The sequence below is a fragment of the Maniola jurtina genome, chromosome 18 (genome assembly GCF_905333055.1).
Source record: "Maniola jurtina chromosome 18, ilManJurt1.1, whole genome shotgun sequence".
Classification (NCBI taxonomy): Eukaryota; Metazoa; Arthropoda; class Insecta; order Lepidoptera; family Nymphalidae; genus Maniola; species Maniola jurtina.
The window spans coordinates 8,062,656-8,179,601 of NC_060046.1; the positions used below are offsets into that span (position 1 = coordinate 8,062,656).

The 116,946-nt window shown below is 36.4% G+C and overlaps 2 protein-coding genes across 4 annotated transcripts; both read left to right on the top strand.

The window, feature by feature from the left end:
• Positions 1-9,420: 9,420 nt before the first annotated feature.
• Positions 9,421-65,144, top strand: LOC123874563 (lachesin-like). 3 transcript variants are annotated; one of them, XM_045919999.1, is made up of 7 exons: positions 9,421-9,706; positions 20,216-20,402; positions 35,059-35,195; positions 43,546-43,756; positions 46,527-46,626; positions 54,056-54,213; positions 63,318-65,144. In XM_045919999.1, the coding sequence occupies exons 2-7, from the start codon at positions 20,363-20,365 to the stop codon at positions 63,590-63,592; spliced, it is 921 nt and encodes a 306-aa protein (XP_045775955.1). In that variant the 5' UTR covers positions 9,421-9,706; positions 20,216-20,362; the 3' UTR covers positions 63,593-65,144. The 3 variants fall into 3 exon arrangements, with proteins under 3 accessions (XP_045775955.1, XP_045775957.1, XP_045775954.1); XM_045920001.1 differs by having other exon boundaries at positions 9,421-9,691; positions 20,192-20,402; XM_045919998.1 differs by having other exon boundaries at positions 9,421-9,691.
• A 34,281-nt stretch (positions 65,145-99,425) lies between these two features.
• Positions 99,426-102,146, top strand: LOC123874629. The gene has a single exon (XM_045920118.1). It carries the CDS (start codon positions 99,426-99,428, stop codon positions 102,144-102,146), a length of 2,721 nt encoding a protein of 906 aa, XP_045776074.1.
• Positions 102,147-116,946: the final 14,800 nt, after the last annotated feature.

Genomic DNA, 116,946 nt, shown 5'->3' on the forward strand with positions numbered 1-116,946 from the left:
TAGTTTTATAATATTTTAAGTCACACTTTGTTTTAACTACAAAAACTTGTTATACCTAATCTGGACGCACTTTTATATCCCAAGCCGAAACTCCACCACCCTTAAAGCGACCCGAACCGTAAAATTAAAAACAATTTTCCCCAGTGTCACTCGAAAGATCAACAGCAATACTCAGTCAAACAAACAACAGGATTTAACTTACAAAAAACACTAAGCGCTCCAGCTACGTCAGTTAAATACGGAACAACGTATAACGAAAGCTTTTCACGAGGTGCCGGTACAAGTGCGCTAACAAGCTGCTGCATCATTAACCAGGTCTTAATGAGCCCTGGCGATGACAATGATACTACAAGGCTATCTCTTTTGAAGGTTTTTTAGGTAACCCAATTTATATTGTGTTCATTTTTCCGGTTTTAAATATTTCAAAAAGGCAATTTAGAGTACAAAATCCAAGTTAAATTATAAACTAGGTCATTTCCTGTTTTTTGTAGTTACTTTTTTAGTTTCAGAAGCAGTTCTTCGAAATATATTCTAAAATAGTACCTACTTACTATTTTTTGTCTGCTGTAAACAAAACCTTGTAAGTGAGACTGTTATAGGTAGGAATAGTTCATGGGATAAGGAATTAGCTTGTCACACTTCACAGTAATATTATAAAGGGGAAAGTTTGTGTGTATGTGTGTGTGTGTGTGTGTATGTTTGTTACTCCTTCAAAAATCAAAGAGTTCCCACGGGATTTCGAAAAACCTAAATCCACGCGGACGAAGTCGCGGGCATCATCTAGTATATTATAATTGATTGGCAGATTAGAAAACGCGTGACATCCAAGTAAGCTTTTTTCATGAAAAAATGTTATAGTAAATATATTGTCACGAAGTTTCACAAGTTTTGTTACGGCGGTTTAAAAGAAATTACTCTATGGAATTTGAAAAAACCCGCAGCTAAAGGCTTTGAGTATGGAATCAATAATAGGATTTTCAGTTTGAGGCAGCATTGCTTCAAATAAGGTGGATGCGGCTAAAACTTCCCCGACTGTAAGCCAGACTTTGTACATATTTCACAGCTACGTCAAAATCCACTTAAAACCGAAGCGAAGTCTGGTCATCCTTTACAATGAATCTGAGAGACAAAATTGCATACATTAATTCACTAGTTTACTTATGTATACAATATTTTATATAAATAATAATAAAACACGTTTAATTTATTTAAATAGGACCTTCAATGCAAGAGTGAACAAGTATTTTCTAGGCAAACGCGCTTTAACTTCGATCTAGACCTTTTCGGTGACTAAGACTGGTTAAGATTAAAAGCCGATTCACACCAATTGCGTGCACGTGACATGTGCGTAGTGACGCGCGTAAACCCTTAACACACCGGGTAACGCATACGTCCACGCTTTACGCAAGCGGTGTGCCATGTTTCATACAGTTCCATACATTACGACGCAATGGTACGCGCTACGTCTACGCTTACGGAACGCTTACGCAACCTGTGTGAACGACCTATTAAACTTAGGCATCCTGTACTCGGGCCTAGCGGCTCAAATCTGGGGTTCGGAGTTATGTGCTTTTTAAGCTATCAAATATCACTTGTGGTAACTGAAAATGTCGTGAAGAAACCTATAATATGCTTGAGAGTTCCCCATAATGTTCCTAAAGGTGTGTGAAGTCAAACAATCCGCATTTGGACAGCGTGGTGAATTAAGACCTAAATCTTTCTCATTCCGAGTCAAGACCCGTGCTTGGTAGCTGACCGACGATGGTTTAGGTTAATGATGACGTCACCGTGTTTTTCTAACCTCATCTTTGCTTTCTATGAGCCTTGATCATAGGCAAGTACAAGTTTAACTTGCACTAAGAAAATGCTTGTTTACAAAATGGTTAATTTCAGAGATACTGTTTACACTAATAACCCGTCCTAGCTTGGCGCGGCAGAGGACCTATTCCACTATGCCTAAGTAGATACATCGTTTTCGTGTAGTTTTTAAGATGGGAAGGTTTTTTTCGACTTTCGTCACAAATATCGTCATAATGGTATCTTATTCTTGCAAAATGTTTATAAATTAGATACCTATTCCACCTTTCTACGGGTAAAAATCGTCTAAAAATCCATAAATTAGTTTCTAAGATTAGCCCGAACAAACATGAATTCGGCGCGGAGGGGGATTTTAACTTTAATTATTATGTAGTGATCGCATACGAGCAAGTACATTTTATATTACTTTATTCAAGAGCTTACAGGCAGCCCGGACATTTCCGCTAAATTCACTTACAAAAATGTAATAATGTTGGGAACATAACAAAGTTGTTAGCGAAATTAGTACGAAGCGCAAAACCGCGCCAAAAGAAAATATCAACCCAATTCCTTAACTTTAATACAGGACAAAATAATTAAAGTTGTCAAGATTAAGTCTAAATTTAAGGTAATGAGCTCAAAAGCCTCCGGGTTGGTCGGGTTCATTAAATAATCTTTTTGTAGCTCTTACCTCTTACAGGATATTTTTCGTTTTACATGACAGGAGACTAATCTCTTCAAATTATGGTAGGTACCTACTTAGTGACTTGAAAGTAAAAATCACTTGTTTAAAGTCAACGACCCTCGACAAGGGAAGGTTACAGTAACTAGAAAAGAGCTGATAACTTTCAAACGGCTGAACCGATTTTCTTGGATTATAAGCTCTTACACTTTCGATCAAGCCACCTTTCAAACAAAATAAACTAAATTAAATTCAGTTCAATATATAGGTGCTATGATGGCACAGACGGATACACAGATACACATTTTAAACTTATAACACCCCTCTTTTTGGGTCGGGGGTTCAAAAGAGTTAACTAACTAAGTACACCCCCGCAGTAAGTGATACACGATACCCTAATATTAAACCGCACGAAAGCGCAATAAATTTTCCTCCGCGCTACATTGTAATTTTCATGTATTGTGGAGAATTATTGTAATTATATTGTTCGTTCGTTAATTTTAAAAGCTTTAGGCAACACATATTTTTATTAATTCTTTTAAAAGACAACCCACAATGGTATTTTACAAATAATAATAATTTTACACGAAGTTTGTGGTTTTCAATGTCAAAGGTAAACACTATTTTACATTTAACTTTTTGGAGGAATGTTTTAATTAATAATGTTGTTGTGTGTGTGTGTGTGTGTGTGTGTGTGTGTGTGTATGTTTCTCCTTCACGCAAAAACTAGACAGATTTGGCTGAAATGTGGAATGGAGATAGATAATATCCTGGATTAGCACATAGGCTACTTTTTATCCCGGATAATCAAAGAGTTCCTACGGGATTTCGAAAAACCTAAAACCACGCGGGCGAAGTCGCGAGAATCGTCTAGTAGAATATAAGTTTAAAGGATAGTATATAAGACTACTAGAAAAACAAACTGTTTCGACGGCAGTTTTTTTACATTTATTTTTGTAAATTTATCAAATACACAAATTATAAAACATAAATTGTTTTTTATTTGTTCAATAAAGAAAAAATAATTTATGTACAGAATTAAAGTATGATAAAACGTAAGTACTTGTACTATTTAATACAAAAAACAAACACTTTATGCTCACATAGTATGTAATTGTGTGGGTTATTTCATATCGAACCCGATAAATCGGCCGGTGCTATATAAAAAGACTTTGTAAAACGAGTTTATTTGGGCTTAGTTCGATAGGTACGAGATTGCGCCGTGTTCAAGTTGTAGTTTTCTTGTCGAGCTCTAAAGTATTACGGCAAACCCTCATTTTCTTTTAGATTTAAAAAGAAAATCTACGAATAAAACCATTTACACTCTATATTTTTTAACCAAAAAAAAAAAAGAGACACCAAAGAATGATTATTATTTTTAGAATTTCGTAGTAAAACACTGATAACAAACATTTATCAGTAAGTTTCAAGGTTTTAGCGTTTATTAGTTTTTAGGTTTCTGTTCCTGAAAAATGCCCACGCCCTATTACCAAATCTCCACTGTCCGTTCGACCATCTGTCCTCCCGTCCGTTTATCCGACGTCCGCCCATCTGTCTGTCAGGGGGCTATCTCATGAACAGTAACAGGTAGAGAGTTGCACATGTATTTTAATTGCCGCTACAACAACAAATAATTTAAAAAATTCAAAATCGTGGCCCGAAATAATAATTTATTTAACACTAAATATCAGTTTGTTTTATTTTTTATTCAACTTAGTGGCCATATTTTATTGATGGCAATTATATTGATCACAAAAAAAATTGTTAAGACCATGGATTCTGTCGATAATAACGCAAACTGCTACTGTTTTATATCGTCATAAAGCTTGTCTATTTATGATTATTGATGATCATTTACAATATCTTGTCGTTGTACGGAGTAATAAAATTGTTATTGCGATGGAGAAGCGAGGTGGGGCGGAGGCTGCTATTTTCATTAGAGCATTAAGTCAAGGTGCTGGGAGGGAGGAGGTATTAATCTGTTTACGAGGCATTAGGGTTATGTAACCGGCCCACCTGTGTTTTCTATCAAAATAGATTATTATTACAGCTCGCCAATAGAAATAATAATTAAGTAAGGAAATTAAAAAATTTGATTTTTCGCAATTTGTAAATTAATACGACAAAGCAGGCTATTTCCGACAATGGCAGTATCATCTTCTCAGGATTACTTAAAAAAATTTACTTGAAAGTGTTCAGTTTAAGAAATTAGTCAAAATAATGAGTTTGACAAGAGTTACTCACAAATTAGTCGATACTATAACTAATTTCTTAAACTGGACCCTTTCAAGTAAAGATTTTTATCTGTGAGGATGATACTGCCGTTGGCGCAATTAAAGTACCATAAGCCTACTTTGCCGTATTCGTTTACAAATTGCGAAAAACCAAATTAAATTTGAATTTCGCGGGCAAAATGTTCTCCATGCGGCTATCAAATTGCGCCTTGTGGTTACAGAGCCTCTTGTACCTACACATACTTCATGCAGCCGTGAGCCATCATTTCTATTTACTAAAAGAAATACATTTACGTCGCGTAAGTACGTAGTCACGTACAGAAGTTATGCAACACAAAAAGAAAATATAGTTCGTGTTGGTATTGAACATGTTGTATGAAATATTAGTTCAATACATGAAAACTGGTCGTGACAGAATCACAACCAGTCACAACTGAGCTTCCACACATAAATAGCTGACCGTTGGCTGTCAATGTGTGTCAGTTGTATTTTATGGTGACGAATAAACAAACACTATATAGGTACTTAGTAGAAAAAAGAATCTTTAATTATATGTTCTACACAAGTAGGCGATACTTCAAAAAATAACTACATATTTTTCTCTATCTCTTTTCTTTTCTAAGTAACTCAGCGCCATCATCATGATCAACCCATTGCCAACCCATTACTGAGCACTGGTCTCCTCTCAAAATGAGAAGGGTTTAAGCCATAGTCTGCCACGTTGTCCCAGTGAAAATTAAATATCATTAGTTTTAACGATAAAGGAAAATCGTGAGGAAACCTGTATACCTGAGAGTTCTCCATAATGTTCTTAAAGATATGTGAAGTTCCTAAGTAAGTAGTAGAAAACACACGCAACAAATATTTATCTGTCTATGTATGCTCTGTCTGTGTATGCGCTTATAACTTCTTACTGGATTTCAATGCGGTTTAAACCATGATTCAGGTCATTTTTACGGGGAAGGTTTATATGTATACCACATCCACTAGTTCATTTATTAAAACAATCGAAAATGCTTCCAAGAAAATAGTGTTCATCATGAAGCTTGTGTAGCTTTTCCTAAACGCTAAACCTTGAATCTTACTGATAAATGAAATCCCAATTATTTATTATTATTTTACCTTAGATACTCCTGAGATATTAATACGCTGTACAGTAGACTTTAATGAAAATGTAGCAGCGTGGTGCACAATAAAAGGGCTGCTCACTTATTTACATTATATATTTCCAGTATATATTACATGGGCCGTATTTACAACATGTGCCGTATTTACATTTGGAACTATGGTGGAAAACGAGGGCCGGAGCTTGATGCTCCACCGAGGTGTTTCGGTCTTGATATCTCTGGAGTGAATGTGGCCCCCGGAGTTTTCTCCGAGGCCACCATTCAAAATGGTGTTCTAAACGGGATTTTGATAAATGTAAATCCACGCGGACGAAGTCGCGGGCATCAGCTAGTAGGTAATAAAAACCAATTGCTTTATTTCTCAGTTCTCACGTGTCAAAAAATTTCCCTTCAAATACAGATACTATCTACGAAGATGCCAAACAAAGATGTTTATTTTATTGAGCAGTTAAAAGGCGTGGAAAAATGAAAATTCAGCAAACATTTCAGATAATACGAGTGGAAAAGGAAAAAGACGACTGTGGACGTCAGCTTTGTTGAAAACTTTATAAAATGTTTTCACCGTATACGTTCAGTTATTTAGTTTTTGTCACTATAGGTTACTGTAACTTTTTTTTAAATAAAAGAATAGGTTTGTTTTTAACAATATTTTTAGAAAAACAAACTTCGTATTGATGCGCAAGTGTACAAGAAATAATGATTGCCGCAGTCGGGTAAAAAATACTGTTTTGTGTTATCTATCGACAGTTTATCGATAATAATCCTTCATCCATTTAATATTTTCAAAATATATCTAATGGACACAGTTATCGTCCACTTAGATACTGTTTTATAAAAAGTATGGAAAAAGTAGAATTTTGATGAAAATGTTTTGAATGGTAGGTAGGTATATTATTTTTTAATACAGTTGCTCAAAAAGTGGCGTATTGCAGGGACGTATAGCGTTCGGGATGTGGGCTATTACATAATCGTGCTTTTTTTTTACCTTTCCCGCACTCGTGCTTTTTCTTTCCCAACTGTCAAAATATTAAAAAGAAAAACCAACCATGAAGTTTTTAATTAAAAAAATCATAGAAAATTTTATGATTCATGCAAATACGTATATTTCTAAAAAGAAGCTACTAATTTGTTTCAATATCAGATTTAATGATTTGATTGAATGAGTTTGGTTAGGTTTCATTTCATTTCATCTCATTAAATTTCATTTTCATTTCATATCAATAAAAAACTTCTACTGAAGACTTGGCTGTATGGGCATAGTTCCCTTTGCCTACCAGAATGGGTGAAGAAAAAAAAAACTCTACTTATATTCTACGGTTGGCGCCATTTTTCAGAAATTTTCTTTGCAAGTTTAGTTGTTGGTTGCCTAAAATGAGTAATTTCGACCCTAGTTTTTATATCTATTAACAATAAAGTTGTTTTAAATTAAATTAAATTAAGTTAGTTGAGTTTATTGTGTTTTTATTATTTTATTAAATTGCTTCATTTTTTCGCAACTGTATTAAAAATAGTCGTTCAGTACACGTGCGGAACCGTCATTGCAACTCGTTCCGACTGTCAACCCTCGCCTTCAGCTACGCCTCGGCTCGGGTAGACATTTGTCGGAACTCTTTGCAATGACAGCCTTTCCGCACTTGTAATGAAATATACTATATTAAACCATTAGTTACGTGGTGGTATGCAATCTCGGTAAAGGCTCAAAGGCAGATTTGTTTTAGATTTACGAGTTACCGTATTGACGTCAATATTTCCACTAGGTTTTGTTGGTTTTGAAGGTATCTGTGGTCCCAGTAAATTATTTTGTATCAAATTGATAAGTACTTTACGATCGCATCGATTGATTTTCCTGCTACAAACAGTTATTGGCTACCTACTAGAATTTCGAGCGAAACATTTTGCATGACTAGGTACTCGGAACAGATCATTGGAGTAAGTGAGAAATTCTCATATTAATTGGAATGTCACGAACTTTCGGTTATCCCAAGGGCCCACGTGGACTATTACGGTGGAATATTACAATTGATTGATTAACGGATATTCTACTTGCTTGTTTTCTCAATAAATACTTTTGAAAACTTTCTGTCTGGTGAGAGAATATAGGACTCTTATAAACTTTAGGAAAACTAGGATACATATAAAAAATCAACATGTAGGTATGAGTATCCCAAAAAGCATTTTGATAGTGTCTTTTGTAAAAAATCTTTTTGTATTCTCCTGTAAAAAGAAACATTTATAATTTATTCAGTAGAGTGCCGCCGAGCAGCACTAACATTTGCTTATAAATTTTTATTCCAAAACACCATTTAATTACAAGGTGTATTAAGTGGTGTTTACATTTTGTCCCTTGCTATGTTTGTTTGGCGTCTGTGAATAATGCAACAAAATAGCCGGATGACTAATTAATAAGACGAAACTATCCCATTGACAACAATCACCCACGCGCCCAAACCTGCTACTAAAACGTTATTAGTGCTGCACCGCACTCAGCAGCACTTACTCATTTTACTAACGATTGCTATGAATGCTCTGCCACGTACGGTTACATGCTCAAAGACATCAGACAATAAGAGTCGCTGTCTACATCAGTGACAGTCCGTGATAAGAGTTACTAAACCTTACTAAACTATCCCCTTGACAGAACTCACCCGTGCGGTCTAACCCATCACATAATAATGTTCTTGATATGCTTTTCTTGATATACGGATCCGTGCTGGCTCCAACTTGGCACCACGGACTTACATTTTACCGACGGTCGCTATGAATGCTCTGCGGCGTACGATTGCATACTCAAGCACGCAAGCAGAGAAGCATGTTGCCATCAGATTAGCAGCAGTAGGTATATTATGATTTTATTAGGTAGAGTATTTTTGGATGACGGAGGAAATATATCAGCTCATCATTATCAACCGATAGTTGTCCACTGCTGGACATCAAAAGTGTCTTGCAGAGCTTCCAATGCCACGGTCTTGCGAGCTCGTGGGAGGAGGCATTCTAGCCTCGGGAGCCCAACGTCTATCGGTTTTTAAATTAGTGCCCTGCTTATTGCTACTTCAGCTTCGCAACCCGTCAAGTTGTCGGTTACTCTGGTACTCCAACCGATCTCCTTATTCCTGACTTGATCAAATAGAGAAAATACACAGACTATGAATACCTATAGTAGATATATATCACATAGCTGTCAGGGGCAACGATTTCAAAGGAGAATAAATGTGAATTATTGCGGGCACGTGAAAAATTTGTCCTCAGAGTTTCGACGAAGTAATCTGCCATCATTTGAGATTTTTTCTCGCATTCCTCGTTATTTTGAGTAGGTACCTAATGTTCTTTTAATAGAACATACCTTCTCAAGTATATTGTCATAGCAGGAAACGTTTCTTTTTTAATATTTTTAAGGGAAGTTGATCATATTTTTACAATAATAATATGATGCGGTGATATGTGAATAATATTTGGTGATAACGGATTAAAAAAAAGAGAGACACAACGGTATATTTTATATATCGTAAAATTTATTTTCAACCAGTGGAACGCTTACAACGACGAATTTCACAATGGAGCTTAAAGGAAAGGATTGTAAGTGCGCATGTTCGAGCGCGCTATGTCGCCCGCTGCCTGGCCTACGCCACTCCAGTCCGCGCGTAACACCGGGACGCGTTGTGTCCACGACCGTGGCCTCCGCGCGACTGCGTTGTAAATATTCCATTTTCAAAAGTGCAATGGATTTGTGACAGACAAGTGCAAAAAGTTTTTAACAAAAAAGTTTTAATAAAAAAAAACTAAAGTGGTGTGCAATAAATAATGCCAAAATATTAAAATAAACTTAAAAAATAAGTGCTTGCGTTTTCGGAGAGGTTATAAAGCTCACGGTTTATTTACTTAATTACTATTACTATTATTACTAACAGTTACTTTAATATTTTTAATCAAAGCGCATTTTATTCATTAGCATTAAATAATGTTCCTGACGCATAATTAATTCTGGTTATAAAATAATTGAAAGTACATAACTATAAGTTACGAAAGTTATATTAATGAGTTGTTACGGTGTAATTACCTAAACAACGCATTAATTAATTAACTTGCTTTTATTTTGTTTTTTAAATAATTAATTAGACGTTATGGCGTAATTAATACTTGTACTATTAATAGTTATACTATTCATATACTCAAAGTTACTTTCAATTATTTTATATCAAGTTTCAGCTAAATAATAATTAATCATTTTACATTTTTAATATCGTTGCCCAAGTTTTATTCAAAAATTATTAATAAGATGATTTATTTTTCCTACAGAATAATATGGATAAAATATCTCTTTTATAAAAGCTAAACCTATCTATAAATGAAAGAAAGATTCAAAATATATTAGCAGAAATATTTTGAATCTGGCAGAAAATGACTCATCGCGTATCACTGAAAATACGGAATGAAGTTTTCGTTTTACTCGTTCGCTTTCATTTTGGGACGAGAGCAAACAAGGTGGGCAAAGTCGGAAGGCAAAAGCCAAACTAAAGTTGGGCGTGTGAAACCCCCTCGCCATTCCCCAAGGGTCATTTTAATTTTCATAACTTAGATCATGGATCCCTCTTCCATCTGAGCTAAGAAGGGTATTAAACTATGAAAATAAAGCGGTTCTATTAGTGGTTTCACACATTCCTTGCAATCCATCATCTCATATCTCAGTGAAAAGGCAGCTTTTTCCATAAGGGCCTTTACACATGGCGACAAGTTCGCGCGCAGTCTTCGTCACTTAGTCACTTCAACAGCGCAGTGTAAACCGCATAACAAGTGTATGCAAAGTTAAATAAACAGGCTTGGCTGAATTATGCTCGCTCGTTTTGGTTTCGTCTGTCACCCTTCAACTGCACGTAAAAAAGATGGCATGTATAAAGACACTAAGCAGCAAGAAATCTTTTGTATATGCTTATAAGGAAAGCGAACATTAATATACCACCATGCATTAGCATCAGTATGATGATAATAAAATTATTGATCCTTTATGAAACGATCAAGGCACGGTTCTATACTACCTGTGCAGAAGTAACTGACAGTAAATACAGCTTAGATGAAAGGTTATCATTTAAATTTTACTTGGTAATATTATGACATCAGCAGAAAAATTCGGCCGCATCAGGTGCATCGAAAAAATGCGCATGATATCAGCAACGGTTAGCGGCGAAAACTACATCGCACATTTTTATGTCGCATCCAATGCTTCTGACGCCGCTTGTATTTTCAGTACAATATAGGAGCACGTTTTTCTACGGCGTTACCGTTCGATCGTTTCAATCCGTCACGGCGTTGCGATTTGATTGAAGGACAAACCAATTAACCAACAAACACTTTTTCGCCTTTATAATATGGGTAGTGATAATATAAATAGTGATGGGTAATGATCTTTGATCCATACTATGTCTTTTCCACTTGCCTCTTCTGTATAATATGTAGATGAATTAGATCACGCCGGAGGCCGCCCCATTGTGTTGATCTTTCATTTCGATGTTAATCTTGTTGTAAACTATAAACGTTTTCAATTCATCTGTTCTTACTTAGAAGCCTAAAGCTTCATTATACCAGAGCAATAACATTGCCGAACGCTACAGCCCTGTGGTTGGACCCTATAATTTCAAGTGATAGTCGGCAGATTCGTGCAGTAATATTTCAAGTCTTTAGCACGGTCTGTAATAGACTGATACTTAAGAGGGCTCTCTCCGTTACTCGTTTCATACAATCGTAGTTCCAATTTCATTTGAATATTAAGCAACCAAAGCCCGTGAAATTTTGCAGACATATTCTAGAAACTAATATCTATGTCTGTGGTTTTCCAGATTTCTGTTAAAATATTCGGTTTCAAAGTTACGCGGTCTTAAAAATTTTCATACAAATGTTTGAGCCCCTGTAATTTTAAAACTACATATTTTTAGAAAAATCTAAAACACCACAGACACAGATATTAGTTTCTAGAATATGTCTGCGAAATTTCATGGACTTTGGTTGCTTAATATTCAAATGAAATTGGAACTACGATTGTATGAAACGGGTGACGGAGAGAGCCCTGTTAAGGCCACGAAATTAATGTATTTATTTGTAGCATGTCGGTTTGTCGCATGTTGTTGCTCTAATTTAAAAGAGATTTATGCACTATAGCCTTTTCGCGGGTTTGGTAACGCTTTGTCAAAAGTCAAATCATTTATTCAAAGTAGGTACCTACTATTGTACTCCTTTTGATGGTCAGAATTTTTTGATTTGTAAGATGATATTATAATGGTGATCATTACGTAAACTTAAAACTTAAGCTACGCGGGTTCCAAACGAGTCTGTCTGAGAAGAGCACACAACAAACTCAGGCTCATTTCATTTTAGTTTAGTTTCTTCATTATAAGTATAATTTTTTACGGCTAGGTATACTCACGTATGCAGACGAATAAATTAGTTTGATTATTTTTTTACTATCATAGCGATTCGGCATTTTACGTACGCACTTAAATTCCGTTATACAGATTCATGTACGATTTATTATCTCTTTTGCACTTGCGTTTTTGCGTTCTGCGTCCAAACGCATGCATCATAGTAATTGTGCTAAGTGCATAAAGTACACAATTTGAAAAGCTTTTATACTTACAACTATGCGATTTTGTGATGTGGAATAAATATTGTAGACTGTGTTTTTACAGATTTTTAAAATAAATCAATTCAAACTAAAGTACACAAAGAGCTTAACTTAAGTCTTCATTAAATTTTATACCTAGTTATTAAAATGAACATTCTGTAGGACATCATATGACCTATTTAAGTCATAATTATTTTAATACCTACTACTTAATAATAATAACGTTCCGACATTATATTTATGTTACTGACCGTTATTAATCACACAGTAGACGTTTTATGATCACAGTAATGTACCACATTGTTATATTTACGATGTTTGTGTAATGGATCTTATGAAAATAGACGTGATCTCGCAAATTTTGGATAATGTAGGTTTGGACATCGAATTTTTTGAAAACTGAGTTGATAATTTCCTTAGAAGAAGGAGAATGTTGTTATTAAGTTAGCTTCAGATTTAAGCTAAATCTTATGTTCAAAAAAGTCAAAGAAATAAAATAGGTATTATTTGTTATATTTAGACAGCTGATATGAAAAAAACCGGCCAAATGCGAGTCAGACTCGCGCACTGAGGGCTCCGTACTCGGGCATTTTTCCAACACTTTGCACGATAAATCAGAAACTATGGTACATAAAAATAAATAAAAATCTGTTTTAAAATGTACAGATAAAGCCCTTCCTATGATATCCCCCTTGGTATGGTTATCTTACTTTGAAAATTGAAACACGTTTTAATTTTTTTTTTGTGATATTACCACAGATTCGCGGTTTTCAGATTTATTCCTGTACTTGTGCTTTAAGACCTACTTACCTGCCAAATTTCATGATTCTAGGTCAACGCGAAGTACCCTATAGGTTTCTTGACAGACACGACGGACGGACGGACGGACAGACAGACAGACAGACGTACAGACAACGAAGTGATCCTATAAGGGTTCCGTTTTTCCTTTTTAGGTACGGAACCCTAAAAACTGTAGATGTTATGGGGTTCTTGTTTTGAGAAACTTTAAAAAGGAAGAGCTTATCGACGTAATGAACTTACCTATTACAATTTACGAAGCAGGCAAAGAAAACATAAAGCTATTTGCATAGAGCATACGAGTAAGTACTCACTAACGGTGCACCTCTTCACTTTGGTACCACTATGTTAATAAATTACATTACAGCGTAAATACACCGGGGTCTTATACGTAATTTATTCCTTAAAGTAGAAGCGTCCTCGCGCTTTTCATAGTTTTCTCTCTCAATGAATATTGCCCTATCTATATAACTATCATGAAGGTTTTCATGTCGTTTATTCATAAATTTATGGATACCCGGAGATGCACGCGACTTAGTCCGCGTGGGTTTTGGTTTTTTTAAAATCCCTCAGAATTTTTTACTGTTTTATGAGAAGTATCTCAGCCTATTTTTTACATATAACTAAAATACTGCTAAAAATATTTTCCCGCAGAAATTACTTTTTTTATGTTAAAGAATTTAAAAATACTTACGAGTATTTATCGTTTTTGCGATGTTTGTTAGTTTATTGATTTGCCACCGCGTTGCATCGGAGCGTGATTGAAAGACAAATCAATAAACTAACAAACCAACAAGCAAACAAGCACCCTTTAGTATTTGTAATATTTGTGGGATAATACTTTATTGTGCACACTTCTACCAAGTCTATATAAATCTTATGAAAAACATAAATTTACAAGAAACTGCTTCTACATATTACTACTAGGTACAAGTTTTTATTAGGTTCTTCGCTAGGCACTTGAAATTGAGATTGAGTTCATGTTTTAAGATTGCAGGTCATGATATTTTGCTTAAAGAGACCAAACAAAACTCGCTAAGTCTCGGTATTTGCATGAAATCCCTCCAGGGCTTTCACAATTTCTCTCTAACCATACATCCCTCTTCAGTATAGTGAAATGCAATTACACCCCAACGCAAATAGACCGAGGTCGAATAGAAAACTTGCTGTCTATGAATCCACAATTTTCAAGTAGAGTGATAAGGGGGTATTTTTAACTTTTGCCTAATTCATTCGAAACTCATTTATTCATTTTATTTTAATTTCACATTTTTTTGATATTTCACATATTTCACAGCGTAAAAAGAAAATCTTTAATTTTTTCTCATGAAATTGGCACTTACCGGGAAAGAAAACTTTCCTAATCTCAATATTTCTTGAAGGGGGCGTTACTTTCTAGGCACTTCACTAGCCGTGCTTACCTTAATATGATACTGCAATGAATTAACTTCCAGTGGTAATTAAGTACATATTATTTATAACATGTTTTCATATTATGTGATTTTGGATTTTGATTTTTTGAAATTTTCCAAATTATTAAAATGGTTGGTAATTACTATAGAATTGCCATGCTTAATACTATAGAATTTCCAGTGAGTAGAAAAATTTTATATTTTGTTTTACTAATAGATTGACTAAACGCAAGTATTTTGACGCGTACCTACATAATAAGGGCCAGCGCATACAGACGAAGTAAAGTATAACAGAGTTTTTTTTATTGTAATAAGTATTGGAACGCTGAAAAACAAAACACGGAGGACAAACGACGCTCAGCGAAAAAGCGAGCCAAAGCGAGCCGCCCTTATGCGTTAATTGCTAAATGCAAAAATATACCTTGACGTAATGTAACGTATGTTACATTACGTACCACGTACGAAAATTATAATTACCACCGTGGATGGATTGCGTAAATAAGCGTCAATTATTTGAGAACTCAAGAAAGGCACTCAATCCGGCTCTACTCTAATGCCGGTATGCGCTGCGCCTAAGAGGATTGTTAAGTTCTATTGTTATACACAATTTACATTTTCGTAATAATTTCAGTATAATTTCTGTAACCCATTTATAAGCATGTATTGTTGTAACATTTAGCTCTACTACTAGGTACTTCTAGATTTATGTATAAACTAGCTGATGCCCGCGACTTCGTTCCCGTAGATATAGGTTTTTAAAAATCCCAAGAGAACTCATTGATTTTCCGGGATAAAGAGTAGCATATGTGTTAATCCTGGCTAATATCTATCTCTATTTCCAGCCAAATCCATCCAGTAGTTTTTGCGTGAAAGAGTAGCAAACATCTATACATACATATTACATACATACCAACTTTCGCGTTTATAATATAAGTAGGATATACATGGTAATATTTTGTTGAAAGGAAGCCTATTTATTGACTGTTTCTATAGAAATCGCAGAAATAGTATGTAAATGAAAACTTTATGAGAACGTTGGAAGGTCGATAGAGTACATAGTATTTTATAATGAAAGCTCGCTTTATGTACTCAAGACCATGAAGGCACGAAGCATATTTGCATTAAACTCCTTGAGGGCGTTAGGAAGTTCTCTCTCGAACCATACTTCCTTTACTATTGTGGATTGAAGTTACATCGAACCGCAAATAAAGACGTTATATCTTGAGTTCTAGAGACTTGCTATAAATCTATTAAGCTGTCTTTATTTATTAACCCCCGACCCAAAAAGGGGGGTGTTATAAGTTTGACGTGTGTATCTGTTTATCTGTTTGTGGCATCGTAGCTCCTAAACTAATCAACTGATTTTAATTCAGTTTTTTTTTGTTTGACACACAGACGGACGGACATCAGAGGCCTAGCATTGATTCCCTTCGGGTACAAAACCTTAAAAGGGGAACAATAGCATTGTAATATTTACTAAACCACCATCAATTCTGTTGCCAACATCCAACGAGCCGTACGTTTGATTAATTTGGTGGAAATTGCTCAATCGTTTGTTCACATCTACAAAGTTAGGGAGTTAGAAATTGATGTAATAATAGGGAAGCGTTGCGTTATGTATGTATCTACCCGCGTTTATTTCAAGTAGGTAAGTCGTTTATTTTATATACCTAAAAATAACAATACCTACCTAGTAATATTAAATGGGCAAAGAAAACAGGCTCACAGAACCTTTCTCACAAGTTCCAACAACAACTGTATAAAGTTTCAAATCAATCGGATGAACGAAGAGCGAACGTGTAGGTGACGAAGTGACAGACTACACATACATACTAATATACTAATTATATTATTACAAATGCAAAAAAGAAAAATAAAACCGAGCGAGCATATTAAAACAAAATTAGAAATCCAAGAGTGAAGCTCGCCCGACTTCATACCTAGGTACATTACATGTGTAGCTAAACAAAAATTATTTTCTACTTTTTAGTGTTTTTTTGGTTTTTGAAGTCGGTTTTATTTTTCTTTTGAAATTTTTTTATTTCACAATTTTTAGTGGCCCCACTGTACTATAATATGCTATGCCCAGTTAAAACCCTACTGTTTACTAAGCTATTACAGTGATCGCGAGCAATTTGCTCTTATCCATTCAGGAGTTCTGTTCTCCATCTCCGAAGATATTCATCGGATCTTCACCAAATTTATATGGGACCACCTGCACAGTATACCCTTTCAAACAAAAAAAAATTTTTCCAAATCGGTCCAGGGGTCTTTGAGTAATCGGGGAACATACATAAAAAATATAAAAAAAAATAAAAAAAAAAAAAAAAAAAGATCCCGACGAATTGAGAACCTCCTCCTTTTTTGGAAGTCGGTTAAAAATATGTTTGTATTTTAGTTGTTCCTTCCATCACGCCGCAACGGACCAATGGACCATTTAACTAAAGACCTGAAGAGTCAGAGATGTTGTAGAAAGACTGCTCTTCATCCCGGAAAATCAAGAGTAAATCAACGCGGACAAAGTCACGGGCACCACCTGGTGTGAGATAATAAACGAAGTTAGTTTAAAGCTGGATAGCGTTGATAAAAACAAAATATTCAAACTCGATAAAAACGGTGGTGCTCGACGTTAAAAGCCTCTCGTACTCTTGGGAGAACGGATGGAACACAGAGTGTTATTTTTTGTACAAACTGTCGAATCGTTTGTTTTGTAGACTTTGTTGAGGGTGTTGTGATAGTGTTATTCGTATAAGTGCTATGGTCCAAAATCCCAGTGTCACCAGACGTTACTTATTTTCTGAGAAACGAAATGCGTTTTAACTTTAAAGATATCAATTTCTGAAGCCACGTAAAAACAATACTTACTTTTCTCGATGACGAGTGATTCATATATATTTACTGAATATCATATTATAAAAAATTACGATTCAACTGTAAAAATAAGAATTTTTGCTCGCGAGCTTTAAAGCGTCTAGCGGAAATCACCGCCGACGGAATGTGTCTAGCAGTATTTAATATTAATTATTTATTTACAATCTTCTGTAAAACAAGGATAGAAATCTAAATTCACATTTTAAGAAAAATGAGTAATATTACATTTACATAGGCATAATTAACAACTTGTACCTATTGGCCCGCGGCTCAAGTAAGCAGATATGCGCACGTTAATAGTACACACTATACTTTATCCCACACATTTTGTTTGTCAGAAAATAAGTAAGATCTGGCGGTTCCAGGATCTTGCTCTACTAGCTTATGTCCACGGCTTGGGCGTGGTGCTCGGATTCATGAATAATAAGTCTGCCTCAGCATACTTTTCACACCTTGCAGCTTCAGGGCACCTCGTAGCTTTATCTCGCACCTCGTAGCGCAAATAGTACGCTCCATTCTAGCTCGTATTATTTCTTGAAGCATAGGTCATTAACACAATGTTTATTTAATAAAATTACTAGGTTACTATGAGTATTTGTACATTCATGGTTACTGTAGAAAAAAAGCATAGCATTGCTCAGCAAAGTTCCTGGCGTCTAATGGAAGATCATCTGTGCTGTGGAAAGACAGTGTTTCTTCCAACCGTGCCTTCACTGGCCAGATAAAAAATTATGCCTAAGGCTAAAACTTCTTTCGCCCGAGCAAATAGTTTTTTTCGAAACTGGGCATATATGATTTATCTTACTAGCTAATGCTGAAATTAAGACACTTCCGTTCTGATGTCAGAATGGAAGCTTATCGGTATGATTTGAGCATTTCATCATAACTGCTGTACATACTTGAGCATCTTTTTTTTTATACATCATTAAATGGGTTAGTGATCAGGTGATAGAAGCCGATGTGAGATATGTGTTTGTATTTTAACAATAACAGTAAATACTAATCAAAAAATTGAATTCTGGTTTATATTAAGAGTTTACCAAGGGTAAATTAAAAATTTATAGCACCCCCGACAAGTGAAGGGTACAGTAACTAGAAAATCGCTGATAACTTTCAAACGGTTGAACCGATTTTCTTGGTTTACAGGTAAGAACACTCTCGATCAGGCCACTTTTCAAACAAAAAAAAAAAAACTAAATTAAAATCGGTTCATTAGTTTAGGAGTTACGATGCCACAGACACAGATACACACGTCAAACTTATAACACCCATCTTTTTGGGTCGGGGGTTAAAAATGAAATAATTAATGTTTTTTATAGACCTATCAATCAAACTTTTACAGCGAATTATTTAAAATATCGCTTCACAATTTATAGGCGTTCGAAGCTTTCAACGATACTTTTCAATTAAAGAACATAACAAAAACATGGAAAGTTTAATATGTACAAACATTTAATTTTGCGGTTGTTCGAGGTGGCATCCATTACAAACTCATTACGGATCTTATCTATAAATTGGTCAGTCATTTTCAAAATTATTCCCTCAGCTAATTGATTTTCTGACATGACCCATTTACGGCGACTATAAAATTTGAATACGCGTTGATTACATATTTTTTTAATGATCTCATAAAAAGGACAGCGGATTTTTTTGTATCGTGATGTGTGACGCCATTAAAATTAATGGACATATTTTTTATTAAAATTAATTAAAACAAGAGTGATTTTCTGTATAGCATTATTAATACCTTTATAAACCTTACCCAATGTATGGTTAGTGACCTTAAAGCATTGAATAAATATAAATTAAATAGAATTGTATAGTAGGTATTAGCAGGCCGGGCTCAGATTAAAATAAAATCGTAGAGGGCTGTCTCCGTCACTCGTTTCCACTCGTTTCATACAATCGTAGTTCCAATTTCATTTGAATGTTAAGCAACCAAAGTCCATGAAATTTTGCACATATATTCTAGAAACTAATATCTATGTCTGTGGTTTTCCAGATTTCTGTTAAAATATTCGGTTTCAAAGTTACGCGGTCTTAAAATTTTCATACAAATCTTTGAGCCCCTGTAATTTTAAAACTACATATTTAAAAAAAAATCTAAAACACCACAGACACAGATATTAGTTTCTAGAATATGTCTGCTCATGGACTTTGGTTGCTTAACGATCAAATGAAATTGGAACTACGATTGTATGAAACGAGTGGAAACGAGTGACGGAGAGAGCCCTGTTAACTCTATACATCATCGTACGTTTTTTTGCAGGATAAGTCTTACCGAATACGTAGTATCACATCAATAGTGAGTATATATAACCGTTCATACTATTAAAACTGTAACAGTTTTTTTTGGAGTACAAACAACGTGTGAATGTTTCTATACTCAATGTTTGTGCCACTACGTATTTGGTAAAATAATTTATCCTGCAAAAAACTTGTGGTACTAATGTTATGTGAAATGTCAATTAATTGACAAAGATAAATATGATATAAGAGTTTACACAGTAAAAAAAGAGAAGCGTTCATTAAACTTTAGGTCGCAAACTTTTGAAAACTAGTAAACGATACCATGTGTACAATATTCGAAATACATCGGTTCAAAGAAGGTTAAATAAGAAGGTAGAATACCTAAACATAAATATTTAACATTCAACTAGTGTTTTTACATGTAAAATATTCAGTGTTGCAGAAACTGATCATAACTATAGGCGCCAGTGAGTAAAATGTATAAAACGAACATTTAAAAAAAAAGCATGCCAGGTTTAAGTGGCTGGTGTTACAGTGAAGTGGTATTTATTAGAGTGGACACAATGTGAAAAGCGTTCGCGATGTGGGCGGCGGAGTTGAGCTGTATTTTCATATTATTCGGTGAGTACAAATTATTATTAGACCCCGTTCAGACAGCATTTGCACCGCACATTTTTACACGACTGCCCAAAAAAAGGAATGTATGTTTTCAATGTTTATGTATTTATGTATGTATGTGTGTTTCTTTTTCCACCGTAACGTCTAAATGCCTGCACAGGTTGGATGTGTGAGGTATCGTAAGTATCCTTCACATCATCCTGATTGACACTGGCTATAATCTTCGAAATAAATAATTCAATATGACGCAGCAGTCGTGTTTTTAATTACTACTTAGTAACAGGGTCCGTAATAGTTTAGTTAATCTAAAAATGAACACAATATACCTTTTTTTTCTCTCGTCTGGCTTTACAAAGATTAGCCAATGTCAAGTTTGTAGTTATTTGTAACAAGTTAGTTAAACTATACAAGTATGGACCCCATCTGTGCCGGCGCTCGCCGTCATACGCACGGCACCCCCTTAGAGCGCTTTCTAGTCAGTTTTAACAAAAAAAAACTCCAAAGAGGCAGAGCGCGCCCGCCAGCTAACACCAACAGAGACGAAGTCCCACAATATACTTATTATATTACAACAGAGTTACGGCTATGCTCTGATCAGAAATTTCTATATTTTCTGTGCGTACCTACCTATCTATAAATGTAAAGTCAAAACACGATAGGTTATTATAATAAGAAAATGGAGATACTGTTCCAAAGTAATTTCCAAGCTAAACTATCTTTCCTACAAACGTAATGTAACCCTCCGGGCAAATACAAATAAACTTTTACTATTAGAAGATAAAGGCTTTTGTAAACGTTCCTGCAAAGGGGATAATAACGATTCTACCCTTAAAAGCGGGCACTCCGGCGAAACCTAATAGTTGCTTAGAGAATAGCATGTCCATTTTTGTTCTCTTACCCAGTTTAGAGAACAAATGCTATGTTTTTACAAAATGAAGACAAAAGTTTTCAATTTTATTCAGTCTTACGTATAGGTACGTATGGCCATTATATTTTCTTTTTGTATTTCTTTCAATAAAAGTTAAATAACTATGAAAAGGGCCCAAGGGACGTTTAGGCTCGGCAATGATGAGTCAGTCAATGAGCGAGGCAGGACTCTTGTATTTATTTTTAGAAATGTATTTTCAAAAGTACCTTTAAAAGTACTTTGATCGTTTTGTAGCTTGAATATCAATTACGGATGAATGTTTTCCATCGAATAATTACATATATTGTACGTATGGAGTATTAAACTGTTTCAATTTATAATACCTACGAGTACTATAAATGGTATTTGGATTAAAGTGATAACTAAAATAAAACGTGAAAATAAATAAACAGAGTGTGTGAATTCGTTTAAATATTTTTATATATTATACTAAGTTCAGTCTTACTTTTTGAGCTTTGGATTCTTAATTCTCAAACTCTGATATTTCGGGGGTAGTGCCCATATAAATAGTTATGACGAAGGATTTATCGACTGTATTAATTTACTTCTTTTACACATTTATAACATAGACATAATATGACCTTCATATTCCATGGCGTATAAAATTCGTACTCGGTGATGAGTAAGACAGAAGATAATATAAACGCATCTTCTGATACAATGATCTACTGATTCTACAAAATGTGAACTGAGCTTCCAAGGTTTAAGTTTTCACTTTAGATTACGTATGTAACATACCTACTTATTTTTTACATTTATGTCATCTACCAGCACAATAAACAATCCATTTTGAAAAGTGTTTTTTAGAATATTTACTAAATACCTTAGTTAACGCTTTAGAAATAAAAAACAACGGTACGTGACGGAAAACAAAGTACAATGTTATCGCCAAGGGATCGCCATTAGGGACGGTGTTTCGAAGGGAGCCGGCTGAAACCGGCCAGTTTCAGCATGATTCAGGGAAAATTCTTATATCTACACACGAACTTGTTTATTCGTTTGTACAATGTTTTGCTTCATTGCTCCTTTTCTCTGTTGGCTTATTAGAAAAATACAGATGAACATTCTTTATACATATACCGAAATGAAATTTTCGGAGGGAAACAGTGATATTTCTCTTATGGTGGACTTGTATTGTCTTGCATTTTTATATGGGATTACGTAACAGACAGGGCCCACTAACTTCTTTCCGTGGATAGAGCATTCAATCTACTCTTGTGGTATTCACCGTTCTACATCCGTACCCCATCTGAGCCCAAATGTATTGACAATGCAATAATTATTATTGCCCGGCCTCGGCACTTCCTCGTTATCATATCTGATCACTATATTCACACGTTGCGGTTTATCGAACCTCATTTTCTAGTTGTGCATGAAAATAAAAGTTATGTTGGATTTCGAACATTATCCATACTTGCATAGTAATATTACAAATGCGCCTGTCTGTCTGTCTGTTACATTTTCACAGCTCATCCATTTACACGAAGGGTTCAAATATAATTTGCATACTGTATACTTTCCATACTAGAGACGAATATAGGCTACTTTTTCCCGGAATATCATGAAATTAAAAAAAACTTAAATCTACTTGGACAAAATCTATTTGGTACAAGATAGACCGTAACCTAAATTCAGGCGGATCAAATTGCGGGCATCATCTTGGCTGCATACAGTAATAAACGCTATTAACCGTTGTATAAAAGTAGCTTAACACTATTCACAATATAAGTAATTTCATGAGAGAACAATTTTACTTTGTAGTAGTTTAACTATGAACTATAAAATAACTTTGAAAGTAAGTTGACTTACACAGGCGATTTATAGCACGGCCATTTGAGCGCTAACCACGACGTCATACGATCGTAACTTATTTACAATGTGCCTCGTTATTTTCAATTTTATACTTAGCATAAGCAAAAAGGCTTATTTAAATTCATAAAATGCTTTTGATAAGAGTCGAATAAGAAAAACCAGCTAATTTTTATTCCATTATTTTAAGCAGAAATAAAAAGGCAATTTATGTTTTAGGCAGGTGTCAAATGTTACCTACATTTGACGCTAGGAAGCGTATGAAACGCCTATTTTTCTTTGATTTCATATCACTCATAGCCTATTTGACACATCGTGATTCGGGATCAAACCGAGAATTCCCTCACTCTAGGTCACTCTGCCTAGTGCCTATAGTCTGATTTTTAATTCCGTGGATTTCTGACGTTTCTTAATGTTACCAGAGATGAAACAGTTCGAAAAAAAAGAAAGTAAAAAATTCAAATAGAAATAAGCTGTAGGGGAGAGGTGGCATGAAAGGGACATTTTTGATTTTGAGGCCCTAGCAAGTGATTGAAAAAATATTTGGAACAGGTTGGAGTCGCATAAGAAGCGTTTAATATTAAACTATTGAAATGAAATACAATAATTGTCATTAATCAATTCTTATTTGTTTATTTTCGCAACTTTTAAAAATGTGTATTTTGTCCCTTTCATAAATGGACTGTATTGAAAGGGACGCAGTAATTTATGAATGGGACAGTACCTAATTTTGAGGCAATTTGTATACAAAACAAATTAAGTAAGTACACTAAAAATCAAATTAAAAAGTGACAGGAATTATTATCATTATTAAATCTTATCGTTTTCATATTAAAGATTAATATAATGAAGCACTTTTATATAACTTAAAAACGGAAATTAACAATGTTATAATGTTTTTCTAAGATATAATGAACCTAAAAAATTGGTTGTCTATAAAGTCGGTTTACTGACGATAGTTGAACGTGACAACAAAGGCCGATTGTGCTTCTTTGTCGCTCGTTCCGCGCTCTCGCTTGCACTTCAAGCCTTACATGGAACGCCTCAGAGCGAGGTAACGCCGCATGAGTCATGTTTTTTCGTGCGTGCAGCCGGCTCTATCGAATCATAAGACGTTGTCACGTCAAAAATAATAATAGCTTTTCTTAAGACACCTATAATATCGATACGATGTTTGGTTCATAAACAAATGAAGTACATTCAGAAACTTTAGCTTTTGCAACCAATCTTTGCAAATGTGATTTGCTTATATTAAATATCTTCGCAGCAGATCTCACAGGAATGCCTTTTTGTAATACTTCATTCACTGCCTCTTCAATTTTGTGAGCATCGACACGCGTTGTCTTCTTAGGTGGCATTTTTAATCTGAAAAAGAAGTAAAAAATTCATTAGGAACCTAGTGTAAAATAACAGTCTTGAAAGGGACAGTTATGAAGGGGACGTCCCATTCATAACAGTTTGTTGTGTCCCTTTCATAAATATCATACAAAAAAATGAAAACAATCACAAAATCTACAATTTTAAGTTAAAGTTTACTAACCTTATATTCTCGTATTAGTGGATGTCCAGCCTATCTTAAACAGTGATTCACACATAAATAACTAACTCGCAGCACTAGATAAAACGTTTTACAATTATAAAAGAAAAAATACTATTCAATTACATTATCAACACTAGCACGAATCCTCCATGTTTGAAATAACAGGAGTATGAAGTTAGCCGCAAACGAACTCGCGTCGAGGTTGCCATACGACAAAAATAGTGTTTTCTCGAAATTGTTTTTATTTTAGCGGTTATTTGAATTGTCCCTTTCAATACGTGTCCCTTTCATGCCACCCCTCCCCTACCTAGATTCTAGGGATTAAATTTATAAAAGCGTAAGTTTGTTTTAAATTATTTATTAATAGAGCACTATTTCAGTTTCAAGTGACACACTTCATTAAATATCAATGTTGAAAAAATTAATATGGGAGGAAAAAATCATCGGGCGAGACCAAGGCAGGGTGCTTGTAACAAACCTTGTAAGGATTTCCACTTTTAAAAAAAATCACTAATAACAGGAATAGCTTATCCCACCAAAAACATTTCATGTAAAAAGGTAGCCAAGACTCACAAGTTCATAATGTTTTCACTGTTAAAAAGTTATGAGATCTCTAATAGAGCCAAGCCCCTAGCTGAGCTTAGATTTGTGCTGGCCATGGGACCTATCCGAAGTCCAAAGTAATATAGCTCTTAAATGTTCTTGACTGTATCACATTTATAACAATAAATAACAAATCACTCTACTTACAAGCTCTGATTCTACAAACCCTACATCTTGGTAAAAAAAGTACGGCTTGGCCGTTTAATGTTCGTAAAACTATTACATGACATAACATATTTTAAGGCCTTAAGGAATAGTTTGTTCGACAATTACTAATTTGTATTGTACTTCGTGATGGTCGCAGAAGCTATTCCGGGCTTAAATGTCATTTCAGATAAAAAATCCACGAACTGTAAACGGCCAAGCCGTACTTTTTTTACCAAGATATAGGGTTTGTAGAATCAGAGCTTGTAAGTAGAGTGATTTGTTATTTATTGTTATAAATGTGATACAGTCAAGAACATTTAAGAGCTATATTACTTTGGACTCCGGAGATAGGTCCCATGGCCAGCACAAATCTAAGCTCAGCTAGGGGCTTGGTTCTATTAGAGATCTCATAACTTTTTAACAGTGAAAACATTATGAACTTGTGAGTCTTGGCTACCTTTTTACATGAAATGTTTTTGGTGGGATTACATTTCTTTTTGGCAGGTGCCCTAGATTTTTTGGATCTATTTTTTGTAGGTACATCATTTTCATGGCCCACTCTCTATCGTTACCTCTTTTTTTAAAAGCTTTTATTCAACTTGCAATGTACTCGTATATAAATATGTTTGTTCGGGTGGAATCTTGCAACTCAATTTTGAAGCAGATATACCAAATTTCAGTCTTTTAGGACTTCAGGAAACACAGATACTTGGTACGTTTGATAAATCTGCCACGGACATCTTATCCTGAAAACTTTAGAATTCGAGCAACAGATTTTACAGATCGACGGTCCCTACGTACATAAAGACATGTCGAAAATGGCATTTTTTTTTATTGCACAATTGGCTTTAGATTTTCCTTATGCACATACCTGTATATATATTTTTTTTTAATATTACGTATTTAACGTCATTTACAAATCGTATATTTTTTTTATTTTTTTTTATAACCATAAAGTACTGACAGCAGTACTTTATTAAGATTACAATCTAGCCTACGAGTAAAGCTAATAAGTAATATTATGTTAACCTAAACTTATAAAAGTACTTATATCTAAGAGTCCGTCCATTGACATATTTCTTAGTTTATCGTTAGTTATTATTTATGACACTTTGTTCTTGTGTTCATTATATTGCACTAGCACTAAATTTTCACTTTGTTCTTTCTTGTGTTCTTTACATTGCACTAACACTATAACTACACTAGCTCAAAAGGCTTAGTCCTTTTAAGTCTACGTTTTAGGTCTGTGTTGTCGAGGAGCTGGATAGCCTCGACGTTCACATGTTGATGGAGCCTGCGTTCGTGGGATTTAGCATGTTTGCTAATAACCGAGTCCACGAAGTCCATTTGAAGATCGCGATGAATGTCTTCATTTCTGACGTACCAGGGTGCATTGATGATACCCCTGAGTACTTTATTTTGGAATCGCTGTATTATTTGAATGTTGCTTTTTCTGGTACATCCCCACAACTGGATACCATAAGTCCACACTGGCATTAGGACCTGTTTATACAAGAGTTTCTTATTTTGTGTTGATAGTGAAGAGTTTCTACCTATGAGCCAGTACAATTTTTTGTACCTTATCTCTAGTCTTCTTTTTTTTTCTTGACATGAGCTTTCCAGCGTAGCTTGCTGTCAAGAGTCATTCCAAGATATTTTGCCGTATTAGCATAAGGTATCTTTTGTTGGTCAATATAGATAGGGTGATAGTTCGGTTTTTTATTTGTAAAATCAATATGGGTTGACTTGGAATCGTTCAATTTTATTCGCCATTTTTTCGTCCATTTGTGGAGTTCATTTAATGCTGATTGTACTTTTCCCGCCGCCTCCTGGTGAGTATTACCCACAGCTATGATGGCAGTGTCATCGGCAAAAGTAGCGATGGTATTATGATCAGGTTGTGGAAGATCACAGGTATACAGGAGATACAGGACAGGCCCTAGAACGCTTCCTTGAGGTACTCCAGCTTTGATCTCCTTGAGTTTGGAGTAGGCTTCCTCTTGCCTCACTCTAAATACTCTATCGGATATATAAGATTCAAGTATGTTTGCGAATAGTTGAGGGAGTAATACTTTAAGTTTGTGAACAAGACCTTCATGCCAGACTTTATCAAATGCTTGTGCTACATCGAGAAATACGGAAGAACAAACTTTCTTTTCTTCTAGTGTTCTTTCAATTATATTCGTTATTCTGTGAACTTGATCGATTGTCGAGTGCTTTTCCCTGAATCCGAACTGATGGTCGGGAATCAGATTTTTTTCATCTAATATAGGTTTTAATCTGCTGAGTAGTAGCTTTTCAAAAAGTTTTGAGATAATTGGTAGCAGAGAAATTGGTCTGTATGATGTAACCTCATTTGGTGGTTTTCCTGGTTTGGCGATCATAATTACTTCTGCAACTTTCCACAAGTCAGGGACGTGCTTCATTCTAAATGCTGCATTAATCAGCGTCGTTAATTTAACGATTCCTTTTTTTGGAAGGTTTCGCAAGATTTCTGTAGTAATTAGATCATATCCTGGAGCTTTTTTCAGGTTCAATTTATTAATTATATTAAGTATTTCTTTAGGTGTGACCAGTTTAATGGGAGTGTTTTCTTGACTTGTTTCAATTGTAGTAAAGTCAGTGTGTTCTCCTTCGTTTGGTTGAAATATTTTTTCTAGATATTCTGCAAATCTTTTAGCTTTTTGCTCACTATTTCTTGCCCACATTCCATTTTCTTCCTTGATTGGAGGAATATGCAAACATGGTCTTTTTAAGTTCTTAGTGGCTTTCCAAAGTGAATAGTCGGTGCTCCGTTCGCTTGTAAGGCTTTGAAGATAACTGTAGGTTGACGAATTGTTAAAGTTTTTTATTTGTTTCTTTAGAGCCTTAGTCAAGTTATTCAACACCCTTTTATCAAGGGGAGATCTCGAATGATGCCACTTTTTTCTCTGTTTTCTCTTTTCAATGATGAGTTCAAGGATATTTTTGGGATAAGCAACCAGTCCTTGGGGCTTTTTTCTAAGCTTTGGTGTATTATTCCAAGCAGCCAGCTGAATATCTAACATAAACTTTCTTACTTCTTCGTTTAGTTGTTCCGAGCTTTTAAGCGGCACATTTAAGTTAATATTATTAGTCAGATCCATTTTGAAGCTGTCCCAGTCTGTATTTTTGTTTACAAGTACAGGATAAGGTTCTTTATATATGATTATATCACTTAGCGTTAAGAGGATAGGAGAATGGTCTGAATTCATGTCGAACATTTCATCAATGTCTAGGTATTTTGATGATATGTTTTTATAAATAAAGAAATCAATTAGGTCTGGAATTTTCATCGCATCTGTTGGCCAGTAGGTAGGCTTACCTGTACTTATTACATCGCATTTTTGATCTTTAATACCACTTAAGAGTTCTCTACCTTTTGTAGTAGTCAATCTAGAACCCCAATAAGTATTTTTCGCATTAAAGTCGCCTCCAATAATAAATCTATTTCCAATTTTCTCGAGGAAGTTGACATAATATTCTTTTGATATTGAATGCCTTGGAGGGCTATATATAGCTACTATGGAAAATTCGTATCTTGTAGTTTTGACCTTTACAGTTACTGCCTGAATTTCTTGTTCCTCAAATTTGTATTCTTGATAATGAAACAAATTTTCTTTAATTATGACGGCACTGCCGCCTCTTGCTGTGTTATTTGGGTGTATGGCATGGTACACTTTATAACCGTTAAATTTAATAAATGATTGCTTGGTAAAATGTGTCTCAGATATTAGACAGATATCAATCTTTTGTGTATCTAGGACTACTTGTAGCTCTTGTTGATGTTGTAGTAGTCCGTTTGAGTTCCATGCAAATATTTTAAGCATATTATTCATTTTTTCAGCTTATTAGTAGCCTTATTAGCACCACCTTCAAGTTTTTTCAATCGCTCGTCGAACGAGGACATGTATTTAAGAATTTCATCCAGTTTGCTTTCCACTTTTATTTGGGGCAGTTGAGTGCTTGGCAAATTTTTAGAAACTTTTTGGGCATAAGTTTGGTGTTCACTTTTGTTCGTGTCTTCCTTAGTCTTATTTACATGAGGATCAGTAGATTTCTCAGGTTTCGATGAACTCTGAGGATAAGATGTAGATGATTTTTTAAGTTTCTTATTTTTTAGAATCTGCATTTCTTTGGCAACCATACAACCTCGATAGTTAGCGGGGTGCGCTTCACCGCAGTGTAAGCATTTTGGTTTTTCTTCTGCTGGCTTGGAGCAGTCTCGTGTCAAATGTTTTCCAGTACATTTTACACACCTAGCCTCCCTGGCGCAGTATTTCTGCGTGTGGCCATAGGCTTGACATTTTTTGCACTGTGGTACCAGTTTTGATGTTTTTATAGGATGAATTTCAACTTTACACCCTAGGATGTATTTGATGTCGTAAATTTTATTTATATCTTCTACATTATTAAATGTTAGAGTAAACATATTAAGCGGCTCTTTATTCTGCCATCTTAGTTTGTTAACTGCATTTTCTATTTTGTACCCTTTGCTTTGGAGGTCTTCAATTATTCTTTTGGGCTGGCATGAGGCAGGCAATTTTTTAGCCATGACACGAATAGGTCTTTCTTGTTTATTCTCATAGGAATGCCACAAAAACTGATTTTGAGATAAAACTTTTGTCAAGTTTCGGTAGACATCCTCATTTTTAGCGTTTATTTTGACATTCTTTGCGTTCATCATTTTTAATGTAAAATCTGATGAGGCTTCGGGAAGATTTTCAGAGAGTAAGTCAAAAAAGGTTTGATAATTTTCCACGCCGGACACCATTATAGGTGGGGGTAGTGGTACTTTCTTAGTTTTCTTCTTTTCATTTTTACGCGTTTCTGTATTTGATGTTTCGAATTCTCTACTCTGCGACAGAATGGGTGACGTGCTTAGTTTCCTCTTTTTCCTACTCTTTACTCTTATCCATTCTGTTTCTTGCGCAAGTTCTTCTTCGTCCGTATGATATTGGACGGATGGATCAGAACTTTCCTTGTTTTCGGTAGTATCCATCGGGTCGTTATTCTTATTAGATAAGAGCTTTATTTGTTTCTGAAGCTCCAAAATTTGCTGCTCCATTTTTTTAATTATAATTTGAAGTTTCTCATTTTCTGCTTTTTTGTCTGAAAATGCTTTGAAAAGCAAATGCTCAGTTTCCGTTCTTAATTCTATTTTTGTATCGGCCATAGTTGGAGGAACCGAGTAGTATAGCGTTGATTATATTATTTGCTATTACAGTAAACCTGACGCGACGAAACGCGGAACTAGGTCATTGTGCCTCACGTACGACCGGCGCGGGCGGCGCGGGCGCGGTCGGATCGCGGCGTCAGCAGTTTTCGCTGTTATTGCGGTAAAACACGGTCGATTCGAATGAAAACTAGGCACAGACTTATCGTATCGACAAATCGTATATGAGAACAAGTATTATATTTACAACGAATAAGTGTCGTAGATGGGGATATCTATACGTATCGTTTTGTACGGTGTTTAAAAATGCGCGCCACTCGGTGCGGACGCGGCCTTGTCTGACATAACATCATTCACGGCGGGAGTTCCCCAATAAGACGGGTCCCCATTACTAGCTCAATGAAATACAAAACCGATATAAATCAATATTTTTATTGTTTTTCTAACCTAGACCAGTAGAATATCAGTGTAAAAGCGGTCATATCAGACATATCCTATGATATAGTCATGAAAATATAATTATTTCACAAATAATTATAATGTTACATGCTTGTTTAAAATATGATTTCCTAAATAATTATTACAAAGAAAACAAAGATTTTATTGTTATCGAAGTATATGAAGTCATGTCCTACATGTTTGTACATTTTATTAACTGTTTTCTTCTTTCCTGCGTATAAAAAGGTATCATAGACATGTCTGACATGCTTTTATTTTAATATCAGCGTAGAAACAGTCATCTATCAGTTTTTCCAAGAAAATAAAAAAAAAGAAAATATGTAGAAATACCATTACAAAGTTCCTAAAGCTAATAAAACATTATAGAAAAATAATAATTATAATTGTACATAGAATTATTTCTAGAGCGGTTTGAACATAAATAACGCTCTCCTGTAAACCTCGGTTTTTGACATGTCTTTATGTACGTAGGGACCGTCGAGATATGCATCTCATATACGAGAGGATGAAGGGGGACCCGATTTCTTAATTTATCTGTTGTTCATAATTCTTGAAATTCCTACTTAATGCCAAATTTCAGTCTTCTAGGACTTCAGAAAGTACCCTAGAATTTGTAACTAGAGGTTTTGAATGTCGATAAATCTGAAACTATAAAAGCTAGACAATTGATACTCAGTGCGTTTAATGAATCTGCCAAGGACATCTTATCCTGAAAATATCAGCATTCTAGCGATAGAATTTACAGATTTGCTTCCCCCATACAGAGGCGTACAGGGGTGAAATTTCCAATTTCTTAATTTTCCTGTAGTTTGTATGCAATTTCTAGTCTACATACCAAATTTCAGTCTTCTAGGACTTCGGGAAGTACCCTAGAATTACAGACTAGAAGTTTTGACTGTCAATAAATCTGAAACTATAAAAGCTAGACAATTGATACTCAATGCGTTTAATCAATCTGCCAAGGACATCTTATCCTGAAAATATCAGCATTCTAGCAACAGAATTTACAGATTTGCTTTTCTCATAAGAGGCGTAGAGGGGGGGAAATTCCAATTTCTCAATTTTCCTGTAGTTTGTAGGCAATTTTTAGTCTACATACCAAATTTCAGCCTTCTAGGACTTCGGGAAGTACCCTAGAATTACAGACTAGAAGTTTTGACTGTCAATAAATCTGAAACTATAAAAGCTAGACAATTGATACTCAATGCGTTTAATCAATCTGCCAAGGACATCTTATCCTGAAAATATCAGCATTCTAGCGACAGAATTTACAGATTTGCTTTTCTCATAAGAGGCGTAGAGGGGGGGAAATTCCAATTTCTCAATTTTCCTGTAGTTTGTATGCAATTTCTAGTCTACATACCAAATTTCAGCCTTCTAGGACTTCGGGAAGTACCTTAGAGGTTTTGATGATCATCAGTGAGGGACGAAAACGGCGTATTTTAGGTATCAATAAATCTGTAACCATAAAAGCTAGATATTTGATACTTAGTATATTTGGTAAATTTGCTGAGGACACCTTATACTGAAAATTTCAGCTTTCTAGCGTCATCCAGACCGAAGTTATGACGGGTCGAAAATACGGCGAAACACTTCGAGAAAAAGGTACGTAGCACCCCGGCCGCCGTTTGGCTCGTCTTGGCGGGGGCACTGCCGTGCCCCCTGATAACTTTCTCTGTTGCCAGGGATCTAGGGTAATTTGGGGTTAAATCGGTCGTAACCCTGTTTGTCATACAAATACGCCACCCAAAGTCTAAAATGACATTTGTTACAATTCCACCGAATTAAAAATCAGACTATAGGTAGTTCTATAAAAACCATAACTAAATATTTCAGATAGACAAAATGAATCACCAGATACTAACAGCGATACGGACCGGATGGGCCCGGATGGTCACTATCGCAGTAGGTTCCGGTGTAAACTACATTTTTGTCCTTGATATCCTAAGTAGTTTCAGTATTAAACTTTAAACCATAGTTATTGATAAATTCTTTGTAACCTCATATTTCACTTAGTTGGCATACTATAAAGGTAAAAAAAAATATTTTCCAAATCGGCCTAGGGGTCTTTGAGTAATGGGGGAACATAAATAAAAAAAAATTTAGATAAAAATGATTCCGACGAATTGAGAACCTCCTCCTTTTTTTGAAGTCGGTAAATAAAAAAAAGCGATATACAGGGGTTTCGCTTAAAAGAATATTTTTAAAATCACGCTTTTTTCGATATATATTTCAAAGAAATCTTAAAGGCACTATCTTTTCATTTCTTTTTTATCACTATTCACTATCATTTTATAAAGAAAATATGAATAGACTTACTTTTAATGTTGGAGTGAAGCTTACCTATACCCACTGTACCTAGATGGTGATGTCATGTGATGGACAAGTTTTGGTCGTTTTCGTTAGGCCTCAATTATTTTATTAAATTAACCTTCTAACAAATTTCAAAAATATCCATAAGGCGGGTGGATAGGATCTACCCCTGATGACATAAATAAGAGGTTCTTTACCACCACAAACCATTCTGCAATTAGGCCAAAGTATCGAAAAAATCATAAAATAAATAGATAATTAACTATCATATAACTATCATGCTGAGCGTAGGTACTTACGCTCAGCATGTAAATCTGTATATAAAACATATTATAGGCCTATAAGTAATCAATCGGCTCTTATTGTCTATCTCAAATCTATTTTCTTAGTAAATTGCTACACTATCGTAAAATTCCATAATAATTCCATAATATTAAGCCCCGACCCAAAAAGAGGGCTGTTATAAGTTTGACGTGTGTATCTGTCTGTGACATCGTAGCTCCTAAACTAATGAACCGATTTTAAATTAGTTTTTTTTTTGTTTGAAAGGTGGCGGCTTGATCGAGAGTGTTCTTAGCTTATAATCCAAGAAAATTGGTTCAGTCGTTTGAAAGTTATCTAGTTACTGTAACTGTACTGTAATTTACACTTATTGTAGTTATTAAGCAGTAAAGAGGCAAATTTAAAGCAATTAACGTTAACAATAATAAGAAAATGTAAATAAATAAAATACGGACTCAATGCATGTGTTATGGCTGCCATTATAATTGTATTGCAGAGCGCAATACAATTGTTATTATGGCTTATCGTGAACAACCGATAATTGTGCTGCAATTACATAATTCTTATAAACTCACTATTAGTGGTACAGTAATGTAATAAGGATTTTATGGTATTATATATCTTTCGACTATTCATGAACTACTTACTAGATTTTTCCCGAAGTATTATTACAGTGAGTAAATATGGAGTGCACCTATGTTTGAGCATAAATGATCTACATATAATATATCCTATGTTGTTAGCTCTTCCGCTATAAGATTAGCAGGTATGTGGCCATAATAATGTTATGTATTGAGAAAAGAGCAACGATATTACATAAATTTATTATGTAAAAGAGAAGTTGATACGTTACATACTCGTAGGTATCTAAAGCGAAGACTAACGACACTTGGGTCACATTTTGTAGAGCGCTACGTAGTCTATTCTCGTGCGTAGGTAGGCACTCGTATAATAGGTATTATATCTTACTCATTATCGAGTCGGTACGAATATTATACGCCATGTAATATGAACGTAGCACATCTATGATGATATTGGAAAAGAGTAACTGCTGAGTTTATCAGGTGGTTCGCCATGTAAATTACAATTTTGAACTATATTCCCTAACTAGCTGACGCCCGCGACTTCGTCCGCGTAGATTTAGGTTTATTGAAATCCCGTGGGGACTATTTGATTTTCCGGAATAAAAAGTAGCCTATGTGCTAATCCAGGATATTATCTATCTCCATTCCAAATTTCAGCCAAATCCATCCAGTAGTTTTTGCGTGAAGGAGTAACAAACATACACACACAAACCCATACACACAAACTTTCGCCTTTATAATATTAGTGTGATAATATTAGCGTGATAGTGTGATAAAGCTAGGATTTATATTTGTTGCAGGTGTAACAGCCGGCGGCGGAGGCTGGGAGCCTCTGGGGCAGCCGTACTTCGATAACAGCACGAAGCGCGAGGCCACCGCCGCCGTGGGCCAGCCTGCGTACCTCCACTGCAGAGTCAGAAACTTAGCTGATAGAGCGGTTAGTACTATGAAGTTATTCTCTCTCGCCATTGCCAGAGTAAACTAGAGCGAGGGAACTCTCGGTTCGATCCTGAATCGATCATAAATGTTTTGTGAAATCAAAGAAAAGATGGCTACCTAGCGTCAAATGGACTAAACTTTGACGCCTACTAGTGACGTCGACGTTTTGTTACAAGCTCTCTCTGTCGTGAACTGTGCCATTGCTTAGGGTCGTGCCCCCTTACCAGTAGTCATATAATAGTAGGACTTTTAATGGAATAACAATGCGATGGGTTCCTAGATCCTTCCTAAAATTCGATTAAAAGAACAAGATTTTGACTCAGGTTTTACAGTCGTTATCTGATATTAATAATAATAACTTGGACTGACGAATTAACGTATTAACCGAGGCACGGAGGAAGCCCGGCGGAAAAACCCAAATTCGGAAAAGGATTTACATACGAATCCTTAAACATGTGTAACTTTAAGATTATATATTTTTACGAAAATCCGGCAAACCACAGAGATATTAGTTCCTAGATCGTGGCTATAAAATTTCATTGAATTTGATTGGTTAGTAGGTATCCAAATACGTGCTTAACTACATTTGTATAGAGAGTGCTAGGGAACCCTAGAGTAACTTCACTTCTCACTAAACGTAAAACTTGTGCTAAGAGTAGGTACGGCAATTATAGTGGGTTGGGGTTTGAATCTACGAGCAAACGAATTTCGGATTCCTTTCCACAAGGTGACAGTTGAGTTTACCCAATCGATAAACCTAGAAACTTTAACCTACAAGTACATGCTAACCTTGAAATTACCTCCTAAAATAGCAGCATTTAAAAACGTTATTCAATTAAAGTTTATATAATCATATCGATTATATCAGCCTGAAGGTTTAAAACAGAACGAACATGCAACATTTTTTTATTCATAAAAAGAATCATCGCTGAATCGCTAAGTGAATTCGTGCAAAAATAACACATCGTAAAAGCAAAACTTTATTCCTAGCGTGATTATCAACAAAAAACGATGAAAGCTTGAAATTAACCACTGAAAGTCACGATTTCTAGCCATTCGTTTAAGTCCAAAATAGAATTAGCACTAACCTAAATTATAGGCATAATAACTTTTAATATTTATGCTTATTAAATGTTCAGATAAAGAATTAATTTACAAGTGTAAATTAAAAATTTATAAAACCCCGAAGTGAAGGTTACAGTAACTAGAAAAGAGCTGATAACTTTCAAACGGCTGAGCCGATTTTCTTGGATTATAGCTAAGAACACTCTCGATCAAGCCACCTTTCAAACAAAACAAAACTAAATTAAAATCAATTCATTAGTTTAGAAGCTACGATGCCACAGACAGATACACAGATACACACGTCAAACTTATAACACCCCTCTTATTGGGTCGGGGGTTAAAAAGGAGTTGTATTGTCGAACTCTCCATGTAATCTATACTTCTATACTAATATTATAAAGAGGAAACCTTTGTATTTTTGTATTTTTGTATTTTTGTATGTTTGTATTGAATAGGCTCAAAAACTACTGGACCGATTTCAAAATTTCTTTTACCATTACTTAGAGGGATTCTTCCGAATCCGTATAGGCTATATTTTATCCCGGAAAATAGATAGGATTTTTCGTGGTAGTGAAAATTGTGGAGTAAGGCGTCGAAAAAACTGCCGTACGTTAACGATTCTCGCGAACGCTGCCTAAATGGTTAGAGATGTATGGTTGACTTCTATAGAAAAGTTGTAGAGCTCAATAATGCCTACAAAAAAGTCCGCGATAGTATAAACCAAACATTTATATTTTAGCCATTATAACCACTTTTCCATAGAACACCCGTGCGAAGCCGGGGCGAGTCGCTAGTAAACAAATAAAGTTAAAACTTTTACTTTACAAGAAAAGCAAAACTAGGCTGTTAATACATATCCCTCGCTCTAAATCGGGGTCACTAACAAAATGAGGTTGTTGTCCGCACAAAGAGACCATTTCTGCAAATGGAATGACTTTTTAACCCCCTATAGGTAGGTATATTAAGCTTTACAGCATATGATTTACACAGCTGCTTTGCGTTTTGTAATTTATTCACTACGTAACTGTCTCCAACACAATATGATTAATTTAATTAATGTTAAGTTTTAATCACTTTCGCTGCTCGAATATTAATAATAACGTGTCGCACATAAGTGATCTAAGATACTAAATACATCCCTTATCTCTTAATTATAAATGCGAAGTGTGTTGTTTCTTAGTTTGTTGATTTATTCGTTTGTCCTTTAATCATGTTGCAACGAAACAAATGAATGATCAACGTAATTTTTTTGCATGGATCTAGTTAAAGTCTTGGGAATTGTCTATGTTAATTTCCAAGACTTACTTACGTAGGTACTTTCTATCCCGGGAAGTCAAGGAATTTCTACGCGATTTAAAAAACCTATCTATCTATCTATCCACTAGTATTTTATATCTCAGTGCTGTAGATAATAATAGACTCATCTAAATAAATTCACTTTAGCTATAATTTTGATTAAGATTGTTTCTTTAAATACCAATGGCGACTCACCACCTTCGATTGTTCATAGATTGTTTCGATATAAAATCGCACCTTCTTCGAAGAAGAGTTCTTGAATGCTAAACGTACTATCCATTGAAAAAAAGTTGGAAAATCGGTTAAGTGGTTTCACGAATGGTTTCTTACCGTCGTATTAGACTAAGTTGAATTTTTTTATTTGTATTTATGCTGACAGACAGACGGAGGCTTAGTGATAGGGTACCGTCGTGGGCACCCTAGGGGTGGGAACCCCAAAAACTGCATTTTCTGCTCCGTTGATAAATATTTCTGATTTTTAAGCAAGTAGGTATACCTATTCGACGAAAAGTGCGCTTACGTAACTGTTTTTTTACTTATGTGTTTGGGCTTTAGCACTAAACGAGGCCGGAATATATTCAGTAGAATGGATAATCTCTTACATGGTTTCCGGTGTGAGCGGCGAGTGAATGGTAGCCAAATTGTCTATTGAAGGGCTTTAGCGGGCTGACTCATTCGGGTCGCAGATTGCTTCGATTCACAGCAGTGCAGTGCTGTTCATGTTTTCAAAGAATTCAAACAGATCCAAAAAATGTCAAAAGTTTTTTATATATTTAGGGAATAATAGAGCACTGGTGTATATGAACATCGATCGGCATAGCAGGTGTAGGTACGAGCTAACGGTCTTTTATAGCAGGAAAGCGAATCCTGGCATACCTAAGCTGAGACAAACGCTAGAAAAAATAAGAAGTAATAGTTATGGTATAACCAGGATAAAAAAATGTCAAACCATAAACCCTGACTGTTAAAAGCCATATTTTACAGACTGCGAAATAAATTGCAATAAAACATCGTCACTATTGCGTTTTTTTTTTCAAAGAGAGTTTTAATGCCACTTGATCCGGGCTTGACCTATAAAAACTTTAACAGGGAGCGAAAGAATAGTTTGTGAATATGCAGTTATAGTTAGTTGAATTCCGTCGCCGCGAAGCTTTTAAACGCGGTGCGAAGAAAGTTTTAAAACCGTGGGGTGCAACGTGCCGCATACATAATTCGAATTATATTCCCAATGGGGTTGTATTGAAGACGTTTATATTATACGCAATAATACAGAGAGAAACATATTTTATAAGTTGACATAATAATATAATATTACCTATAAAATAAAACCAAAGTCAAAGTCAAAATCATTTATTCAAATTAGGCACTACACCTTTTGTTTGTCCGATTTGTTAGATTTGAAAGATGATGTAGTGGTGACAAAACCTTACCGTGTATCTATATGAACAAGTTGCTTATTTACCAGTAGGTAATACCACGTATTGATATATGCATGGGAAGTTTGCAGATGGTAGGATATTTTACACCTTCGGCGACATCTAACTCTCCAGTTTGAAGTTTGAAGATGGGTTCAGGGGATACACAGATAGATTTCTTTCTGCAACTTTTTTTCTTGAACTCTGGAAAATAAACAGAATCACTTTGCGATTGAGTAATCGCTTGGATGTTTATTATTTTTTGTGTGGAGACAGTACTTTTTAAGCCACAATAAAAAGGGGCACGGGTTCCACGTTCTTATTCTGAATCAGCAAATCTAAATACTAACGATGTTATAAACGAAATGCGTGGTGAAACTTTTTATATGTATTTGTTAAATGACAAACTATAACTATTTGTTAGGTCATGGTAATTCAAACAAACTAATGTGTGGACGCAACGTCAGGGTTGAAAATAATATACTGTGGGTATATTATTATGAAGTTGTTTGTCAAGCACAATATTGTTTCATTCTAATGGCTAGGTTATTTGACTATGGGTCATAATAATTTCATTATTAAGGTTTAAGGTTCGAGAATCGGACCAACAAAAGTTATTGGGTTTTCTGTCATGAAACTTTCAGTAGTAGCTTAGAGTTGCAGTCACATGTCTTGGAAAGCATTTACTTTATACCCTTGGTCCTGCGAACGATACTGTCGGATTTTTGTCCTATTGAACTATGAAATGAAATGAAATGAAATGATTGAAATGAAATGATTTCTTTATTTTGCGAAATGTGAGTAACAATGATTGTATATTGACAAGTCCTTGGTCCTTCACATTTTGCCATTATGGGATAGAAAGAGCACCTATATTAGCGCACACAATTCTATCTTCTTCGTGGTTAGTTAGTCTTCTTTAACGTTGGCCGTAGTGGCTGAAATTCAGTCAGGAGGAACATTATTAACAATTTAAATACAGGGAGTGGGAACCAGCATTGGATTTTCATTTTACCTACCACATATTTTCAAATCTAATTCCTTTTCTCTTTAATTTGCACCGGTAGGATATAGAACACCCTTCCGGCATCATTTTTCCCCTCTACTTTTAATATATTTAAGTAGGTACCTTCAATTCAAGAGTGAATAGGTATCTTCTCGACAAGTGCGCTCCATCTTAGACTGCATCCTCACTTGCCAGAAAGTTTAATTACACCCAAATACTAGTCTATCAATTTAAAAAAAAAATCTGTTTTAAAATAATCTAAGAATCATCAAACAGCACGTCTCGTGAAATAGTGCCCACACTGTGTTAGTTCATTTTCTCTTGCAGTACTTATTTTTCAAATTTCTATAAAATGTGTGGATTACTTACTTAAAAATAGGTCAGAAATTGTTTTATGGCACACCCCGTAAAATAGGTACAATTTTTCGTTCCAAATGTATAATTTTATTTACATCGCATACCGAACCTGGTTATGGAGTCGTGAAAATTTGATATTACGAGTTATGTGCATATGGTCCGCTTGGTAGAATTTTTAGCTATCTGCCCAATTTTATCCGTCAGAGAATATAAAACACAATTTTTTTCGGTAATAAAATAAAAATGTTATGCCGCTACTGCTATTTTTATTTTGCATTTCAATGAGTTACCTACCTCGTTGTTGTTAGGCGTAGTTTTTAGAATGCTGATTCGTATCCCGGGTGGGTCAGTTTATGAAAACGGTTTTCCCGATGTGCGTTGAACTTTTTGCACGTCGATATTAGGAAAACTGCATCGACAAGAGGCTTGTTATTTCTACACGCTGTTATTTCGAAAGAGTCAAGATCATTATCATCATCATTATCAACCATTAGGCAACCACTGCCGGACATACTAGGTCTGTTGAGGGGAGTTCCATACGCCACAGCCTTGTCTTGCATAGGTACATACTAGGAGGACTTCCAACGCTGCACTTCGGTCACCATTCTAGCACCTTAGGAGCCCAATGTCGAAACAGTGCTAGAATCTAATGATTCGGCAAATTGTGTATAAGTATTGTAGGTAAAAAGTTAGTTGGGAGGCCGGTTCGATCTCGGGCACGCACCCCTAACTTCCCAGAGCTTTGTGCGGTCTATAAGTATTTATGTACTAGAGGATGCCCGCGATTTCGTCCGCGTGGATTTAGGTTTTTAAGTTCCCGTGGGAATTGTTTGATTTTCCGGGATAAAAAGTTGCCTATGTCAATTACAACAGGGACCTCGGTACCTTTCTTACAAATCGGTTAAGCGGATGGGTTTTTAGGAATCCCGTGGGAACTCTTTGATTTTCCGGGATAAAAAGTAGCCTATGTCCGTCCCCGGGATATATTGGGCCGTGGAAAGGTAGCAGACAGACAGACACTCTTTCGCATTTATTTATTTTCTTTAACGGTGAAGGAAAACATCGTAAGAAAACCTGCATATAGTGAGCCGATGATGGGTTTGTAAAATGATGATGATGTTAAGTGCTATGAAACATTAAAGGGAAAACTTATTTTAGTCGAAGCTCGTGTGATCGAAATGACGGTAGGAAAACCTTTGTTTATGTACAAAAAATACGTTTTAGCATCTAAAAAAATATTATATCTTTTACGTTTATATCTCAGAGTAGCATAATTTATGTTTTATGAATGAAATATGGTCGTAAGTATATCTCGTAATTGTCTGATGCCTGGTAAAATACATTTATTTGCTCTTTGGCTGATCAGCTTTGCGCCGCATGACTCGTCTGTATTGCCGATTCAAACACATTTCTTACATGTATTTGTTCTACTGCGAATCAATCATGCTTATTCGATGTAATCCTTTTACTCGACTGAGTGAACAAAACGACCTTTAGGCGCCATTTTGGCACAAGATAGGAATTTACCTATGCATATGTACTCGTAGGTACCCATTTGTTACAGTTCGGTATAACTAACTTTAAATTAAGTGTTATTTACAGTCAGATATCACTTTACATAAAGGGTTGGGTTAGTTATACCCAACTTTAACGATGTAATAGTGCTTCATTTGTCAAGGAAATCTTGTTTATCAAGCGTCGTCTCTACTACCTTACAGCTCATAACTCCATATATTTTCCTGCAGCAGTATTAGATACCTAAGGCTCTAACAAATCGCTGAAATACAGCTATTTTCTTGTTCGAATCGCAGCAGTAATTACTAGCAACTAGTGATCTGACTCTTACATATACTATAAAAAAGACAGGTTCTAACTTTTCAATTAACTTGGCTGTTTCATCTGCTTTCTTGTCAAATTCGTTTCATCGGATTTTATCCAATTAAAACATTTAGAGCTCTCTTTATCGTTTCACGAGAAAGTTTCAATCCGAGGACTAATTTCATTGTACGACGTCCAAGTCCCGTCTTAAGTGTTCCAGATTTTAAGGTGCTTTAGGGTACAACGCGCGAGATTTTAAACAACTTTACAATTACGGCTAATTGGTTGTTACCCTGCAAGTCTTAGCAGTTTTTGTTCCTAAGTTGTTTCACAGGAATTTTGTAACGTGGTTTTATAATAATTTCTATAACATTGATATACGTTACTAGTGTAGGTACGTACCTGGGGTTTATTTTATTATTTTAACCTGCTCTACTTAAGTTTGATATATTCAAATAAAAATGTCAAGGTTAAATACAATTTTGGATTTCGGCCGCTAAACTTATTTATATACATCTCGGGTACAATATTCTTTCTCAAAAATAAAATGAAATATTTTATTTTTTATTTTGAAAGAATATTGATCATGCTTGAACTTAAGATAATTTTTTAGTCTAATAAATATAATTTTTTCCTTTCTTTACAACTAAGCGTAATTTGCTAAAACAGGACGTATCACAGACAGGTAACGCAAACCGGTGGGGTTTGAAATGGGTTTAAAGTTTGAACATCTACAATTTTTCGAATTTCATTCCGCTGCTGACTGTTTAGCTATAGAGGCTTCAAAATCCATTGGACGTAAACCTATTTCAGTAAAACTACTAGAGAAATGTACCATGTATACTTAGGTTTTTTAAAATCCCTTGAGAAATCTTAGATTTTCCTGGATAAAAACGTAGCCTCTGACACTTCAACTCTTTAACTAAGTATCTCCATGCAAAAACCACGTCAATCCGTTGTTCTATTTTCAAATTCAAATTCAAACCTGAATTCGAATTCGTTTATTTGTGAATACAGTTAGTAAATTTTTTACAGTAATATCAATGACGTATTCTACCATGGTGTCAGAGTATGTGGTGTACCTATTGACATTAACTGGAGTTAATTTCAGTTTAACAACAAATTTGACGGTCTTCCTGGCGCAGTGCTCCTATTAGCCCCTGTTAGGTCTCGGGTTCGATTCCCGGTAGGGGTTCGGAATGTTATTAAGTTATTATTAAAAAACAAAAACAAGCATCAATAGGCAGTAATAAATAAATAACAGTAATAATAGTTTATGCGGCGTGGTTGAAAGACTAAACAAGAAACAATTCGCATTTATAATGTTGGGTAGTGGTAAAGTTTAAGATAGCTCATAATAGAAAAATAATTCAATTCTTTTTTATTTCTAGGTATCCTGGATCCGTAAACGAGACTTGCACATACTGACTGTGGGGGTGCACACGTACAGCAGCGACGCGCGGTTTGCGGCGCTCCACGCGGACGGCTCGGACGAGTGGACGCTGCGGGTGGCGCCCGCCCAACCGCGCGACTCGGGGGTTTACGAGTGCCAAGTATCCACAGAGCCCAAGATTAGTTTGTCGTTTCGACTCACCGTTGTCGGTTAGTATCAAATTGATTAAGCTACGAGATTTAAACTTAGGAAAAATAGATATCTTGGATTCGTAATTGAGACCTGCCTGTAACGTGAGCTCTACTCCACTCCGCTCAGCAACGCGTCAGTAGAAACAAAACCTTAGTTAAGTTTGAATAAAATCAAAGTACGCTCTATAAATCGCAGCCTCAGACGCGTGCGACCTATGCTATTAACTTTCAAAGTGTTTAGTGTTGTCTTCTCAGCCGAGGTGTCTTGTTATAATCATATTTGCATATTGAAAACATAAAACAGCAATCCCAAAATAATAATTTATTTTAAAAAGACGCTTACAATATTATTCATTCAAATACGCTTATTAATCATTGTATCTATTGAAATAAATTATAAAGTACCTAAGTATAAAGTAGAAAGTGTAAGTTTTATTACAATTTCTTTTTTTGGCTATAGTAATTGTATAATATACATTGAAATCGTTGATTAAAGCCCAACAAGTCTATAGAAACCGTATATTTCCCAATATGTTGAGAGGTAATTACAAGTCTCTTTGATGAAATTTTGGGGTAAAATGTATTCATTTAAAGTATATTAACTCGCAAAGCAAACTGATGCTTTAATATATATATGTATATTTAAAAAAATATAAAAAAGAATATTTAATGAGTATGTGTGAACTTTCGTTCGAAGTAGTAGCTTTTTACATTTTGTTTGGCTTTGTAGAGATCTGTTTAACGTGGTTGCGTATTTGCGCACATACAATACCACGTTTACACTATGGTTTTATACGTTTTATACTCGAATGCTATATGTGGCATACAAGTATAAAACCATGTCTGTATGTAGCATTATAGCATTGGTCTAGGCAGCGCGCTTCATCGGCTGCATTACGTATCACTTGCCAGCGAGTATTTATGTTGCCAACAGCAGCTGGTCTGATTGCAATTTGCAGCCAAGCGCTAGTTTATAAAAAAGTTGTGACAGGAGTTTTATAAATTCAAGATTCAAGATTTTTATTTGCAGAAACTTTTTTTTTTACAGTGAGATCTTAATAAGTAAGATACAAGATCTAAGATACAAGTGTAAATTAAAAATTTATAACACCCCCGACAAGTTACAGTAACTAGAAAAGAGCTCATAACTTTCAAATGGCTGAACCGATTTTCTTGGAATATAATCCAACACTACAAGCTAAGAACACTCTCTATCAAGCCACCTTGCAAACAAACAAAAAAAGAACTAAATTAAAATCGGTTCATTAGTTTAGGAGCTACGATGCCACAGACAGATACACAGATACACACGTCAAACTTATAACACCCCTCTTTTTGGGTCGGGGGTTAAAAATTGCAATGTAGGTAAGTACACATTAATTTATCAAATTGTTGGCTTTCCCTAATAAATAAATAAAAAATTAGTGTAAACTAGTGGTATTGACAGCGTGCGTACTGTGTGCAGTTTCATTTATTAAAATTTAATTACATTATTTGTCTCAAACAAAGACCAACAGTGCTTAATTTAGCAGTATTTGCTATTATATTAGCGTTTCAATTATATCGAAATTCTATATCTACTGTTGCCTACAGTAGAGAACAATTATTTGCTAATACAAAGGGTAATTGACACAAAGATATTACATTGTGCTAAAATCGTGAGTGTCAATTACTTAATTATGTAATAGGTATTAATTACATTACTAGATACTAAAATATCGTATTGCAATATTTTTAACTCGATAAAAAAAGAGTAAAAAAATTGGTTGTCTGTAAAGTCGGTTTACTGACGATAGTTGAACGTGACAACAAAGGCCGATTGTGCTTCTTTGTCGCTCGTTCCGCGCTCTCGCTTGCACTTCAAGCCTTACATGGAACGCCTCAGAGCGAGGTAACGCCGCATGAGTCATGTTTTTTCGTGCGTGCAGCCGGCTCTATCGAATTATAAGACGTTGTCAGATCAAAAAAAAATCGTATCTCATGCCGTGTTATTGTAATAGCACTATGCGCGTAGCACTACATTTTACAATCCCTAAAGACTTGACTAGGTTGGACTCCCTTTCGACGGTTCTCGCCTATTTCAATACTCAGAAGAGAGAGGGACGAGCTGAATTGTATTTTATTGTGTCGTAACAAGAGTTGCTATTTACTTAAACGTCTGGCGGAGTAAGTCTTTTGTATCTAAGGTACTTTTACGGCCTGGCACCTGGCACCTAATAATGGCACGGTACGGTAGGGAATTCTTCGGCATCGCTACATTTAACTGTAGCGATGCCGAACGCGGGCGTTACTATGCGGTGTGCTTAGGCATGTCGTGACGTCCTTAGGCATGCCGAGGTATCCGGTCCATCCAAGCTAATAAAGACGAGCGCGGGCCGCGGGTGTTGTCTTGTCTCGGCATCCCGTAGAATGCCCAAACATCCCGAGGCATACTGAGACATTCCGAAGGCTGCCTACACAGTATGCCTATGCTTACTTTGTCATTGATTTTCTATATACGATCATCATCATCATTGAAATTTCAATTTAAGCATCATGTAAAATTTATGGTCTATTATGATTTATTACTTGGAAAATCTCTTGCTATGCCTTGCCGCCAGTGGGCGCCCGACCTAAGTATTTTGTAGAATGACTAAAATTGATCACTCAGATATTTTATATAGACTTCGCGTGAACTTTAAAACTTCAGCTTTAAAAACAAAACACGTATATCCTTTCACGAGAGCTGCTCAATCTTAATATAAACGTAAAGGTAGTTTATATCAATAAAGTGTGTTCTTGTCAACAGTTTCGAAGGCTGAAATTTTATCTGGGCCGGAGCTGTTCGTACGAGCGGGCTCGGATATCAATCTCACTTGCGTCGCGAAGCACGCCCCAGACCCGCCGAGGTGAGTTTAGATTTCATTTATGTAAGAGCATAAAAGCATACCTACTCCACTTTTCCATTACGATAATGAGAAGTTAGTGAAAAACTTCAGATGCATTCAAATCTAGCAGTGCTGTTTTACTTATATATTTCTCAAATAGTGACTTAAGTTGCAAAAGAGTATACATAAATCTGCGAGGTCAAGGTAAACATAGAATCCTATATCTAATCGGACAAAGTAGTAAAGTTATTATACCTATACCTAATTACGAATTTCGCAAGTATGTACACTGTACAGTATGAACGTACTTAGTTACAAACAACTTTTATAATACTATAAGGCACTCATTTTTTATTTTTTATTGGTATCAAAAAATCTACTCGATCGATACTTAACACGTTTATGCACTTCAATTAATTATAGTTCAAAAAATCCGATTGCACATTTAAAACAATAAATCTTTCCTGTATGCGCCCTTAAAATTTTATAGTAATTAAAAAGTTGAGATGCATTTCACACGTATAGCGGGGTCTTCACTAGGCGAGGCTACATAACGAGATTAGTTTGCAATTAAAAATTGAAATGCACTTTATTTTACCTACATCAATGTTACACAACAATAAAAAAACATTATAAATGAGAATACTGCCATCTCTTCCAGGCAAATTAGAAAAAGGATACAATAACAGAAAAATGTAGGGTTTAATTGTACATTACATTACAATAGGAATAAACAAAGAGTAATAAGCTACTAATAACAATGAGACTGTACCCGGAATCCCAGTTGGCGTCTAAGTGCCGCCGAGCTGCGTGAGCGAGGGTTTTTTTTAAAAGAATATTGGCCATGTTAAATGACTAATATTCCCCTTTCCTCTCCAACTTAGCGTCAGGCTTGTGCTAGGAATAGGTAAGGCAATAGTGCAACGGGCGGGGTTTGAACCGTCGACCTTTCGGTTTTCAGTCCACTCCTTTACCGGTTGAGCTATTGAGGCTCTAAAGCCTATGGTAGGTATGCTTTTGCCTCGGTTGAAGCTAATCCATATGAGCATAACAGATGCACTGTGTATGGACCCAGCTATTTAAATCGCGATCAACAGTCAATATATTAATTAATAATGCGAGATATTAAATTAAAACTTTTAAAAATGTGGAGCTTTATATTGGATATCACACGCTACGAGTATTTAATGAAAAATTCCCGTATCCTCTCATTGGATTACATATCCATGAGTTGAATTATCTCATCACTCTAAAAGGGTACGCCTGCATCAGATAAAGCTTTCCCGTAATGAAAGGACGAGACCAACTTTAAATGAAGTATTGCCTTTGGGAGCATCTTTGCAATCGTGAAATGCAAAAACAAATCCCAGTTAAAATTATTTCGAATTTAAATTACTTACCGGTAACCTGTTTCAGGTATGTACTTTAAAATGAGTAGGAACTTAAATCTTTTCTAAGTATCAATTCATTCTATTGATGAATTTAGTTCTCTAAAGTTCGTAACTTCGTAAATATACCCAACAACCAACAACATCAGGAGGAATTCCTGAAGTTATTGGTAACGATTGGCGATACATCATTATTGAAACTGGAACTTATATAATGTTGTGAATTACACGAGAATCGATTCAGTAGAAGTATCTAATTGAAAATCTGTCGCAAGATTTGAAAGAATAGTAAGTGAAACTTTATCCTGATTTTTTACGAGTGGAGTACTTTGGAACTGGTTGAGCTTACTAAAATACGTGAGCATAGTACCTGTATAATATGTAACAATCTACACCGACTTATAGTACATAAACTAATAACTAATATCGTATACGGTGGAATCAACATGAACCTCGAAATTGAATGTCTACCTTGGAATTTATATTAAACCCACTGGTAGGTATGCCTAAGTGGTAACACGCAGTATTCGAAGACTTCTAACAACTGTGAGATTTTTTTCTTAATTCATTTACTTTATGGTAAATTTATTGAGAAAGAGCTTTAAATCCTATGTTTACTCATACATAACTAATGAGCTTCCTTAAATAAAAAGAAACGCAGTTTCTCACGGAGCGTAGCACCCCATCAATATTCAAATTGAGGGTCCCTCCGCTGAAAGATCTCGGGCACATGGTGCCATTAAATGCTGATAGGCAAAGAATGCCTCACTTAGGGACCTCGACCGACCCTTTTATCAGAAAATAAGCTTATCATGTTTATGGATGCGAGAATAAATAGGTTGCGTGAAAAAATATATTGGGTTTTAGTAAAATGAAAATGTTCACGATATTGATGGTGGGCAGGATTTATTTTTTGAACCATATTATGAAAAATATATTTATCTACTTGCCTTTGATGACTTGCCTGGTGCAGTGGCGAATGTGGTCTTACAAGTGGAAGGTCCCAGGTTCTATTCCCGTCAGGAGCATCTTGTCTGGGCTGGTGGGAGGCTACAGCCGTGGCCAGTTACTACCACGGCAAAGCCGTGCCACCAAGCTATTTAGCGTTTCAGTACGATGCCGTATAGAAACCAATAAGGGGTCCAGCTACTTCTACTGAATCGATGCTTATGGAACTTCCTGATCCTGATGCTGCAGTGGTACTAATCACCGTGAGAGAACTAATTGTTAGTTGATATTTTAAATACCAAGACGTTTAGACTTCATCTTTGAATTTCGAGTTCATACTGTTTAAACCTGATGATGATGGGGTAACATATAGATAAACCATGAAGACGGGAAATCTGTAAGTTTTGAATTGATATCGTTCATCGTTTGAACTTTAGCTTTTTTATATTTTATTTGTTTTGTATTGGTTTGAATATGAAAGCCGGAATTCTATAATAGCAGTTAATAAACACAAATTAATATACAACTTCAAACAACTATTATGTAGTTCTGTGTAATGATTTTATCGTTTATTACGATAGCGATAAAAATGAAAACCGCAATGTTGTTTCCCATAATTGCATCTGGTGTTTTAATATGAATTAATGAGGAATTCCATAGAGACTTGTTGTACGCAACTGAGTGCAAATATCAGTATATTTGTTCAATAAAACCGAAATGATAATTTATTGGTTATTAAATCAACGAAGTTTTACTCGTTTGGCCAATGCCATTGCATAAAATATTTAAACTGGTGATTTGCTTTGAACGTATGTTGTCTTAAAATTTTTGCTTCCTAAGCTTAATTGATTTCAAGTTATAATTAACTTACGTTTGTTGTTTAAGCCTACTTACAAGATTACTGAAATAAACATACACTTTTGGGATAAAACTAAAAAATTGAGGATGATAGATAGGCAGACATAGTATAAATTCTCCCATGTAAACTTTAGGGTCTTACTTCGCGCTTTCTATCCTAATATTATAAATGTGAAAGTGTGTCTGTCTGTCTGTCTGTCGGTATGCTAGCTTTTTACGGCCCATCCATGTAACAGATTTTGACGTTTGGTACAAAGATAGCTTGCATCCCGGGGAAGGTATCTTTATAATATATTTCGTTAAACATTGTTAAAAGTAGCCTATGACCTTAAAAAGGGTACTTTCCTACTGTCCTTACATAGGAAAATCAAAGAGTTCACAAGGGATTTTTAAAACTTAAATACACGCGGATGAAGTCGCGGGCACCATCTAGTATGTCATATTAAGTAACGTTGAAAGTTGTGTTCTAGATTTCTTTAGTGAAATCTAAAAACCTACATTATATCTAAAATATTAAAAATCTTTTTATTAAGCTTTGTATTATGAAAATGGTCTCATCCAAGATTCATTTGCGTATTTGGAATGAGGTTAAACGTATGTATAGGCAAATGAGTTGAAAGGCTTCAGACAAAGGAGGTTCATATGAATGAGATTATGGGAGTGCTTCAACAAGAACTGTTTGCCGTGCCTCTTTGTCTCTTCAAATTTGTTCAACTTTGAATCGCTATTCAAGTACAATATTCTTGTCTTTGCTCATAGAGGTACATAGAATGTGATGTGCCAACAAAAGGAAGGTAGGTAGTTTTTTAGTTTTGTGGTGCAGATGTCGAGTTTCAAACTTTATATGCATTAAAATGAGAAGCAAAAGAGTTCTTCAAAGATTTTAAGTATAAATAAAAATTAAATTAAAAATTTAAAAAACCCCCGACACATAAACCTCTAAAAAGTAAAAAAATAATAGGTAAATATGTATGGGCCCTTTAAGAATAGTATAAATAGTAAAGTTTTATCCAAGCGCTCGTTGCGCCAGGGGACCGCTACCTATGATAAACTATGAAAGTCATCTGTTGTAGAAAGAATAGTCTTTAGCGGTCCCCCGACGCAACGAGCGCTTGGATAAAACTTTACTATTTATACTATTCTTAAAGGGCCCATACATATTTACCTATTATTTTTTTACTTTTTAGAGGTTTATGTGTCGGGGGTTTTTTAAATTTTTAATTTAATTTTTATTTCACGCTTTTTAAACTTTATTCATAAATTACCGTTTATTTGTGCCATTCTAAAACCCAATTTCTATAATAATATAAATCCAATAAGGCAGCTAATATCTCTTCAAAAGTAACATCAATGTTATGTTAATTAGGTATACGTTCCATGAAATATTTTTGACCGAACATCACTAAATCAAGAATTATCTGAATGACTCACATAGTTTAACACGACCAAAACGAAATATCTGTTTCTAACATGTCGTTGCTTTAAAAATGTACCCATTTTACGTAGTCGTATAATAGTTCGCTTTTCAAGATATACCTACGATTAAATTGAAATCGACTTTCACCCGATAAAATAAGGAATAAAGTGGCGTGTATTTCATTTTGTTTGTTATTGCATGTCAAATTTTTATTTGACATAACTTTCAAAAACCGGTCAAGTGCAAGTCTGCCTCACACATGAAGAGTTCCGTACAAGTTTTTTTTTATGTAATGACAATTCAGTTGTCGGATTTTTCTCTTTACTTGGGCCACAGGAGTAGAGTGCTTGGGCTATAAGATATTGCTACCTGCCTTTCATGATTCTACGTAAACGGGAAGTACCCAATTTATAAGTTTTGATTCTCTTGAAAGATGATACACAGACAGACAACGAACTGGTGAAGGAAAACACCGTCAGGAAACCTGCATGCTTGAGAGTTGGCCATAATGCTCCCTCAAAGGTGCGTGAGGTGTGCCAATACGTGCTTGGCCAGTGTGGTAGCTTTCCATTCTGAGAGGAGACTTGTGCTCAGTAGTGAGCCGGCGATGGGTTGATCCTGATGATGATGAATTTTAAACGTATTTTGTCAAAGTAAATAAGCTGAGTTCAAGCAGATAAAATAAAAAGAAGGTGCGCCTAATGCATCATCCAAACCTGCGCGACAAAGCGACTACGATGCGGGAACCTCAGCCGCGCGGAGGGTCATCGCCTCCTACGATATTTAATGGTGCCATGCACACCTACGCGACTACAACAGTCGAGGCTACCTACAACATCTTTTTTTTTCTACAGATACCTACTGAACCCTAAAAATAGTTTGACTATGGTTTGGGTTTGGGTTGATTGTTCGTGGCCTTTGGTTGACTGTTGGTCATTATAATTGAATTGATGTTTTCTCGTTTAACTGTGATTATAATATTTTATAAATTAGAAACTCCGCGCCTACGATCCAAAGTATTTATTTATTATTATTACATTATTTTCAAATAAATAATTATGTATCTAGGCAACGTCCATCTTGACAACTTGACATTTGCCAATTGACATAATATTATGAACCTCTGTTACAATAGTGAAAGATCCCAGGGCCACCAGTCGTCACGTATTTTCTGACGAACGAAATGTGGACGATTGAGTAGTGTTACTATGTACTAAGAACGCATGCCTACAGACCTGCTAGCTTGCTTAGATGGCCAATTTTCAGGTATCAGGTAATCAAGGTACATAAAAACATTACTTACCTCACGTAAATTCTCCAATTTTTTTAATTTTTAGCAGATTTTTTTTTAATATTAATAATTAATTGACATAAGTAAACTATAAGAGAGTGAGAGAGAAGTCAATATATCCTAATACATGTCTTACTCAGTCTCATGCGCGTAGATAATGATGCCCTCGCGCTCAAACCCACAGAGGCATTAAAATTGAATTTAGGGGATGATTGGCCCTCTGGATCGGTCTGTCTTCTTGTAAAAGGTTTTAAAATAGTTGTCTGGTGGACATATATAAAAATGGAGCATCAGAATTTACGTGCAGTTAAGTAATTACTTATTTTGGGAGCTTTAAAGCGTCTGCAAAGCAATACGGCCGACGCGGGAAGTGTCTGGGAGTATTGGCGACATATTTTTAAGGATATTGCCTAAAATATACGTAAAAATCAGTTTGGCGAATTTACGTGAGATAAGTAATGTTTTTATGTACCTTGATTATCAGATACCTGAAAATTCGCCGTCTAAGCAAGCTAGCACGTAGGCTAGGCATGCTTTCTTAGTACTTACTAACACTACTCAATCGTACATATTTCCTGTGTCAGAAAATACGTAACCTCTGGTGGTCCTGGGATAAAAGTAATAAGAAAACCAGAAAAGAGCTGATAACTTCCAAACGGCTGAACCAATTTTTTTGGATTATAGCTAAGAACACTCTCGATCAAGCCACCTTTCAAACAAAAAAAACTAAATTAAAATCGGTTCATTCGTTTAGGCGCTACGAGGCCACAGACAGATACACAGATACACAGATACACAGATACACAGATACACAGATACACAGATACACAGATACACAGATACACAGACACACAGATACACAGATACACAGATACACAGATACACACGTCAAACTTATAACACCCCTCTTTTTGGGTCGGGGGTTAAAAAAAATATCACGTGACTTTTACAGCTTTCAAACCTCGTAAAATAAATGTCTTGAGCTTCATACGATACCTAAGATGTGTTCAAAGTCTTTCTGAAGCTTTTCTCGGGGTGTAGTAAAACGACGTATACTTAAATTTTAAGTACCTACCCAGTACCTACGCAGCCTCCCTAATATACGATTGCGACGTAGGTATTAAGATCTCCCATCAGAGTAATCTCGACATTTAGGCGTTTTACTGCTAAACCCACTTTACGGTTGAAATTTTGATGATGACCAAGTAAATTACGGTTAGTCTAATACATTAAATCTTGTTAGACAGGAGGTTACGGCTCTCCTTTGTGCGATTGTTTGTAGTAATCTTGAATTTCATTAGTCAATTAATAATTTGAGTATTTTAAGGGTAGTGTACATAAATAAACGCCAATTGATTAAATTGGGGATACTTAATTGATTAAACCTTTTTATAGCTATCTGATATGACATAAATTATGGCCTAGCTATGTGCAATGCGGAGGGGTGAGGGATTCAAGCAATTAATTCACCGTCACCCCTCCAACGCAAGTACCTCAGAAACTATTTCAATTAAACAGTAAGCCTATAACAGTTATAACTTTTTGCAGTTTCATATACTGGTATCGGGGTGAACAAGTGGTGAACTACGCACAGCGTGGTGGCATCAGTGTGGAGACTGAGCAGAGAACTCGAACAAGTAGACTGCTCATAGCACGCGCTTCACCTCATGATTCCGGCAACTATACTTGCGCGCCGAGCAGTTCTGGTGAGTATTCACGTTTGACTTTGGTTTTAAAGTAAGCTCTTCAATGAGATGAGCAAGATGTTAACTAGGGGCATCAGCCTAGAAACTGAACAGCGAAGTCGGACTTAGTTGACGGCTATCCCGCCAACTGTAATGGGGATGATGCCTATGTCAAAAATAAATTATTTCTTGGTAATCTATACTAATATTATAAAGAGGAAACCTTTGTATTTTTGTATGTTTGTATTGAATAGGCTCAAAAACTACTGGACCGATTTCAAAATTTCTTTTACCATTACTTAGAGGGATTCTTCCGAATCCGTATAGGCTATATTTTATCCCGGAACACCCGTGCGAAGCCGGGGCGGGTCGCTAGTTCTTAAATAGTATTGGCGTCACTCAGAAAAGCAGGTATTATTTAAATATTTTTATCGAATTATTGGAATGTCCTCTCAAACCAACACAAAAAACATCAAGTTCAATGTGTAGAGGTTATCCGAGAGTTTTAATCTAAACAAACTAATGCCAAAATAAATAATTTAATTAGAGCGTGATTGCTATCACAACATCTAATTATTCAGTTCACAATCCAAATACCGAAAATATGCGATATCGCTCCGAATCTCGGAAGGAGACTGAACTAAAACCTTCGAAACACCCGTATTTATGCAAGTTCAATCTTGTTGGCCTCCTAGCAACAGATTGTATGACATCGAATGAGCCAAATATCGATTTTATCAATCTACCTGCATTAGATAAATTAATAATTTTATATTATTTTTGACAACTCAAATCAATTTTTAAAAATAACCTTACAGTTCGGCCGTCCTGAATTTAACACGTCCTCGTGTTTCTAATCAATCTTGTCATGTCAGTCGCGGGCTTCCTTGCCCTAAGTCAAATCCAAATCATGGGCTATCCTGCCCTCCGTCAAATCATTAAAACCTACCCTTGAACTGCCGAACTCTCAGTTTTAATATCAAGTCAACAATAAATCCAAACGACTAACTTCTCATTCGATGTATACAAAATCTGAACCACTTATTGCAAATTACTTTCCACTTCACAAAAGACTAAATTCTTTAAAAAAAAACTTAAAATTTTAATCACCAAAACCACCGAACTCATTAAAAAAATTTATCAAATGTGGGTTGTTTTGAAAAAGATACCAAAGCGAAATGAAGGCAACGTGAGACACGTCCCGCTTCTGAATTATTGGCGTCACTCAGAAAAGCAGGTATTATTTAAATATTTTTATCGAATTATTGGAATGTCCTCTCAAACCAACACAAAAAACATCAAGTTCAATGTGTAGAGGTTATCCGAGAGTTTTAATCTAAACAAACTAATGCCAAAATAAATAATTTAATTAGAGCGTGATTGCTATCACAACATCTAATTATTCAGTTCACAATCCAAATACCGAAAATATGCGATATCGCTCCGAATCTCGGAAGGAGACTGAACTAAAACCTTCGAAACACCCGTATTTATGCAAGTTCAATCTTGTTGGCCTCCTAGCAACAGATTGTATGACATCGAATGAGCCAAATATCGATTTTATCAATCTACCTGCATTAGATAAATTAATAATTTTATATTATTTTTGACAACTCAAATCAATTTTTAAAAATAACCTTACAATAGAGTGCCTTCCAAAATTCGTAAAATCCACATTCGATGCTAGTTATAAGTTTGCTAACCATTGCAAAAAAGTACGTTAAATTGCGTCAAATGTTATGACGTCACATCTGTGAATTTCATACAAGCTCCCTTATTAAGCGAGCGTTTGGCGTTTGATAAAAAGTCGCTGACTAATTGAAATTTTTAAACATACCTACCTATAAATTGTTAAATGAACTACCTACTCTTTTCTGATTATATTGCTCTGGTACGAATTGTAACAGTGCACCAATGTATTAGGTAACAAATTGCTCACAAAATATCTCCTTACCAATTTCCCTGTGGTTTAAAGTATCACAGCTTTTGATACTAAAGTACAGTACGTAATGTTAAAATAGCTTCGTTTTCTAGACAAGGTTACCTACAGTAAAGGGGAATTAAATGAAGCAGAAGTTAGTAACAAAGGCGGGTAACTGTTCAACTTTACTCACGGAACAGGGAGCAAACTGTATGTAGGCACAAAGTCTGAATTGAATTGATTTGTTCCAATCGTAGAAAATGTCTATAGTCTATACATTATTATATCCCTATATATGTCTATAATACATTGTTTTTGGTATATTATGACGGCTGTAGGACTTTTATCTTAAAAATTTTTTTTTTCTTCTAACTGAAGCTTTAGACTTGAAGTCTGTTACCTTTTTTAGTTTTGAGACATTTATACTTGACGTACTTTTACGCACCTACTTAATTTTCAAGGTCTCATAACATGCTTGTAAACATTGGAAATCATGATATAATAAACCATGTTAATTAGTTGTGTATGTGTTTAGTGATGATGATTTGATAGGAATTTGTAGTAGGTAGGAACATTGTAACGACAATAATGCTAAATTGTTATTTTCCTCTGCACTCTAATTGCAAGATTAGTTAAAGTGACAAACGGTATAAAGCCTCGAAATTCGCCACGAACGTAGCTTGGCATAGTGTCCGTATAGCACGTTTATTTTACCCTGACCAGTATTACCCAGTGCGACACAATTATTATGCAATAGCCAGCAGAGCTCAGAGTACCCCGTTAAAAGATAAACTAACTGACTGACATAATCAAATTACAGCTCAAATCGTTGGGTCTTGAAACTAGAAAATTTGCATGTAAATTCCCCGTAAAACTTGACCGTAAAAAAGGTTTTGGGAAATTCCAACGAAATTTTTAATAATAACAATATAGTTTACCTTAAATCCAGTGGTTTTTACCATACTTACTTAGGTACATAGCGGTCTCAATATTGACTAGCTAACTAAACTCAAATATATTTTTATTTAGTCTTATATCTTAACATCCTACTTATTAAATCAAAATGTTATTATAATATTAAACAAAAAAACATTATAACCCTATTTTGTTGGCAAAATAGTCACACTAATATTATAAAGGCGAAAGTTTGTATGTGTGTGTGTGTGTGTGTGTGTGTCTGTGTGTATGTGTATGTTTGTTACTCCTTCACGTAAAAACTACCTGACGGATTTGGCTGAAATTTGGAATGGAGATAGATAGTATCCTGGATTAGCACATAGGCTACTTTTTATCCCGGAAAATCAAAGAGTTCCCACGGGATTTCGAAAAACCTAAATCCACGCGGGCGAAGTCGCGGGCATCGGCTAGTAAAAAATAATCTTTTAAAATATTTTTTTCCATTATAGTACAATTCGAACATTTTTATTAAGGTCATGGCCGAAAATAAGGCGTATTTATCAAATATTTGTTTACGACATTGATTTTTAATGAAGATAAATATCAACTAATACGATGTATTTAGAATAGTTCCATTTTGATACAAAACAAACATTGATTGCTCTACCTCCAGTAATTTTAGCAGATAAACAAGCCCAAATCAATAACTGAGAATGCGAATCAAATATGCTTACACTCTATCATTCTCTGACAGTACCTACAAGAAACTATTCGAACATTGTGCCTCTGTTTGGACGGTATAGGAATTCTATTTGTATCCAATACGAAATTGACCTGTGTAGTTGGTAGATTGAAAGCTTTTACGGACACTAAATTTCGAGGCCAAACTAGGGGAAATTTACAGGGAAACCGCAGAAATATAACACGTACCTTTTAGTTAGTAATCGTATACTCTAATATTGTTCAATGTTTGTGGGCTTTTAATAACGTTACTCAATATCTTCTACAATTAATAAGTTTAAGCAAAGTTAAGCGTAGTCGTGATCAAATATTATACCTACTAGTAATTATTTAAACAAAATTAACTTTGAAACCACGGTCTCAATGGGATGGCTATAAAAATTTTTCAAAAGAAAAATAATACCGACTTCAAAAACCAAAACCACTAAAAAGTAGAAAATAATTTTTGTTTAGCTACACGTGTAATGTACCTAGGTATGAAGTCGAGCGAGCATATTAAAACAAAATTAGAAATCCATGAGTGAAGCTTACAAAATACCCGAGTACGGACACGACGGACGGACGAACAGACAGACAGACAACAAAGCGATCCTATAAGGCTTCCGTTTTTCCTTTTGAGGTACGGAACCCTAAAAAAGCATCACCTAGATGAAATACAATACGCCACCCGTATGAAGCCGACTGGGCAACCAGTTAGATAATAATATATTAACTTCTGAAAGGACAGGGATTTGGGAACACAATTTGCATGTGACGAAAACTTGACCTAGTCTGTTAGTAAATTGAAACCTTGCAACGCATTGCGGATACAACGTGCATAGAGCGAGTTCGGTCAACTTTGTTGCCCGACGTTGGTAACTAGTTGGCCTTTCATGCAGAGAAACTAATCATGAGTACGGCTGCTCGTATGTACTTTTAGATTGACTGCCATTTCGTACCTATATATTTTATAAGTAGGTTCACATACCAGTGCTATTCGGTAATATGCAAACTAAAAGATAGTACCCACACCTTCCGTAATATTCCCTGTGAAAAGAGATGGTACTTATTTACAAGCTTAGGGTCGATGTATTTGGGGGGTTTTTACGTGTTCCCGTGGGAACTTTTGATTTTTCAGGGTAAAAATTAGCCTATGTCCGTCGCCGGGTTATAAGATGTCGAAATTTGTTAAATGGATGGGACGTGAAAAGGTAACAGATAGACACACGAACAGATACATAACTCTGCATTTATTATGTTTATATTATGGATTAGTTCGACATGGATGAGTATATTTTTTGTATCATATTTTTTGTTATTGAGAATGTAACAGTATAACTTATACTTAGCCTAACTAAAGATTGGACAAGACAAACCCCTTGGAATAGCGGTAATGCTGTATTTCCTCGCCGGGCAGCCGGGCTGATTCTTTGTCTGCTGCGTTTTCACGGCCCATTCATTTAACTGGTTTCAACGTTTATTATAGAGCTAGCTTGCATCTTCGAGACGTACACGGGCTTTTTGTCCCAGGAAATCAAAGGGTTCCCATGGTATTTGAAAAAACTATATCTACGCGAGCAGGTTTATAAATAGTCATTAATATAATTTTAGTATATTATTATGGTTTCTCAAATAATCTTTTTGAATTACATTTTTATGGTATCTGTCTACGTTGTCGTAGGTACCGCGTAATAAAGAATTCATCCCATTTTATTCCATATTTATTTATCCCAGTCTTTATCCCAGAATTTATCCCAGTCACAGATGCCATCAAATGAATCGCAGGGAGCCGCTGGATCCAGGCGGTGCAAAGCTACGGTGTATGGAAGTCTGTTTAAAAAAAATATATGCCCAGTTGTTGGCATCTATCGGTTGATGACGAACTAAAGGTGACCGCAGACAACAAGTCGATCCACAAATTAGTGCAGATAACAGAAACATGCCAAATGGACGTGCCGAAACAATGTGGATACATAGTACACACACACACACACACACACACACACACACACACACACACACACACACACACACACACACACACACACACACACACACACACACACCACACTCACACACCACACACACACCCACACACCCACACACACACACACACACACACACACACACACACACACACACACACACACACACACACACACACACACACACACACACACACACACACCACACCCACACACACACACACACACACACACACACACACACACACACACACACACACACACACACACACACACACACACACACACACACACACACACACACACACACACACACACACACACACAGCATAGTGAGCGTTATTCGCATTTGCGGTACTGAAAAGTGCATTAAGTGTGGTTCTTGCATAAGTTCTGCAGCTTTTACGTCTCCGGCACTGAACGATTAGCGCAGATAACAGAAAAACAGTTAATTAGATACCAAAAGTGCAAAAAACGTCAGCCAAATTGATGCGTAACAGTAATACGGTTAAACACACACACAGCATAGTGCGCGTTATTCGCATTTGCGGTAGGTACCGAAAAATGCGTTAAGTGTGGCTCTTGCATCAGTCCTGCAGCTTTTACGTCTCCGGCAATGTGCGATTAGCTTAACTGAACGATTACTGAGAGAAATGTGTTATGAGTATCCCCGCACGTGCTTTTTAGTTACTGCAGTATGGTTGCAGCAAAATCGCTGGCGTAGTTTAAAATTATACAGCGTACGATCTCATTGAGATTTAGCTTCATCGTACTATAGAGGTTATTTCGGAAAATCTTAAATTTATATAAAATAACATTTCCGTCGTAGCTATCCCGTCAGATGATGGTCGTCCTAGATTTCTTGTAGAGATTTCCACAAACCATGGTCTTGAGCTGTTTGTGGTTACCCGGCTGAGTTTGTTTTGTGCTCTTCTCAGATTTGGGCGCGTTTAGAGCCCTCTTAGCTTTAGTTTTAAGCTTACGTAATTAAACTATAACATAAAAAATACAGTGATATATCTAATAACCAAACCAAAGAAAATCCTACTCTGTGTCTAAAAATATTTCTTGTTTCTGAAGATAAACATAATATTTTCTCCAAACACTTTTGTGACAATAAGGGCATTGTTATAACTATTCGGAGCATACGTAGAGAGCTTACGTGCCCTATCTCATCTACGCTATCGGTGCTTGAGACTCAATCTGAGCTTCACACATCTTTATGAGTTACTTCACAAAATATTTTTTGAAGCTTTGTCACTATAAGTTTAAACTTTCTTTATTAAAGCCCGCATTTTTAAGCTAGAGCTTGACGGGTATATTGAAAGTTTATAAAAGCTAACTGGTTTGATAAAAAAAACTTTAAGCGCAGCTTAAACAAACGTTAAACCCGTTTAGCCCATACAAACGCACGTGTTTAACGTTAGTTTAAACCTTACTTAAGTTTTTGTGGTGTGACAATTAAAGTTTGTATGGTGGTTCTTCTAGTTTATACTATAATGTTATACTAGTTACCACCCGTGGCTTCGCCCCCTTAGGAATTAAAAAAATGTACCTTTATCCTTGTTTTCCAACAAAATTTTGTTTTTTGTTTTTGTTTTTGTTTGTTTGTTTGTGTTGTTGTTGTTTGTTTTTGTTTGTTTTGTTTTATGTTTGTTTTTGTTGTTTTTGTTTGTGTTTGTTGTTATAAAAGGAACCTCTTTGCACAGCTTTCAAGGTCCAAGAGGATGGGCGTTGATAAGCCAGTCAGTGAGTGAATAAAAAAAAACATTTATATATTTAGATTAAAGTTTTTGTCAGCCAAACGAAAGTGGTTACGAGTTTTGAGTGGTATTTTTTCATTAAAATAAGTTGAATGTAACTATTTGAATGAATATACCTAATTAACGCAAAAAAGTGGTAGGTTTTCCAGGAGCCTAATAGGTGGCCGGCGTATACTTGAAAATATACTTAGGTGTTTGAAGTTGTCACGTTTTTACATGGTGTAAAAATGAACTACTTAAATTACGGATAAGCGTTACTTAAAGTATGATTAGATAGTTACATTATACATAGGATTTATTATGTTACGTAACGCAGTGATCTAAAATAATAGGACACAAACGTCAACCATTGGTAGCCTAAGTAATTTTTGTTCCATCGCAAAAATTATACGATAAAATGGCAAAATATATGACCCATTTTAAAATAGACACCATAACTCTTAAGACACCATCGATTCAGCTTTTGAAATAAGAGGATCATTTTTGAAGTAGCATTTAAAATCTTCAGGCACTTGACCTTACGCAAATTCAAAGAGGAATACCTATCCTAAATTTAATAACTTCCTACAGTATTGAAGAATGGATGGAGAGTCCTTGTACTTCCCTTTTAAATTTTAAGTAGATTTCACGCATATTATGAAAGGGCTATGTTAACGGTTTTATTTCTGTCTGCCAATGTCTGATGATAGATGATCATGATCAACCCATTGCCGGCCCACTACTGAGAACGGGTCTCTTCTCAGTGTGAGAAAGGTTTAGGCCATAGTCTACCACGATGGCCCAATGCGGATTGGCAGACTTCACACACCTTTGAGAACATGGAGAACGATAGATGAGAAATCGAATCTTTTTGATAATTCGAAAATAGGTGTAAAGTAGTTGAAATTACCCGTGTTAAACTCAGAGTAAATTCGTCTTACGCAGGTGTAGCGTTTGCGAGAATTTCAAAGGTCCATCAAATTTGTTAGAGTGGCTGAGATAAAGTAATAAAAAAGTAGGTACAAACTTGGCCACCTGAGACCTTAATGCATTTAGACATAAAATTTAAATTACGTAGGTTACTTTTGCCAATTTTTAAAGTAGAAAGTGATCAACTTTCACATTATTGCTGAAAAGTAACTTTTAAAAGCTTTAAAGTCATTAATTTTTTTTTCGCACATTGGGAGGTTTATTTTTTTATTACGTTAGGGAGTAGCTTAGCCACCTGACTATGGCCTTTTTTGCTAAATTATAAATACTAGTCTACTTTCATAACAAAAATTAAAAAAATTAATAACTCTAAAGTAATTTAAAAACTGCATTATCAGTAGTGTTTTATATTAACTGATCGCGTTATTCGCGTTATGACTCGGCCTTCGCGTTATTGGAAGTTGTCTTTTTTAACCTGCCTACGGCAAAGCCAATAGGAAGGGTTATGGTTTTAGCAGTCTATGTAAAACCGTAAGCATAAACTACTGAGCTAATTTTGATGATTAAGGTCAATCGATTCGTTATTGTTGTCTGGGTGACATAGGCTACATTTTTCTATGAATAAAATGTATATATAGCGGATATTAGGCACATCGAACAAAATGGGGGTTCATGAATTATTTTTGTTGTCGTATTGTGTGGGATATGAAATGATAGAGGAGAAAATTTTGAGTTCATGAATATAAATGTGAATATAGTAGGTACAATATTAATATATATAAAACAAGCGATCGAAAAACATTTTACTGTATATTTTAATCTCATTTATTAAGTTTTTAATTATATCTTAATCATGGCCCTACTTGATATTTTTCAAAGCACTTAAAGGTGTTATGTCAGAATTATAATATTCAAAATATTTGTATACAGAGTCTGCGTCGGTGATCGTGCATGTATTGAGCGGGGAGCGGCCGGCTGCCATGCAGAGCTCCAGCCCACCTTCTCTACGAGTAAACCCAACACTTTGGGCCGCCATCGCCACCGCGTCCTCATACCATAGACAACGTAGCTGGTTCCATTTAAGTACTTCCTTTATTTTATACTCTATATCAATTTCCATAACCTACGGTGCCATCTATATCACTGTAATCATTCAAGCTGCTTTAAGGTACATGGACAATTTAGATATGCGGTCTTGGAGATGACCAACTACGGAATAAGTTCTTGGTTTATTGGATATGTAATGATAGCATAATTTTAAGCTGCTTTATGTATAGTGCAAATGAAACAATCGAGGTTATATCCTTGTAACGATATGTATTTGAAATACAACGACTAAATAGCTAGTGAATATCACCTTTAAAAGGTAAAGTTTGTTATATTTAACTCGAAGTTTAAATTATAGAGGTTTCGTTTATTTTATTCTATTATATTTTTAGCATTGAATTTTAATTTTTAAAGAATCTATTTGCAGAATAAGAAAGTTAACTATTTTTGTCTAATTGGATTTCATAATAGCGCAAAAAGCACCTTGAAAAAGCGAAAAGCTTGAGGTATTAATTTTGATAATAAGTGTCTTTAAGAAGGTTAACGGTACGCATTTACTTTGCCGGCTTAAAGTCTTTAGGCGATTATTCGCTGCTTATTCTCTTTCGTTTTTCCAGCCAACTACGCCGATCTTAATCCTGTAGCAAGATTAAGAGAAAATCGATTTGGTTATTCCGATCTGGCATGAGCAGAGATTCAATATAAGAAGCTTAGTCTATGTATTATGTATTTAAGCCATCGCTTGGTCGGTCTCCTTTATCACGTTATTTACCTTTCTATCAAATTGGATAAACAGCACGGACGAGAAACAACTGACTGGTCATAATCCTGAGTAAAAATCGGAATCATCACGTTTTGTTTAGACTAACATTACGGAATTGCGATAACAAAATTATACCTACGCTTATTATTTATTTAGAAAAAATGAATGATGATCAATCAGCTTAAATTGGCTAAACCGAAATAGCCAAAAGCAATTAGATTAAATTTCGATTTTCATTTATTTGTAGCTTTAATTTATTCCAAAGTTGAGGTAATGACATTGATTTGAAATTTTGTTTTTGTTAAATTCTCTTTCGTGGGTAAATTAAAATGAAAATGTTTTTTGTACACTTGACTGACAACGATATACCTAACTTTCAATAGATCGAATTCTCAGTAAAGTACAGTCTCAATAAACCTACACTGAGTATGCAGTCCTCGAGTGCTCTGCAAAGATACTGAGGGTACGGTACATCGAGTCGATCTAGTCCAGTTGTTTAGAAATTTTCTCAAAAGCCGAGCTCTCTCTTTTATTTTTCTTTTATTTATCCTTGCCTTTTGCTATCGGCGAGCAAATTTACGAGACATTGTAAACGACTTGGAAAAAGAACAAAAACACATCTGCAAATCTTAGTCGGCAGTCCATAAAAATGTTTTATTTTATTTTTCTCTGTAGCTGCGAGTTTTAAGTAGTAGATTTTATTATGAAAGTTCAAGCAATATTTTTTGTTTCTTCTATCTCGTCGACGATATCTAGTTCATAAGCTACTTTATTTTCTTTAATGCAAACTCATTGCAAACTCGATGAGCTTATGGTAAGGTTCAGTTAACTGTCATGTCATAACGAAGATCCACAATTTCCCAAACAGTTTTCCTAACATAATAATACTATTATAGTAACATTCCGTTCTTTTTTTATTACTCTTACTTTCAAATTCAAATTCAAATTCAAAATGTTTTTATTCAATTAGACTTTAACAAGTTCTTTCGAATCGTCAAAAGCATCTACCACTGGTTCGGAATGCCTTTCCTACCGAGAAGAACCAGCAAGAAACTCGGCGGTTGCTCTTTTCAATGATTTGATATACAATATTATGCCATGTATACAAGCAATTGAAGTCCTGCGCATTGCTGGAGCGAATCGAAGTTCAAATCCACGCTTTTTTATCATTTACATAATCTTCGATAGTATAATATGCTTTTCTCAGGAGCATATTTTTAATAGATTTTTTGAACCTGTGTAAAGGCAAGTCCAAAATTGACTGAGGAATTTTGTTATAGAAGATTATACCCATTACTTACTTACTTGTTTTACTAAACTGTACTTATATTTTAAATAATATTAGTGTGTGTTTCTAAGCATATATACCAAGTAGGTACCAAATTTTTATTTGACCAAAAATAATTGTGAAATACATTTGAAATTTAAAAAATGATAAGTTACGCGTATAGAGATCGAAAGTTTGTAAAATTTCAGTATAAAAAGATTGTTAGAATTGTCAAAGACAAATAATAGTAACCTAATTTTATTTATACAAGATGTCTATTATGTAATTGTATTAAATAGGAATATTGTGAATAGTTTTAAACATAATCCTTACAGTAATTTTAGATTATATTCAATGTAAATAATGATAATGTAAATATTGTAATGTATATAAGCTTAATAATAATAATTTTATATAATTTTAGACAGCTAATAATATTATTAAGTATGTAAAGTTTTACAAAAGCATTTCTTTACACATCAGAGCTTATGGTACACAGATATGTTGTATCGTATACAGCTCGTAAATAAAGCGTTAATAAACTATAAATTTATATAAACATTTACTTGAACATAAACAAATTACTTACTAATAATAATTAATTATTTACGTTGCTTTACAATTAAATTACGTTTCTTGTCTTACAAACCAAAAAAAAATATATATGTAGGTATCTATGACCTGCTAAAATTCACTTATTTTTCGGAATATGTCCGACTTATTACATAGGACATATTATATAAATAATGAAAATGGATATCGCTAAGATGGTATAGCTTAAACCAAAAATATTTGTTATTTTTCTTCCTTACTCTACATAAAGCTAAAGTCAAACTAAGGCGAATTATACGAGTATGTGTGATACAGGAAGCGATGTGCTCTCGCGCTGATTGCTTATGTTTATGAACTAAAGAGGCGTAACCTTAGTGCACCCCCCCAGAGCTGTCCATTCAAACTTAGTTTGGTCCTTATTTGAATACTAACGTATCATATATATACTCAATGAAATTTTGTAGGCACTTTCTGTAAACAAATATGTGTTCCTGCTGTTTTTCAGATATCCGTAAAAATTTGGAGTTTCAAAGTTACACTGGCTTGAAGATCTGTATGTAATCTTTGAGTCCGTTTAGTTTTAAAACTACACATTCCACAGAAATTAAAAAAACCACACATACAGATATTTGTTTTTAAAACGCGTCTACGAAATTTTATTGAGTTTGATAAGTTAATATTCAAATGAGAAACAAACTATGTTTGTGTGGAAAGTGCTGGGGAGCGTACTAGGGTTATTTCTCTTAAATGTTCAAATTGCCACGGGTGGTTGTACCCAAATATTCGCGAAACATCGAATCAGCATAAGCGAATGGACTAGCTCAAACTGCGTCAGTTTGGCCTCGGCTTTACGTGTTAATAAGCTTCGTTTACTAATACTAAAATGATAATACGTAACTACTACAGCCAGTACCACATTATGACATTCTGTGTACGTTGGCTCTAAAGCCGGCTCTACACTCGCACGCGAAGTCGCGCCGTTATTTCACGCCGTGAATGTATACCGCGATCCACGCGTGAACTGTGTCCCTCCACACTCGCAAGCCTTGTTCGTGACGTTGACGATGCGTTCACGTTCGCGCTGCAAACCCTTTGTCGCGGATCAAAAACGGACACTGATCGGGGACAGCGAAAAGCGCGAACGCGAAGGCGTGAACAACATCTACACTCGTGATTTGCAGTTGTCGCGGGCTTTCGCGGCCGCGAGTGTAGAGCCCACTTAATATTTATTGTTCAATGTTAAAATGACGCTGTCTTTAAATACAAGTAGAAAAAAGGGTTGTGTACTAAACTATCAAAATGTAGAAGTACTTAACTATGTTACTTATTGTTTTTAAGGATATTGATAGAAATAAATAAAATATTGATAATAATTACTATTTTGTTTTATTTAATACTCACACTAAGAAACATTGACTATCATTTTAGGTATCTATTAGGTTCTGATCTGACATATATTTGTCTTCATTTACACTTATGCCTTTGCCTCGCCATTCACTGTGTTGTTTCAAGACAGGCCGCAAGTAGTAAAGTACCTACAAACAGCGACATATCTAGGTTTGCACACCCCAGTGTTAGCAACTATTGACGGGTGAAAACCTAGCATTGTCACTGACTCTACAGTATGGTTAGCAGGTAGAGATTTTACATCACCAACGTTGAAAAACTACAAGCGTTGAAACACAATGGCGTTATAGTAAAGTGGTTCTAAACCTTGATTTAAATTCAAATGCCCCGGTATGCAAGGCTATTTCTGTACCAAATTTCATCAAAATTGATTAAATGGATGTGGCTTTAATTAATCTCGGGGGAACTCTTTCATTCTCTGGACCAAAAGTAGCCTATGCTGGCCCCCGGTATGTTAGATTCTTCGTGTTTGTGCGCCGTGAAAAGCTAGTAGACAGACAGACATAGTTTTGCATTTATAATATTTGTATGGATTAAAAGTATGTAATAACCGTAATAACATACCTAATAAAAAGGAACTGTTAGTAATAACTGAAAATGACTGTAAGATGCAGTTAAGGGTGCAGTTGACTTGAGCGAACATTACAATCAAACCTCAATCGTTCCCCACATTCACAACTTTACTACTCTAGAACGCGATGAGTGGGGTGCCCTAGTTTACCATTTACTTCCAGATAAAAATATGGACAAGCAAAAATCTAGCATTTGTGGCATAAATAATTCGGGGGTTGACTTATAAGCAGAAGTTACAATTGCTATGTTTTTTTATTAATTGCAGGATAGGGTTGTTTGTACAATCATGCCGTAAAGAAACAATGCTGAGGTCTACATTCCACGTGTCTAGAAGATGCCTATTCACTCGTGCCTTGGAGGTACTTAGTCGTAAGTAATACCTACGCGTTTCAAACCCAAGCGGTTGGTATTAGAAACGTTGAGCAAAAACGTTTCAAGCGAGTAGATTGGATGTCGACCACATATGGATGGTTCTGTGGTAGAATGGCGAAGGAAGAAGAAACAAGATTGAGGAGTTACTGAGCACACTCTTCAAAATATATAAGATTTTACAAAAATGTAAGCGTTACTTGGGTCCCTTTAATATAAATAAATTGAGTTGGGACTAAACTTTTGTTTGTGACATTACTTTCCTAGTCTAATAGCAGTTTTTAACTAAGCCGCACAAAATAATTTAATACCCTTTGTTCAGCTTGGTGTCCATAAACTTTTAAATTAAAACAAAATATCCTTTTTCACGCAGGTCAGGTTTTTTATGATGTTATCTATAGGTACGTTGTATTTTAATAAAAAATGAATGGGTTCGTGTTTATAAACTGCTTGGTAAAATACTTTACAAATGGATTAGAATAATAAATGTCTAATACAGGGTTAATTTTTATAACTGCTCGATCTATTATATCGATTAGCCTATTTTTTGAATGGAATCGGTATGTATCGCAATTTTAAAACCTGGATCTAGATCTTAGTATTAAAAGTTTTTATAGAAATAAAGAACAAATAAGGAACTGGTAAATAGGTACAACGATTTTTAAACTTTCGACTGGCTTAGTACATTTTCTCCTATCAATCTCTCGTTGTTCGAGACTCACTTGAAAACTATCTGTTCCTCGAGATTTATTAAACGTAGGTACTTTGACTTTGCTCAGAATACAGCAAAGTTAAGATGAGAGAGATTATATCAGAAAAGTACCTATGTCTGATTTTAACTCTAAATAAACTTTGAGTTAAATCAAAAACCGGTCAAGTGCGAGTCGGGCCTCGCTCTTCTAGGGTTCCGTACATAATTATGAATTTTGGGTGTATGAAATATTTCTTTTGCGAGCTAGAAAATCGAACGTAAAAGAATAACCCAAAAAATCCTTAGTTTTCAAGATGAAAAAAAATCGTATTCTACTTAATGATCTCACAATGATAGCTTGCTAGCTTCCACTTGCTAGGGTGAGAAAAAAAATCTTGCTCCTTTATCTTATCAACGTATCTATCCAAAGCTTAATCCCCCAGGCCTAGAAACTTAGATTTTGCATGTATAGACCCTATCGTAGAACTCCAAGAAATAAAACCATAAAAAAAATGACCCATCAGAAATTCCATCCAAGTGAAGCTAAGGCAGGTCAGCTAGTTTTCAATACTATAGCAATATTCGTCTTCAAAGTTTTATAACAGCGTAGTGATTTCTGTTGGCACAAAGCCGTTCAGAATTTTTCTAGTTTAGAATAGCATTTTCGTTTATATTTGCCAAGTCCGAGTGGCTGCTCCCTAGAGCCGCACAACAATTTGCCTCATATTTAGGAAAATATATTTTACCGTTCACTTTGAAAGCTCTGGACTATGTGATTCCTTTCATAAGTCAGAAAATATTTTAAGCATACAGAACCAACGTTTTCTGAATAATATTTTTTATTTTGAACATGGGTTTAGTGCATTATATTTATTTTATATCTTATTAATAAAATTCTGGTTTTTATTGTCCTTTTTGCTACTTACAATGATGAACAATGTACCCACATTGTTCATCATTGGATTGGGAGGTAACTCATTATCCGCAGAAAGAATGCTGCGTGCAACATCAGCAGTGAACAGCTGCTCGATTGCGGTAAAATGACAGCTACAATATCACCTCTGATTGATCGACGCTCGCTCACTATTGGCTACAATGCATTGTTGCAACAAGAATACTATAAATTCAGCCAATCACAACAATTGCGATTGTAATGATGGTTTATGCAGGTTTCACGAAATCAACTTGCAGGTATCGCATTATGACACTCAACTCTTCATTATTTGCTTAGCCTCTCGGGGGATTCGACTAGATATAAACTTCTGCATGTCAAAGTTCGCTCGTTGGACAGGCACCTGAAAAGAAGATAAACAACATTAAATAGAGGTATTTTACTATTTTGTCATATAGGCACAAAATACTTAGTAGCACCAAAGGTACCAAAGGTTTGTTATTATTAGATTATTATTATTTACTAGAGGATGCCCTCGACATCGTCCGCGTGGATTTAGATTTTTATAGATCTCGTGGAATCTGTTTGATTTTCCGCGATAAAAAGTTGCCTATTTCGATTACAGGGACACAAGCTAATTCGGTACCAAATTTCATAGAAATCGGTTAAGTGGATGAGACTTTAGGAATCCCGTGGGAACTCTTTGATTTTCCGGGATAAAAGTAGCCTATGTTCGTCCCCGGGATATAAGTTAACGTTGTGCCCGCCAGAATCGGTTACACGTTGGGCCGTGAAAAAGTAGCAGACAGACTGACAGACACACTTGTAGAACGTACATCGCATTATTTTTGTTACATTCAGTGCCAAAAACCACAGTTACAGGTGTTACTGGGCACTGTTACAACGTAATAAAGTGCAATTCAGCTCACATAATACCTATCACTGTAGTTAGTTTAAAATTAAACATTTTATGTTTATTTCGTAAAATCTTATCTCTTTTATTTCTCTTTTATGAGATCGAAGTGCACTTCGATTCACGAGTCCCGGTGGCTGGCACCACCATGGGTATTTTACTTTTCCCCTTATCGCTGAAATGCTTAAGAGGTACTACCTATACGCGGCACATACGACCTTGTTACCGCGAACTGACAATGAAATCATGAAACAAGTGAAACACTGAACTCCAGAAGGCAAATCACGTCGCTTATGCGTTTCTTCGAAAAGGTTTTTGCGATCTACAATCTACATAATATATCTCGACGCACGTGACCAAGTGAGCCCGGTCTGATATTATAGGTTTAGTTTTATAGTAACAAAAGGTACATATAAAACAAAAATTATTCTTTAATAATTCAAAAACTTAAGACCGTAAGGTTCTTCTCAAATTTAATACAAACCTATATTCAGTCTCATTAAAATGATTGTGAGCGAAATCAAACAAAGACGAATTCAAATCTCAGTCATTAGAGAAACACAAAGACAAAAGAAAATCATTATATTAAGTAATGTGGGTCGGAATTGGGGTAAGAGGCGGAGAAGGAATCGAGGAAAGGGGATAAAAGAAATCGAAGCGTATCTAAATGAAAAGCGGGAAGGAAACATGGTATTACCTGCCTTTGGCCCGCAAATAAAAATGTTTTGAAAGTAACGCTTATGTGATACTAGGTGATGCCCACGACTTTGTCCGCATTCATTTAATAGTTTTTTTAAATTCAATCGGAACTTTGTGATATTCCAGGATAAAAAGTAGCCTGTGTCTGTCTCCAGAATGTAAATAATCTCTATAACAAACATAAAAATTGGTTAAGCGGATGGGTCCTTAAGAATCCCGTGGAAACTCTTATATTTTTCGGAATCAAAAAAGCCCATGTCCATTCTCAGAATGTAGCTAACTCTGTACAAATTTTATTATAATTGGTTAAATAAGTTTGCTTGCATCCCAGAGACTGCCATAGTTTATTTTTATCCCAGAAAATTGAAGTTTTCACTAGATTAAAAACCTAAATCCACGCGGACGAAATCCTCCATTAAGTATCTTTGTCGAAAGAAAAAGAGATGGGGAAGAAGACAAGGTACAGTATGTTTGAGTATAACTGGTAACTACTGCAGCGAAAACCTTACGTAGGTACATTATTATTTTTAGTTCAAATACCTAGTCACTATACCAAAATGTAACTCATTAATTTGTGATGGAAATAAATGTTAATTCAATGTAATAACCGAGTGATGCGTCATTGAATCTTGGCACTGAATATGTCAGGATTTTGAGTCGATTTCCCAAAGGCAATTCGATATTGTAGGTATCGTGTTATATTTCAATTTTACGTTATGAAAAATTGTATGCATATCGTGTAAAATGTTATGCATACAATTTTTATAAAGCCTTAAATGGTAGAATTAATATCTGTTTTGCCAACAAGATCAGAGCTAAAAGGAAAACTCCTCCTTTTTTAAAATCTGACAGAGAAAAGTATCGTTGCAGGTAGAATTTCACTGACTGATACACGCTGGACTCACGATTGTCAACCTCTTTTTGAAGCATGAAGAAGCAACTTGATGATTTTGGCGCAGACAGAAGAAGTGAGTGTCATTTTGAACATACTCGGAAATGAAAGCCTCGATAGCTCAATGGTTGAGGAGTGGACTGAATTCCGAAAGGTCGGCGGTTCAAACCCCACCCGTTGCACTATTGTCGTACCCACTCCTGGCACAAGCTTTACGCTTAATTGGAGGTGAAAGGGGAGTAGTAGTCATGATAGCATGGCTAATATTCTTTTTTTAAAAAAACCTACTCATAAAATTGGCACATTTTTACCGACCAATGATACTGGCGATGTGCATTGTGCTAGTCTGGCACTAGAAAAAACCACCAACTAAGATAAAAAGAAGAACAAGAAGAAGACAATTTGACACAAAGCGTCAATAAGATTGTAATTCCCGATACGTTTGGTAGGGTCACTGCATCAGCACGTAAAAATAACTGTAATTTTGTATGGCATGTCTTCCAACGTATACTATACGTCCATATCTGTGTAAGAAAAAGTATGTAAGTAAAACACGCTATTGAATAAGCAAGCTCGTTGCATAAAACATAGGTATTTAAATATAAAGAATACGCTTTCCTCTTTAGTAACCTTTCAACGCCTAACTAGCTCACTTCACGGAAGTTTGTTCGTTTATGCCTATTTTGTTTACTTCTACACGTTCCACTTTACGACGTATACCTATAACGCGCAACGGGAAGTCAAAGTGAAAATTAACATGCAAATCTGGTGAGGTATACTTAATTTATTTATTTCTCACTAGAGGATGCTTGCGACTACGTCCGCGTGGATTTAGATTTTCATAGATCCCGTGGGAACTGTTTGATTTTCCGGGATAAAAAGTAGCCTATTTCGATTACAGAGACGCAAGCTACTTCGGTACTAAACCTACAAATCGGTTAAGTGGATGGGTCTTTAGGAATCCCCCGGGAACTCTTTGTAAAAAGTGGCCTATGTCCGTCCCCGGGATATAAGCTAACCCTGTACCAAATTTTGTCAGAATCGGTTACACTGTTGGGCCGTGGTAGCAAACAGACAGACAGACAGACACACTTTCGTATTTATAATATTAAGTATGGATTGGTTCTCCTAAGGAAACTATGAGTAAGCATTGTCCCATTGATTGTACCTGGGCTTCTGGTAGTAGGTATTGCCCTCTTGGGCGAATTTTGGCTGCGGCGGCTAATTTCCACAAAATTAGTCATCTGCGTGGGAGATTTATTCGAAATGCGTAGGTACCACTGTTTACACTTTTTGATTGGCAATTGTTGAATTTTGCAAATTCAACATTTTGAGCCTCAAGGGAATTTCCTTGTGAGATAATTAACTATGCAATTGTAATAATAACATGCTAAACTTTAGATAAAATACAAATAAAACTTCCTGAATATATCCTTGTTAAAAAATATACCTTTCGCTTTGTACGCGTAAAAATAGTGTTACCCAAATTAGAAAAAGGTATCCATATTGCCAAAAAGCGAATGCTAAAAATCTTTTGCCACATACGAACATAACTCGTATTCCCATGAGTATTGTCCGCCCCCGGACGTGATAAATATAAATACAAATACTATTCCAAATCTGAACTTTAAATTTTCCGCTGTTATCACAGGATGTTTATTAGTTTTGTTTTTCAGTCGCCAACACAATTGTAACACTGCTCTTATTTATCACTCGGCAGACCAGCCCGTTTCTGAAACTAAGTTTTAAATTTTTAGGGTTCCGTACCTCAAAAGGATGGACCGATGACCTGAAGAAGGTGGCGGGGAGCGGGTGGATGAGGAAGGCGGAGGACCGTGTTTAGTGGCGCGCTCTTGGATAGGCCTATGTCCAGCTGTGGACGCTTACAGGCTGATGGATGGATGGATGGATGACCTCAAAAGGAAAAACGGAACCCTTATAGGATCACTTTGTTGTCTGTCTGTCCGTCCGTCCGTCCGTCGTGTCTATCAAGAAACCTATAGGGTACTTCCCGTTGACCTAGAATCATGAAATTTGGCAGGTAGGTAAGTCTTATAGCATAAGTGCAGGAATAAGTCTGAAAACCGCGAATTTGTGGTGACATCATTTAAAAAAAAAATTAAATGTGTTTCAATTTTCAAAGTAAGATAAACTATACCAAGTGGGGTATCATATAAAAGAACTTTACCTGTATATTCTTAAACAGATTTTTATTTATTTTTATGTATGATAGTTTTTGATTTATCGTGCAAAATGTTGGAAAAAATACCCGAGTACGGCACCCTCAGTGCGCGAGTCTGACTCGCACTTGGCCGGTTTTTTTCAGTTAGGTAAAAGAAAAAACTAAGTGTAACGGCCCTGAACTAAAAATAATATAAGTACCTACATAGTCATATCCGAACAATTTTCTTTCACCATTGAGATTAATTAAACGCCATAAACAGCAACGGGGCCATAATTTCGATAATAATTTTGCATTAACAAGCAAGTGCTTGGGCATAAATCAAAATGCGCTTCGACTTGAAAGCGCTTTATTTTTACCATAGGTAGTAAGTAGTTTTAAAGGTAATCTTTTTGATATTTATGGCGGAAACTTCGTGCCTTATTTCACAATATCTTTTGCTTGCATTTTCACCTGCGTTGTTCGCGCCAGGACTTATTTTGTGATTTTCTTTACTTAGTTTAAACTAGTGATTTTATTTTATCGATGGCAGGATTTACACAACTAAAATCTCACATAATGGGTTCTATATTTATGTTTATAGAGCCACTACCCATTCTAATAAAAATGCAAAAGTATGTTTGCCTATTGGTTTGTCTTTCAATCACGCCGCAACGGCGCAACGGATAGACGAGATTTTTTTCATTTATATAATTCTTAAAACCTGGAGTGTGAAATAGGCTACTTTTATCCCGGAAAAATCAAAGAGTTTTCACACGAGATATCACCGTGTCAATTTAGATAAAAATCTAAATCGACGCGGAAGTGACGGCCATTAGCAAATTTTTTATAGTTCTTTTAAAAGATTACGTTACCTAATATCTAGAAAAGAAATTGGAAATTTAAATTAAATGCTCTCAAAATAGATAACTAAGAAACCTTTCAATGGTAGTGGAGTTATTATCACATGATACTAATGATAATTCCTGAACAGCAGCTTTTTGGTGATTTCTCTGATGCTACGAATGTTCAATAGCTGACGGTAATCATTTAACATCAGGTGATCCACTTTCCATTAACTCTCTCAAAAAACGTTACTAGGAGATGTTTCCACTACATTCCCAGCAACATCAGCAAGCTTTGCCTATCTTATCACACGTTTCCACTAGCAATAACTTGCAGAAGCACTTCTGATAGGTCACTTGCACTGTGAGTATGTAAACACTTGAAGCAACTCAATATCTGCAAGTTTATCTAATGGAAAGTAGCTTACACGATTTGGGCTCTACAAGTAATATTGCTAGCGGATACAGTCTTAGGTGTACGATTCTGTTAGATAAACAAGAATGGACAGGACACGGTCATTTCCCACGAGAAAATGGAAAGACGTGTGAGTAAAAATCATCGGTCATCTGTCTCACACGTCGTTTATCGTAAAGTTTCTCGTGAAATATGATACCTTCAGCCATCCAACTTCAATTATAAGGTCTAAAAACATAGATTTCCCATGATATTTTATATAGAAAGAAAATTTTATATAGATATAGGTAATATTATTATGGATATGGAGTTTTTAGGGTTCTGTACCTCATAAGGAAAAAAGGAACCCTCATGGGATCACCTTGTTGTCTATATCTGTCTGTCTATCTGTCTGTCTGTCCGTCTGTCGTGTCTGTCAAGAAAACCTATATATAGGGTACTTCCCGTTGACCTAGAATCATGAAATTTGACAGGTAGGTAGGTTTTGTGGCATAAGCACAGCATAAGTACAGGAAAAAATTCGAAAACCGTGAATTTGTGGTTACATAAAAAAAATTGTTCAATAAATAATAATAATAATTTGTATTTAGAATTTTCAAAGAAGTTAACCTAAACCAAGTTGGGCATCATATAAAAAGGTTTAACCTGTACATTCTAAAACATAATATTTTTATTTATTTTTAAGCATAATAGTTTTTGATTTATTGTTCGGTTATTTATGATTGTTGTTTGTTAAATGTCCGAAAAAATACTGGAGTACGGATCCCTCGGTGCGCGAGTCTGACTCGCACTTGGCCGGTTTTATTCATTTACACGATTAGAACACTATTAAAGAAACCGACAAAACAGTTATATAAAAGTAGATTGAAATAAATCCTTGTATAGTCATTAATCTACTGGTGTTTCTAATTACAAACCGCAACGTTAACTGCAGTGCCGAAACACGAATAGCTCGAACGTAACAATATACTCTTTATATTATAAGCTACAGTCGATTTGTAAGCTCAGATCAATTAGCTTTGTTCAGTGGATTTTTATTTTCACTACATAACATTTCTATCTGCATTTTTCACGTTTTATATTTTAAAACCAGCGAATATTGAAATAAAAACTAAAAATATGAACAGTGTTTTACGCCATATGAATTGTTATGAATCTCAACTCAACTGGATTTAAACATTATTTAATAATTTTACAGCCAATACTGAAATGTATAATATCTAAAAGACCGCTCTTAGAGCCTGGTTTTTTTATCTAATTTTTTTTAATTCGTCGCGCATCTTCCTCGCACTAGGTACCTCGTGTAAAGAGCAATCCACAAATTTCATTTTTTTTGAATGTCCAGTCAGTCGAGACTCTTACGTGATGTCTAAACCATGAGTTGAACACTAATTTATAGCTTAAAATTTGTAGTTCAAAATAATAAAACAATTTTGATATCATCGATTACGATATACACCAGCAAGCCTTTCGTGAAAACGAGCTTTAATTGAAGCTTGTATTTCTAAAAGCTCTGTGAAGCGTAGGAGGGCGCGGTACCAGTCTCATCAATCAATATTAAACCTTTTCCACGGGCGTATATAAGATCAAATAGTAGGAAATTTATATAAAACTAGAGGATGCCCGCGACTTCGTCTGCGTGGATTTAGGATTTTAAAGGTCTCTTGGGACCTGTTTGATTTTTCGGGATAAAAAGTTGCCTATAGTAACAGAGACGCAAGCTACCTCGGTACCTTTCATACAAATCGGTTAAGCGGACGGGTCTTTGGGAATCCCGTGGGAACTCTTTGATTATCCGGGATAAAAAGTAGCCTATGTCCGTCCCCGGGATATAAGCTGACCCTGTACCAAATTTCGTCAGAATCGGTTCAACTGTTGGGCCGTGAAAAGGTAGCAGACAGACAGACACACTTTTGCATTTATAATATTAGTATGGATTATTTTTTAGGATATACGATTGTCTGAATTCAGTGAATTAGGTTTTTTTTGTTGAAAAGTCTAATTACAACGACAAGTTAGCCAGATTGGCTTGGATTAAGTTAAAAACTTCGATCGGATTAGTTACTATATTTTATCACTTAGCAATTTAGCGTTCTGGTACGATGATTCCCCTTCCAGGTTAGGCCGTTCTCATCTATATCATTTAAATCCTGATATTATCTTAGTCAAAAGTATATTTGAAATTGAATAAAGAAAATAAAAGGCATGGGAGCACTTTCGATAAAACTAAAAAAGTTTTACCGACGAGCCAATATCCGGAACCATTAAATTTCCACGAAAATGGCTCACAATATATCATTTCCGTTCTGTATCGTATTCCGTTTTTGTTCCGTGACTGTGCTAGCTTAAATTTCGTTCACGTTTTACTTATAGGGTGATTATGACCACGTACACAATTTAGCTTCCTAGCGCTTTTGCTAGAGAAATTCTTTTCAATCTTTTAGATTCCTTATCTTCGGTTTCAAACTACCACGGTAATGGATCAGTAATTCAGCTTGGTTTAGTCTGAACTAATTTGAGTAGCCTGACCTTTCAGTTACCTGCACTAAAAATTCTGTTCTTATTGGTGGTTGGGACTAGTTGTCCTGTATGAAATAAATTGACTTCATTTCGTTTGATTTAAATATCAATGTACTATTATACTAGGTACAACCCACAGATGTGATTTTTTTGAACATAAACAACTTTTTTGCTAATTGTAACTTTGCTGTTAAGGTTGCTAGAAGCGCCTTTGTACACAACGACACTTTGCACACGTCCGAATCGTTCCAACCGCACTTGGACGGGGTTATTGTGTGTAAGGCTCTTACGTTAAATGTTTGTTGTCTAGATAAAGTACTTATGCCACGTTTATGACACCCAAAACTAGGCATCCAAAATAATACTACCTTGTATTATCATAGTATTTACTCCAAATTTTATATTTAAGGAATGTATTTATGGAATTGCAATAAATTGAAATTGAAGATACGAAGTCCTTAAACTACCTACTGCCATGACGAAGAGATACAAAATCTGACACATCCACCAAGCATTGCATTGTAAAATTTTTCTTATTCAAATAATGTTCAAGTACAAATCGAATATTTTCAAAAACACGTCTATAAGCATACCTTGTATTATTATTCATCAAAGGTTTGTTTTGTAATCAATAAGGCTTTAAGTATTTATTTTTACTAAAACAATAGTTTACAATTTGTTCTATAACTTTATCCGCAAATTAATTGAGTGAGGTACCTATATTCGAAACAGTTAAATTTCCACGAATTTACGTAACAAGTCTGAATTACTTTCCTTTTAGTATTGATTTCCCCTCAGGCTGTTTCCTTTTTGTTTCGTGATTCTGTAAGCTTAAACGATCACGTTTCGCTAATAGGATTATTATGGTTTCGTACGCGATTTAGCAATATAGCATTTTTTCTCGGTTTAAAGCATAATTAATGAGTATTTAATTTAATTTTGGCGCATTTTTAGGCTGCAGTAGAAAATCTCTCCCGAAGAGATGTTATAAGTAAGTTGTCCTTTAAGCATCATCGGCTCACTGCTAAGCATATGGGTGACCTCTCAGATTAAGAAGCATTTAGGCCACAGTCTACCACGCTGGCCAAGTTCGGATTGGTAGCCTTCATACACCTTTGAAAACATTATGGAGAACTTACAGGCATGCATTTTTCCTCATGATGTTTTCCTTTACTATTTATTTATTTATTTAATAATAATATCTCAGCATGCTTACAGTGAAACCGAAACGCACACTGAGTCAGACGTTACAATACATACATATTTTGTTAAATTTGGAGATACTCATGTTAAAAATATCTAATTTTTGGTGCTGAGCAATCAGATCGTTGAGTAAGGTAAGTAAGTGCTCGTGGTTAGCGCATTTTGGGCAAAAATTGTCCTCGTGTGAAAATTAAAGCTAGTGATATTTAATTGCTGGCGAATCATTAGTACTACTAAGTTGGGACTGAATAACCAAATACAAAGCCATAAACGTTTGACGTGACAACGTCTTATAATTCGATAGAGCCGGCTGCACGGACGAAAAAACATGACTCATGCGGCGTTACCTCGCTCTGAGGCGTTCCATGTAAGGCTTGAAGTGCAAGCGAGAGCGCGGAACGAGCGACAAAGAAGCACAATCGGCCTTTGTTGTCACGTTCAACTATCGTCAGTAAACCGACTTTACAGACAACCAATTTTTTTTTTATTTTGTACAGATTCTCCATTCAAAAACAACCTTAATTCACTAAAAACTAATATACGTCCCAATAATCGGAACTATTTAATTTTGTGGTACAAAGCCGCATAAATATCGCTCTGCTTACCATATTAATCGCATTTTTATTTCCTGGTGTGGTAAGCTTAAATGTTCACGGTTTGCTAATAGGATTATAAAGGTGCAGCAAACGCGTTTTAGCAATGTAGCGCTGTTTAAGGCGAAGTTTACTAACGCACGTTTGGAATAAGAATGGTAAGTTGGCCTACTTACGTGAAATCACCAGGAGTGTTCTTGGAGTGCACCCCATACAAACGAAGTTTGATGATTATATGAATACTAAGCAATCAAACTTGACACGCTATCATCATTCCTATGTCCCCTATTCGGAGCAGAGTGCACGGACTAGTCCTCTCCAAGTCACCTCATTTGATGCCACATACTTCAACTCACACCAATTGAGATAGTTTTTTTTGCCTCGTCTAAAATAGTAGTACGCCACGCCTCTAAGTTTGTTTTGGCTATCCACGCTTTATTTCCAATCTAACGCGTGCCAGGGTAGGTATAGGCAATATTATGGTCGGGTGCTAGACGCAATGTATGTCCGATCCAGTTTTATTGTAGACACGCAATAGAAGCTAATATTATCAGATTTCTATTAAATTATGTGTTACCTACCTTCAAAGTTACACGTGCAAAGATTTTAATACTTACTAACCTTTGAGCCCGAGTTGACTAATAAGTACCGTACGTATTAAAAAGTTTTACATAGCTAATATTTTTGTACAACCTTTTAATATTATGTATTAGATTGTGAAGCAATATCGATATTTACTCGTATCTGGCATACCGAAATCAAGGACGCGAAAATCTACGACATATTATTGAAGCATGAAAAATGCGAAGCGTGGGAGGCCTGGGAGTTATATTAGGCAGGTGAAGCCACGCGTTATCACATATCGAACAAATATTAATGATATTAACAAGGGTTGGTGACGTGACCGGAATTTTCAGTGTTGAGTTTATACATCCACCAACGATGATAGAACATCAAGAAATAAGGATAGGGTAAAATTGACCCAGGCCTAGGTCCTTGCTTTAAAGTCAGAAATGCAGTACCACTGGCTATTATTTCGTAAGATTTCCTTTTGAATCGCTACCTGTAAATTCATAGATGAACTTGAGCTTTGAAACAAGGCAGGTAGGTATTCTACTTTAACGCTGAAGTGTTTCAACGCCCGCATTTTATCAACCTTGATGAGTTGTAGAATCTTATAAAATCCCTACAGTTCAGTACTTCCAATACGCTTTTTACAGCTACCAAGGCTTCGGTGGATCTTGTGCCTTATGAGAGTTTTACTGTTGTTGTGGTCATGGGGGATCTCTTTAACTTAGTATTTGTATGCCCCAAATTCTAAATCAACACCAAAACCTGGCGTTTAATATGGGTTATTAATGTACCTACATTACCTACTTGATTACAGTTTTCACTTAAAACCATTAACGTGTCACATCAAATTCCTTTTAACTAACATTCTTTATGAAAATAAAATGTGCTTACCTATACTTTATCCATCACTACATATAACTTCGAAACTTGTTTGTTTGTTGGTTTGTCCTTTAATCACGCCGCAACAAACCATAGACATAGTTAAAGACCTGGAGAGTGATTATCACTCTCCAGGTCTACCACTATACCACTACCAACTATATATAACTACTATACCAAAAAATCATAGAGTTCCCAGGGGCTGAAGTTATTTTTTTTTTATTAAGTTTTTTTTTTAAAAACCTAAAATTCATTCGGACAAAGTCGCCGGCGCGGCGTGGGCATCAGCTCATTTTTTTACTCATTGCTTTGCTTATAATGAAAAACATTAGGTATAAGAAGCTAAGGCATTACTTAGTTAGTGGTCAGCTTAATTTGTGTCCTTCCACATAAAATTCTACTTTATATAACTTCAGAAACTCGGCTTAAAATTTAAGCCCGAGATATAAAACTACTTTGAAGTAAAAATTAAGTGTTCCGAGCCAGGGCGTGCAACTTTGATTTATGTCCGAGGACTTTACTTATTAATTCGATAATATTCATAAAACGTTATAAAAATATTTATGGCAATGAGTTATTCTAATTTTATTCAAGTATCAACTACCAAATAAGTAGTTATATTTCATACTTAGTAGACTAGCTTAACCGTCCCGGCTTCACCCGGGCGGAATTCATGAAACATTCATTTGCGTCCACGCTTCGATTTATTGTATAAACCAACATGCAAAAACTCAAACTTCACAATCCAGGATTTTTTCTGTACGTTCGCCTTTTATTTGTTTAGAATATCCCATTAAATACATTTAAATAAGTTTGTATGGAAAGCAACACATATCATTTATGGACATTAGTAGTGTCTTGAAAGGCTGTGTCTTTGTAGTTTAACAAGGTTTTTTTTTTGTAGTTCCCAAATAATAAAGTTTTGTAGCTATAAATCGACGCAAAATCGACACAAAATGTTTCGAATCGATGTTCTACGTATAACTTACTCTTTTCATTTCTGTCAGAGACGTATAGACTATGTGAGAGAACACGTACTAGAGCAGACTAGATTGGACGTCGAAAGCAAAATTGGTCACTACTTTTTAATAACAGCTGTTGCGACTAAAATCGGTCTATGACAAAAATCGATTTTGTGGGTTGTAGGTATACATACGGTCTACATCCTTTTAAAATGACTTAATACTCCAATTAAAAAGGTATTTCTGTAACATAACGTACCGTTTATTCACGTAGATAGAGAAAGTGAACTCGCTACAAAGTATTTATCACACCCGAAAAAATGTATATAAATTCTGCTTGCAGCCAATATGCATTCGGACAAGGGGTGCATGTATCACGAACACGAATGGATAAACGTTTTTTCAGATTTTGCCGTCAAGTTTACGTGAAATATAGAATGCAAAACGATAAAAGCATTTAAATACATAACGAAATTTTCACCGTCCGATAACTTATAGACTCAACGACAAACAATATGAAAGGATGAGCATCTATCAATACACTCTGTATATCCAATTTATTGTTAAACATTAAACAGTGCCAATGTTTTATATTGATACAGTTTATGCTGGACAACATGTCTCGCCTACAGTCCCAGTACAATCAGTGCGACAACACTTTCTCGCAGATTTTTACACGAATGCCCAAAAAAAGGAGCGTAATAAGAATAACTAATAACCTTTGAGGAGGAGGAGAAGGCCTTTATAGCTCAACGGTTATAGAAGCGGACACCCGTTGCACTATTGTCGTATCCACTCCTAGCACGAACTTTACGCTTAGTTGGAGGGGAAAGGGGAATGTTAGTCATGAATGGCTAATATTCCTTTTTTTAATATTTGTCAGGGTGTACACAGTATGTGAGTTTTTCTATTTCACTTCTAAATGCCTGAACAGATTTGGAACTATAGAGCATTATCATTATCCCGAATGACATTCATTACAATTTTTGGAAGAAAAATAATCAACACGGTGGCTGTATGGTGCCATTTTTAAATGCGAAAAGTAGTTAGTTCTTGTTTTTACAGAGCAGTCGTGTGATTGTGCTTGGGCTGCTGTTATTGCAGTAGGCATTTGTCTGTCTGTCTGCTAGCATTTCACGGCCTAACATTTTAACCGATTTGGATGAAACTTGGTACAAAGTTAGCTTACATCCCGGAGACGGACCTACGCTACCCCGGGAAATCCACGCGGAGGATGTCGCGGGCATCAGCAAGTTAAAATATAAAATCTAACATTAAAAATTCTGATGCATTTTAAAATCCTAAAATTGAGGCGGTAGGTACAAACAAGAACGTAGATCGGAGTAAGGTAAACACCAAGTCAGCTGAGCGACATATCTCGGATGACATGACTTCCCGCCAACGTCCACACGTCCCGCGCAGAGAAGTGGCCGTTTATTTGTTTTGCAGAATGACGAGACGAATGTTCTGATAAAATTAGTTTCGTACCGCAAACGTATCTAAAATTATCACATACTGTAGAAAACAGATCGTTAATTTGTGGTCCGCGCCCCAGAAGCCTAAGATGTTATCCCAAAATAAACTCAAAAAAATTCAAATTCAAAATATTTTCATTCAATTAAACTTTTACAAGTACTTTTGAATCGTCAAGTGCATCTATCACTGGTTCGGTATGCCTTCCCTACCCAGAATATTTGGTACAGGGTCAGCTTATATCCCGGCGACGGACATAGGCTACTTTTTATCCCGGATAATCAAAGAGTTCCCACGGTATTCCTAATGACCCGTCTGCTTAACCGATTTGTATGAAATTTGGTACCGAGGTAGGGTACCGAGGTAGCTTACATCTCTGTTGACATAGGCAATTTTTAACCCGGAAAATCAAACAGTTCCCACGGGATCTTAAAAAACCTAAATCCACGCGGACGAAGTCGCGGGCATCCTCTAGTTTACATATAAATCAGAAAGTATAATGTAAACCTGAAGTAAACAGTGCTAGCTTTTGAGCGACGTGCTGGTATTATCTAGCGAATGATAGATGACTTCTCGCCGCACGTCTGTTGGCATGTCCGGTTGCTGTCCCGCAGAGTAATGACCGTGTATTTGTTTCAGAACACGGTAAATATTCCTATCAAGATTTGGAATAAAGCGACTTTAAGTTAAAAATGAAAGTCGCTTAAGTATTTTTATTTTAAAGCGAAAAAATGAAATGCCTTTTAGGGCCGGCAGAAAAATTTTATAATTTCTACATTTTCTCTGGCCTGGTAGGAGGCTTCGGCCGTGGCTAGTTACCAACCTACCAGCAAGCGATTCAGCGTTCCGGTACGATGCCGTGTAGAAACCAAAGGGCTTATTAAAAACTGCCATTCACCTTCAAGTTTAACCCGCTTATGTTCTGCTGGGTGAAAAATTAGCTTACGAATAAAATGCGTTTTTATTCGTTCCATACAGAAAGCTCTTTACCTTATTATCTACTACGCAAAGAATGATGAGGGTCGGCAAAAATGCTGTAATTACTCGTTTAATTGTGGTGCTTTGCGAAAATTTTGAGCACGTAACTGTGAAGGTAGACATCGGAACTAGATTTCGAAAATACTAAGCAATTTAATAGAGATTTTTAATGAAGCGATGATTTTGGTCTTTTTCTTTGAAAAATTGATAAAAATGATAAATGACACAAGGGCTGGCTCATTGATTTCGCATAGGATCAGCCTGGCTGTCTAGCATAGGAATGCAATCATGTATTCTTGGTACCATTCTAAACGGACAGATTTGTGCAGTAATTGAATAAGGCTACCGTCAAGTTTTATTGTAACCTTTTCAACTTTTCAAATAAAATTATCTTTATTGTTTTGTCTAGAAATAAAGTGGATAGGTACGTACTGTAGGTGTTTTATATACTACGAAAAATTATAGCCTTGGCAGAGCCGCATGCACCTCCATCGTCCTTTCAGAATTTTAGTTTTAAAATGCTTCGATCAAACTATTTGTATGTAATATATTGGCTTTGAATAAAGCCAATAAGCGTAAAAAGCAGACGTGTATCATGAATACATCATTTAACTGAATGGATTTTTATTTTTTATTTTTTGGACGTAAATCATTTTTTCCCCGAATTACTAGCAAAATGGATGAGGGCGATACAACATGTAGCGATCAGCAATCGAAACAACGATGCTAATAATTCATCATCGGATTGGTTTGAATGTTTACGTAAAACATAGACTTTCGAGTCTAGCGTCTATCGCGTCAGTGACGCCGCAACAGAGCGGCAGATTAATTACCATGCAAAGTAGCGAACATCATTCGAGCGCTGCGACACTGGACGCCACGTCAGTTTCGTTGGCCGTTGTGCTCATTTGACGTTCCCTACAATTGCATTCTTAGTATACAAGGTGTAACCAGAACGCTAGCAAAAACTTAGGGTTATTATCATATTACCTAAACAGTAAACACAATCCAATGCCAATAACCATTCGCCTTTTTTGTAGTTTTAGTGATTTAGTATTTTTCAAACCCGCAATGTATAGCATGTAAAACTCGGGTCAATGCCCCGCCTACGACGCGGCATCGACCTCGAGTGGCCTATTTAAGTAACGTTCGTTGACCTCTAGTGTCAGTCAGATGTCTTATTTGCAATATATTGTGAATTTAAAAAAAAAACAGGATTTTGTTACATTTTTTGCGTTTTATTTGTGGCATTGGTAATCATCAGTACCATCACCTGTCTTCGTTTTTGAGAGCGTTTTGGTTATACCTTGTATTAATCTGCCACTACTGTGACTCAGTGTCACTGACGTGACAGACGCGTAACTCGAAAGTCCACCTTACCACAACGAACTGAAATTCGTATTCGTAGGCTTTCGACTTTGAGCTACGCAAACGCGACGCGCGGCAGCGTCACGCGACATTTGAAGTACAATACTGCCACATTTCTTGGTATAATAACATATGGTAAGAGAATTGGAGTCTTGAGATTAGTAACCGCAACATACGACACGCCATTATTTCATTTCAGTATTAGTAATCTTCCAAAATATATTCTAGTTACTGGTAAAATGTACTAAATAAAATATCCTCTGTTTATTTTTGTCTAATTTAGATTCTTTTTCACCTTTGTGGTTCACTTGTAGGATTCCAAAGCAAACGGTCAGCATTCACACGGTAATAAAAGTTTCAGGAAAAGCGTCATTCATTCACTCCATGGTGACACAGTTGCGCAGAAATGCTCTGAAGCGTAACATGGCAGCGCCTTAATATTTACTAGCTCAGGTACTATTAAGTATTCTGAGCTCATATCTAGCGGAATTTCAAGAGAATTTCGCATTGAACCACGTAAAATGTGAAGATAACGCAGCTAATTCTTTTTTTGTAAATAATCTCTCAACTCAACTAAATTGATAGGTCTAAATCTACTGTTATCCTTTTTTGCAAGGAGCACTGTAAAAGAGAGCAAATATACATTTAGACCAGTCATTTAGTTTAGAGATAGTTTACAACCATTTTACAACAGAATAAAATTATTATCCGTAGTATCTTTATTAAAAAAAAAGACATATTTTTTCATGAAAAACGTTCACGTATCAACACTTTGATTAGTAAATATTTATAATGCACGAAATAAAGTTGGAACAAGTTTGTATCGTGCATTATACACCTGGTCTGTTTTTTTAGGGTCGCGTACCAAAATGGTAAAAATGGAACCCTCATGGTGCGATTTTCTCCGTCCGTCCGTCCGTCCGTCTTCTGTCTGAGGTCCGTCTGTCCGTCCACCTCTCACAGTCGATTATTTCAGTAACTATTAAAAAGCTATCGACATGAAATTTGTATATGAGTGGTCCAAAATCATTGGAATTAAAAATAAAATAAAAAATTTAAAATATGAACCTCACTTCTTCTTTTGTCAAAAACCAATGTAAGTAGTTCAGAATTGAGCATACCATGTATCTATCTACTATCTACCTGTCTAATGTGTTTTTCAATCTTTTACAACAATTACCTATAGTTTGTAAGTAATCTAATCACAATGATATTGCAGAGTTAAATTAATTTAAGTTATTTAAGTACATGAGCAATTGCTAATATAATATACGTCGTTTTCGGTAAAATGAAATGATTTCCTCTATTAATATAACAAAGGCTAAGTCTCAAACGCAACTTTAATAATCCTATTAGAGGAACGTGAACGGAATTCAAGCTGACAAAACCATGACACATGGGAACAGCGTGTAGAATGTGATATGGTTACAAAATTAATAAGCTCTAATGAAACTAACTATTTAGTTCAGTGACTTGTCACTGTAGATGAACAGAGGTTAAACATAACCAGCTAGGAGTTTAGACACTGTGCAGCAGCCTGAGCATAATCAGTGCGACAGATCTCTCTCGAGACTTGGCAGTACGTAGTCGAAATTCCACGAATACGTACCAAGCGATTTGTCTCCTCCTTTCTAATTCGAACCGCTAGAGGACGCCCTTCTAGCATCAGTTTTCCACTCCAATTATAATATGGGTATCTTCAAGTCAAGAATGAATAGGCATCTTCTAGGCAAGCGCGCTCCATCGTAAGGCTGCATCATTACTTGCTACTAAGGTCTATTTGCAGCTAAGCGAGGAGATTTAGAAAATATAATTTCTGAATTCTAAATAGACAAGATTCTATAAGCCTTGTCTTGTGGTTGAAATTAACAAACCTCACATAGATTAGGTATACTTGATCTTTCCTGCAAGGTACCTAGATTCCTACTGTATATATAAGTTCTAGTTGCAACGAGACAAACTAGTTTCACGTAGAATAATTAATGACCGAACTTGTACTAATATATCTTGTCTAATGTTCACCGTTTTAATTATACCAACACGGGATATGAGCAATTAATCGCTATAAATAACTCGTCAGCCGTGAGCGATATTATATTAAAATCGATTACCGCTACGCGAGGCTCGGTGAGCATGCCTTCAAATATTGAAGACTAATTAATTACTATGACGAATATTGGCATAATTTTCTAATAGATGCACACGGCATATAGTCAGTTATGTTATAGTTAACCTTACTCGCGTAAGTAGCCATCCAAAATTCATACTAATATTATACCAACTTGTGTACCACTGATTTTCGCAATATACTTAAAACATCTGCTTGTTTCTAGGACTTGAGATTATTTATTTCAATCAATCAAATACGGGCGATAAGTGGATAAACTATATACTCGTAGGTACATAAAATTTACATTTTTTACATTTACACACATTTTACCACTTTGGAAATGTCTCTCGCGCAAACTATTCAGTTTAGAAAAAAATGATATTAAGACCTAAATATCATTTTTGAAGACCTATCCATAGATACCCCACACGTATGGGTTTGATGAAAAAAAATTTTTTGAGTTTCAGTTCTACATAGAACTGAAACTCAAAAAAATTTTTTTTTTGAGTTTCAAAAATTTATTGTTCGTTTTCTATTTTTGTGTGAAAATCTTAATGCGGTTCACAGAATACATCTACTTACCAAGTTTCAACAATATAGTTCTTATAGTTTCGGAAAAAAGTGGCTGTGACATACGAACGGACGGACAGACAGACATGACGAATCTATAAGGGTTCCGTTTTTTGCCATTTGGCTACGGAACCCTAAAAATGCAGATGGCGTTTTATAATTTAGGGATAAATTGTATAAATAGTTGAAACTAGTATGGGGAACCCCAGTAAACAACAGGAAATACACAGTGCCACATAAGTTTAGCGTAAGTTATGGCTCCGGCTACTAATATAGCTTGCAAGGCAAAAACTCTTTTGGATTTATGGCATACGTTGAGTTACCTTTCTCATGCAGGGACCCTATATATTTATGTTCATCCCTTCATGAATATTTATGAGTTTCCAGTAGGTACTCATCGGAAGAAATCTAAATAAATCACGTTCAGATATTTCTGATGCTTTTTACTATACATATTTATGAAGTGCTCAAATATGGGCGCATATTCTTTCCATGGAATAATAAACCTAAGTATTAAAATTTTTTGAAATTACATTAAAGGTGACAGCACACATATCAACTCGGAGAGGAAACATAACCGTATCGCCTTTCGCCTCGCCGTCAACCAGGCGTCAACCTAATGTAAAAGCGGATCATCAGCGTTAGGGGACGCCGAGCTTACAGCTCGCCGAACTCACACAAGCAAGCGTGGATGAAGAGATGTAGGAGAGACGTAAGCGCGAGGAAGACAAGCCTTAGGCGCGGGAACTGCATGTTGACCACACACCGCACTGCGGTTTGTGAGCTAGACCCGAAGCAAGGCGATTATGCTACGTTTCCAATTAGTGTGCGTTGCAGTACCTAAGGACTTTCATACGAAGAATACTGGACGACTCCAGTTGATACGACGATGATTCTTTTCCGAGTTAATATGTGTGCTATGACCTTAAGAGAAATTTAAGTGGTTTGTATGGAGAGCGCTTTGTGTCTGCGGTTTGCTAGATTTCCGTAAAAATGTGCAGTTTCAAAGTTACAAGGGCTCAAAGATTTGATCTAAACACATAATATACTAATATCTAGAACTAGTATCTACAAAATTCATTGAGTTTGACTGGTTAGTACTTAAATGAGAACCTATCTATGCTTGTTTGGAGCGTGCTACGAATAAACTCCTCTTAAATCACTATACATTTGATATATTGCAAGAAAATCATAATAAATGGGAGAGAAAAGTGATTACATAAATGAACAAGTGTAAATTAAACATTTATAACACCCCCGACGATCCAAAGTATTTGTGAGTTTTCCAAAACGTCATTTTCAAATAAATAATTATGTATTTAGGCAACGTCCATCTTGACAGCTTGACATTTGTCAATTGACATCATATTATGAACCTAACGGTTATCTAACCTTCTTTTATACAAGAAAACTAGAAAAGAGCTGATAACTCTTAAACGGCTGAACCAATTTTTTTGGATTATAGCTAAGAACACTCTCGATCAAGCCACCTTTCAAACAAAAAAAACTAAATTAAAATCGGTTCATTCGTTTAGGCGCTACGATGCCACAGACAGATACACAGATACACAGATACACAGACACACAGATACACAGATACACAGATACACACGTCAAACTTATAACACCCCTGTTTTTGGGTCGGGGGTTAAAAAGAAATAATCAGGTAGGTACCTTGCATAATACTCGTTAGTGAAACTTTTATAAAACGTTTCACGTTTATTTTTCCGTACATAGCAACTTTTAAGGGTCAGCTAAATGTAGAAAACTTTTACTGAATAAAGGGTTTTAGTGATTTTATATTAAATGCTAAAATAAACACTCATTTTACGTATAAAATACAGCTTCATTTTCATTTTTCCAGTTTAAAAAAATGGAATGCGGTATAGAAATCTCTCGCACTCTGGATGCGTTTCCTATTGGAAAATAAAAATAGTTTCACGTATTAATAATATACCACTAAGTTTTGATTACAATTAAAGACTGCATGATCAGAATTCGATACCTAACACATTCTTTCAAACAACTATTCTAACAAATTCTTCTCGGTAGAAACGGCATTCCGAACCAGTATTTTGACGATTCAAAGCACTTGTAAATGTTTAATTGAATAAAAATATTTTGAATCAGAATTAGAATTTATGCAGTTAAAAAATGCCTAGAGTTTCCTAAAATATTCATAAAAATTGCAATAATAATTGTCAAAATATTTTAAGCCCACTTATACTTATTATGTGACACGCAGCATTACCGTGCCGCTACAATAAGACGGATGGACAGACAGACAGACAGACAACGAAGTGATCTTATAAGGGTTCCTTTTTCCCTTTTAAGGTAGAGAACCCTAAATAGAACTCCCCAAAGAAAAAACATCTTTAAATTTAGTACAAATGCAGTGAATTGCCATTATTGTGCCAGTTGTCACGTCCATTATAAGTTAATACAGCAAAGAAAGCTTTCTTCCCTAGCCCCACTTAAGAGTTCCCATTCAGCAAATGGGTCACCGACTTACAATGCGTCAATCTAGACCCGGTCCTCGTTAAAAGTTATTACCTACGTCGTATTTTCCGCATATTTATTTGCTCTTTGTATATGTAGGGTTATATAAATGACTGTAAATCACTCGGCCACTATCGCTACTTTAATAACGCACAGTAATTATTCATATTGTTTCGTAGTCGAAAGGAAAAACGAAAATTGATAAAATTAATAATTAAGTACATACCTCCTCGAATAAGATCTCTTTTAAAGGTTAATAATGTTAAAATCAATGAGATTTTATTAGAACAATGAACCTAAAACTAAAACCTTAAAAATATAATATAATAACTAAAATATATTATTAAAAGAAGTCCCTTTATGCAAGCTTCCGAAGATACTGAACAGCGTTCCCCCTTAGAACAGCTATATGAAAGCTATGAGATAAATGTATGTTTAAGCAATTAAATATCGCTTGATTAAACGATGAAGGAAAAAGTTGTGAGGAAACGTGCATGCATGTGTGTTTTCCATAATGTTCTCAAAGGTGTGTGAAGACTGGCAATCCGCATTTGGCCAACGCGGCGTGGTGGACTACAGCCTAAAACCCATAGATATGTATAAAACCTCAGTCTCAGTAGTGGGCAGGCGATGAGATGTATATTAATTTAACAATTTTTCGAAAATAACGACTGTTTACAAAGCAATTACTTAGCGCTAAAAGAGTCGTTTTACGCAAGTCGCTTGCTTTATGATAAGAGGCTTAATTTTGTAAACCTCAACCCAAAAAGAGGGGTGTTATAAGTTTGACGTGTGTATCTGTGTGTCTGTGTATCTATGTATGTGTGTATCTGTCTGTGGCACCGTAGCTCCTAAACGAATGAACCGATTTTAATTTAGTTTTTCTTGTTTGAAAGGTGGCTTGATCGAGAGTGTTCTTAGCTATAATCGTAGAAAATCGTTTGAAAGTTATCAGCTCTTTTCTAGTTTTCTTATAGAGGTTTTTGTGTCGGGGGTTTTTAAATTTTGAGTTATTTATGTTAACCATTGTAAAAACATAATAAAATATAAGAAATAAAATTAATACCTATATTGTATCTTTAGTTATTAAATTTTCCTAGGTTGGTAAAGTAGCATTTCGTCATGTTCGAGCGGACAATTCCCTGGGGAACCATGTTTCAGGAATGTTTGCTTTGCTATCACGAATAATATTAGTAGCTCGTTTCATTTACCCGTTTTTAAGAAAGAGCAACCACTGAGTTTATTCAAATTCAAATTTCTTTATTGCGAATATTGGTCGACATTGCAGATGTTTTTGTCGGCTCTTCTCAGTAGAATTTTCTTTCCGAACTGATGGTAGAGTCTTGACATATCAAACGAGCACAGGCTGTCCTAAATTAAATAAATATTATATTCATTACATAAATACATTTCATTTCATGGTATTTTCATGGTATATTCGGTTAACTCTTTTATTATGACTGATTATATTGTAATTATTCACTTTTAAAGATGTATTAGCATGCGTGAACAGAATTCAAGCTCAGACTGGATGTACTACGCTAGCGTATTTATACTGCATTGAATAACCCTTTTATTCCGTCGGATTTTGCAAGAGATCCGTAGGTAAATCCCAGAACGAGGCAACGTCAAATACCTCAAGGAATATTCGTGAAGCTTCAACTCTCAGAAGCAGCCAGAAAACATATTATGATTCAATGCGGAAACGGTGACAAATGTCTTGAGGGATATTTCATCACAAAGTAAGATGACTTTCCACCATTTGTTCCTTTTGGTCCCACAAGGATTTACTGCTGACAGTACCTTTATATTCGTTTTATCTACCCATTCAAATAAGTGCTTATGGAATACCAATTGTACAATCAACTAGGTATATTTAAAAAAACAGTCAAGTGCGAGTTGATCTCGCACGCCAAGGGGTTCGTACCATTGTACAAGACATTATAACACTATGTACTATTTAATTTTTTATTAGCATAGCGGCCGTTTTATTTATTTTTTTAACTTGTTGTTATGGCGGCGTTAGAAATACACCGTGAAAATCTCTCTTTCTACTTACCTGTTACGGTTCATGAGATACAGCATCCTGATAGGCAGATGGACGGACAGACGGACCGATAGCGGAGGCTTAGTTATAGAGTAAGTATCTTTGTATTATATTGTAGACCCAAAAAGTAAGATTAGGGGCTACTATTTCGTTGATACAGCAGTGCTCTCTATGACACTTTATTAAAAAATCTATTTATCATGAAGTTCTTTGATGAAAATCGGTGAAGCTTTACAAATGGTGGTGTATAGAATGAAGTCTGTGTTATGGTTCCAACCTCTACAGGACACGCACGGTCGAAGCTTTTGTTGTCAGTACCCTCCAACAAATTCCAGTGACCGCCTTATACATTCGTTCAGGCGTTTTCATAAATCCTAACGAAAAACTTGTAAGAGACGCCTCAATTGGCTATCTATTTTACCAGTGGTTCGATAACAATAATATTTGCTTAGAATTATCTATATTATCTCCACATATTATTATATTTTTACAAGTTCTTTTTAACTTGATGTGTGACGATTTTTTTAAGTTCTTGTCATTTGATCTCACTAGTTTTAACCCTTAGATTGGAGAAAATTGGTACATGAATTGAGAAGAGAATTGGGTCATTAAATAAGAAAATTCCCGAGGTACTAAGTTTAGATTGTCCATCCAGACTCAGTACCTCGGGAATCTGGAGGATCTGCACTGTAACCGCTTGCCAAAATTTCAAGTTTCTAACTTCAGTGATTTGGCCTGCGCATTGATAGATCAGCCAGCCAGTCAGTCAGCCAGGGAGTTAGTATTGAAGTCAGGATAAGTCTTTTTAACCCCCGACCCAAAAAGAGGGGTGTTATAAGTTTGACGTGTGTATCTGTGTGTCTGTGTATCTGTGTATCTGTGTATCTGTGTATCTGTCTGTGGCATCGTAGCGCCTAAACGTATGAACCGATTTTAATTTAGTTTTTTTTGTTTGAAAGGTGGCTTGATCGAGAGTGTTCTTAGCTATAATCTAAAAAAATTGGTTCAGCCGTTTAAGAGTTATCAGCTCTTTTCTAGTTTTCTTGTAAAAAGAAGGTTAGATAACCGTTAGGTTCATAATATTATGTCAATAGACAAATGTCAAGCTGTCAAGATGGACGTTGGCTAAATACATAATTATTTATTTGAAAATGATGTTTTGGAAAACTCAAATACTTTGGATCGTCGGGGGTGTTATAAATTTTTAATTTACACTTGTTATATATGCATATAGGATTTCAATGATTGAAACTTTTCTATTCAAAATGGCATGTTTTCTATAGTAGAAAAACATGTCACTTTGAATTGAAAAGTTAAAAAAGTTTAGAAAAGTTATTGATAAAGCACAACAAAGTGTTATTTACTTAAGTGGTAGTGGGCACATTATTATGTCGTAGGGAGGATGGACGCTGCAGCCGAGAACTGCTGGAACGGCAACCGCGTACTGGTCGTAGAAGATGAACGATGGCACGATGATATTGAGAAAGCAGCGGGAAAAAGGTGGATACAGCTCATCAAGAGCAGAAGTATATGGCGTGCTAGTCAAGAAGCCTTAGACCTGCAGTAAACCGCAATAGGCTGTAGATAGAAAGATAAGATAAACGATGAAATTCTTATAAGATAAGATAAACGTTATTGTAAACTTATTTCCAAAACAATCCTTTTCTCTTATTTGTATCACAACAGCTGGCAAGAACAGGAAATTGGCATTGTCACACAAGTAGGTATTTTCCGTCTCAGCGTGAGTTTTATTTACAAAGGAAAAATATTGGAATCGTTAAGAATCCTAAACTGTTTACTTAAAGATACAGATAAATACGTATACATAGTACCATAGTACGTTAAAAGCTTTGCTAAAATGTATATAGTTCTATGCCTACCAATGAGCCATCATGATCGACCTAGTAGGTACTGAGCTCGGGTTCCCTCTCACGACAAGGTTTTGGTCACAATCTACAACGCTGGCCAAGTGCAGCAATACACTTCACATATCTTTGAGAACGTTTAGGAAATTTTTCAGCCATGCAGGTTTCTTCACGATTTTTTCCCACACCGAGTTCCACCGAGTTTTAACATCCGGTATGTGAGCTCGCGCGCCCGCAAGGGCGCGGGAGAGGCACGTCCGAGGCAATGGCCTCCTGCATGCGGGGTCTTCCGCCTGGCGTGACTACGCCAGGGTCCTTGGGTTGGCCCATGGGCCTACGGGCTTTCCTCCTCAGTGAGGAAGAGAGAGTTGAGAGCGGTCCTCACGCCGTCGTGATCCGACCTAGCCGGGTGGAACCCGCTTGTGGGAAGCCCAGCTGGGTGGTCGACGTGTGCGGAGGACGCGCTCCGAGGCATCTATGTGGCGCGGTTCTCTACTTCCTCCTGTCTGGCGTCCTTGGTAGGCTGGGCCTCACCGGAAAAGGCGGCGAGTCGTCGCAGTCCCTCCAGGATGCGCAGGAGTGGGTCTTCCCCGCCATTTTTAATGGCGTGGAAAACGTCTTCTAGTGTCTCAAACGCCACGGCTTTGATGGCCGCGACGCTTGGTTCGGCGGTCCTTTTGGGCTGGGGCGGGATCCCCTCGGCAGGTCTGGGTTTCTGCGCAGGCGGCGGCGAGGGTGCGCGGGTTGGCGATGTCGCCTTCCTGCGGCGACGACCTCTCCTCTTTCTGGCAGGAGCCCTCTCCGTGGCCTCTCGTGGCTTCGGGTCGTTTGCAGGCGTCCGTACCCTGGAGCCGGTGGTCTCGGTGCGCGGCGGCGGTCTTGGGACTGTGGCCGCGACAGTGCCCGCGCGTCTGTTCCGTGCCTCCTTGCGGAACACGGGACAGCCCACGTGGTTTGCGGGGTGGCTGCCTCCGCAGTTTGCGCAGGTCGCCGGGTCCTCTCGGGGTCTTGGGCAGTCCCGTGCGCTGTGCTCCTGTGAGCAGATCACACAGGCCTGGCGTCTGTGGCAGTTCGTTGAGGCATGGCGGAAGCCCTGGCATCTGTGGCACTGAGCGGGACCCTTCTTCCCTCTCCAGGCCTCGACGCGGACTCCCTCCATGCAGAGCAGCTCGGTAATGTCGTAAACTGCTGGAATCGTGTTTGGAGTGCGGCGGAGCATGGCGAAGAAAAGGCAACCTGGTCTGCCTTTCCTCGCCTTGATCTGGCGCACGTACTCCGGCTCGAACCCCAGCTGGCGGAGTTCGTCTTCTATTTCTGCCGGCTCGGTGTTGAAAGGAAGGCCGCGGATTGCGACCTTCAGGCTCCTCTCGGCCGGCAGTGAGTAGGAGAACCAGGACACGCCCTCCGTCTTCTCCAGGGCGGTGAGGTACCGCTGGACGAGGCGGAATTCCTGGTCTTCCTGGGGCGTGAATCTAATACCCTTTCCATAAGGGCGGGCTGCTGGGTTTCTGCCCAACTGGAGCTTAATCTGTTTGATGTGGTGCGTCCAGTTGGGCAGGTTTTCCACGATGAGTGGCGGGTAGCGAAGCTTCTTTTGTTGTTTCGTCGGGGCTGGGCCGCTCGGTGGCGCGCCGCCGGAAGGGGCGGCGGCGGCAGGCTTCGGCGGTGGCGCTGCTCTCGCGCGGTCGGCGTAGGAGCGCGGGGCCGGCGTCGGGGCTCGGGTCGTTCCGGCGTCGTCCGACTCAGAGGCTTCGGCTGTGCGTCGGGGCATCTCGTAGCGGGAGGGAGGGGTGGTCTTCGCAACCCGTTTCGCCTCAGCGGGCGCGTCCTCCTCCGAGTCGGTGCGCTGCCTGCGGCTGGGGAGCGCACGGCGATCTGGGCCTTCCAGGGCCAGGATGGCGGCGTAGTAGGCATCATCCTGCCGAAGTCTAGGCTGGACCGTTGTCTCGCTGTCCGCCACACTGTCGTCGTCGAGCAAGGGCATCGACAGCGGGCGCGGCGCGGTGGTTAACGCGGCGGGCGCGGGTGCGGCGCGCGAGACGTGCGGGGCCGGTGGCGCGGCGTACGGCGCGAGAGCGCGCGTGACGGAGCCATACGGGGCTACAACGTCGGGCGCACTCGCGGGTGCGGCGCGTGATGCGGGTGCGGCGCGTGGTGCGGGCGCGGCCGGAGGCGCGGCGCACAGCGCGAGGTCGCGCGTGACGGAGCCGGTCGGGGCTGCAACGTCAAGCGCACTCGCGGGTGCGGCGCGTGATCTCGGATCGCGAGCATGTCGTTGGTGGTGGCGGCCCTGAGAAGGGCCTTTGGAGGTGGATGGACGGCTGTCCATCCTCGCGCGGCTCTAGCGGCGCGTGGGAGCGGTCGTCACGCCACCCAATCGATCACCGGCTGGTGAGATCGGGCATCTCCGGGGTTCGGGCTTCTCCTCCGCGCAGACAGAGCGCGCGGGCGAAAACTGCTGGAACTTTTTCTCAAAAAAGTCTTCAGTTTTCTTCACAATGTAGGGTGCGTGCGTAGTGGACGACGTAGCCAATCCGAGTTTTAACAACGAGTAAGAAATGATATTTGTGCACGACGAACCGCGCTCCGATGCAAGACCGGTGAAATAGCTACAGGAGCGAGCAGAAAGGCGCTCTCGACCAATCAGGAGCGAGCATTCTAAGATTGAAAATTATGTGCACGACGGAGCCGCGTTCCGCTGCAAGACTGGCGAAGTAACTACATGAGCGAGCAGAAAAGCGCTCTCGACCAATCAGGAGCGAGCATTCTAGGGTGAAAATTACTTTTAACTTATGTTTTTATCTTATAAGAATTTGGCAAATTAATAAAGAATACATTGATTTAAAGTATAAGTATAGGTAGATAACTAAGAAAACTATGTAAAACCAATAATAAATAGAATCTAGGTCTAGTATTTGCGGAAATATAACTTGATATAGTTATTAAGGAAAAATGTAAATAACTTAGAAAGTATTGAATAATTGTAAATGTTTTTTGTTTATACGAATAAAGATTAGCGCGATCCCTAATCTGGGAAAAAACAGTACACCTAGGTTTTAGGCAAAAGGCTAAAACCTAGGACTTAAGGTTGTATAATTTCTTTAATCCATTACCCATAGATTAAATAGAAAACAGGAAAATAATATGTTGTAAACAATTCATTTGATCGAGATCTAGCCTTTTAAAACCAAAGACTGCAAATATAAGAAGTAAAGACCTAGGAAATCTAGATCCAAACACTAGAATTAATTTATGTAATTATTTAGTAAAGTAACATATGTAGAACATTTATTATAGGTAGTCTAGATAAATCTAGACGTCTAGCATACCAAATTGTACTTGTAACATGCATACTTTCGCTGCAACCGCGTCTCGCGAAATGAATGCGGGGACCTGGCGCGGGTGATATTTATAGCCTCGGTGGTGCGGGGCAGGGTCATATAAATATGCAAAATCAGAAATTCCGCCGTTATTCGGAAAATAGATGTCGCAGAGTAAGCATGCATGATTCTAGGTATTGTAAATAAACTAGACTAAGTATTAGTTAAGGAATCAACATAATATGTAAATAGAAAATGGGAAAAAATAAAGGCTTAACCACAGAGGGGGTGAGGCAGCGAATATTCTAGATAACTGGGCAAAAATATATATAAACGCGGGGGTGTCTCGACTGGACATTCCACTGATCACCGAACAAGAGTCAGCGACAAGAAAATCGGAAAACTGGGAAAATCGCTGCCTCACTACGCCTGGCTGGAGACTGCAGAACGACATAGCGCATTTTTATTGCACCTCGGGGTTGGGGGCGAGGTTCGATACCCTAGGAAAGCTACCCCCCACATTGTTTGGTCCTTCGAGCCGGATTAAGGAAAATTCTACAGAACCAAGTGCGGGTCATCGAAAATCAAGAAAATGCCTACAACGCGGTCTCAAGCCAACGCGTCGGAAAATATTGTTCCAGTCAGTGAGAATCATCCCGGCGGTGTGAGAAGTACCACTTCAAGACCTACTGCCACCAGCGGTGTGAGGGACTCCGTCTCAAGACCTACTGCTGCATCAAGCCGCGACACGTCAGCGGCCACATCGGAGAGTGCAGAACGCACCACAACCTCCGAGGGTACAGATCGTACCACCACAAGTGGATCAACCACGTCCACGGAAAATTCCACGGAAAACACGACATCTTCTAACGTCACGGCAAAACCAACAGGGGACTCCGGGCGCGCCAAGCCGACGAAGTCGCATCGCTCCGGGTCAAGCAAGCTGAAAGAAGCTGAATTGAAGGAAAAACTGGCCGCCCTGAAGTTAGAAGAGATCCGAGCATCTATCGCTCTCGCTCAAGCACAATTGGAAAAGCATCACGCTGCCGCTACGGACGAAGAGGACCTGGCGTCAGCATCGGAAAATGAAGATGAAGGAAAAGAGGAACGTTCTAGCCACGTTCAAGAATGGCTGGAGGGAAAACCAGAAAAGGTGAACAATGAAGGACGAGGACAGGGCGCTCGCAGTCGACACGACGACGGGAAATGCGAACACCGGGAAGAAGAAAACCGGCCTGCGCGTCAGCCACTCAACGTGGATGTTACCTCACTGGCAACAGCTCTCAGTCAAGCAGTACGGACGACGAGAGACGCACCGAAGTACCTCCAGGAGCTGCCGGTGTTCAATGGGCAATCCGGTAGTTGGCTAATGTTTCGCGCTGCTTATGAAGAAACCAAGGGGTTATTTTCAAAAACGGAAAATGTATCAAGACTGCGCCGCAGCGTCAAGGGGGCGGCGCATGAAGCTATCAGCAGTCTACTCATCAGCTCACCAGATCCCAAGAATATCATGGAAGCTCTGGAAAGAAGATTTGGGAGACCTGATGCATTGGCAATAAGCGAAATACAGAAAATAAAATCGCTTGGAAAATTAAGTGATAGCCCACGTGACCTATGTATATTTGCAAACAAAGTATCGAATATAATAGCTACATTGGAAGCCTTGAAGAAAATTCAATATATGTACAATCCAGAGTTGGTGAAGACCACGATAGAAAAATTAACGCCGATTTTACGAAAAGCGTGGTATGACTATGCTGCGAAGGAAAAGGAGGACATTCCTGATTTGAAGAAACTCGCGACATTTTTAAATGAAGAGGCGGACAAGTGCGGAGCGTACGCGCAACCTGAAGACATCTCAGGGTATAATGAGAGGTATACGAAGAAGAGGATCGAGCACACCTACTCCACGAAAGAGCAGAATACCAAGAAGGAACAATGTCCTGTTTGCAAATTAGACCACCAGTTACCCGAGTGCAAACGCTTCCGTGACGTCGACACGAACGAACGCTGGGAAATTGTAAAGAAGCATCGTATATGTTTCCAGTGTTTAAGAAGCCCGCATCGTCGGTCTACGTGCAGGGCCAAGAAGTGTGGGCACGACAGCTGCAGTATGGCGCATCACCGGCTTCTCCATCACAAGAAAAGAGAGGCTTCACCGTCGCTGTCATCGCCGGTCGTCGCTGAAGTCACGTCTACGGTGGAAATCGTGAAAAACGCCAGCAATAGAAGCCGACAAGCATACTTGAAGATTGCACCGGTCACGCTGACGGGACCCACCGGTGCCCGCGTCGATACCTACGCCCTTATGGACGACGGCAGCACTATCACGTTGATCGACGAAAACCTGGCGGAAATATTGGAGCTCGATGGGCCGCGGGATCCTATGTGGGTGCAAGGCCTTAATGAAACAGTGAGGCACGAAAACAGCCGACGCGTCGACATCAAGATACGAGGACGGTTCAATGAAGAAGAGTTTACGTTACGAAACGCCCGCACAGTACAACGCCTTATGTTTACGAAACAGAATATCGAACAAAGAGAACTAAGGGACTGCGTCCACCTACAGGAAATTGAAGATAAATTGATATACAAGAACGCGAGCCCGAAGATACTTATCGGTCAAGATAACTGGGAGTTATTGTTGGCATTGGAGATCCGTACCGGTCGTCGAGATCAACCAGTGGCTTCAAATACACGACTAGGATGGGTTTTACACGGATGTCGCACGTCATATCACGAGAATGTCGCCTTCTGTGGTCACATTATACTCAAGGAACAAGATAACAAAATGGAAAATATGAGGAAGGAGTTCTTCGACATGGAAGCTCTCGGTATCAGTCCCAGAAGACAGAAGAGTGATCCAGAAGAACGCGGAATGAAAATCCTAAAGGAAAATAGTAGAAGATTGCCCGATGGCCGCTTCGACACTTCGTTGCTATGGAAACAAGATGACTTCGTTGTACCTAACAACTACGATGACGCCTTCAAGCGATTGAAGACTTTGGAGAAAAAGTTAAACCGCGATCCGGTTCTCAAGGAAAAATACGACGCAACGAAAAGAAAACGTACGAAACCGAATCCCATAGAAGATCCTAACTGGACAAGGGGCCGAAAAATCGAAAAGGACTCAAGTACGAGTGTGATGAGAAGAGAAAAAAGAAAATTCGTACATTTGGAATCAGATTACGTTCTAAAAGCGGAAAAACTATGGGTGCGAGAAGTGCAAGCACAATCATACGCGAGTGAAAGAGAACGCATCATACGCGGAAACGCCCCCGGCCCACGTGACGTGACAAGCTCGCAAGTCTGAGTGTTTACCTGGAAAATGATGGGCTAATTCGTCTACGGGGAAGAATCAAAGCGACTACGGAAATCACCATGGAAACGGTCAACCCTGCTCTGCTAGATGGAAAACATAAATATACAAAAATGTATATACAATATGTACACGAAAAAATGCATCACGGCGGCGTCGAGTTGACTGTGAACGAGTTACGACAACGATACTGGATCACGCGAATACGACCTACGGTGAAAAGTGTTTTAAGGAGCTGTCCGATATGCAAATTAAGAAAAGCGAAGCCAGCTACAACAGCGGCGGGAGCCCTACCATACCGGCTCTCACCCCAAAGTCGGCGATCTAGTCATCATCTGCGATCCAAACCTACCCAGGAACGTATGGCCACGAGGACGAGTATCTCGAGTATATCCAGGGCCGGACAACGAAGTACGCGTCGTGGACGTGACGACGAGCAACGGGCACGTGCTGAAAAGACCAAGCAAGAGGATCGTCGTGCTACCAGTATTAGAGCCGCATGCTGCGACCGGCGGGAGAAATGTGCACGACGAACCGCGCTCCGATGCAAGACCGGTGAAATAGCTACAGGAGCGAGCAGAAAGGCGCTCTCGACCAATCAGGAGCGAGCATTCTAAGATTGAAAATTATGTGCACGACGGAGCCGCGTTCCGCTGCAAGACTGGCGAAGTAACTACATGAGCGAGCAGAAAAGCGCTCTCGACCAATCAGGAGCGAGCATTCTAGGGTGAAAATTACTTTTAACTTATGTTTTTATCTTATAAGAATTTGGCAAATTAATAAAGAATACATTGATTTAAAGTATAAGTATAGGTAGATAACTAAGAAAACTATGTAAAACCAATAATAAATAGAATCTAGGTCTAGTATTTGCGGAAATATAACTTGATATAGTTATTAAGGAAAAATGTAAATAACTTAGAAAGTATTGAATAATTGTAAATGTTTTTTGTTTATACGAATAAAGATTAGCGCGATCCTTAATCTGGGAAAAAACAGTACACCTAGGTTTTAGGCAAAAGGCTAAAACCTAGGACTTAAGGTTGTATAATTTCTTTAATCCATTACCCATAGATTAAATAGAAAACAGGAAAATAATATGTTGTAAACAATTCATTTGATCGAGATCTAGCCTTTTAAAACCAAAGACTGCAAATATAAGAAGTAAAGACCTAGGAAATCTAGATCCAAACACTAGAATTAATTTATGTAATTATTTAGTAAAGTAACATATGTAGAACATTTATTATAGGTAGTCTAGATAAATCTAGACGTCTAGCATACCAAATTGTACTTGTAACATGCATACTTTCGCTGCAACCGCGTCTCGCGAAATGAATGCGGGGACCTGGCGCGGGTGATATTTATAGCCTCGGTGGTGCGGGGCAGGGTCATATAAATATGCAAAATCAGAAATTCCGCCGTTATTCGGAAAATAGATGTCGCAGAGTAAGCATGCATGATTCTAGGTATTGTAAATAAACTAGACTAAGTATTAGTTAAGGAATCAACATAATATGTAAATAGAAAATGGGAAAAATAAAGGCTTAACCACAGAGGGGGTGAGGCAGCGAATATTCTAGATAACTGGGCAAAAATATATATAAACGCGGGGGTGTCTCGACTGGACATTCCACTGATCACCGAACAAGAGTCAGCGACAAGAAAATCGGAAAACTGGGAAAATCGCTGCCTCACTACGCCTGGCTGGAGACTGCAGAACGACATAGCGCATTTTTATTGCACCTCGGGGTTGGGGGCGAGGTTCGATACCCTAGGAAAGCTACCCCCCACAATATTAAAACATTTAACTGTAAGGTATCGGATACCGTAGCATAATTAAAACTTTGAAAATTCGTGGCGCAAATTTTTTTCCAATACAAAGTTAGCGAGTTTTAAATGAGATTGACTTTGTGAAAGCTCATACCACGGAATGGGGTTCACAAGTTATAACATTATTGTTCTGTTTACCAGTCTTTACGCGCAGTTTTGGAATATAAAATACATATTCATATAATCATAAGCAAGTAGATATGTAGTAACTTATTTTTGTGTCATAAGTAATCCTAATATTACCGTGCCTGATGATACCGATTTTTTTTACTGATGTCACACCTGCGTTTCTAAGGGCATATTATAACCCTGCGTCTTGGATGAATTAGTGTTTACTTCATCCAAGCCTTGCGTTGACATATACAACCGGATTTATACCGTTCTAGAAAAATAGTTCGCTTACAGGTGAACTGAGTAAGCGAGCTGGATTGCCTCAACAAAGTTCCGAAACCAAATACAAATGTTATCTCGGAGTGGAGTAAATATTTCCGTTTCTAAAACTCAAATATACTTTTTTATACAAAGATACTTTTTAGATGAAAGGATACATTTATATGTAATGTTAATTCTGTCCGTATTATTACGAACATACAGTATCAATTTCTTGCGTAGCGAAAGTAAACGTCCAACAGCCACTGGAGTTGATTCAAGGCCGTGCCTGTTAGAACCATGGCAAAGTGAATTACTGTAATTTCAACTTTACCAAATCTACAAAGCGTACATTTTTGAAACGATTCAAGCTAAAGGTTCAAGCAAATATTCGCAATTTAACATTCCTTCTTTACAGGTTCGCGACGATTTCCCGAGATTTCCCGAAGCTATAACTTTTTCAATCACAATAACTCTGCTACGAACGATACAAATAAGAGTAAACCCACACCGTCTCACTCACGAAGAGTTTATCTTTAATATTGTATAAGATTTCCTTTTTTAACCCCCGACCCAAAAAGAGGGGTGTTATAAGTTTGACGTGTGTATCTGTGTATCTGTGTGTCTGTGTATCTGTGTATCTGTGTATCTGTCTGTGGCATCGTAGCGCCTAAACGAATAAACCGATTTTAATTTACTTTTTTTGTTTGAAAGGTGGCTTGATCGAGAGTGTTCTTAGCTATAATCCAAAAAAATTGGTTCAGCCGTTTAAGAGTTATCAGCTCTTTTCTAGTTTTCTTGTAGAAAAGAAGGTCAGATAATCGTTAGGTTCATAATATTATGTCAATTGACAAATGTCAAGCTGTCAAGATGGACGTTGCCTAAATACATAATTATTTATTTGAAAACGATGATTTGGAAAACTCAGATACTTTAGATAGTAGGCGTGGAATAGTCCAAGAAAATCAGTTCAGCCGTTTGAAAGTTATCAGGTCTTTTCGGTTTTCTAGTTACTGTAACCTTCACTTGTCGGGGGAGTTATAAATTTTTAATTTACACTTGTTTACTTAAATATGACTTAAAGAAGGTGGGTTTGAATTTTTACTTTTGGTTATTCTCAAATCGAAAGCGGGCGTCAATATCCTATACCTGCAGGTTTGATCCCGGGCAGCACTTCTGACTTTTCGAAGTTATGTGCGTTTTATAATCGATGGTTGTATACGATTACGTATCACTTGCCTTAAATCTTATAAGTAAGTCAAGTAAGTATAAAAATATAAAAACATATCTTAGTTGAATCCGATTCCACCAGTGCAGGTGCACATAGCTTATGTGCAATGAAACAATGAATATGATTGGTGGATATCAAACGCATCCATAATACGTTGCTATGGATGCGTTTGATATAGCATAGCACATCTCTGGTGGAAAAGCAGCCTTAGCCCCCCTCACAGCATATTGTCTCACGTGTAGCAGCCCGTACGCCTCGCAGTCTTCTGGGCGCCGCATCACGTGCAGAGGCCTATTGAATAAGAACCCTGGACGGATTCGAAACTAGCCAATCATACTCCGACAAACAAGCGAGTTTAGCCGTTATAAATACCTATATTTATAACTAGCTGATGCCCGCAGCTTCGCCCGCGTGGATTGGTCAGATCCCCTGCAGCATCAGGATTGAGGAGTTGGACTCCAAATTTTTTATGAAACAATGTCGCAAAGTTCCTCTATCGATTAAAAAAGAAATGACGCAAATCGGTTCAGAAATCTCGGAGATTTCGGTGTACATAGGTAGAAAAACACAACTCCCTTTTTAAAAGTCGGTTAAAAAAGTAGCCTATTTTACGCCCTGGTCAATCCTCTACTTGCCTGTGAAAGTCCCGTCAAAATCGGTTCAGCCGTTCCAAAGATTAGCCTTTTCAAAGAGACAGACAGACAGACAGACAGACAAAAATTTTAAAAACGTTTGATTCAGTTATGGTATCGTTCAAAAACCATATGAGCTTAATATGAGGTAGTTATTTCGAAATTACAGACAGACACTCCAATTTTATTTATTAGTATAGATGAATATCATTCGCGATACTTTAAACGCTAAGTTAAAGCTTACTTGCAAGAAGGGTACCATACCATTGAACAAGAAATAACATTTTTATTGTGATATAATGTAATATACGGGTCTTGACAAACAATACAGATAAATAGACAGGCAGACAACGCAGCGTCCTGTAAGGGTTCATTTTTTCTCTGGAGATACAAAACCCTAAAAACAGCAATTCAATACGTAAGATATTAATTAGCTAATTATAATACTATTTGATTAAAGCTACAAAAGCCTAATGGTTTAGCGCAAATGATAAACGACAAGCTCATAAGACCCATAAGGCCCTGATGACCTCATCTTAACAAAGAACGACATCTGAAGGATAAAAGGGATTAGCCCAATTATTTATTGCGCCACTCAGTTAACTGTACCGAAACAAAATCTTTTTGCTCCAATTAATAATAAAATGACAAAAACAGTAAATAAATTCGAAATATTGTTATTCTAAATATTTATCCAAAGAAGCTCAATTTAGATTTGGATTTTTCCATTCCCAGACACACTATAAAATATCAATATTGTTTCTTGCTGATTAGAAAATTATAAGCATTACACTAGTAGGTATAATTTATATCTGGTACACTTAGTTCACCACCGTTCCCTTACGATCCATTCGCCCTCTTATTTTAGGAGTAATACTACCTGCATAGAGTTTGTATTTCATTTACCTACTCAAATATTAGCTTCCCAGACATAGTATTATTGTAGCTGCTTAGTCATAATTTTATCTACTCAGCCTTTATATATTTGAAGTCACATATTTCGATTAGCCGCAGAGCTCTGGCTTTGCTGTATCTATTAGAATTTTTGGTGCTCAATTCTGAATTCTGATGAGTTTCAGTGTTTCTAAACTAATACTAAAGCTCTGACCGTTTATCTAAAATAGATGCTGGTTTGCAGTCACTCTTTTATTACATTAGCTGCTCAGTCTATTATTTCAGCTTTGAAGCAAAAAATTAGTTGAAGGTTTTTTAATAATAATTTTTATAAGTGTAATAATGAAAATATCAAGCATGATAACACGATCTGAGACGGTCACTGAAATTTGTTCCGTAATAAGGAACGGATGACAAATGATCACCGTGACTGGCGAAAAGTAAAGAAATAAATGTTCTTTGTCGTCCCTCGGGACTTGCGTCTTTGGCGTTCCTTCCTTTGTACAAACCTCATAAGACTTCAATACATATATGTCTATTTATCTATCTAATAATATCTTCCTATTATATAAGATAAATGGACGTTTTGATTAGGTGAGATGGATATGTAGTATTTTTTTTAGAAATCATTAATCACTACCTACCACTCTATTTTCTTAAATCAGTGATAAGTTAGCTCCTGCATCGAATTCGGTGAAAAAATAAAGTAGATCACTTAAAGATAACACATCCAGAGTATTCAGCGTAGTTAATTTTTTTTTTAATTTAGTTTCGGTTATTTTATTGAACCTTTTTCAAAAATATGCACTTAGCTGCGTCCATACCAAAAGTTTGGGTTTTATTTTCTTCTTATTTAACTCAAAACTGAAAGGTTTCCGAAAATTTGAAATATTTATGTAGAAATGTTTGGCCAGTTTTTGAAGTAGGTACCCAGCAATCACAGTGTAAATGGTAAAATATGTGCTCCGCGCCGGACCATAATTTTCCCACTCGAGGGATCTATTCGTCCAAACGGTGTAGGTAAATGTGAACTAAAAACGTATATATCTTTATAAATGGAAAAACATTTTATCTGCAATTTTTTTACAACGTAGCTGCAGTATACACCTAGTAAATATAGGTTAAATTTAGGTTAAACAATTTATCAGATAATAATAATCGGGATAGACGAGTTAATGTGCTCTCAAAAGCATGAAAGAAATGAAAACGGCTAAATTAGGACTTGCAAAGTGCTTTATCTTGTTTGCTTCTTAGCAGTAAACGTGTTGGTTTGATACCAGAATGGATGTTTTGTTTTACCGGTAAAACAAATTATTTATTTCCTTTCCATTTTATAGCTCAGCGATTAGTAGGCCAGGGTAATTATGAGCTACAGAACAAAAGTAATAAGTAATTTCATGCGGAATACGATACTTGACATGTTTATGCAGTTAAAATATTTATATTAATACAGTTTATAGTAAGTAATAATAATTGGTCAAAATATTGTTAGCGTAGGTATACAGGGTTACTGGTAATATGTCGGCAATCCGTTAAGGGGGTGTAGGCGAAGTAATTTACAACCAAATGACCCCTTATGACCCCTAGGCAAATGTCAACCATTTTCGAGTAATTTGACTTTTTGTGTTTTTTAGAAGAATTTGAGGTATGCAACTTTGAAAATTTATAAAAAAAAAACCAATGCATGAATTTTTTTATTATTATTATCATTTGCTTGCTAACACTTCAATACATAATAATCAACCATAAAATGACACTTATCTTTAATAGTTTTCAAATCACAGCTACAAATCTGTACAAGTTTCATAATTTACACCAGGTGGTCTGACAAAAATGGTCGATTTATGTAAAAAATTACTGAAGAACTTTATCGGCAGAACACATGAAAAACATGTGCAACTTCTCAGCTACCCAACGAGATACAATATGGTACCAGAAATCAGAAAATGGCCGAAAAAAAATACAATTATTGTTAAAAAGACGAAATAGTCTGCAATCCAAAATTACAATAATCGTTTAGGAAGTTTAAAATAATTACGTAGATAAGTTACACTAAGCCATTAAAACTAAATTCTGAATTTCATTTTCAAAATGTGACCCTCTATTTTTTATGCACAGGCGCATTCTTTTTCTTAATTGAGATTTTACTACATTACTAGTCAAATTGGTTCTTATTGAATTAGCTGCATTTATTATTCTAATTTTCAATTCTTCGACTGATGGTACTGGTGAGACATCGTACACTAGGCTCTTCATATGTCCCCAGACATAATAGTCCATAGGTGTCAGGTCTGGACATCTTGCTGGCCAAGGAGTTGGGCCTCCTCTGCCTATCCATCGATTGGGAAAATTAGTGTCTAACCATTGCCGAACTGTTATTCTCCAGTGTGCTGGACATCCATCGTGCTGGAATCTCATTCCTCTTCTTATTTCCAGAGGTACGTTTTCTACTAATGCAAATAAATGTTCTTTCAAAAAAGTCTCATACGAGCACTTCGTCACTTGGAGCGTACACACGTGGTCTTCCAGAATCGGATTGTCTCCTCTGCACCCGTCCCGTCTCTCTAATTCTTCGATAAACATCACTGAAGACAGACCTGTGTGGTACTCGGCGGCCAGGAAATCGGCGAAGATATTCACGGCGAGCGGCCAAAGCATTGCCGTCACAATATCCATAACAAAAAAGGATATTGGCATATTCCTCATTGGAGTACTGGGTTCTTTCTGCAGCCATTAGTCCTTTTGACGCGCCAAATTGTCGGGAGAGCAATAAATCAGAGTCCAATCACAAGCCAAATTACAGAGTATGCCAGAAACAGTCCATAAGAAAAAGCCAGGTCAATTCACTTCCAAATTCACAATGATGTAGGTACCAACTTAGGTAGAGATGATCTGTACAGTACGAGTGGCACAAGCAAACTGTAAATTTTTGCAGTTTTGCGCAAATTATGAAACATTTTAAATGTCTTATCTTTTAAGTCTAAGAATTTATAAATACAATACAATTAAATAAGTTAAGGATCCCACCCTTCACCTAATGTTATAGTACTTGCCAGTGCTTTAATTATTATCCTATTCTCTGAAAAATGTTAGGCAAATCTGGCTATTTATGCCTTTGTTTTTTCTATCCAGTCACTAGATAATGTTTTTAAGCTCTTCTTATCCGAGAGCGCTGATTGGTGCACGTGTTCACACAAAGAATTAAAAATGTCATTCTTGGAACTCTCATTATTTTTAGAGTGTTATTTTTAGAGTTTTATACTTCGAAAATGAATTGTAAGATTAATTATAACTCATTACTCATCCTAAATAAGAAATAAGAATATTACCATAAAATTCGACGTTGAGATATTATTTCGTATTCTTAAGACGATTTCATTTTTTTCACAATAATTGCATTTTTTTCGGCCAATTCCTAATTTCTGGTACCATATTGTATCTCGTTGGATAGCTGAGAAGTTGTACATGTTTTTCATGTGTTCTGCCGATAAAGTTCTTCAGTAATTTTTTACTTAAATCGACCATTTTTGTCAGACCACCTGGTGTAAATTATGAAACTTGTACAGATTTGTAGCTGTGATTTAAAAACTATTAAAGATAAGTATCATTTTATGGTTGATTATTATGTATTGAAGTGTTAGCAAGCAAATAATAATAAAAATAAAAAAATTCATGCATTGGTTTTTTTTTTATAAATTTTCAAAGTTGCATACCTCAAATTCTTCTAAAAAACACAAAAAGTCAAATTACTCGAAAATGGTTGACATTTGCCTAGGGGTCATTAGAGTTCATTTGGTAGCAAATTACTTCGCCTACACCCCCTTAACAGATTGCCGACATATTACCAGTAACCCTGTATATGACGCACAGCATTGCCATGCCATTTCGTTATTCATAGCGTAAGTATAGTGCATTCACACGAACATTGAATAAATCATTCATTCACGTTTAATCATATTTCAAAACAAAACAAACTTTATTACTTAACTTTTTAAGTAAAGTAAAAAAAAAAATCCGATTGCACATTTTAAACATTAAACCTTTCCTGTATTCAATCTATAACACTACTTCGACACCTGCAATTTAAAACATTGTAACTCACTTTTTAGCGAAAATGACCTTTAAACACAGGGTTACTAAGAAAAAAATGCTCTTTCTTTTGCGCTTACCGTCGTATCTAAATTCACTCCCGTTACGATTTTAGCCAGCATAAAAACATTGTAACTAGTCGTCCACTAACGATGAAAAAAAGGTATTTTTAGTTACACACACTTGCCCGTGGTAAGTAATAATAATTTTACAAAGCAATAATTGTAACATAAGATACAATTTTTTTCTTGGTAAGATTTCTTACATAAATGAAAATATTTCGTCAACTTTCATCGTAACTTGAGTTACGATGTTTTCATTCTTAAAATATAATTATCATTTCAAATAAAAAAATTGTTACCATTATTTATTCCGCCGTATATTTACGTTCCTGTTCTAATAACTAAACTTACAATGCATGCAGTGTCAACCACATCTCCCTGCGACCCCGCACTTCTTGTTTTGATCGAGTTACAACGCGTGCATTGCCGGCGTTTTACGCATTGTTAATTAATTTGTACTGTTTTAATGTTAAAAATAGCTGTTATCATTGTACAAAAATTGGGACTGCGATATTAACAATGTGAAAGTAACCTGGAGTAAAATTATGCACATTAAATTTATGAGTAGCTTACCAAACATAATTACTTTTCAATATGATTCTTTAAGTGACACTGAGATGTCTATAATTAATATAGCTCAAGTTTCTGTTCGATCAGGTACTCGTCATAATGTAAAGGAACCTCAAAACAATGATCAAAATATTAACATTCCAAAGGCTTATAACGCGCTCTTGCCTATATCTGCTGCAAAATATAAAGGTTTAATAAATTTTTGCAATAGCAAAGCTATTCCAGATATCTATCATGATTATTTTATAAATTTACCTCATTTGAGCTCAAACGTACCAAATGCAAGTGAGTCTGATTAATAGGTACCTAATTGTGTCTATTTTTTGATGCATAAATTATAAAGAATAAGTTTTTTGTTGCTGTACTTAGTTCCCGTCAAACATATTTAAATGTGAGTGCCAGTGAACGGAGAAGAAAGCAACAGCTCTTACTCATTGTTCTTTAACAAAATACCTTATCTTTTGTAAAAGAAACAATGAGAGAGCTTATCCACTTCCTTCACCTACCACCAGCACCCACATATTTAAACATGTTTAACAGAATCTTTACATTATATTGTTGAGGTTGATTATGACTGATTTTAATTAGTTGAATAAAAATTAGAAAGTGATTGGTTGATATCCCTAGTTTCCATGAAGATTCGAAAATGTCTGTGTTACATTCCAGTCAAACTTTATTGTAGTTGCTTGAACTGGAACGAGAAGCAAGCAATCGCTCTGACTCAGAGTTATAAGACAAAGATAGAGCGATCATTTTTCCTCCGCTTTCACGCAAATAATTTATAAACTTGCGAGAAAGCATAGGGAAAATGATTGCTCTGTCTTTGTCTTAAAACTCTGAGTCATAGCGATTGCTTGCATGACTTGCTTCTCCTACCAGTTTACGCAACTAAAATAAAGTATGACAGGAATGTAACACAGACATTTTTCTAAATTGTAAAGGCTGATTCATTAATGGTTAATTTTCAATGAAGATTTAAAATTAACAGTTTACAGTTTTTGTCTAACTTTAATGTAGCTGCGTGAAATTGGAGGGTAAAGCAAGCCATCACTCTGTCACAAAAGACAATTTTCCCCTACTTCCACGCAAAAACAATAAAGCCTAAAGGCAATTGTTGTACGTCCTTAAACGCTTATTAAAATAATTGAAAATCTATGATTATTGTTACTTTACTTTGTAAAACTTACACCCTATGTAAACCTAAATGTAAAGATTGATTAACTTTAGGTTTATTTTGATATTTTGGAACTGTAATAATAAAAACAATGCAAATTAATTCATTTTTTATTTTTATGGTAACTCCAACTATGTATTAAAATAAATATTATCCATTGTAACTCAGACTTACAATTATTTTTCTCGGTAAATTAGTTATTGCCCTACTAAATTGCACTGTATGTCTGAGTTACAACTTTATTTGGAAACCAGTTTTTAATGAAAAATCATTGTAAGTCATAAAAACATATAAAATACATAAGTAAACAACAATTTAGTCATACAGAAATGTAGATAATCCCTTTTTACTTATATTTACAAAATTGGAAGACGCTAGGACTTTTAGGAACAAAGTGAGAATATTTTGAATGTTTAAATCGCTCTCCTGAAAAGTAGTGAAAAATGAGTTACAATGTTTTAAATTGCAGGTGTCGACTTTATAGATTGAAAATACTCCGTAACACAAACCTTCTAACACATTGTTTTGCAACCCTTTCAGTGAAGGATTCTCAAAGCATTTCAGTAAGCAAAGAAAACCTTTTTGGTGATACTGTATTCCATTAGCGGAAAAGCGTAGGCCTTTACAAAATAATGAAAGGAAAAATCTATTTACTACACCTATACTCTTACTATTAATCATTCTATTCACAGGCTCATATTAAGCCAAGCAGAGGCCCCTGGAAACCATGGGGGCCCCCCAAGCTCCTTTATTTTATGATTCAAGCAAAATCTCTCTCTCTCTCTGTGCGTCGCATACCTCATTGCTGAGAGTCGCGACCCCTTTCCATTAATCACATAATGGTAGGAGTTTCTTGGTATAATAATGCGGTGGGTTCTCATATCCTTCCGCATACAACTCGACTAAGAGAGAGAAATTTCGACTCATAGGTTTTTACAAGTTATTATCAGATGTTAGTGATAATCACCGGGACCGAGGCTTAACATGCTCTCCGAGACATGGAGGAAGGCCATCCATAATATATATTAGTTACTTTATATTTGACTAGCGGGACGTGCCCTCCAGTAAAATATAGAATTAATATCTAGAAGCTTATTTTGTGATTTTTTGTGTTTTAAAAATAAACCTCTAACCTTTCTAAAGCAAATTAATATCTCGCTTTTTCTCAAGATATGGAGGATGATAGAAAGAATTAAAACAGCTTCATTTCACTTTTCAGTGCGACTTTAACAGCAGAGTTTAAAATTCAGCCTAGTGGCGGCCCGCGGGCCTCCTAGGCCTATATTGGCTATAATAAGGACTGTCTATACAATGAGACTTCATATGTAGCTATTAATACTCTAATGTAGGTTCATAGAAAGTCTTGTAATAGTAAATTTATTTATTTGTACAAAACATATCAATGATATTAATATACCTACATATCATAGACATGTTACTTTCATATTACATTGCGTATAAAATTCATGCTCGGTGTGATGAGCAGAAGATAAAAACGCACAAGAATAGTAGAGATAGCGCTCTACAAATGTGACCCAAGTGTCGTAGTTTTAAGTATTCACTTTAGATACATAGGTACCTAACTTATCTACTTCTGTATTATATAACCATTCGCATACATTTTCAATTCATCCCTTCCTCACAGATATCACTTAATCCCATTTCTTGTTGAACAAAGGCTGATAAGGGTCGATGAAAGAGTCGCTCTAAACCAGATGACATTAATGATACTGTACTTAGTATTTGTTTTAATAAATCTTCTCAAGTTTTAAACAATATTTCTAACAAGTGTAAATTAAAAATTTTGAACACCCCTACAAGTGACGGTTACAGTAACTAGAAAAGAGCTGATAACTGTCAAACGGCTGAACCGATTTTCTTGGATTATAGCTAAGAACACTCTCGATCAAGCTATCTTTTAAACAAAAAAAAAACTAAATTAAAATCGGTTCATTAGTTTAGGAGCTACTATGCCACAGACAAATACACAGATACACAAATACACAGATACACACGTCCAACTTATAACACCCCCCTTTTTGAGTCGGGGGTTAAAAACCCCTGGGTATAATTACATCTATAAAATAACCTGTATCAGCAAATAAATAAATTGATTGGTTGATTGAAAAACCCCAGATTAACCTGGGAAACAGACTGCCAGATCGACTGCAGAGTGGACTACAATGAACTTAAAATGGTGTTTGGGTTTTGATCGTTTTAATAACGCAAAAAATCATCACCATTATCATAGGGAAGTTATGAGTAAAACTAGATAAAAATAAAACTGGTGACGCATAAGATATTATTATTAACCCGTCGCGGCTGAACGGGGCAGCATTTTCCACCATAAAACAAATTTTTGAAAAATAAACCTTATTTTTAAGAAATAAAAATGAGCGCTAAAGGATATTTTAGCAATTTACATGACTATAGAACCTTACCTTATTCTGGGATGCACTTGACCAGTTCTTATAAAGCAGCTAGACATGCCAGCAAAAATAAAGAGTGAATCTAAATTCCCGAACGAGGTGGAAGGCCAATGGTAAAACACGCCGGTATTTTATAAATAACAGTGGATAAAGTTTTACCTGTTTCAATAAAGTCACATAAACCGTGGGTTGATGAATGTTTGCTTAAAATGAACAGTATTCCACAAAGCCTTTAATCTCTGATTTACGCACCCGCCCGACTGCGACTAAACAATAAAAAGCAATTTATTTTTCCCAGAGCACTTTTTTCATTAGGAAACATGAACGACGTGTAAAACAGCGCGCTGTGTGACGAGGGTCCCTGTAAATAACCGAAGGGTAGTAATTATCCTGATATACGTATGCGTAAACCGTAGATAATTGTCATTGAATGGTTATTCGTATCGTACCTACTATGTTAATTAACACGTTGTGGTAATCATTTAAAAGGAAAAACTTTTAAAGCCAAAGCTTTTTGAATGTAGGCACTAAAAAGGACTCAATAAAACAGAAATCAAAAAACGACCTTCCATTTTCATCCTAAGGCTCTTATCATTGTATTTTTGAAAATGGGGAAAATATGTCTAAATTCGACTGTCCTAACATTTGCCATCAAAGAGTTTCATATCGACCTCTCACCTCCATCGAAATACAGACAGACAGACAGATAGACAACAAAGTGATCCTATAAGGGTTCCGTTTTTCTTTTTGAGGTACGCAATCCTAAAAATCGCATATTTTTGTGTTTCTCATTTCAGAAGTTAAATTAAATTCTAAGATGAAGACGTAGTATACAAGCAGCTGCATTTAAGGTTCCACATGAAAAACGTAATGTGCAAAACTTTGGCGCAGATGCTCTCTTGCCGCTTAGTGTTCGGCGCTAAAATGAAAATCTATTGTATCCCTTTTTTGTACGTTTTAGAAAATTGTAGTATTCTTTCAATATGCTACGATTTTCGTAGTAGGTACATAACTGTGAAACTGTCTCTGTCTATCTGCTAGATTTTGACAGCGCTTCCGTTTAGTTAATTTTGGCAATATTTGGTACAAAGATAGCTTGCAGGTCGGGGAAGCGAATAGGCTTTTTTTTTTGTCTTGGTAAGTTAAAGAGTACCTACAGAATTTTAAAAAAACCTGAAATCACACTGATAAAGTCATGGGCAAGGTCTACTTGATTCAGAGATAGCTTGTATCCTGGAAACAGGTATAGACTGCTTTTATTTCGGAAAATCAAAGAATTCCCGTGGAATTTATTAAACCCTAAATCGACGCAAACGAATTTTTATTTTTTATTCAGATACAAGTTGGCCCTTGACTGCAATGGTGGTAAGTGATGATGCAGTCTAAGATGGAAGCGGGCTAATTTGGTAGGGGTATGGCAGTTTTCACTAAGCCCATATGATACTCCTTTGGTTTCTACGCGGCATCGTACCGGAACGATTTAGGCTTGGCGGCACGGTTTTGCCGGTAGG

Coding starts and splice junctions, on each gene's coding strand:
- LOC123874563 (XM_045919999.1), top strand. CDS start 20,363: ATGTGGGCGGCGGAGTTGAGCTGTATTTTCATATTATTCG. Junction 35,196..43,545: donor GAAACTTAGCTGATAGAGCG/GTTAGTACTATG, acceptor TTTTATTTCTAG/GTATCCTGGATCCGTAAACG. Junction 43,757..46,526: donor GTTTCGACTCACCGTTGTCG/GTTAGTATCAAA, acceptor TCTTGTCAACAG/TTTCGAAGGCTGAAATTTTA.
- LOC123874629 (XM_045920118.1), top strand. CDS start 99,426: ATGCCTACAACGCGGTCTCAAGCCAACGCGTCGGAAAATATTGTTCCA.